This window comes from Gorilla gorilla, chromosome 22, assembly GCF_029281585.2.
Source record: "Gorilla gorilla gorilla isolate KB3781 chromosome 22, NHGRI_mGorGor1-v2.1_pri, whole genome shotgun sequence".
Lineage (NCBI taxonomy): Eukaryota > Metazoa > Chordata > Mammalia > Primates > Hominidae > Gorilla > Gorilla gorilla.
Window position 1 is genome coordinate 41716546 of NC_073246.2, and position 121896 is coordinate 41838441.

The window sequence follows — 121896 nt, forward strand, 5'->3', positions numbered from 1 at the left end:
GCACACCTCTCATTGAAGCATTTAAGGTAAGGGGTGCACAGGGCACAGTAATCCTTGCAAGACTTCTCCTTCCCCAGCCTCTCTACCTGTCTGAGGATATCATTAGGGCTACTTATCCACTTTCTCCTAAAAGACCATGAGAAATAATCTCATCACTCTGTACTTCTCAGCGTCTACCAGAATGTCAAGCCTTTGAGAAGACACTTTCCCCATACCCTGACTTGTGCCCTCAGGAGGTTCTTCACATTCCTTAAGAGGACTCAATCTTCCAGCCCTTCCTTACCAAGCAGATACTTCCACTGTGTCCTCTGGAATCAGCACTATCATCAGCAAAACCCCGTGTACGTCCAGTCTTTTCTCAGAAAGTTCTCTTCTTTGAGATCTGCTCTCCCCTGAGGACCCTGCTTTCTCCTGTAGTCCTCTTGAATGGTGGCTATTTCCTCTCCCATTCTGCATGGAGTATAGAGTTGGGAAGTATGGCAGTTATCCTTTCTGATTTGCATGATCTCTTCTTGATCATTTTCTTCCCCCTTTCCTAAAAAATTCTGGTCCTTTGAGGTAACTGCCATTACTATATGAGTTAGTCTGGGTTCTCCAGAGAAACAGAACCAATAGGCTATCCATCTATCTATCTGTCTGTCTATCTATCTATCTATCTATCTATCTATCTATCTATCTATCTATTATCTATCTATTATCTATCTATCTATCTATCTATCATCTATATCTTCTACCAAGTGATTTACTGTAATAAATTAGCTCATGCTATTATGGAGGATGAGTTCAAGATTTGTGGTCAGCAAGTTCCAGACTCAGGAGAGTAAATGGTATAGTTCCTGCCCATCTTGGAAGGCCTGGGAACCAGGAGAGCCAATAGTGTAAGTTCCAGGCGAAGTCCAAGGGCATGACAACCAGAATAACTGATGATATAATTTTTAGTCTGAGTTCAAGTTCAAGGGAAGGAGATGATCAATGTCCCAGCTCAAAGACAGTCAGACAGAGAAAGAATTCCTTCTTACTCAGCCTTTGATTCTATTCATACCTTCAATGGATTGGATGAGGCCTACTCACATTAGGGAGGGTTATCTACTTGACTCAGTCTACTAATTCAGATGTTAATCTCATCCAGAAACACCCTCACACCGACACCTAAAATATCATGCTTTATTGTTTGGATAAGTGGAGTATTGGAACAATGGCTAAAATGAGAATAGAGAAGAAAAATTTAATCAAATATCTGGTCAACACGTGGCCCAGTCAAAATGACACATTAAAATTAACCATCACTCTGCACTTGTCACAGGCCTCAGCTCATCTTCTGGTTACTTCTCCTTGCTCGCTAAAGGTTATAACATTCATGTCATTCTTACTAGCTAGGGAACTATAGAGAAAATATTTTTGTGTTTCTGGAGTTAGAATTTTCTGGGCAAATTTTATTAAAATTTCATTAAAAGAATATGACTTGAAAGCTAAAGAATGATTAGATACTGACAGACTTTCCAGAGAGATTTATCCTCCTGAAGGCATGTGTTTACATTTCAAGGGGGATGAGACCTGGGACCATGGGCATATTCCTGGGATCCAAATCTGGAGACACTAGTCTTCTCTTCCTTTTAGAAACATTTATTTATATTCTGAAGTGTAAACTCCCTGGGTATTTTCTAAAGAAAATTTATTTACCTAGGGAGATTATTTCTCTGTCTCAGAACGGAGGAGGGCTACTGTCTAAGTCAGCCTCTGTAACTACCCAGGTTTATGATGTCATTGCAGAGCATGGTATATGGAGGGTGATGTCTGATCTGGCTTTCATTGCACCACCTTACGGGTAAGAATAAAGCATGGAGGGAAGAGTATGGTTACTGTAAGTAAGAATTATTTTATTTTTTTTTTTTTTTGAGACAGGGTCTCGCTCTGTTGCCCCCAGGCTGGAGTGCAGTGGCCTGATCTCGGCTCACTGCAAGTTCCGCCTCCTGGGTTCACGCCTTTCTCCTGCCTCAGCCTCCTGAGTAGCTGGTACTGCAGGTGCCCGCCACCACGCCCAGCTAATTTTTTTGTATTTTTACTAGAGATGGGGTTTCACTGTGTTAGCCAGGATGGTCTCGATCTCCTGACCTTGTGATCCGCCCGACTCGGCCTCCCAAAGTGCTGGGACTAAAGGTGTGAGCCACTGCGCCTGGCGTAAGTAAGAATTATTAATCAGTTCTTGCTTCAGAACATCTGTCTTTTCAACTTAATACGAACAAATATAAATATTAAACACTTCACTTTGTCTTCAAAACTGCTCCCAGAATTTTCCTAGCATTTTTGGTGATTCAACATTCATGTCAAACCACCACACTTGGGCTCCCCAGTTTCTTCATTTCCTCATTGTTGCAGGCACAAATTTTTCTCTGCTCTATCTCAGCCACATCCTACTCCTTTGGTTCTTCCTTAGACCTCCAAAATTTTAATTATAAGCATTTTTCTCCAAGATATCCCTCATTTCTTTACTTATCTTAATCATTCTCTTCCAACAGCACTTCGTCTGCTTTGGGAATGCCAATGAATCCGATTTCTTCTTCAGTCGTCATTACCGCTATGTCTGCTCTTTCTTTTCTTGTTTTTTATTGACCCAGTTTAGAGTTTACAGAGTCCTTAAATATAATCACTACTTTGAAAACATCCCCAGCTGTTTTGCTCCTCTTGACTTTGCTTGGCAAGACTCAGCCTTGGCTAAAACTTCTGGCCATTTCACACCTGCATCCAAGCAACTGAAGTTGGCTAGAAACAACTGCTACCAGCATGGACTGGTTCCACTTTGAATTCATAACACAACCTCATGTAGGTCCTCAGCACTGCCTGACTAACCTATTACTTTCTCTTGTCAATTTTTTTCCACAACCAGAAACAACTATTTCATACTTTCTTATCTACCCTCAAAATGCCAATATCCTTCTGTATCAGTGAGTTTTTGCTGTGTAACGGGCAAGGACACAATCCCAGTGGCATACAGTGGTAAGAATTTGTAATCATGCTCACAGGTTTATGCATCAGCTGGAGCTCCTTGTTTCATGTGTCTCTCATTATTCTGGTACCACCTGGTTGCCAAGGGCATATTCTTCTCTTGACAGTGGCAAAAGCACTCTGTTCACTTCATATTTACTCAAATATCATTGGCCAAACTAAGTCACAAGGCCAAGTCCCACATCAATGAGGTGGGAAAGTATATTCTTCAGATGGAGATGGCAGGGAAAGGGAGCGAATATTTGCTGATTAATAATCACTCCCAATTGATGACCTTGCTTTATTTCATTGAACAATCAACAGAGAACTACCTTATATGTTTTCCCCACCAAATCTGCTAACCCAACAGCATTTGTCCATCTCATGCACTCTGCCTTTGCTCCTGTGATATAGGGCCTGCTGTGTCTAAGCCCAACGCCTCCAACTATGCCTTGGATATCATTGCTTCTGTCTATACAGGTGGCTTCCTTGGATCATCCCTTTTCTCTTCTCTCATGGATCACTCTCATCAGCAAACATGCTGTGTGATCTCCCATACCAAAATATTGTTCTTTGAATTCTCATCTGCTTCTAGTCACGAACTTAATTTGCTGATCTTTACAGCAAAACCTTCAAAAGAGTTACTTCCCCAAATCAGTTTCCACTCTCTCATCTGTCAGGCTCCCTTCTTTCCATTCCTATGAAGGATTAATTCTCCACATTGCAATCACTTTTGTCAAAGTCATCAACCACCTCCATCTTGTCAAATCCAAGGCACAATCTGCAGTCCTCATCTTGTGTAATGCACCAGCAACATTTGATACACTTGATCACTTCCTTCTTGAAATCTCATTTGGTGTCTATGAACCTCGATTCTCCCCATCCCATGTCACTAGCTTTTCTTTCTATACTTTTTATTTTTAGGATTGTCCTCTTCTTGTGACCTCTAAATATTGGTTGAGACTGGACTAAGAGTCATTCTGGACTCAGTTTTTTGTTCCCTTCTCTTCTTTATCTACAACTCCTCCCTAGGTAGTTTCACTGTCTCATGGCATTAAAAACCATAAATATGATGATAGCTTCATGTTTTTTCTTTATCTTTGACCTCCTCACTAAACTCAATATTTGTTATCCAATTTGCTATTTGGCATCTCATGTGGATATTGAATGGACACCTTGGTATACATAGGAATATCAGATTTCTTCCCAAACTCACTGCCCCTCAAATCAGTAAATGGTGCTGCTAGTAGTCAGGCTACCTGGCTTTGGTTCTCTTCTTTACATATTTCATTCATTGTCTTGTTGGTAATATCCTTAAAATACATCTGGAATTCATCTATTTGTCATCCCTTCTGTGGTAGGCAGAATTGTGGCCCCTCAAAGATGTTCATGCTGTAATCCTTAGAACCTGTAACTATTACTTTACATGACAAAAGAGACTGTGCAGATGTAATTAAGGTAATAGACCTTGAGACAGGAGATTATCCTAGATTATCTGAGTAAGTCCAGCCTAATTCACATGAGCCTCTAAAAGTAGAAGAGAAAGGCTGAAATGTGGGTCAGAGAGATATGACATTAGAAGGACTGAACTGCTGCTGCTGGCTTTGAAGTTGAAGAAAAAGGGTCCCAACCAAGGAATGTGGCAGCCTCTAAAAGCTGAAAACAGCTGTCATTTTACAGCTTGGAAGAAAACAGAGACCTTGGTCCTTTGGCCAAAAACAAACTGAATTCTCACAACTCAAACAGGAAATAAGTCATTCCCTAGAGCCTCCCAAAAGGAATGCAACCTTGCCCACACCTTGATTTTAGTCTCATGAGACCATATCAGCCTCTGATCTACAGAACTGTAGGATAATAAATTAGTGCTATTTTAAGGCATTAAGTGTGTGACAACTTGTCACAACTGCAATAGACAACTAATATAACCTCCATTACTATCATCCCATCAAAGCCAGCATCATCTCTCCCCTGCAATAGTCAACTGATTGCTTCTACTCCATAAAATAATCAGAGTGATATTTATTTATTTATTTATTTATTTATTTATTTATTGAGATGGAGTCTCACTCTGGCGCCCAGGCTGGAATGCAGTGATGCGATCTTGGCTCACTGCAACCTCCACCATATGGGTTCAAGTGATTCTCTTTTCTCAGCCTCCTGAGTAGCTGGGATTACAGGTGCCCGCCACCACACCTAGCTAATTTTTGTATTTTTATTAGAGATGGGGTTTCACTATGTTGGGCAGGCTGGTCTTGAACTCCTGACCTCAAAAAATCCACCCGCCTCAGTCTCCCAAAGTGATAGGATTACAGGCGTGAGCCACCATGCGCAGCCCAGAGTGACATTTTAAAACGTAAATCAGATCATGCCATTCTCCTGCTCAGAAGCCTCTAAAAGTTTACCAATACATTAAATAAAACCCAAATTTTTGGCCATGACCCATAAATCTCTGCATGTCTGATGCTTGCATGTCTGCGTAAATTAACATGATCTTGCATTCTTCCATTCTTTTCTCTTGTTTTACTCCAGCCAAACTGGTCTTCTTGCAAAATTCTCAAACACACCAAGCTCATCCCTGTCTCAGGGCTTTTATCCTTTTAGCACCCTTGCCCTTGAATCTTCACTTCTTCCCCAGATACTCACCAGGTTTGTTTCCTCATTTTATTCAGGTCTGTGTTTCCATGGTTCCTCCACCAGCAGAACTCTGACAACCGTATATAAAATCACTCCATGTCGCACTCCTGTCACCTCTATTTCTTCACCTGCTGCATTGTTCTTGGTAGCATTTATTTGTGTTTGAAATGAGTATCATGGATTCATTTCTTTACTAGTTTATTGTATGTCTCTGTTCCCAAAAGCTAGCTTCATGAGGGTCCCTGAAAAGTCTGTCTCGCATGTTGCTGTATTATGTGTTTCTGGCTAGACAGCTCCTGGCATATAAGAAGGGTTCAATATATTTTTGTCGAATGCATAGGCAAAGGGCAGAGTGTGGCTAGGGTGTCTGAGCCTTTGATTCAATGAATCCATCTCTTCCATGCCTCACATGTTTGGCAGAGGGAGTGAAGAGAGACACTCTGAATTTTCTAAATGATTAATTCTTTATCAGACTGATCACCACATCTGTGAGTTCACTGGGTGCAGGGTCTCTGTAGAGCTACAGAAGGCAGTACTGCTGAATGGTCTGCTGGCACATTGTGTATTTCCCAACACAGCAGAATCAGGGTCCCTGAGACAAGTCAAACGAGGAGCATTTGAAGGCCTGGTCAGCTGCTGCCTCAGGACTTTGGGGCTCAGGCGTTTAAGAGTTCATGGCATTTTTCTTGCTCCTTTGGTTTTCTGCTGAACCTACATGCTTCTCAAATATAATGATTACTGGAAGAAGATTCTCCCCTCTTTCCACTCACAATGTGAGCTGGTCCCATGCTGTCACCACCTGGGGGGAGAGGTCACCAAGCATGATCTTCTGATTAAGTCAGGCATCCAGCATCTCTCATTTCTGATGACATCACTAAGATGTTGACAAGGGCATATGATGCTAAAAAATACTTATTTATAGAACAAACCCCTTTGTTTAGGGAGGTGAGTCTGGCAGGTGTGTCCTTGGGCCTGCGTGACCAGGAGGACTTTTCCATTTTGCCACTTACTTCTTCCCACCTGTGCTTCAGGACCCAATTTGCACAGTAGAACTCCACCTTCTTTGTTCACGTCATGAGTTTGTAAGTTTGACCAAATAGTGCTTTGTTCTGGTCAAGTGCCTCTGTTGGTATCCTTTTCCAGGATCAAGCAGCATTTTCTAGTGCACGTTGACTTTAGGATTTCATATGTCGTGATCTACAACTCAGGAGCCATGCTGAGCTGCATTCAAAAAGTGCCTTATGATGGGTAACAATAACCCTTGACATTTATTGGAGACAACTATGTGCCAGACTCTGTGTGAGAACAGCACTATATAGGCACAGTCCCTTCTCTTCCATTCTCTTTCCACCAGCTTCATTCTGGCTTCTGTTCCCATCACAGCACTGAATCAGCTCAGGTCAAGGTTACCCATGACCACCATCTTGTCAAGATCCAAGAGAATCACATGGGTCCTCTCCCTCGCCTCAGCATTTGATTCATTTGACCACTTGCTTCTTTTTTTCCCGCCATTTTTTCTATTTCAATAGGTTTTGGGGGAACAGGCAGTGTTTGCTTACATGAATAAGTTCTTTCATAGTGAGTTCTGAGATTTTGATGCACACATCACCCAAGCAGTGTACACTGTAGGCAATGCGTAGTCTTTTATCCCTTGTCATCCCCCATTGTTTCCCCCAAGTCCCCCAAGTCCAATGTATCATTCCTATGCACTTGCATCCTCATAGGTTAGCTCCCACATGAGTCAGAACATATGATGTTTGGTTTTCCATTCCTGAGTGACATCACTTAGAATAATAGTCTCAAATTCCATCCAGGTTGCTGCAAATGCCATTATTTTGTTCACTTTTGCAGTTGAGTATTATTCCATAGTATGTGTGTATATATATATATATTTACCATATATGTATGACATACATATATAACATTTTCTTTATCCTTTATATATATAACATTTTCTTTATCCACTTGTTGATTGGTGGGCATTTGGGCTTGTTTCATATTTTTGCAATTGCAAATTGTGATGCTATAAACGTGTGTGCAAGTATCTTTTTTGTATAATGACTTCTTTTCCTCTGGGTAGACACCTAGTAGTGGTACTGCTGAATCAAATGGTAGATCTACTTTTAGTTCTTTAAGGAATCTTCACACTGTTTTCCACAGTGGTTGTACTAGTTTACATTCCCACCAACAGTGTGAAAGTGTTCCCTTTTCACGGCATCCATGCCAACATCTATTTTTTTAAATTTTTTTGATTATGGCCATTCTTGCAGGAGTAAGGTGGTATTGCATTGTGGTTTTGATTTGCATTTCCCTGATTATTAGTGATGTTCAGCATTTTTTCATATGTTTGTTGACTGTTTGTATATCATCTTTTGAGAATTGTCTATTCATGTTCTTAGCCCACTTTTTGATGGGATCATTTGTTTTTTTTCTTGCTGATTTGTTTGAGTTCTTTGTAGATTCTAGATATTAGTTATTGTTGGAGGTATAGATCGTGAAGATTTTCTCCCACTCTGTGGGTTGTCTATTAACTCTGCTGATTATTTATTTTGCTGTGCAGAAGCTTTTTAGTTTAACTAAGTCCCATCTATTTGTCTTTGTTGCATTTGCTTTTGGGTTCCTGGTCATGGGGTCTTTGCTTAAGCCTATGTCTAAAAGAATTTTTCCAATGTTATCTTCTAGAATCTTTAGGGTTTTAGGTCTTAGATTTAAGTCTTTGGTCCATCTTGAGTTGATTTTTGTATAATGTGAGAGATGAAGATCCAGTCTCATGTCTCTACATGTGGCTTGCCAATTATCCCAGCACCGTTTATTGAATAGGGTGTCCTTTCCCCACTTTATGTTTTTGTTTGCTTTGTGGAAGATCAAAGTATCTGGATTTATTTCTGGGTTATCTATTCTGTTCCATTGGTCCATATGCCTATTTTTATACCAGTACCATGCTGTTTTGGTGACAAGTATTTGGCTTTATTTCTTGGTTCTCTATTATGTTTCATTGGTCTATGTGCCTATTTTTATACCAGTACCATGCTGTTTTGGTGTCTATGGCTTTATAGTTTGAAGTCAGGTAATGTGATACCTCCGGATTTGTTCTTTTTGCTTAGTCTTGCTTTGGCTATGTGGGCTCTTTTTTGGTTCCATATGAATGTTAGGATTCTTTTTTCTAGTTCTGTGAAGAATGATGGTGGTAGTTGATGGGAATTGCATTGAAATTTTAGATTGCTTTTGGCAGTATGGTCATTTTCACTATATTGATTCTAACTATTTATGAGCTTGGGATATGTTTCCATTTGTTTGTGTCATCTATGATTTATTGCAGCAGTGTTTTGTAGTTTTCCTTGTAGAGGTCTTTCATGTCCTTAGATATATTCCTAAGTATTTTTTTTTTTTTTGCAGCTATTGTGAAATGGGTTGAGTTCTTAATTTGATTCTTAGCTTGGTCACTGTTGGTATATAGCAGAGCTACTGATTTGGGTACATCGATTTTGTATCCTGAAACTTTGCTGAATTTGTTTACCAGTTCTAGGAGTTTCTTTGATGTGTCTTTAGGGTTTTCTAGGTATATGATCATATCATCAGCAAATAGCGACAGTTTGACTTCCTGCTTACAAATTTGGATGCCCTTTATTTCTTTCTCTTGTCTGATTGCTCTGGCTAGGACTGCCAGTACTATGTTGAATAGAAGCAGTGAACGTGGGCATCGTTGTCTTGTTCCAGTTCTCAGGGGGAAAGCTTTCAACTTTTGCCCATTCAGTATTATGTTGGCTGTGGGTTTGTCATAGATGGCTTTTATTACATTGAGGTATGTCCTGTGTATGCTGATTTTGCTGAGGGTTTCAATCATAAAGAGATGCTGGATTTTGTCAAGTGCTTTTTCTGCATCTATTGAGATGATCATGTGATTTTTTGTTTTTAATTCTGTTTATGTGGTGTATCACATTTATTGACTTGTGTATGTTAAACCATCCCTGCATCCCTGGTATGAAACCCACTTAGTCGTGGTGGATTGTCTTTTTGATATGCTGTTGGATTCTGTTCACTAGTATTTTGTTGAGGATTTTTGCATCTATGTTCATCGGGGACATTGGTCTGTAGTTTTTTTTGTTATGTCCTTCCCTGGTTTTGGTATTAGGGTGGTACTGGCTTCATAGAATAATTAGGAAAGATTCCCTCTTTCTCTCTCTTTTGGAATTCTGTCAGTAGGATTGGTACCAATTCTTCTTTGAACATCTGTTAGAGTTCAGCTGTGCATTTGTCTGTCCCTGGACTTTTTAGTAGGCAGTTTAAAAATTACCATTTCGATCTCACTGCTTGTTATTGGTCAGTGCTTGTTATTGATCTCTGTTAAGAGATTCCATATCTTCCTGGTTTAATCTAGGAGGGTTGTGTATTTCCAGGAATTTATCCATCTCCTCTAGGTTTTCCAGTTTATGTGCATAAAGGTGCTCATAGTAGCCTTGAATAATCTTTTCTATTTCTATAATCCTTTCTATTTTTATTTCTTTCCTATATCAGTTGTAATATCTCCCATTTCATTTCTAATTGAGCTTATTTGGATCTTGTCTTTTCTTTTCTTGGTTAATCTCACTAATGGTCCATCAATTTTATTTATGTTTTCAAGGAACCAGCTTTTTGTTTCATTTATCTTTCTTGTTTTTTTTTTGTTTCTGCAAATTTGGTTCTAATCTGATCTTCATTATTTCTTTTCTGCTGTGGGGTTTGGGTTTGGATTGTTCTTGTTTCTACAGTTCCATGAGGTGTGACTTCGAATTGTCTATTTGTGCTTTTTCAGACTTTTTAATGTAGGCATTTAATGCTATAAACTTTCCTCTTAGCACTGCTTTTGCTGTATCCCAGAAGTTTTGATAGTTTATGTCACTGTTATTGTTCAGTTCAAAGAAATTTTAAATTTCCATCGTTTTTTCATTGTTAACCCAATGATCATTCAGGAGCAGGTTATTTAATTTCCTTGTATTTGCATGATTTTGCAGGTTGCTTTTGGAGTTAATTTCAAGTTTTATTCCACTGTGGTCTGAGAGAGTACTTGATATAATTTCAATTTTCTTGAATTTATTATGACTTGTTTTGTGGCCTATCATATGATCTAGCTTGGAGAATGCTCCATGTGCTGATAGGTAGAATGTTTATTTTGCAGTTGTTGGGTAGAATGTTCTTTAAATATCTGTGAAGTCCATTTGTTGTAGGGTATAGTTTAAGTCCATTGTTTCTTTGTTGACTTTCTGTCTTGATGACCTGTCTAGTGCTATCAGTGGGGTATTGAAGTCTCCCACTGTTATTATGTTGCTGTCTATCTCATTTCTTAGGTTTAGTAGTAATTGTTTTATAAATTTGGAGGTTCCAGTGTTAGGTGCATATAAATTTAGAATTGTGATATTTTTCTGTTAGACTAGTCCTTTTATCATTATATAATATCCCTGTTTATCTTTTTTAACGGCTGTTGCTTTAAAGTTTGTTTTGTCGGATACAAGAATAGCTATTCCTGCTTGCTTTTGGTGTCCATTTTCATGGAATATCTTTTTCCACTTCTTTATCTTAAGTTTATATGAATCCTTATGTTTTAGATGAATCTCCTGAAGACAGCAGAAACTTGGTTAGTGAATTCTTAACCATTCTGCCTTTCTATATCTTTTAAGTGGAGCATTTAGGCCATTTACATTCAATGTTAGTATTGCAATGTGAGGTACTGTTCTATTCATCATGCTTCATCATGCTATTTGTTGCCTGAACACCTTGTTTTTTTTTTTCTCATTGTGTTATGTTATAAAGGGAGTAGCAAATTCTCTCAGCATTTGTCTGGAGAAGACTTCTTGCAAGCTCTGTTTATTTTTTAAAAATTCCTTTTTCTTTGTCTCTGACGGATTGGATTAATTCAAAACCTTGTGTTTGAGCTCTGAAGTTCTTTCTTTTTCTTTGATTCTATTGCTGAGACATTCCAGTGCATTTTGCATTTCTCTAAGTGTGCCCTTGATTTCCAGAAGTTGTAATTGTTTTTTTATTTATGCTATCTATTTCACCAAAGACTTTTCCTTTCACATTCTGTATCATGTTTTTGATTTCTTTAAGTTTGACCACTTGCTTCTTCTGAGCCACCTTCTTTGTTGGCTCTTATGTTGCCTCATTTTCTTGATTTTCCTGCTACTTCAAATTGCTTTCTTTAGTGCTTGTTTTTATAAGATTGCATGTTGGAGGACCATTTCCCTTGTCCTTGTTTTCCTGTTTGTTTACACTCTCTCTGTAGGTAATATTTTATGGTCCAATGATTTTACATACCACCTATATGCTAACAGCTTCCCAGTTTATCTTAGCCTTGTGTATAAAATGCCCCCTTGACATCTCTATTTTGATGTCTACTAGGCTGCTCAAAGCAAAATGTCCAAAACAGAACTTTTGATCCTGTATAAAATATGGAGAAAAATCTGGAAGTAGATCTTAATTCTTTTCTTTCCTTCATTGTGACATACAAATCCACAGCAAGTCCTGCCAACTCTACCTTGATACTACATTTCCTCAGCTCATCCACTAGGCTCATCCCCATGGCTCCCATGCAGGTCCAAGCCACCATCACCTCTTGTCTAGAAAACTACCCTAGACTCTTTATGGTCTCGTTGCTTTCACTCTACTTCCAGTACATGTCATTCTCTTAGCAGCAAGAAGAGTCTTTAAAATTGTAAATCAGATAATATTATTTCCTTATTAAAACTATCCAGTGGCTTCCCATTATACATAAAGAAAAAAATCCTCCAAGATTTCTTAACCTGGGTGTGCCTAATTATTCTGACTTCAGTTATCCCCCCAACCCTTGCCCACCCCATCAGCACACATATGCACTAGATGACCATGTTACAGTTTCTCTGGTCTACCTGCCTTCCCCACATTGGTTGACCTTCTTTCTGTCTCATGACCTTTGCATTTGCTGATCCTCTGCCTTCAGCACTGTTTCCACACATCTTCACACCATTCAGGTCTCAGATGTATGTCACCTCCTTAGAGAGAGCCTCTCTTCCTTGCCTGATAAGTAAACTGAGGCTCAGAGAGGTCCAGTAACTTGCATGAGGCTACCATGCTAGTAAGTAACATATGTGTAATCTGAGCCTTGAGGGTCTGATGCTACATCCTGTGTCTTGACCACTATTTTATCTGTCTTTACTCACCCATAATAGTGGCAAGAGAACACAGCACAGTGCAGGGCTTGCTGGGGGCCACACCTGCAGAAGATACAAAGAATGGAGGGAAGAAAAGGAGCAGAAGAAGGAGGAAGTGAGCCCATAGCCCATGAGCATTTTTTGGCAGCAGTAGCAGAGCCCAGTAACAGAACAATTGGATGTTGAATAAAATGAAGAGTGAGCCATTAACTCCTCAGTACAGCCAAGGTTAAGATATCAGATCATGATCCAGAGATGAGAAGATCAGGCCTGCAAAACCAACCTGCTGTCCCAGCTAGAAAAGTATTATTTATTTCCTAGGGAACTAAAATAAGAATAAAAACCCAACTTGTACTTGTGTCCATGATTAGTATCTTATTCCTGATTTAACAACTCACTTGATATTCTCAGTAATTTATTGCAGCATGAGTGTTATTCTCAAGTAAGTCCTTTAGTTCACTATTACTATTAAAATAACCGCAATGGATATTGGTTGAAATAGAAATATCTGAAAATGGTGGATTGGGATTGAGCAGGAGAGAACGATGGAAATAATAATAAGAAGAGTGGACATCAACTGTCCTGTTAGGTCATTTAGGTGTTCCTTTTGGGTACATCTCTACAGCAGTCTTCTGGGGAGAAAGAAAGACAGGAGGCCCCTATGATGGGGCCGGGGAAGAGGATAGTAATTACATAAGCACATTGAGACACCGGTATAATCTTTAGTGCATATACTGACTTTAATACTGTCTTCCCAAATTCATGTCCATTCAGAATCTGTGAATGTGACTTTATTTGGAAATAGGGTCTTTGCAGATGCAATCAAGTTAAGATGAAGTCATTAGGGGGAACCCTAGATCCAACATGAATGGTGTCCTTAAAGAAGGAGAAATTGGAAATAGAGAGACACATACACAGGGAGAATGCTGGGTGAAGACAGACAGAGGTGAAGATTGGAGTAATGCGTATACAAGCCAAGGAGCACCATAGATTGCAGCCACCGCCAGAAGCTGGAAGAGACAAGGAAGGATCCTGCCCTGGAGGCTTCAGAGAGAACGTGTTCCTGCTGACACTCATTTCAGACTTCTGGCCTCCAGAACAGCGAGAGCATAAATGCTTGTTTTTATAAAGCAGGCAGTTTGTGGTCATTTGTTAAGGCAGCCCTATGATTTAATACAGCAAATCTAAATAATTGGCTATCACAGATGATTACTATAAGTAAAATTTCCACAGAATTGCTTTTTCTTCTGTTGACATAGCTTATTTTTATTTTAAAAACTAGTTTTTAGGAATCTATATGAACAGACAGTACATTCACAAGGTTCCGAAATTAAAAACAAAGCAGGGAATGACATGAAAAGCCCTGCTCCTTCCCCGGCTCCTGTTTCCCCTCTTCACAGACATTTTAAAAATTCATTTCTTGTGTATTCTTCCAGGAGAATCATGTGCATCTACAAACAATTCAAGGACATATTCTTCCCCTGTTTTTAAAACACAAATTATAGCATATCATACTCTGCTTTGCACCTTGCTTTTTTTCCACTCAAGTATATATCCTGGTAAACTTTCCACATAAGTCTATGCAGAGCATCTTGATACATTTTTACAGCTGTAAAACTTTCCATTGTATGATTAGAATGATAATATATCCAGTTGGTCCTCTCATGAAGGCAATTTAGATGGCTTCCAATATTTTTCTATTATATACAAAGCTGCACGACTTCACTTTATATATATAAATGCTTCTTGATTCATGATGGGGCTATGTCCCGGTAAACCATCATAAGTCAAAAAATCCTAAGTCAGACCATGGCAAGTCAGGGATGGTCTGTGTGTCATTTTATGTATTTGTGATTATATATGTAGGAAAGAATTCCACAAAAGTGAAATAGAATCCTAAGGGCATATGCATTTGTTGTTTTTAAAAATATATTTTATTGTGGTAAAATATACATAACAAAATTTGCCATTTTAATGATTTTTAAATGTACAGTTCAGTGGTATTAAGTACATTGATATTGTTGTGCAACCATCACCAACCTCCATCTCCAGAATATTTTCATCTTCCCTAATTGAAATTCTGTACCCACTAAACACTAATTTCCCATTCCCCAGCAATTATCAGCCATAATGCGACTATCCATTTCTATGAATTTGACCACTCTAGGTATCTTACGCAAGTGGAATCATACAATATATTCCTTTTGTGTCTGGCTTATTTCAGTATGTAAATGTCTTCAAGCTTCATTCATGTAACATGTTTCAGAATTTCCTTCTTTTTAAAGGCTGAACTATAGTCAATTGTTTGTATACACACATTTTGTTTAACCATTCATCCATCGATAGACATTTGAATCATTTCCACCTTTCGATTATTGTGAATAATGCTGCTGTGAACATTAGTGTACAAACATTTGTTCTAGTCCATGCTTTCACTTCTTTTGGATATATTCCCAGAAGTGGACTTGCTGGATCGTATAGTAATTCTATGCTTAATTTTTAGAAGAATCACCATATGGTTTCCACAGTGGCTACACCATTTTACATTCTCACAAGCAATGGTGGGAACTCTGATTTCTCTACATCCTACATCCTCACCAATACTTGTTAATTTCTGGGTTTTCTTTTTGGATAATAGCTATCTTAATGGGTGTGAAGTGGTATATTATCTTAGTCATCTTGAGCTGTTATAACAAATATATTATAGAAAGAGTGACTTAAACAACAAACATTTATTGCTTTGGTTCTGGAGGCTGGGAAGTCCAAGATCAAGGTGCTAGCATGTTTGGTGTCTGGTAAAGACACTCTTCTTGGTTTACAGATGGCTCACTTCTCTGTGTATTCTCACAAAGCAAAGAGGAGAGAAAGAGAGAGAGAGAGAGAGAGAGAGAGAGAGAGAGCTCATGAGTCTATCCTCATCAGGACACTAGTCCTATTCATGAGGGCTCCACCCTCATGACCTAATCACCTTCCAAAGTTACCATCTCTTATTATACACTGAAGTTAGTATTTCAACATATGCATTTTCTGGGGACACACATTCAGTCCAGAACAAATCTTGTGATTTTGATTTTGCATTTCCCTAATGATTAGTGATTTTGGGCATCTTTTTATTTGCTTATCAGCTATTTGTATATCTTATTTGGAGTAATGGCTAAATTAAAGTCTTTTGCCCATTTTTTGATGGAGTTGTTTTTTTGTTGCTGAGTTCCCCGTGATTATTTTCTATATATTTAATATTACAGTATTTTTGTGCTATTTTTGATTTAAAAATTTATGACAGATACTATTTTTCTGCCTTACTTTAAATATAATTTATCCTTTTCTTTCCAACTCAGAGACACCTCAGTTATTCTACTACTCTGTAATATGGGGAAAACTAAGATGTCACCCAATATCCATCTGTTCTATTAAGAGATGTCCTATCTGTTAAACCAAAAGTTCCATCTTCTTGGTATAAAATTTTCAGCTCATTTACTTAATTAATGGTTAATTTGATGCACTGAGCACTACTCTTGGGGTTGACAAAACAAAAATGAATTAGTAGTTGTTACTGTCTCTGCAGAACTTGCAGATGAATAAATGAATGATCATAACAGAGTGCAGTAATGGTTGTCCTGGGCAAACACAGATAATCTCTGGCATAATTTAAATCAAGAATGTTTTGAACTCTATTGCATGAATCAGAAGACTTAGAAAAGTGTTACCCTATTGGATAATCATTGATGAAAATCAGAACAAAGGCCATGTGCAATCTGTTCATCCCAAAATCATAGCCTTCCTATAGACTTCAGCTGCAAAGTGGTACAGAAAGTGTGGCATGAATCTCACAAAGAGAACATTGATAGAACAGAGACTATTATCGATCTACTTAAATTTTTCTTTAGCATCTAGTGTATGCCCTATATTGTGCTAAGGCAATGGTAGAAATTGCTTCTGTGATCTCCTCCCTGTCAGCCCCATAGTAATGTCTACATCTGAGGGAAAGACTAACAAAAATATGGCATGTAGCACCAATGGAAGACATCACTAACTGATGGTGGCCTTTCTCACTTAGTCTAGTAGTAGTTTCTGAACCCACGGCTGGAGGAGAACAATACCAATCAATAGAGTTGGCCTTGGAATTTAAATTTGCTTGCAATTTTGGCTGTCAAGGGTCTCTATGTATAAGAAATTCAGCAGTCTCTCTTAATGTCTGCTGCTTTGAGAAGAAGAAGAAAGTTTGGGGCTCCAGGGAGTGAAATCAGAGAACATGCTCCTCTTTGGGCCTGGATACTGGTGAGTCAAGGTCACCATCTCTTTTGTTTATCTTCTTAAATTTATAATTCTCTCTTTTTTCATATTGCATGTTAAGTAAAAGATTCAATGTGCTTGGTTGACCCTGAAAAGAAAGAGTTGTTGGGAGCAGGCTTTGATTTGACTGATGTGTTAACTCATGTGTACATGTCCTATTCATCTTCACATCCTCAGTTCCTGTAATAGTCTTTAGGACATAGTAAGGGCTCAGAGAACATGAGCTGGATGAATGATTGAAGCTATAGGACAGTCTTGGATCTACTCACTTGGTTAAATAAAAATCCAGGTAGACTGCAGCTCCAACTATCAAGTGACCAATGCCTAGGCAAGGGAGAAAACTCTCAGATATGATTCCTACTTGGGAGCCATTCATTCATTCATTAACAAATGCTGAACTTGCATGTACTCTAAGGTAGGCTGTAGGTGCTAGGTCCCTAGGGGCAGACAAGAGCATGAGCCCCTCCTGCAAGGAACTTTGGTGAAGTGGAGAAGACTTATCTTGGACACATAAATAGAAAATTATAAACTGTGATAGATATTATAGTTGGATAAAAAGAGTGCAGGAAGGACATAGTATAGATTGGGTTTAAGGATCCATAAGTGAAGAGATGGAGTGGAGCTTTGAACTTGTTCATTGCCCCGCAGTCTGTCAGGGTGCTTCTCCCTGACCCATGTCCCTCAGGGGAAGGACCCTGCACCTGGTCATCAGCTGCTTGAGTGGCATCAGAGGCTCTGAGTTCATGCAATGCAGTGCTCCTCTCTGTGAGCATGTGGTCTGTTACCCAACACACTCCACTGGGCAGAGTCATAGAGAGTCATTTCTAACATTGTTAAAGTCTTAGCTACTGAGACTTCGGTTCAAAAGAGGCAGTGAACTAAATATTTAGGAGACCTCAGAATTGAAATTGATGGTCAGAGCCTAAGAAACCTCCTGCTTCATAGTTATAAAATTGAGTATAGTTTCCAATTCATAAAAATATACACTCAAAAAGCCTTAATAATTTTCATTTGCTTCTTGCAAGGTTTACAAATGGTTTAACTCAATTTCAGCCCTCAGAGCTTGGATTTCCAGCAATTCCATAAAGATAGGGACCTCATTCTATTCATTTTAAAGCTTTAATGTCTTTTTTTTTTTCATTTTATAAAATAATAGGCTGTATTCCAAATCTTGATAAAGCCCTGGAATTCTTATTCTATTCCAATGGATTTCCTTCGTTGAGTGTTTTCTCTTTATTAATCTCTCTCTCTCTCTCTGTCTCTGCAGAATACAGAATTTACACCCTAAGGAAAGTTAGAACCTTTCTTCTGTTTACTAACACACCGCATGAAGTATCCAGTTACCTCTAGGATAAGACAAAGAAGACTTATCATTGATGAGAATCAGAACAAAGGCCAATTTAGAATGGTTTAGAATCCTTGTTACAAATGATGACATTATTAGAAATGAAGTGTTAACATATGTGTTAGTAATACCCCTTTGCATGAGTATACTATGGATCCCACAGCAGTCAACATTTGCACCATTGAATCTGCTTGTTACCTACTTTTGCTCCCTGATATCTGGTGTTTGTGGCTCATTCATTGCTTAATTGACTTTGAGCATGTTTCCCAAATGTTCTTCTCAATCTTGTCTTTGCAGCAGAAGGGAGAAGCTGTGTGTCCCTGGGATTCTGGGGGCTCACCAAAGTCCACAATGGCTTACCGAAAGCACAACATTTTTGTGAAATCTCATGCTTTAGCTGAATATTTTTCCTGCAATTTGTGTTTTAATCATATTCCTACATGTTTTAATACAAAATTTCTCTTTTCCCCTAAACCTTTAAGTAGCATCAGTGCCTTGGGATGCTGTGTCAAGTGCATGGACTCTGCAGTTGTGTGTCTGAGATTCCTCAGTATTTGGTGAATCATTAGCCCAGCAGAGCAGCACGGTATCAAAGGAAGGGGTTTAGCACAGGATTTATTGAGTGTTCCATGCATGAAGACGAGGACCACAGCCTAATCCTCTCTTCTTGCTCAGGAGCCTAGCAACCTGTTGCCCCGATTGTGGACACAATTCTAGTCCCACCTCCCCCCATGTGGTTCTTCACTTGTGTCCTCACAAACTAGTGGATGGGAGTAAATCCATGAGAAAAGGAGGCCACCTAAGCCTAGCTCAGCCAGGATGCTCTGTTTGGTTTTTTAGTGTTTATTAGGAAACATCTGTTTCCTAATATAAGGCAGCAAATGCAGCTTTTTAGGTCTCCTTCCACATCTCCAAACGCCCTCTCTCTCCTGAGGTTTCCTTCATCACCCCAGCAAGTGATGGTCTCTTCCCTTCTTCACTTCCAAGTAGCAAAAGCAAAACAACAAAGCAAACAAAAACAAAAACAAAAACAAAAACAAAAAACAAAGAGAAAGAATTAGATGGAAAATGATGGAATGAGAAAATCATTATTTTGCAACTGCTGCTGTAACTGAGTCAGGTGAAGACCCTGGGAGGAGCAGTTGTTGGGAACGGGATGGTTACATGGTCTCAGAGCGTCACTCCCTCCCTATTTGTTAATTACGAGGGAAAACATTTCCTCTCAGTGGAGAGGTCCAACACTTAGCCCAACCATCTATCGACATCATCATCGTGGGAGAAGCTGACATCACGGGCTGCCCACTGTGATGCGAGGAGGAGGGCACACCGTCAAATATTTAGCATTCTGGCCCAAAGCCCTTAACTGGAATCTAACGTTAGCGAGGACACAGTCAGACAAATACAGACTTAGCACATTCTACAAAATGACTGGCCTGGACTCTTAAAAAATATGTTTCAATAAATAAACCAACAAAACAAAAACATAGGCAAAGGATCTGTTCTAGGTAAAAAAGACTAAAGAACGATGAAGATTGAATACATTGCATGATCCTTGAGAAGGTCTTGGAAAACTGGGACATTGGAATATAGACTGTGCATTTGGTAATATTATTGATCAGTGTTAAATTTCCTGGGTGGGATAATGATATTCAAGTTATATAGGAAAAATATCCTTTTTCCTGGAAGAAACATTTGTGTAAAATGAAACATAAAAGTATCACAATGACTGCAACTTACTTTTGAATGATTTGGAGACTGAGAGAGGAAGAAAGGGAGAGAGAGCAAGAGAGAAGAAAGGGAAGGAAGGGGGAAAGCAAATGTGGAAATGTGGAAAAATGTTAACAACTGGTGAATTGAGGTCAAGGGTGCATAGGTGTTGATTGTAATCATTGACTTCTTTCAGAAGTTTGAAGTTTTTCAAATTTTTGCAGAAAAAAATTAGCATAGCAATATACCTATCTACGACTCTTGCTGGGCAATTTCAGTCTTGTGCTGCAGTTACTTATGGGTTCTACTGTCCCTAATTTGTGGGTTGTTTGCCTAATTAGGATAGGATCCTAGCTCCCTACATTATAAAGCACCTGCAGAGGTTAATGCATGGCTCTTCAAATAATAAATAAATGCCACTCACATGAATGCTGAGAACTAATATCGCATATCCGTACACTGGATGGGGAGGTGGAATTCCAGCCTTGCTGGGGCAATGAAGTGGGTCACTTCCTGCTGAAAAGGGGAAGGAATTTTAACCCTCATGGGTCACGAAGACCTTGTGAGTCCTCCAAGTTTGCAAGCCCCACATTTAGGAGGCTGCACTTGGCTTTGAAGGCCTGACCTTCATCTACACAAGATGGTGGGGTGTTATCTTTTTTGTGTCTTGTGTGAGGGAACTGCACAAGTCAATTGGAAATAATGCAATGATAAGGCTTCTATAATAGAGAAGGAATAATGCACAAAGCTTCAGGTGATACGGTGTTTACCAAGTTATGTTTTAAAAATACAGGGCATGAGTGATAGGAATGAAATGCACGTTTAATTTAGAGCAATCAGAATTTTCAAAATCATATTTATTTAAGGTTCAGGAGCATTGCCTGGTTTTGTTATTTTCATTTGATTTGGGAAGCATGGATTTATCTTATAAAGGGGCTTGGTGCTGTGGTGGAGGGGCCCTAAACCTTCCTATCAGGACAATACAGTTTTGGGGTTTTTACTATCTTCTCCATGGTATACTGTTTTTCTGAACCCATCCTCGATGGTGAAGGAGGGATACAGAGTTTTTTCACTGAAGGGTCAGGTTGATCAGGGAAGAGGAGTGCAGAGCTGAAAGAAGTGAGGCTGGGACTTTGTGCAGCTCGGGGTTCCTTTTACCCTCCATGGGAGACGTGTGAGGATGCAGGTCTTGGGAGGAGGCTGTCACACGTGGAGTTTCCTCACGATGACCTGTGCTCCTTTCCCACCCTCCCCGCTTACAGCACAGCCTCTTTCAAGGTCCTGAATTCACTGACCCCACGCTCCCTCGGAGGCCCCTGAGCTCCCCTACAAGGACTGAGTTAGTCCCTTCGTGGGTTCCCTTCATGAATTTTGATTTCTGAGTGCCTCCAGGCTGGGCTGGGGGCGGATAGAGACTGTCACTGCCACTGAGGCCCCAGGGGGAAGGGTCCAGGTGGTTCCACAGTGAGTGTGAAGGAGATGCCTCACCTCCAGTTCCATCTCGCAAACAGCCTGATGGGCAGCTGCCTGCTTCCTGTCACCTGCAAAGCAGGTACACCTTGCCAGGGTGAGCACTGTTTCTTCTTGGAGGCAACACAGTCAGCCTCACACAACGAAGTGAAAAGATTCTCACTCCTGCTGCACGGCCTTGGCATCAACCCTTGCAAACCACAAGCCCTGCATCGTTCCCTGGAGCTTTTGGCATCTTCCCAGGACGGGCTTCCCTTACAAATGCCTCCTCACTGGCTGCAGATGAGCCTGTCTTTGCCACACAGGGAGGAGGATGCTGCTCTAAGATGATTTTACCTCCAAACCTTCCCCAGCAATTAGAGCAGTGGCGGTGATTTCCAGTTCAGACACTTCAATATATTAGAAGTTATCATAGAGTAAGACCCTTGCCCCACACTCAATCCTGTGCACGACTCTTTGTCTTTGTTTTTCTGTTTTGGTTCCATGTTGATGTTTTGACTCTACTCTGGGCATGGAGAGATTCTCCTCTCCTCCCCGTTTGCATGGGCCAGTGGGGGAGGGGCAGTGGGCACGCTGTTTTCTCTGTCATTCTGGGTCCCAGTGATTGAGTTATTTGAATATTTTGGCATTATATTATTATTTTTTGAACAGGGAACACATTTGCATGATTCAAAATTGAAACAATATAAAAGGTGCACAACCTCAATGTCCAATCTCCGCCCTCATGCCCTGCTCAGCCCAGGAAGCTGCCCCCATACAGTGCACCGGCCCCGCTTCTTGGGCTTTGTTTAGCCAGTGGGAGATGCGGACAGGGCATGGGGCTGAGCCAGAGGAGGGAACTCAGCGGGTTCCATAACCTCCCCCTCCTGTTCCCTCTCTGCCTCACCATGGTTGGTGTCAGCTACATTCTCACATGGCAGCAGGTTCTCTGGGGTGGCCTCCTGGGTGAATCCCCTTCTCATGGGACTCCGGTAGCTGTTTCTGTCCCTCAGGCAAGGGGGCGATGGGAGGAGGAAGGGGTGATGGAAACGGCTTTCTGAAGCTGTTAGTCCCTGGCTGTTTAACTTCCTCTATGGTTCTCTTACTCCTGCCTGCAGACGTGGTGTGTCATCTCTACACTGACTGGTATTGATTGGGTATATCATCTCTACATTCAACTCTCCAGCTAAACCATCTGAGTGGCCTAACAGTTTGTAGTCAGGCCCTGAATGACACACTTACCACTCCTTATACTTTATAGGTAACTGCTGTTACTAGTTTTTCCTTATGTAAACATGAAACTTTTGCATATATATATTCTTTTTCTTTTTGGTGACAGGGCCTCACTCTGCTGCCAAGGCTGAGTGCAGTGGCACACTCATGGCTCACTGCAGCCTTGACCTCTTGGGCTCAAGCGATCCTTCTACCTCAGCCTCCTGAGTAGCCAGGACTAAAAGGGCACAACACCATGCTCAGTTAATTTTTGTATTTTTTGTAGAGACAGGGTTTTGCCGTGTTGCCTGGGCTTGCATAAGTATTCTTATTTCCCCCTTTCTTACATGAAAGATAGCATGCTTTTCACTGAACAATATATCCTGAAGGTATATTCCTAATACTGCATAAAGTGCCTCACCTTTCTTTCCTCTCTCCCTCCTTCCTTCTCTCCCTTCTTTTTGATGTTTGCATAGTGTTCCATTTTGCAGGTTTTCTAGAGTTTGCTCAATAAGTCCTCTGTTGATGGACACTTTCTCCCTTTTTATTAACCAACATAGACAATGGCACAATGAACAGATGTGTTTCACTTCTGTGCAGGCACACGTATAATGTCAATTCCTAGAAGTGGGGAAATGCATTTAAAATTTTTGTCAATATTGCCAAGGGCTCATCATTTGCTGCTGACATCTCTCCTGCCCCTCTAAGCTCATCTTCTGAACTGCCAAGAGAGGTCCTTCTTAGAACACTTCAAAGCAATCCGTGGCTTCCTGTTACCCAAGCCGCCTTCCTAGAGAGGGATAGGTGGTGTTTTTCACTCTCTCATTCCAAATTCTCTTCGGCCTCAGCGGCTCCTGCCTCATCTATGTACCATGCCCTCTCTCCACAGCTGCTGGCAGATAACAGAACACTGGGATTGTCAGTTCTTCTGTATCTTAGCTCGCTGCGGTCACCGAGTCTGCGGTACTCCCTTCCCCATCGCTCATCCTCATCCTTCACCCCATTCCTCCTATAGCTCTAGATGATGAAACACAGTGTAATGTTATGTATTACACATATTAAACTATCGTGTAACTCTGGATGACGCTAAGCCCCAGCTCACATGGGTTTCCCTGACCCTCGCAGGCCATCTGGCTGCTCCTTAGCTGCCTGTGTTACTAAGCCACAGCAGATCGCACTCACCCATCCACACATAAACTGTCCTAAAAAGTCATGAGTCTTTAAGGAAAACAATTGAGGCTTATTTTCATTTTCTAGCAAGGAGCCTGGTACAGAGTGGACGTTCTAGAAATTCTTGTTGTCATTGCTTATTTGCTTGTTTTTAAAATAGTGCATTTTCCATTTCTTGCCTAACAGTTGTCTAACCTCTTTATTTCCAGAAGACTAGAGACCAAAGATATAAACAAATGATCTAATCACGTTGAGAAAAATCACAAATTGGAGTGAAAGGCTGAGAAGAAAACCGGACTCTTGTGTCCTCCATCTGTGTGGAGGGCACTGTGATGCCCTGGGAGGCTTGCGGGTCTGGGTCTCAGTCTGGCTCCAGACTTTGCTGAATTAAGGAAGTTTTCTGTTCTCATCAGCTCTCTGTGTACGTGGTCGTGTGTGTGTTTTGTCACCTGGAGCTGTAGGTGGCTTGTCCCCTGCTCAGCTAATGTGATCCCACTGAGTGGGAGAGGGAGTCTGTGATGGGGCTGTGGCATCCCCAAATCTACCTTCTTGGGGGATTCAGTAGCAGGTGATTTGGGATTTAGAGAGGAAAATAGGTTTGGAGAGTGGTAAGGAAGGAGGGAGTGCAAGAGACGATAACAGTGTAGGGGAAGGAAGAGGAAGGGAGGAGGAGAAGGAGAGGGGCCTGTGGCTGATGCGGCCGCCACTCATCTGGGGTGTCATCCACACTTTTTGCGTTTAGCAACTCAATTTGAGTGATGCCTCAACACAGGAATATCTAGAATATGAGGTTTCCTATTAAGGGCCAGGGTAAGGTCCAAGAACGTATTTCATTAATTTACCCGAGAGAGCATTCCTTTTCACTGGCTAAGAGACTTGTGCTCTATTCCGGAAGGGAAGTAAAGATGAAAATCAGATATGTGCTTGGGGCTGGGCACCATGGCTCACATCTGTAATCCCAGCCCTTTGGAAGGCCGAGGCAGGTGGATTGCTTGAGGCTAGGCGTTTGAGACCAGCTCGGGCAACACAGTGAAACACTGTTTCATCAGTAGTCTCAGCTACTTGGGAGGCTGAGGTGGGAGGATCACGTGATCCTAGGAGGTTGAGGCTTCAGTGAGCCATGATCATGCCACTGCACTCCAGCCTGGGCAACAGAGTGAGACCCTGTCTCAAAAATAAGTAAATAAATAAAAATAAAAACATGTGCTTGGTGAGCCCAGAATCAAGCAAAGCGAATTTCATCATTTCATCCAATATTCTACCTGGGATTGTCTTTGTTATCTTGAGACTTTGGTGTCTGAGGTAAAAAAGACTTTGGTGTCTGTGGGTTTGGGCAGGTCCATTGACTGTCTCTTTACTGAATATCTACCATGGATCTGGTCAGTGCTTGGTGCTGGGGACACAGAGGTGGAGCGAGCACAGTCTCAGGGCTGGGGTGTGGTATGGAAGGGGAACTGGGATGTGTTGACTCCACTCTGTGGAGGCTTCCTTAGTTCTCCCATGAAGTTGATGTTTCCAGTTCTGGTTGATTGCAGGGAAGGAGAATGGGGATCAGGCTGGATGTGGTGGCTCATGCCTGTAATCCCAGCACTTTGGGAGGCTGAGGTGGGTGGATCACTTGAGGTCAGGAGTTCGAGACCAGCCTGACTAACATGGTGAAACTCCATCTCTACTAAAAATACAAAAACTAGCCGGGCATGGTGGTGGCACACACCTGTAATCCCAGCCACTTGGGAGACTGAGGCAGGAGAATCGCTTGAGCCTGGGAGGTGGAGGTTGCAGTGAACCAAGATCCTGCCACTGCATTCCCACCTGGGCAAAAAGAGTGAGACTCCATCTAAAAAAAAAAAAAAAAAAAAAAGAGAGAAAAGGAAAAGAAAAAACAAAAAAGAGAGTAGGGATGAGAGAGGTCACACAGCTTTCTCAAAGTCACACAGTCCCCAAAGCCCGGGAAGACCTGTGAGTCTGACTGACTCCGCCCTCTCCCTCTTCATGAGGATGCCTTTGGGACCAACAGTTGTGTGGGATAAGGCCTGGGATGGTCTCTAACCCAGGAGACACCCTTAGTCTGGTGCTGGGTCTGTGGAGTTATGAGCGCTTGGGAAAAGGCTGTAGCCCTTGCTTCTCTGAGGATGTAGTGGTGGCGATGGAGGAGGAGGAGGAGGAGAGGACATTTGAGGACAGGAGGACCAGGCCTGGGATGATCTCTAACCCAGGAGACACCCTTAGTCTGGTGCTGGGTCTGTGGAGTTATGAGCGCTTGGGAAAAGGCTGTAGCCCTTGCTTCTCTGAGGATGTAGTGGTGGCGATGGAGGAGGAGGAGGAGGAGAGGACATTTGAGGACAGGAGGACCAGGCCAGGGATGGGATCCACACTGAGGGCACCACTCACGTACACAGAGGCCCTGGTCTGTTTAGAACTCTTGTCCCCTCCTTCTGAGGAATGAGCATCTTTGACTATAGTGCATTGGTGCTGTCTTTTGCTTCAACATTTGCAAAACTTGCTCCTCAACCCCTTGGCCTGCAAGGTTGGAGTCCTGGGGAGTTTTTGGTTCTGTTACTATGAACTGTGTCTGTGGGCCCGTGGAGGAGCTGAAAGCTCAACCTACACTGGGGTCTTTCAAATGAATTTTCTTTTCCTTTCTGTATTTGACCCAGGTTTTAATTTATTCATGGCAGATGACCTCACAGCATGTTGCCCATCTGGCAGAGCTACCTTGGAGCAATTTTAATCCGAGGAGCTTAAAGCCGTTTGATCTCCCTCGTACTTTCCATTCTCAGAGGCTGAGTAATTCAAGTAAGACGTACCAGTTCAATTTTCCTCCCAGGGAAAGAAAGGAAATGACCTTTCTGGAAAAAAGTAGGAGAATATCTCAGAGGGAGGTTTTGGGGAGAAAAAAATCACAAGGTTACAAATAACTCAACAAGGGCAGTAGAAAATCATTGTCCTCCACCACAAAGCTCTGCCAACATGATGAGTATAAAGTCACGATGGCAAGAGAACCCTTTCTTTCCCCTTCCTGGGAACAATTTTATTTGACCTCTGGAAACTTTTTGCGAGTGGCAAAAATCCATCTGGACTTAGAGGTGAGCAGCAGAAGCTATTTCCACCTGCATTCAGAAAGCCAAGCTCTATGGGGACAGGGCAGGAGCAAGCCGAGAAAGACATTCCTGTGTAGAATTCCAAAGTCTTCCAAAAAAGACCAAGACCAACCAAAAGCCTGTGGACACCTTCCCCTTCTGCGGGGGTCTGCCGCCCTTCCTTTCAAAGATGTTAATAATTCAGTCCACAGATGGGCCACTGTCTTATGCCAAATAACTTGCACTCCTTAAATCCAGAGCAGCGGCAGGCAGGTGTTGGGTGTGGCTGCCCTTGCACCCAAGCTTTCTAAAATGAGAAGAGAAGAGTGTGGGCAAAGGTATATTTTTATCTTCACCCCTTTTCTCAACTTCAAGAAATAATTATTGAGGCCTTTTAAAAACACATTAATTCCCTTGTCTGAATAGAGATTGAAATTTGTTAACTGATAATTAATGTCTCTTTACCTTTTAATTAAAAGTTAACTGCTAGTGGAAAGTGCCAAGGATACTCCTTGGGCTGTGCCCAGGCCGTTTGTGTACTCTGTGTTTTACTGGCCTGCTGGGGCTCAGAACTGGAGGCAGTGGAGGGTCTCAGGGTGGTGTATGTATGCACGGGACAGGTTAGGGACTGGTGGAGCTTGAAATAAAAGCCGTTTCTTTTATGTAAAATTCACAGTAAGGCTGAAACAGTTAAATATGAATACCACCCCAAAGTCAACCACCCTGCCAATTACCAATCCCTGTCCCCCGCCTCCTGCTTGCTGGAGACCAAGGCTTTGTGTTGTCTTTGGGGGACGATGGCTGAGAATCGCTTTCTCCAGTGTCTTCTGTAAGCAGAACACTGCTTGGCCACCAGCTCTACCGCTCCATTGGGATGATGCCTCCTTTTGTCCTTCCTATTGTTACTTAACCACCTTTCTTTGAACTGTCACAGATGGTGCTTAATTAAAATTTCCCCCAAGGATACTTTCTTAGCACTATCGTTTCTACCTTAGTTAATGCCATGTGCTATATTCTGTCCAAAGTTGAGGTGGGGTGGGGATACAGTGCTCTTAGGTAGAAGTTATTTTTTCATTGTATTTTGCATAGTCTGGGTTTAATTCGCATCCCTGTAGGATTCATATTTATTGAGCACTTACTATGTGCTAGAGCCCTTGAGTGTTACGTAAGCCATATGAAATAAGATATTCAACTGTTTGTCCTACAGATCCAGACATTTCATATGGCTCAATCTAACATCTGATTTCACTTACTCCTTACAATAAGTCTATGGGAGAGGTGCTATTGAATTCATTTTTTGGATGGTGAGGAGCCGTGGTCCATGGATATGAAGGTATTTCTAAGGCTGCATAGTTAGGAGGCCGGCAGAGGCCGCTGTCTGATGCTAAATCGCTTGCACTCTTTTGTATCTTGCTCTGGGTCTCAGGACCCTCACTGAATTTCAAAAGGCTTGGACTAAAACCCAGTGCTTTTCGATAAGATGCAGTGTTGTGCTCTGAGGAGGCACGTGACATGAAGGTGGGTGGTTTAGTGTCATGAAGACTGGGGAGGGGACCCTTTGGCTTATAGTAGGTGGGGTAGAGGTATGAAGCCCCCTGCAGTGTGGGTCAGGCTGACTGATGACCAAGCATTTTGCTCCAAATGCCTTTTGCTTCCTGTTTAGAAACATGGGCCCACATGAACCCCACGTTTCTTCAGACAGTGGAATCCAATCACTCAGCCTTCAGTAAGTCCCAACAGACGAGGGCGGTACTTTGCTTCGATGGCTGCCTGGTGGGATGACCTGCCCCTTTTGGGAACATGCTGGCCCCGCCCGGCTTAGGACTGGCTCCTGGGCCATGATTCTGTTGTGTGCTCACATCCGCCAGGTGGGGATGATCCAGCCGTGGGTGGGCACCTGGCCTAGCTGGGCTGTGGGAAATCTGACCACGTGCACACATGGGCCCTGCCACATGTGAACTCTGGGGCTGTGGATGGTCATCGTCTACCTACCTTGTGGCCTTGAGGGACTGAGAAGGCCAGTTTGCAAAGAGAGAGGGTGGAAGCTCACCATTGATTCCTCCTGCTTTCCCAGGGGCCTTCCTCGTGGGTCACCTGACTTCCTGTCCTTGGCTTCCATGAACCAGCCCTGTCTCCTTGCAACCCCTCCTCCTCTTTGGCTTAAGCCTGCTGGGAATGTTTGCTGTTTTTTGAAACTAGAATAAGCCTAAGCAAGATAACTCTATCGGGTCTACCCTTGCACGAGTATAAGAGAAATGTGGAAAATGAACCACACTTCAGAGCCCCTTTAGAAGATAAAAAGTGAAACTTAATGCAAATGTGAAGATGCTCATCTTAGACTCCACAGGAGATTAATATTTTTAGAGTAGAAAACTTTAGCTGTCATTGTTCAAGATGAATTTTCCATAATTATGAAGGCAAATTATCTGTGAATCTGAAAGCTATCATCATTTAAAACAAGTTCAATCAGACAATTTCCTGGTTTCCCAAATTTTACGATTTTTTTCTTGCAACCCTTTTTTGAAATTGGTCTTGTCATTTGTCTTGAAATGCAAACAATATTTACCTGTTGTGCAGCTAGTTTTAATAAAATGGAAATGCATCATCAGAACTGAACTTCATTTTGAAGTAAGAACCTGGGTGCTTTCTTACTTAATAGTTATGTATTAGATAACTATTACCTATGAATGCTTGTCAATTTTGTGTATTTTTCTTGGGCAAGAAGAGCAGCTATTTTCCTTGTATGCAGATTATCATAGCTTAAATGTTCCAGCTTAATTATCTCCAAGGCTTTATCTTTGGAAAAGTCACTGAACTACTTGGAAATAATGGTTTCAGCATCGACTAATAAAATTATACATGAAAAAATTTATCTTCTGATGCTGAAAGGAATCATGACAGCATCAGACATTTACTCTACTCTTCTTTTATTTTTATAATTGTAAGTATTAGATCCCATCATCTTGAAAAAGTAATACACTTAATTTATGAGGAAACAAATGGACTGAGTCTGTTGCACAATGAGAACCAGATGCTCAACTCCTCAAACAAGTAGGAAAATTCTTTGAGATTTGATAATTTCCTGAAATATTTTTGCCAGAGTTGACTTTCAAGGTGAATCATCCATAGTCAGATAACTCAGAGCACTTGGCAACCATAGCCCGGCCCCTGCAGAGCCCTGCTGTACCTCGGGTCTCGGTCTCAGCTCTTCATATCTCAATCCACTTCATTCATTCAGTCATTTGCTCACACCTCTGGGGGCCGAGGGAAGGGCTTGTTCAGTAGAGTCAGATTTCTTGTGGTCCAAAGCCTCATGTTGGCAGTGTATGTGTGTGTGTCTGTATGTGTGTGCCTGTGTGTGTGTGTATGTGTGTGGGGCGTGTGTGTGTGTGTGGGGGGGCATGTGTGTGTGTGTGTGTGTGTGTGAGAGAGAGAGAGTTGGAAGGCAGGGGAATGGATTGGTTGGGAAGTAGTCTGTGCTGGCGGCTCTGTGTGCCCAGACACCCCGATACATCCATGTCTATGCAAAGACCATCTCTCAAGCACCAGGCCTTTTAGCGGCTGCTATGGTAGCCTCACTCTTTCATTTCTGAGTTGTGGGGCTTGGGCACTGTGCTCCCCACACGTGTCCATGTGCTGATCACTGGAACCTGAGGATGTGGGGCCTTACATGGTGAAAAGGGACTCTGGAGGCATGATTAAGTTAGGGATTTTGTGATGAGAAGATTTTCTGAATTATCTCGGTGGGCCCACTGTAGTTACAAGGGTCCTTAAGATAGAAGAGGGGACAGGAGGGTGAGAGAAGGGGATGAGATAGCCGAGGCAGATGTGGGAGTGACACCGGGCACAAACCCGGGAAAGACCAGGGACATAGATTCTCTCCTGCAGCCTCCACAAGGAATGCAGTCCCCCTGACACATTTTAGGCTGCTGACATCTGGAACTAAGAGATACGGGATTTGTGTTGTTTTAAGGCACGAAGTTTGCAGTGAATTGTTACAGCAGCAATGAGAAATCAATACAGACAGTCCACTAAACCTCAGCTCATTTTGTATTTAAAAATGGGGCTAATTATGCCCAAATCATGATGGGATGAGGTGTTGTAAGGCTTGCGAACATGCTTTAGAAACTGAAACAACATACTTGGCAGTGGAAACTTTTATCGTGTGATCTTTCTTTGATGCCAAGGGGCCATCAGGTATAGCCCTGGAGCCAAATCACGGGGCATTGATCGCTTGATTTGTGTTTTTTGTGCCAATGCCATCCCATTGTTCAGTGGGGCTTACTGTATGTTCAAACAGCCAGCAGCCAAGGACAAGGGCAAACACACACACACAAAGATGACAGAGGCTGAGACAGGCTGGCCAGGCAGAATCGCACTGTGGGGAGCTGAGGCTTTGGAGCAGACTGCCTGGACCTGCAGCTCAGCCTCTGGCTGCCAGCCCTGGCTGTGGGCAGTGCTTTCCAGTTGCCAGCCTTGGTTTCCTGAATAAGAAGTGCTGAATACAGTGGCTGCTCCGTAGGAATTGACAATTGTTATTACCCACCCTGCATACATCCCCTGCTCCAGGGCACGACCTGTCATTCCCACCCTGGTCCAAGGTTTTCAGCATCTGCCTTCTCCCAGTTCTGCTGAGCTTGAGGCTGTGGAGGTGGCTGGCTGGTGGGGGACGGAACAGGGCCACCAGCTTCTCCAGGGAAAAGGTTATCCTCTTAGTGCACATTGCAGATGTGAAAAAGAAATGCCATCTTCCCAAATAAAATTAAATACAACCCAGAGGCCCCAGGACTGACCCTGGAAGGAGAATTAAGCTTTGTTTCCTTTTCCAGAGGACTCCGTCTTCCCTTGAGGTCTCTGTCTGGAACCCAGCTGCCCATGTGGGCCTTTGGGCACACAGTTCCCCCTCTGCCATCTGTAGAAAAAAATCATCCTTTCCTGCAATCTCTGCTGCTTTGGCAGGAAATTCATGTGCAAAAGACATCTAAAATGGCTGGATGGCATCACAAGGGGAATCAACCCACAAGGAACAGGATCCTAAACATTTGCATCTCAAGAGAGGGCTGGCAGCGGAGGCTCGCAGGGCCTGTCCTGTTTCCCATGGAGTTTGACCTCAATCTATTCTGGCTGTTAGACTGTGATGAAGACGCAGACACTCCAGGATTCAGCAGCCTGGGGCTTAAAAAATAATGTCAAGCTCCCTTGCAATGATCGGTTTTGGTCACTTCATCCCTCTTGGCCTCAGGGCTGGAAATGAACAGCTGTCCAAGAGACCTCCAGGAATCCCTGGGAGTCTCAGAAGGGTGGCTCCTGGGCTCATGCATGAGTGAGTTCGTGTGTCTGTTCTCTCTTTCCTCTCTGGCTCTGGCTCATTCTTATCCACAGCTGCTGCCTGCCAGTCATGTGCCACAGGTTCACCATGGCCAACTGCCACCACGAAAAGCAGCATCCAAGCTGAGGAGCTCTCTCTTGGGATGTGCTCAGGGAATCAGACCCTCCAGGTGCTGCCTCCTTCCCTTGGCAGGAACAGACCCTGCCCTGGTTCTGAGCTACTCTCTGCCAGCCAGCTCCCAAAGCAGCACAGCTCTGCATTCAGCCTTGCTACGTCTCCTTCAGATGGGTGCACTAGATACTGAGTGACGATCATGCCTTGTCTAGGATCTCACCAAGACAGTTCATGAAAGAGACAGTGCAGCTCATGGAGGAGATGGTGCAGCTCACAGAGAGGATGGTGCCATCATGGAAAGCATGGGGCAGTCATGGAGATGACGGGGTAGCTCATGGAGAAGATAATGCCATCACAGAAGACATGGTGCAGTCATGGAGATGACGGTGCAGCTCATGGAGAAGATGGTGCCATCATGGAAGGCATGGTGCAATCATGGAGTAGACAGTGCAGCTGGGCCAAGATTCTCCTTGACTAAGCTCTTCTCAGGCACCTCTGAGCCATCGTCTTAACTAGGCCTCCAGCTTGGCTTGTGAAAACTGCAGACTTTCAGCACAAATGATTTTATTTGCCTCCTACATTAAGAGACTTAAATAAACACTTGCATGGTTTTTAACAGCTCAAGGCTGTGTCCCTGGGATGACAATGACTCCAGCCCCTAAAATTCCTGCTTGTGAAAGCTCATTGCTGACAGAAGGATCTACCATTTGTTCCAGCCAACACCTGGTGGCAGGCAGATAGGCCCTGAGCCCCATTTAAGAGCAGTTCCTTTAGAAAGCTTGCAATTGTAAATCTTTTCTCTGCCCATTTGAGATGTAAATCTTCTACCACCTAGAACTGTCTTCTCAAGGACCTGTGAGCTGACTCACTGAAATGCAAACATTCAGGGAGATAACTCCACTCCTGTCCCCATGCGAGGGCGAGGCCCTGACTTTGGTGGGCACCTTGCTCTTATTTGCACCACCACCTCCTGTCCTAAAGACATGAGACGTTTGTCTCTCCTCTGGATAAGTGCCTATTAACCAACCCAGGTGTCCTGGTCACATGAGCCAGTCCAGCCTAGCACCTGGCACTGCCTTTCCCTCAGCACACTCCAGTCTGTAAAAGTCTCCTTATGGTTGTTTTGGCAAAGTTGAGCTTAGTTAATGCTAGACCCCTTCTCTACTGCAATAGTTACTGCTGAATAAAGTCTATCCTTACCACTTTAACTAGTGTTGGGCTTTGTTTCTCTTTCATAAGCTCACGGAGAAGACAATGCAGTTCCATCAAGTTTCTGGCTCTTACATTGCTAACAATCAGCTCTGGGGTCCCTGAGAGGGACAGACTCACACCACTCGCTTCATCCAGGTGCCGTCATCGTTCCTGGTTCCTCTTTGGTTCCTCCTCACTGCAAGAAGTCTCACTACACCTGAAGCCTCAAATCAGAGCCCCTTCACATGTGGATACGGTGAACAGATCTTAGCCATGGTGGGATCAGGAGCTCAGGAGTTTGAGATCAGACTCGACAACATAGTGAGACCTTATCTCACTATGTTCCTGAAGTCAGGGACTAGGGAGCCAGTCTTTTGTTATCTCCTTGTTTCCCATGCTTCTGGGTCCGGAGAGAGAGAGATTCCCTTTTGTCTGTTTTGGGAATATACAGTCTGGGTTTCCTGACTTCCTGGGCGAGTGACCCCAGAGCTATCCTGGCACAATACGATAACCATCCCCCAGAGAGACAGGATGGCTCCAGCCACAGATGGGTGACTCATCCCTGGCAGGTGTCCCTGGGCCAGGGCTTGGGCAGCCAGTACCAGTGCCCGTGGATCCCCTCCCCACCGCCATTAACTTATTAGTTCAGCCCAGCTTTCTCCTGTAAGAATTCTCCATGCCTAGTAGGACGATCCAGGGCATCATAAGATGCAGCTCTTCTTCTTCAGACTGAGGCCCCTGATTACCTTACTTCTCTCCCTCGCTGTGCAACCTGGTCTCCTGCCTCGCAGGTGCTGACCTAGCTGTCTCTTCCTAACTCTTCTAATCTGATGCGTGATTTGCTTACTCACAATCTAAGATCTTTTCTGTAACTTGTCTCTGGGCCTCTTTCTCTCTAATGCACTCAGTGATTCTTGGGGAGACCTTTTGGGTAATCTCCCTTGACTCTTCTCCTGTATGTCTTTTTTTCTTTTCTTTTCTTTTCTTTTCTTTTTTTCTTCTTCTTTTTTTTTTTTTGTTGAGACAGGGTCTTTCTGCATAGCCCAGGCTGGAGTGCAGTGGCATGATCATGGCTCACTGCAGCCTTGACCTCCTGGGCTCAAGAGCTGCTCCTGCCTCAGCCTCCTGAGTAGCTGAGACTGCAGGTGTGCACCACCACACCCTGCTAATTTTTTTAAATTTTTAGTAGAGATAAGGTCTCACTATGTTGCCCAGGCTGGTCTCAAACTCCTGAGCTCAAAGGATCCTCCTGCCTTGGCCTCCCAAAGCGCTGGATTTACAGGCATGCGCCACCACACCCAGCCTTGTTTCTATGTCTTGACCCCACTCTCCCATCAGTCTCTTCTTGTCCCTGGTTCTCTCAATGCAAATTTTCCACACAAAGAGTGCACTCACCTTCCACAGCCTCTCCTCCCTCTCCACTACAGAACCCTTCCCTTCTCCCAAAGTGAAAGTCCCTTCCTGCAGCTATTTATCCATCCCTGGTCCTCTGGACTGGTATTCTTGAATGTTTCTGCCCCACTCCTATGGTAGTTCTAGTTTTTTATGAAGTTTCAGGTATTTTTTCTGTGACCCTGGAGATCAGGGATGCCAGGACTTCAAAGAATGATATGTCCCTATGGATCACATGAAAGGCATTACTGTTACTGTTAAAGGATATGTGTTTAATGCAGAGTGGACAGTAAGCTTGTCCACACCTGAATGTCTTGGGTAGGGATGATGCTATAGATGACATTATGGCTTTTGGAATATTCAGGCCAAAGTAGGGTCATTGAATTAAATGTTGTAACCCCGAATATCTTTGGATGAAATTCACAGGAACGTGGTTGCAAAAGCTATTTTTTAGAAGAGAAATAAAGGTGTTTTTTTTTTTTGGCCAATTTCTCTTTACGATGAAAATGCTTTTGCCTTTTGGGATCCAAATATATGCTGGCATTTATGCATTTTTCAGCTTCGTTCTCCATAGCTGTGCCTTGATTGAAACAGCTCATGCATGTGGCTGGTAACCCTGGCGCCGCCCTGGTGGAAACCTTGCCACACAGTAGGACTTGTAGGTCCCCACCTCGCTGCAGCTTAATTAGGGAATTACATTTTTCTGAAGACTTTTGGTTGACTGAATTTAATAGACTGAGGAGTTTTTTAATGTTATTATATTGGTAATAAGTTCTTCAGTATGATTTAATATTTGAAATTATTTAAAGCAAGGATTCATATTAACAGGAATGAACTTATCACCTTTTATGCTAATGTTTTACAGTCTTGGAATAACTGAAATGATATGAATCTTTTGCAGGACATCAATTCTGAATATCGTTTTTGCTTTCATTTGGAAAGATGTTGGCATAGTTTCACAGTATTTTATTGACGAAAGCATTAAGCCTACATAGGAGTAACTATTAATAGTTCTTCTTTTGTGACCCATTTAAATGCTGTACAATTTCACCCAGTAGCCACTGGGAGTGTACTGTGGTGGGTTTACTTTACATCTACCCCTTTCTCCAGCTTCCACCCATAACACATAAACATAGGCACACATGTACACACTTTTGTCTTGTTTGACTGTCTGACATAATCCTTAATACAGGAAAATGACCATTTTTGAGTATGAAAGACAAATGGTTTCTACCATATTGATATATCCAAGGTCGGGGGGGGGAAACCATGATGAAACTTTTTTTTTTTTTTCCCAGAGACAGGGTCTCATTCTGTCACCCAGGCTGGAGTGCATCTGCTCTATGTCCAGGATCACAGAGCAGAGGCATGGGAGGGAGGGTCTAGTAATTACATCTTCTTTGCCTTTAGTTTCTATGAAATAAATGGATTGTGGTTTTTACCTTTTTTTTTTTGCATGCCTAGTAATTTTGGATGCCAGCTGTGAATTTCATATTTTGGGATACTAAATTTTATCATATTCCCTTAAAGAGTGTTGGATTACTTACTTTTCTTGCATGCAATTAAGTAACCTTTGGACAAGTCTGATTCTGCTGAGGTTTGATCTGAGGCTTTGTCATGGTGAGTCAAAGACTACGTTAATTCTAATAAGAAGGCGGGTGGAGCCTCTACCCCATGCCTGAGTGTTTTGAGGTTGCTTCTTTTTGGCTGGTGGGAAGATGAGTGATTCCAATTCCATGGGAGCTCTGGGAATTATTCATGGAGCTTTTTCTTGAGCTTGGATGGTTTCCTTCTTTTTGGCTTCAGGGAATTTTCTCGCACAGATCGGTATTCAAAGACTCAAGGAAATGCTCTGAAGACCTCTGCAGCTCTCTTCTTTTTGCTATTGAGTCTTGCAAAATTAGTCTCCCTGGTGTCCCCTGGTGGAGGTGATGACCTCATTGCCTTTTCCAGATTTACATGGTATACCCACTCTAGTATGCCTCTGTCATACCTCTGTTGACATAGAGTGGGCCCGTGTTCCAGGTGATGCTATGCAGTGTCCTGTATCAGTGGGTCACACACGGAGCCTCAGGTGGTGCTGCTGCATTTGGATCGATAGAGGCTTGTGAACTGGAAAGGAAACGCACACTAGAATATGTGTCAATTCCAGTCAAGGTGGATTATTGCCTCTTCTGGGGTAGAAGGACTTTAATGACCTCAATTTGAAACCAAAAGCTGGTCTCCTTGAAAGCTGGTGCCATGTCAGGGGCTCAGACCTTCTGATCATCCTTCCTGGCTGTGAAAGGAAGGGAGGTATTTTCCAGGTCGCTGACCACATACCATGTACCTGGAGCCATGTTGCTCTCCTCTAGCAAAGATGCAGCAGATGCAGTTGGGGCTGCCACTTGACTGAGTTTGAAGCACTCCACTGACATCCTTCAGGCTCTGTCTGGTTTCTATAGAGCCCACACTGGTGAATTAAATGAAGATGGGGTTCATCACCACCCCAGCTTCTTGTGGGTATGTAAGAGTGACCTTAATCTCTGCCATTTCATTGGGATGTGATATTACTTTTTATTTATTATTTTGGCTGAAGCAAGGACAGTTCAGAGCTTCTACTTAGCCTTCCCAACTAAGAACACTCTTATGCCACAAGCCATGAGTCTAATATGGATGTTCTGTCAACTGTCCAATACATCTATTTCCAGTCCATCCACTTTGTACCTGTGCCAGGATCCCATCTATACTCGACCCCTGGATGCCCCTTCTCTAACAGGAAGGCCAACGCTTTGGATCCCCCTTTCCACTTGGATTCTACAGTTAAAAATCTTCAAGATGTTTGAGTGTTCTCCTTCCCTGGTGCACTGTTACTCAAGGAAATGTCTATGGGTCCTTTTGAGGAAGAACTAGGAAAATTACTACTGCATACAGTAGCCTTGATGTTGGTAGATCCTTTCTCCTGGGGACTTGGCTTTCTGTCAATTGCTTCTGGATCTGAAAACTGGTTCAGATCTAAAAATAGAGCAGGGAATCTTGACTTCTTATTGAGATGCTGGCTCTCAGCCCCTTGATTGTCCATCTTTGGTTTCTTGTATAGATTTATAGATCTTTGTATAGGTGTGTTTGTATAGCTCAGGTTTTCTCAATCTTGGCACCATTAACATTTTGAGCCAGATCATTCTTTGCTGTCAGGGGCAGTCCCGAATACTGTAGGTGTATTAGTCCATTCTCATGCTGCTATAAAGAAATACTCGAGACTGAGTATTTTATAAAGAAAAGAGGCTTAATTGACTCACAGTTCTGGATGAGTTGGGAGGCCTCAGGAAACTTACAATCATGGCAGAAGGCACCTCTTCACAGGGTGGCAGGAGAGAGAATGAGTGCCAAGCAAAGAGGGAAAAGCCCTTTATAAAACCATCAGATCTCATGAGCACTCACTCACTATCACAAGAACAGCATGGGGGTAACTGCCCCCAAGATTCAACTACCTCCCACCAGGTCCTTCCCATGACATGTGGGAATTAGGGGAACTACAATTCAAAATAAGATTTGGGTGGGGAAACAGCCAAACTATACCATGCCACCCCTGGTCCCTCCCAAGTCTTATGTCCTTACATTTCAAAACACAATGATGCCTTTCCAACAGTTCCCCAGAGTCTTAACTCATTCCAGCATTAACCCAAAAGACCAAGTCCAAAGTCTCATCTGAGACAAGGCAAGTACCTTCTGCTTATGAGCCTGTAAAATCAAAAGCAAGTTAGTTACTTCCTAGATACAACGGGGGCACAGGCACTGGGTAAATATACCTGTTCCAAATTGTAGAAATTGGCTAAAACAAAGGGGCTACAGGTCCCATGCAAGTCTGAAATCCAATAGAGCAGTCATTAAAGTTTAAAGTTCCAAAATAATCTCCTTTGACTCCATGTGTCACATCCAGGTCACATCGATGCAGGAGGTGGACTCCCACAGCCTTGGGCAGCTCCACTCCTGTGGCTTTGTGGGGTACAGAACTTCCTCCCAGCTGCTTTCACAGACTGGGGTTGAGTGTCTGCAGCTTTTCCAAGTGCACAGTGCAAGCTGCTGGTGGATCTACTATTCTGGGGTCTGGAGGACAGTGGCTCTCTTCTCACAGCTCCACCAGGCAGTGCCCCGTGAGGACTCTGTGTGTGGGCTCTGGCCCCACATTTCCTTTCCACACTGCCATAGCAGAGATTCTCCATGAGGACTCTGCCCCTGCAGCAAATTTCTGTCTGGACATCCAGGTGTTTCCATACATCCTCTGAAATCTAGGTGGAGGTTCCCAAACCTCAAGTCTTGTCTTCTGTGTACCTGCATGACAAACACCAAGTGGAAGCTGCCAAGGCTGGGGGCTTGTGCCTCTGAAGCAATGACTCGAGCTCTACCTTGGCCCCTTTTAGACATGGCTGTAGCAACTGGTATACAAGACACCAAGTCTCGAGGCTGCACACAGCAGGGGGCGGCCCTGGACCCAGCTCAAGAAACCATTTTTCCCTCCTAGGCCTCTGGGCCTGTGATGGGAGGGGCTGCTGTGAGGGTCTCTGATATGCCCTGGAGACATTTTCCCCATTGTCTTGGCAATTAACATTTGGCTTCTAATTATTTATGCAAATTTCTGTAGCCAGCTTGAATTTCTCTCCAGAAACTGGGTTTTTCTTTTCTATTACATCACCAGTCTGCAAATTTTCCAAACTTTTATGCTTGGTTTCTTCTTGAATGCTTTGCCACTTAGAATTTTTTTCTGCCAAATACCCTAAATCATCTCTCAAGTTCAAAGTTCCACAGATCTCTAGGGTAGGGGTAAAATGCTGCCAGTCTCTTTGCTAAAGCATGACAAGAGTTACCTTAACTCCAGTTCCCAACAAGTTCCTCATCTCCATCTCAGACCCTCAGCCTGGACTTCATTGTCCATATCACTATCAGCATTTTGGTCAAAGCCATTCAACAAGTCTCTAGGAAGTTCCAAATGTTCCCACATTTTCCTATCTTCTTCTGAGCCCTTCAAACTCTTTCAACCTCTGCCTGTTACCCAGTTCCAAAGTTGCTTCCACGTTTTCAGGTATCCTTATAGCAGCACTCCACTCCTGGTACCAATTTACTGTATTAGTCCATTTTCACACTGCTATGAAGAAATATATCCAAGACTGGGTATTTTAAAAGAAAAGAGGTTTAATTGATTCATAGTTCTGCATGGCTGGGGAGTCCTCAGGAAACTTACAATCATGGTGAAGGCACCTCTTCACAGGGCAGCAGGAGAGAGAATGAGTGCCAAGCAAAGGGGGAAAAGCCCCTTATAAAACCATCAGATCTCATGAGAACTCACTCACTATCCTGAGAACAGCATAGGGGTAACTGCCCCCAAGATTCAACTACCTCCCACTGGGTCCCTCCCATGACATGTGGGAATTATGAGAACTACAATTCAAGATAAGATTTGGGTGAGGGCACAGCCAAACCATATCAGTAGGATATTTAGCAGCATCCCTGGTCTCTACACACTAGATATCATTTACATCCTCTTAGTTCAGATTGTAATAACTGAAAATATTTTCCCTCAGCTGTGACAACAAAAATTTCTCCAGACATTGCTAGTGCCTCCCCAGGGAGAGAAGAGGAAATGCCCCGCTCCTCCTTTGGGAACCACAAGGGTAGACTGAGGGGTTTACTTGCTGGCTGCCCTCTGTCTTGTTGGTATGGGTGCTGTGTTCTATTAACATCTATTACCATAGCTTGGTGTAAGGCCAGCCTGCTGCCTGCCCTTTTATGATTATTGCACCCACCTTGCTTTTGATGGGTGATTGTTGCCACCCAGCCTCTATTATTTCTAGATCCTGCCATGCCTGTTGCTATCAGGGATCCTGGTTCTGTAGTGGCTTCCCTTATGCCCAGTCCTGTCCTGCAGATGATGGACACCACCGTGTTACTCAGTACTTTTGAGGTCCCTCTATTAGCACGTTCCTTGTTGCTTTGGTAAAGGCAATGCCCTCATTGCACTTTTCCAGACTTTCATGGTGTATCCACTGTGGCATGCCCTCAACTCTAGGCCCTTGGTTCCCACATCCACTTGTTGCCATGGCGGGTCTGGCATTTTGGCCTCAGTCAATATGGGCACCATCTTCTTCAATGTTCCAAAAGCCACCCTAGCAGCTTTTAGGTATCATCTCCTGAGGTCTTTCCTAAAGTGTTAAGTCCTGTATCATCAGATAGTTTTCCTGTATCAATGAACTTTCTCTTGCCCAACTTCATTTTCTGCTCCTGCTCCTGCTCCTGCTAGTGCCTTCCTGCCTTGATCTGATGCTCAAATCCAGTCTCCTACACATTCTTTGTACATGTTGCCCAAGTCCTGCAGGTCCTTTGGGGAGAGCCCTTTCCTCTACTATCAGGCTTAGCACTCTTCCCCACAAGCTTATGGGTGATTCTAGCTTAGTCATGAGTTTGTTGGGCATGAGGGAAGGTGGAAATTCTCTTGGGATAGGTGTGTATTATCCTACCAGACAGAGACTGTGCATCATCTTCAAGCTCCAGGGGCACTAGCCTTCGACAGGGAGAAGGCCAATCTTGCAAGCCCAGAGTCATCAGAGGGATCTGGGAATTTGAGATCTTCAAGCACATCCACCCGTGACTCAGCATCCATTTCTGTTTCAATCAGGCCCTGACCTTGGCCCAGCACACCTGCTGACACTGAGGATTTAGATTTGTGTGGGGTTCTGCTAGGCTCATGATAAGGCTTGGGCCTTTCTTCAGCTTCCTCTGCCTGCAGCCCACAGGAAATAAGAGTCTTCTTTCCTTTTATAAAATAAGCCAGAGCTTCCAAAATGGGCCTGGGTTTCATACTTAGCCTTGAGTTCCTAATGAATCACCCCCAGCCTTGCTTTATTTCTGTCTATAGCCTTGATTTCCGCAGCAGCAGCTAAATGATTTCATTGTCTTTATAACTACCCTTTCCCCCATATTTCTTGGCTATTTGACCCAGCCACGTCATCGTTCCCACATCGTGCATGCTTTCCACAGGTATAGCATCCCACTTCCCCAGGGTGAGCGCCCTAACACCTGCACACTGCTGCACTTCAGTGGGGCTCCATGCTGCACCTGCACACTGCACTGAGGGTCCACACTTTCAGCTGGCTGGCAGGTGATCCAGATCCAAACCCTGTGCCAAGGTCTGCTTTCCTCCCACTGCTCCTGGTGTGACTGTCAGGTCAGTTTCCCGGAAGCTGCCTCTAAGGTGGAGATGAGAATGCAGGGTGATACTGAGCCATGCCTTGTAATGATACTGTGTGGCAGTGAATGGGGCAGGATGGGGCAGAGACAGAACTCAGGCCATGATTGAGGCAGAGCAATGCCTCCGTGGATCCTACAACAAGCTTTGGAGATGGAATGGAAGATTCTGCAGAGTTGTTCCAAATTGGGACCAGGGGGCCGGGCCTTTTTTGGATATGTTCTGCCCCCTGCATAGCTCCCTTTGGCTGACAGCAATCTCTTTAGGGACTCAGAATTGAGAGTTGGGTCCATCACCAACACTCTCAGCAGGTGGGACAATGAGTACTTCAGTCCCCAGAGGGTGGGGGATTGGGGTGGTCCACTATGGAGTCCAGCACAGAAACCAACTTTAGCTCTCGGTCAGAGGTCTTAGTCACCTCAGGATACCTTAAAAGAATACCACAGTCGGGAGGGTCAGCAACAGAAAATGACATTCTAACAGTTCTGGAGGCTGGAAATCCAAGGTCAAGGTGCCAGGGCTGGCTCCTTCTGAGATCTCTCCCCTTGGCTTTTTCTCCCTGTGTCTCCACAGGGCCGTCCCCCTGTGCATGTCTGTGTCTCAATCTCTTCTTCTTATAAGGACACCAGTCATAATAGATTAGGGTCCAACACTTATATACCTCATTGAACCTTAAACCTCATTAGAGGCCCTATCTCCACATGCAGCTGTGTTGGGGGGCAGGCCTTCAGCATATGAATTTTGCAGGGACACGATCTGGTCCGTAGCTCTAGACGAGCAGGCTGGTTCTGCAGAAAGAATCATGGATCTGAAATTTTGGGAACAATTACTGAAAAGTGAATTGGAGGAGTTCACCTGTGTGGAGAGTGGAGACAGGGAAAATAATTAAGGACTCAACCAAGCCCAATTCTGAAAGCTGTCAGGCTGCTGAGAATCGAGAGGCCCCTTCAGCCAGCCCACAGTGCGGCCTTCACAGCTGCAGTGGCGCTTCGAAGACAAACACCCACTGACCTTTTCATCAAAGAGAGGGGCTGCAGAGGTGACATGCAGGCTCTGCAGGCCAGCCAGCCAGTCCTCATCGGCAGGACAGGCTTGGGCATTTAATTGGGCTGAAAGGAACTATGAGTTATAAAATGACCTTTTCATCCATACATAGGGAATAATTTAAGCCTTAAGAATAGGAGCGGCTTCAGTTATGTTCGTAACACTTGGAATTAGAAGATGTGACAAGACAGAGATCCATAGGAGCATCACGAATGGATTTTACCTGTCCCTGTATGTCTCCCATATTCTTCCTTTCTCTCCTGTTGGCTGGTGCCTTTTGGAAGAGTCACCTCACCTAGGTGTGAAGATGGGATGGAAGGTTGCATGCATAAAACCCAAATTATTTCAGATTAGAGGGAGACATAGAGGGTAAAGGAAAGAGAGAGAGAGAGAGAAAGAAAATACAAGTCATGCATACCAAGTTTTCAATAACTTCAAGAAATAAAAAAATACACACCTACTATATAGAGTGGCTAATTAAGAGGGACCAGTAGTGTGGAGAAGATATGGGGTATGACGTAGAGGCATAATGATGTTTGTGCAATATTAGTTGCTAAAATCCTGGAAGACCATAGCCAAATATTTCTGTTAATTATTATTTTTTCTTCAAAAAGGCAGTAAAACCCAATTATCTAGGTTTAAAACAGGTATGTTTTGTGGGAAGATTTTTTAACATTTTAGAAAACTGGACTAAAATTTGACAGAAGATTTTAAAAATACCCTTTTTTCTCATTTTCAAAAGAGAAAATTCTTACCTGTTGGCATGGGAAAGAGAATTTAATTTCACAGAACAAAAGAGCTTTCTTTCCTACAGCAACATTCACACTTAGTGACCACTGGATATTTATTTATTCAGAAGTGGTTTCAGGTGCCGACTCAGTGCTGGGCATCATGCCAGGCATGGCAATGAAAAAATAAGCGGGGTGATGTGGCCTGGCCTCTCCCTCTCTGAAGAGGCTTAAAGTCCAGAAGGTGGGAGACAAGGCTTGAGTAAACAAGCACACATATTCATGCATCCTTACAACAAGTACATCCTTCCAGGAGGGGTTTAAAGAATTAGGCTGCACGTCCATATCTGTGGATAGAACCTGCATAGCCTCCTGGCTCGGGGCCACATCACATCCAGTGGTTGGCAGCAGGCTAGAGTCTGCAGGAAGATTCAAGCTCAGGGCAGCAGGGAAGGAGGTGAGGAGTCAAAGACAGGAGCCCCTGGGTTCACCCATCAGGCCAGGGATGCTGAGGCTCCCCCCATGTAGACACCCAGAGTGTATAGTTGGCATTGGGCTGGGAAGCAGTGAAGGTAGAAGAAGGGAGCCTCACCATCAAGGCCAGGCTGTGCAGTCTCCGTTCCAAGGAGGACGACCACCTTCTTCGTCTGTGCTGGATTAAAACAGCGCTATGTCTGCAAAGGTGAGGAAATGAAGCAGAAGGTAGGTTCTTTTTCAAAGTCCCCCACACCCCCAGAAACTATACACAAATGATGCAGTTGGTATGCAAGTCTGATGAAAAGCCCTAGGTCATTAATATATAGTGTCCCTATAAATAATCTCAAAGACAGCTTGGGCCAACTCTGCCCCTTCAGGCAGGATCATGCTTCTAAGAAGATGAAAATAATCTGTCCTTATTATATATATACATTTCCATAAATTATAGAACCACGTGTCTGTATTTTAATTCAGCCAGGCTGAAGTTTTCCCCAAGATCTAATATACGAAGCTGTAGATCTAATTCTTCTGAAGTTCCTTCAAAATTTATTTCCCAGCTCAATATATTTCATGTAGATATTTTTGCTTAGGTTGGCAGATGCAAGGCTTGAATACTTCTATATTACCAGTGGAGAAAATCAGACACTGAGCAATGGAACAACTTCACCGAGGTCACACAGAAAATGATTTCTCACATCTAGGATCCAAGTTCTAAGCTTCTGGTTCAGAACCCCATTGGTCACGTAACAGTGTTTGGCTAACCTGAGAAACGTCGAATGATGGGGCACGTTGAAGCTATTGACATACATGTGTAAAAGTAAACCACAGCCAAGCGGGCCTGAAAAGGAGGTAGAAAGGGAGAGAGTATCACCGTGTCAAGCAGCACTTCTCAAACCTGACTGCTCGTCGGAACCACAGGAAAAGGTTGAAAGATTGCTCATTGACTGTCCTTGTCCCTGGATATGCTATGAAGAGGTCCAGGTAGTCTTTGGCGTTCTTGATCTGGTAACTGGTCTTGTTGGGGTAGTACTGTCCCACGAGGATCAATGGGAGGAGATGTCGTCCCAGGGCCCATCTGTGGGAGAGGATGCCATGTGTGTTTAGGCTGGGGTGCCGCTTGACAGCTAGCATGCTTGCATTTGAGACCTGGTGGGTTGCACACTCAGACCTGTCTTGTGTCACTGGCGAGCACCGGTTTCCCAGGGCAGCTTGACCCTCCCTTTGTAGCAATACTGAACATTCATTTTGTGTTCTCTATAACAGGACAACTCCACGACTCATTAACAGGAGATAGTTATTTTGCTAAAATATCCTGGGGAAATAAATAGGATGAAATTTCATACCACAAGGCCTTGAGAAAAATCCCCCTTAACGTACTTCTATCCTTTCCCTGAAATTTCTCCATGTGCTTGTGATGGCATCTGTGTTCGTTTCCTGTGGCTACCAGAATCAAGTACCAAGACTGCGTGGCTTAAGCAACCAAAATGTATCCCCTGGCAGTTCTGGAGGCTGAAAGTGTGAGGTCAAGGGGCAGCACTGTTGGTTCCTCTGAGACCTCTCTCCTTTGCTTGTAGATGCCATCTTCTCCCTGTATCCTCACAGCGTGGTCTCTCTGCGAGTGCCTGTGCCCTAATCTATTCTTCTTATCAGGACACCAGTCCTATTGGATTAGGGCCCACCCTAGTGACCTTGTTTTAACTTAATCACCTCTTTAAAGACCTTATCTCCAAATTAGGTCACATTTTGAGATATTGAGGGTTAGGACTTGAATGTGTGAATTCTGGAGGAAGGCAATCAGCTCAGACCATAACCCATCCTCTCCCCAATAGTCTTCATAGTCCCTTGGTTGGTGCCAAAGAATTGCTGAGTCTACCCAGCAAAGCCTCAGCCCAGCCCTGCACCTCCAGTCCTGCCCCTCTACTTGGAGCCTCGGCACTAACTGCTGTGCTGCCAAGCTCAGGCTGCTGCAGCCCTTGATGTGTCTTTGTGTTGTTAGAAAATGCAGGTCTGCTCCAGAGCCAGCCAGCAGAGCACAGGCTGATTCTCCACGTGCCCTCTGCACAGCCTGGAGGACCACAGCAGGGACCCCATGGAGGCTGCCACTGGGAGACCCCTTCTACACCTCCAGGCTGTGGGGGTCCAGCCCCCAACAGGGCAGGAGTCCCCTGGGGAGGGTGTGGTTTTTGCCCCTGAGAAATCACAGGTGTCTCCTAGTATAGATAAGCAAGCACCCTTCTTCCAATCTGTCAATCTGTCATACATCGCAGATGACACTATGGCTCCGGTTCCTCACCCTGCCCTCCTTCTCCTTCTCTCCCACTACTAACCACCTGGGCAACCCTAAAGGCATCCCACATGGGCCTTCCCAAGTGTGGCATTGGGGGCAAGGAGGAGAAGGGGAGTGAGAGAAGGAGGATGCTGTCTTCATTAGTTTGCAAATGATTTGTGTGGTCAGGATACGTAAATAAATAATTTATATACATATAAAAGTAAACGAATATAACACACTTACATATTTTATATAATATATATAATGTTCATTTCTGTCGCTCTGTGAAATATAGGTTATTTTATAATAACTCATGTATGAGACTCTGTCTTGCTGTCTGGTGTTCCCACGGTGTGGGCGAGGGTGCTGACCAGCTGGTGCTCCTGGCCAAGGCCTCTGAGGGCAGCCTGTGCTCGCCGGTGCCCATTTGGGGGCGCATGGCCTTCTGCTTGCTGTCCAAGGTGGACCTGAGGATGTGGTCGCATCGGTGACCTGGGCATGTAAGGAGGGCAGTCCAGGTCAGAGGGCGTGGGGCTGCTGAGCTGAGGAGAGAGGATTGATGGGCTGGAGTCTGGTGGCCTGCTCTGCACAGGGAGACGAGGGGCGCTGGGGACGGGTGGCAAGACGCTTCAATCTTCTCGCCAGACTCGCTCAGTCCTGTATCAGGACTGGCAGAGTAACAGATGTGAATGTGCCTTCAGTCTGCACAACGCTTTTTTGGGACAGTTGAGGGCCCACTCTGATGCCTTGAAGACTCTTCAGAGCCTCACGATGTTGGGACTGAACAAAGGATGGAACCTCTTCCCGGAAAAGCTGAACAGGACTAAGGCAAGGAGACCTTCAACCAGGCCAGGGCCAATGCCCAGGCTCCTTCCTGGCCCCACTGTGGTTGTGAGGAGGGCACATCAGCAAGGCTGCTGGAGCCGCTCGCCTCCTTTGTTGGTCGTGGGGACCCATTCCCATGTCCCAGTCCATCTACTCTTATCCTTCCAGCTCAGGGTACAAGCAGGGCGACAGATATGGGATAGGGGAGAGACAGCAGAGATATTAAAGTCCTTGGGCTGAGTTTTGTGTTATAAAGGGCAAGGGAAACACAGCTCCTGGGAAAACCTGAAAGTGCGTGAGCAGGCACGCAGGTATTTTCAGAGCTCCTCTTCCCTTAGAAAAACAATCCTTCCCACTGATATTTGAAAGGCATTTTACATGCATGTAAATCTTGCACTCATTGAAAAACGCACAATGGCATCCCTGTGATGATCTTTGAAACTTTAGCTTTTACTTTTTTCTTTTCTTTTCTTTTTTTTTTTTTTAAAGAGACAGGGTCTCGTTCTGCTGCCCAGGCTGGAGTGTATTACTTTTTAAAGAATCGAGCATTTCCTTCCATCCTGGCGGAATTTGGAGCAGCGACCTAACGTGCCTTTCTCTTTTGCACCACTAGGTGGCCCCTGGTGCTCTCAGATGTCGGCCAGGCTTGCAGACAGGTGAATGCATCTCATTGGCTCCAGGGAGGCATGATGCCACCCGGCAGCTCTTTTTAAGAGAAAAGCCAGAACCGGTGGAGCAGCGACCCCTGAGCAGTGTTCTCTGTGCTGAGCGGCGGGACTGAGCTGTTGAGTTAGAGCCAACATGAGTGAGGTGAGTGATGCTTCGACCTGGAGAGGGAAACTTAGGAGTGAGAAGGGACCTTGGCTGAAGGACTAATCTCAGGAAATGTGAGGGACTTAGCAGTGTTGAGGAACAAATTAATCCTGTAATTATTTGCTTGGAGAACTGACAGGATTAATCTCTTGGTTTGAATGGTAAGTGCAGAAATTGGTTAAGTTTGCAACTTCTACAATTAGCCTGAGGAAGAGAAAGGTTTGCTTTCTGATTGAATTGTGACTTTGAAAAGTGCTTTGGGTTTTAGAGCTCAGAAGAGAAAGCCAAATGTTTTATTCTCTTACGAAGATGCGTGTCTTTGAATGATTCCCACGGTGATACCTTTCAGAATGTGAGTGGGCAGGTGGTCATCTGGTGAATGCAAGCCATGGAAGGGAAGGGGACAAGGTGGGGAAAGGGCTGGCCGTTGGGTGGCATTTCATGGCTCAGTTGTACAAACTACCTCTGCAGTTAATCAGAGCACCAGGGAAAGAAATGCAAACAGTAGTAGGAACTGGGAAACATCCGTGTGTATAGATCTGTGGCTCTAAGACCGGAGGCGGCCCCGGCAGAAGACGAGCTACAATTTTGCAAATCCAAAGTCACTTCTCTAAACTTGTTTGTACAAAATGTGTTTTATTGGGGCCAACTGACAGCACGTTTGTTTTTCTAAAATCATCTTCTCCTTTTTTCTCATCTATGAAGCAGATTAGCGGTGGTACAACACCATTCTCTAATTCAACTCAATAACCGAGCCAAATGCATTTTCATTTCCTCTTGGTTGGCACTTAAATAATTACTTTTAAAGATCTTTTATCTTCTCTGTCTCTTTTTGACAGATGGATGATTCTTTTCTTGGAAGTCTAGGGTAAAATTAACAACTTCAGAAATAAAATGCCTCCTCCCTGCTTTTATCTCTCTGATGGGTGATTTTTGATGTAAACATGACAAGAAGAAGAGCAAAGCACTATAAAACTTAGAAACGGGGTTTAGGACAAAGCCAAGGGTTTGAGGCAGGGAGAGACCAACTGTGGGGTGGAAGATGGGAATTCTCCCACCACCACAATCAATGGTACCTGTAACAGCAGCTAACACTTGCCTAATGGTCTGTGTGCTGACAGTGTCAGGCTGTCTCTGCACCTGTCACCTTCTTTGAACCTCTCAACAACTCTGTGCAGTGGGCACCATTATTATTCCCAATTGACAGATAAGGACACTGAGGCACAGAGATGGGAACTAAGTGGTTTGAGGTCACCAGCTAAAGAACAGTAGAGCCAAGACTTGGGCTGCAATGCTGGGTGGTTGACTGCCGGGTGAATCTTGATGTCTAAATGTGTATGGAATTTGCTGAACAGAGGGGATGGCAGAGGTTGGAGGAGGAGAGGGGAGGTGAGGAGAAAGAAAGAAAGAAGCTGGGGCTCTGAAATAGAGATGGAATGATGAGGATGAGACCTCCATTTCCCACATGCTAGGAGGAGGTGCTTTCTGCTGGACTCTACAGATATTTCAGAAGCTTCTGTGTCCACATCAGCTCACCTTGCTTGCAACAAGAAGGGATGGCTGCGTGGAGTGGTTTTTCTTTATATACAACTTATCCAATAAGAGTTTCCTATAGAAGAAGGACTTAGAAAGCAGCACAGCACTGAGGGGTGGCCTCTCGGGTCAAGTCAGCTACCCTGGGATTCTGGCTCAGTCATGCCCTCACTTGCTGAGGCTCCTGGCCAGCAAGGTGCTCATGAGCTCTCCAGGATGCTCAGCTCTGCTGGGCTCACTCAACTGTGCGGGTCTCCAGGGAGAAAGCATGTGTTCCAGAGCTCACCTGTGATTAGGGTCACAGCCTGGTTCTTGCTGAACGGGTAATCAGGGCAGCTCTGTAGTCACCGCCCCACCATGGCGCTTATCAGACACATTTGCAGGTTCTTGCAGGAGCTCTTGCCTTAGTTCCTTTAATGTGGATAAAAGCACACAAGAGGCGCATCCCACTTTTCTGCCTCCCCTTGCTGCTCACAAAACCCCTCCCAGCTCCCTGCTCCTCATCCTCCCTCCTGCCCTTTTCTCCCCGTCACATCACATGAGGCCTCCTCCCTCTGACCACCAGCATGGCCACCGCTCCTGGCTGATCTCCAAGTTCCTGGGCATGTGCTCCTTGGAGAGCAGGAATTTGTCCTTTGACTAAACCTCAGATCTGCTTAAAATCTTTAGTAAAGTGGAACAGAAGCTCCTTTCTGGGTAGAGAACTGGATTCCCCCTTCATGGCACCCCTCAAGGGGTTTCTTTGGTTGGCTGAATTAAATGTGGCTCCTAGTTTTAATAACTCTCAGGCAGAAATGGCTTTCAGATCATCATTTACTTGCATGTGTGACTAATTACCAAAGAAAGCCAGAGCAATGGATTTTGCCAGACTTTCCTTGACCTTAGGATTGATTGGGGTCTGGTGGGCCAATAGTGCCTGCTGCAGTGCCAGGGATGAGTGCCTGCTGTAGAGGCTCTGGAGCTCATTAGCTGCTTACCCAGGCCAGTGGGCAAGCCTGCTGGCTGGAGAGGACCCCAAAGTGTCATATACTCCCCAGGGCCTGCTCTGCACTTCCAGGCCTCCCCGCCTTTAAGGGAAAGGTAGAGTGGCAAAGGGAGCCTCGAACTGGCTTTAAACTGGGCAGCTTTACAACAAGACGTCTTCTTTATTTCCTGTAACAACACTTTTTAGGGGAAATGACATGTGATAGAAAAGAACAGCTCAGGAAAGTAAAGTACAGCGAGGAAACTAAAGTCCAAATTTAGGGTAATGTGAGAGAGAGGAGGTGGTTTGTGGGGGTGTCTGATTTACATTTTGGTATTAAAATATGTCAGATGTGCCTGGAGCAATCTATGAGATGAATTGGAAGAGAATGCAGCAGGGATCAGAATGCAGGCTTAAGTCTATCAGCTGGATCAGAAATCTTAACCATCACAGCCTCAGTTTACAAGGTGCATTCTTTCTCCCTCATCGTACTCACCCAGGCACAAGAAAAATGACTACCTTTGTTTAGCCACTTCATAGAGCTTTTGAAAAAAGAGTTCCTGGAATAATGACAGTCATTCCCACGTTCTCCTTTAGGTGTCTATTTTTAAGTTGCTTTTCAAAAGAACTCATTTAGGAGAGCTAGGGGCAAGGTTGGAAGGCATAAGGACAAACATCTGAGCGTGAATTTAAAAACGTGACACCCTTGCCCTGTTTAGGGTGAGGGTTGGAGACGTTCCAGGTCACATAATCAAATGACAGCTATTAATTGGACTTGAGACCCCTTTGGGAAAAGCCTCTTTGTAACCCTGAGTTTCACGGTCATGGGCTGGGCTTTTTTCTTGCTTTGGCGTGGATGGGAAAGTGCAACTCAGTACAAGGGCTGTGGCTCTTTCTTTCATCTAGACATTGGCCGCGGCGAAAGGCGATGCCCATCAAAGGCATGGTTTGAAAAACATCAAGGACATTTAAGGGTAAATCTTTAGATACACATGTCTGTTCTTAGCACCCAAACAGAATCCATGTCGAACTTAACGTATACGTTAAAATGTACAATAATCTCTAAAGGAAGAAGAAAGCTGTAAATGGCATTTTTCTTGACAGAGATTGCAAACGGGAGGCTACACGCAGTTAACTCGTGAGGTGAGGACACAGAAAAAACATGAATTAAAAAAATGTTTTGCCACTGATTTTAAAATATCATACATACAACAGTGGTTTGGGGCTTACATAGTTGACTCTCATGATTGCCCAGTGGAGGGACTAATGTTAAAACGAAACAGATCCTAAGAAGAGAAAGATTATGGCTTTGAGCTTCTTACAAAGTAAGGGTAAACTCAAACAGATGCTAATGGGTGGGTGATTAGATTTGTAAGGAGCTGTATATTTTAGACCAGTTTTTAAGCACAGATTCTGAGGGTGACTGCGTAAAATGTGGGTTTTGCAAATGGTCTGCAAAACCCAGCAACAGAAGGTCAAATGACAATTCAACTTCTTATGTAATTATAACCCCATTTGAGGGTGTACCTGCAGCAAGGACTCTGACAGATCAAGCAAGATCAGTTTTAGTTTCGCTGGACAACACCATGAAAGATACTCTTTCCTCTAATTGGGGATATTAAGTCCACATAGTCACCAGTTACAATCTGGGTTTGAAGTTCAACTTTTCCTAATAGAGAAGAGGTCAAAATTAAGCAGGAATATGTGTTTCCCAGGGCCGATGATTGTTAAGAGTTGCCATAAAACTTGTTTCCCCAGTCATGCATTTTGTGAAGAAATGCGGTGGGGTTAAAAAGTCTCAGGTTTTCTCTTTCGAATTTTAAGAATGACACAATGCAAGATGTATATTTTTTTTTCAAAAAGAAAATAAATGACTCATTATTGATTTTATTAAAGGTTTAGTGAAGTAGTACGATCAAGATGAAAAGAAAACGTGTTTTTGTAATGGAAAGTTTCTTAAACTTACGATGAGCACATTCTTTGTGTTATTTATGTACTTATTTATTTGAGACGGAGTCTCTCTCTCTTGCCCAGGCTGGAGTGCAGTAGCGCGATCTTGGCTCACTGCAACCTCCGCCTCCCAGGTTCAAGCAATTCTCCTGTCTCAGCCTCCTGAGTAGCTGGGACTATAGGCTCCTACCACCACGCCCAGCTAATTTTTGTAGTTTTAGTAGAGATGGGGCTTCACCATATTGGTCTGACTGGTCTCGAACTCCTGACCTCAGGTGATCCGCCCGCCTTGGCCTCCCAAAGTGCTGGGATTACAGGTGTGAGCCACCGCACCCAACCTGCGTTATTTTTTAAAATTCTAATTTCTACTCTCAGTGCTTCGTTAGAGATGTGATTGGGGGAAGGCATTCACAATTTGTCTATGGTCCTTCTGTCCTTAGACCACTGGACACATTGAACTATTTGGACGCACAAATAATATCAGGACCTAAGCCTGGGGCTTTTCATTAATTTAAAATGACTTTCTAGAAAGGTCTTCATACTGGGAGAAAAGAAGAATTTTAGGGGATGCGTGCATACAGGTTTATGTTATATTGAATGATATTTTTATGAAACACAACATTAAATATCCTGCTGTTAAAGTATTATAGGCTGCATAGTATTGATTAGAAGCATCCCAGACTGCGAACTTCCCAAAAGGGACAATTTTATGTCATTCACAAGTCTGACTGCTGGTTGGGCACTTGGTAAATGTCCAGTTACTGAACGAATAAATAAGTTTTGGGATGTGGATTTATCAGTTGCTGTAATCAATAGGCCAGGCACCCTCTTTTCTAAATGTTGAAGCTTGTGGTTGGGATACATTTGGAAAAGATGTATTCCATCTTTTGTTCTTTACTCCTCGTTTGAAACCTGTGTTTGCCATGTAAATCCTTTTATGTGGGAAATGGGTGCATTGTTATATACGCAACATAAGTGCTCTCATGACAGTAAAAGAAAATGAGAAAAAATAAGAAGGATCTCAACAGAAAGAACTCTTGACATTTGGGAAAATGTCAGGGAAAATATGGGAACTGAGCAAGGGACGTAGAATTCTAATATCCTATGTTTCCATGTTGTCTCCATTGAGACTAGCTCACTTCAGATAAGCTCAATGAAATTCAAGCAAAAGAGACTGTAGCCAGAGAGGCAGAGCCTGTGAATACCTTGGAAAGTGGTTTGCTGTATTGAAACAGAAAACCAATTTGACTGTGATTAGAAGAGAATAAGAGAGAGTCTAAGTAGATCTGTAGTAATATAGCCCCAGTGCCCAATCTCCATCATCCCAGTTGTAAACTCCGGCATATTGTTGAGGGTAAACATCTAGCACGCGGAAAGCAAGTTGCATATTATTGCAAGGAAATAATTTAATTATCATCTAAAATTAATTCTTAATAGCATACTCATAATATTAATTAAAATAAATAACTGATATTTGAATATTTAAATATTTTAGTAAATTTATATTTGAAATAGGAATATATGAAAATTTATATGCAAAAAGGGATGGATTCAAATTTCTTTTCTTGGGGAGTTCGAAACTGAATTGCACGTCCATATCCCCATGTGATTAATCTGATAGGAGCTCTGCTTTCCTATCATCCCCAGGGATGAACTATTTACCATTCTTCTTCCCATTTTTTAAATGAGGTGCAACGTGAACAATGAATACAGAAACGTTTTCCAGTCACCTGGCACAGGTGCCTTTGGGGTATAGATATGGGAATGTTCGATAATGGATTGTTTTGTGCCACAAACAAAGCAAGCTTGCCACAGTCATCAATGGCTCAAACCTATAAATGCCACATTCATGTTGGGGCCATTCTACATGAACAATTTAGCATAAGCCACACATTCCAGGCATGGGTCTGCTTGTATATTGTTTATGCCTCACAAAGAGCTCTGAATTTATGTTTCAGAATCTCACTGAATTTACTGCTCATTCCATTTCTGGAAGGGAAACACTTGGCCCATATTTATGACATTGCCAGCAGAAAAATCAATCACCCACTAAATGCCATTATTTTATATTTTACTCTTAACCCGCCATTTCATAAATGAAAGGAAGACAAATTAGACTCATAAAGCGGGAAGGTAATCATCCACAAATTGAACATTTAAGGGCAAGGAAGCAAAAGCTGTGAACTGTTCCAACCATTCAAATAAGGCAATTTTCCTCACAAAGGAGCTAGAATAGAGAGCAGGGGAGTCCCTCTCTTCAAGGTTTCTGCCCTCCATTTTAGGACAGTCTTCGACTTGGATGAGACTAAAACGTCTCCAGCCACACACGCGTCAGACCTCTGCCTCGTAGTTCAAAAGACGACTTTTGAATGTTAAATATTATTTACGACGGTTGGATAGCAAAGTGGGATCCAGATTGGCTTGAGATCACGCTATTCCTGGTATAGCAATCCAAGTCTGTGGCATAGTGGCATGACAAAAGACACAGTCATCTGTTCCCGTAGCACCACATCTGTGCTTTGGTCAATAATCGAATGAAGTAACGGTTATTTTAATTTTATATGACCTCTGAGAAAAGGACTCCAGAAGTTGACAAGACCCGTTAACATGTGTCTTAATCAAATAAGAGTAAAAATATAACAAGGAAACTCAAAAACACAAGAGGGAGAAATAATATAATTTCTTCCTTTTTTTTCAAGATTTTTTTTTTTTTAAAAAAAAACAATACAAGCATCTGTTCATCAGGTGGTTAAGTTCTAGTATTTTTAAAAAAAGCTAGTTAAAAGGTTACACCTGCTTTAAAATTTATGATTCTTATGTACAGTAGCTCCCCCTTATCTTCAGATGCCCGGTGGATGGCTGAAAGTGTGGGTGGTACCGAATCCTATGCATGCTATGCTTTTTCCATCCGATAATACCTGGAAGTGCTGCTAAGTGGCTATGGGCAGGTAGTGTAGACAGTGTGGATGCGCTGGGCAGATGAATGATTCATGTTCTTAGACAGCAAGCGGTTTCATAACGCTACTCAGTAGAGTGTGCAATTTGCAACTTATGAATTGTTTATTTCTGGGATTTTCCATTGAATATTTTTGGACCGTGGTTAGCAGCAGGTAACTAAAACCTCAGAAAGTGAAACCAAGGAAGGTTAAGGGGGAACTACTGTGTGCAATTTCTTTATTAAATAATAGCCACTGTTTCATTAGGAGTTGTTAGAGAAATATCACTTTTTTTTTCTTGCACCCAGCAAAATGACTAATTGTATTTAGGGTTTTCTTTTTCAAATTGTAAATTTTCTCACAGTTTTTTTCTTGTTATGCAGAGAAATCTCTGATGCAATGAATGGGTCAAATTTTGAGCTGAGTGTGGCTGTGTGACAGCATCTTGGGTGCTGGTCTCCTCATCTCTGAGGGGTGACAGCATACACACAGACACTGGCGCTGCCACAAGCCTGCCCATGTCCAAGACGGGCGATGGTGTGGAGCCTTCCTTTACAGATCATATCTCTGCATCTTCCAGAGAGTTTTAGGTGGAAATAGCAACAAGCGAAACTTCAAACCATTATGCCATAGTGAGATCTTCTCCTTACAACAATAAGGGTGACTTGACGTGATTTTATCCTCTTGCCTTCTATGACTTTCCACAATTGTCGTTGCTCTAACAACAACTGTCTGTTTTAGCATATCAATGTTTTGGGAACTATCTTCTCAATCTTCCTGCAGATCCATAATAGAACAATGGAATAGTGTCCACAATGACTAAGGATAGCAATACTCCGAAGTTTTTGATAGTGTACCTTAATAGGGAAAAAATTTGACCATGTATATACAACAAATTTTTATTGATTTTACAATTATGTGTACATGCGAATATGCCAATATAGTAAGAGTTAATCATTAAAGGAAGGGTAAGGAAATCTGTAATTCCAATAGACTTTTTGCTAACTGTACTTCTTTTTGAGTCTAATTTGATGGCTGAGGTTTTTAAGCTTGTGTTGGTGCCCATGAAGACATCCTAAGAAAAGAAGGTTTAGTTAGTGCTTCTGTCATTTCCTTGGTGTTTGTGCTGATGGTGTTAGTATTATTTTCAGTCTATGATTTAATGCAGAATTTTTCAATTAAATCTGAATATATATTTAATTGAAATATATATTAAATATATAGTAAATAATATATATATGATTTACTATTTTAACCACTTTTAAGTGTACAGTTCAGCAGTATTAATTACATTTACACTGTCGTGAAACGGGTCCACAGAATTTGTTCATCTTTCAAAGCCAAGAATCTGCACCCATTCAACAACCACTCTCCATTACCCTGCCCCTATCCTCTGGCAAACCCATTCTATTTCTTACCTCTATCAATTTGACTACTTTTGGTACCTCCTGTGCGTGGAATCATACACTATTTGTCTTTTTGTGACTGGCTTATTTTACTTAGCATAATGTCTTCAAGGTTCATCTATGTTGTGGCCGGTGACTATATAGGACATTTTAAAAGCCACTTACCTACTGTGGGAAGATTAGTTTAGTTAAAGGTAGATTGTATAATCTGTAAATCCTCTTAATGGAACATAAGGAACTGCAAGGTATCACGTGATGATATTCTGAGAGCAAGTCAACAGGCAGTGTGTCTGGGACAATCTCCCATTGTGGGACTCCTACTCTTTCCTACCCACCAAGTGATGATGTCAGTATCAATCCAGATATTAGCTATGAATGAAACCTAATTTTTAAATTGATCTTAGATCCTACACAAATATAAATAGAAATTCTAAAGTCTTCTTTACCATGAGTGTTTGTGGCAGTGAAGCACCTTACAACCCCAGAGGTGCTGTTGACACTGTGTTCTGTGCCAACAGCACCACCTGGAGTTGTGCTGTGAACAACCTAGGCCACTGAACATGGTGGCTCTGCCCTTCCTTGAGTTGATGTCAGCCTGCTTAAGGACGGTTGACCTTGAGAAAGGCTGTCGTTTTTATAGTTCCACTTAGAATTCAGGGAATCAGAAAAGGGCATCGTTGTCATTTCATTCAAAGCGGTCATTTTAAAATAGGGGACTGAGTGTCCAACGATGAATCTTGTGCAAAATCACAGAGCTTCTTGAGAGAAAGCCTAAGTTTCCCTTCCACATTTTCCATCTTATTACATTTCTCATTTTCTGGATACAACCCAATTTCTTTTAAACCTGTCCAAATTCCACTTAGGGTTTGCACAAGTAATTTATTAAATTAAAATTGTCCTGAATATTTTTATTAGCCTTGAGTAAAAAAAGAACAGCCACAGAAATCTTGACAAAGCCATTTTTTTGTTCATCAGGTCTTCCACTCTATTTCTAGGGATTCCAGCTTCCACCCTGACACCCCCAGCCTCCCATCCCATCACACACAGAGAAGCTGAGAAATGTTAATAATGCTACCCTGTGGAATGTTTCATTAAGACCCTTGTTGGGCACAGTGGCTCACTCCTATAATCCCAGCACTTTGGGAGACCAAGGTGGGAGGATTGGTTAAGCCCAGGAGTTAGAGACAGCCTGGGCAACATGGCGAAACCCCGTCTCTACCAAAAATTAAAAAAAAAAAATTAGCTGGGTGTGGTGGTGCATTCCTGTAGTCCCAGCTACTCAGGAGGCTGAGATGGGTGGATGGTTTGAGCCTGGGAGGTGGAGGTTGCAGTGAGCTATGATCATGCCACTGCACTCCAGCCTGGACAACAGAGCCAGATCCTGCCTCAAAACAAAAACAAATACAAAAACAAAACAAAACGATCAAAGAAACAAGACCCTTGTTGGCAAAGTTTTCTTTTGTGTTGCCTGTTAGTGTTCTTGACTTTGAGGTTATACCAATCACCTTTATGCCTTGCTTACTCCCTAGTGCTCTGTTTGAATGAGGAAGAGCATTCTGAACCCTAACATACTCAATTTTTAGAAAACATTTGTCCAGAAAAAGGTGGCCCTTTTTATGGCCAAAACCATTGCATATATAATCAATCATCACAAATTTTGTAGTCACATTTCTTTTTTCTTCTGGACTGTGACGAGAGAGAGAGAGAGAGAGAGATTATGTCTTCTTCTATACCATTTCATCTTCCCAGCACTATATCATTGAACTCCCATTGATGGAGAATCAATAAGACGTGGTCCTTACCCCTTAAAGAACTTGTAGGGGGAGACAGAATCACATAAAATTAACTCTACTCTGGTGTCCACGCAGAGCTACAGGCCTATTCTCTGTATAAAGCAAGTGCCAGGATGCATGGGTTAATTTGCCATTGCTCAGAGCTGGGAAGGAGAGGAAAGAAGATGCCAATGGATAACCTTCCCAAAGCAGCCGGGGCTTACAGAAGTAGGGGCTCAACACACATTGATTGAAGAATAGCACTACGATAGCACTCTGCGAATCTTAAAAGTCATACAATTTAGAGCCATGTGAGAATTTAGCAATCTTCAAGCTCATTGTATAGATACATGTCCATTATGATACTGTAGTTAATTCTGAACTCCTGCCTGGTGATAAAAATTGCTTTAAACACGTTGGACATTTTCTCATCCACATCAATGAATATTTGGGCTCTATGGACTTGTTGCATCTTTCTTTAAAAGTGAAAAGTCTTCTGTATATTGGAAAGAGATTACATGAGGACAGTCAATTACATTTTTGAAAGTGCACACATTGGTTGGTTGTAAAATTTACATGATCCAATTGTGAGAACTGTGTACATGGATTTAGGTATGTCTGTTATTTCCCTCTGTGAGAGTATCTATCCGTGCTTGCTCATGGTAGAGTATCATTGCACTCTGTATTTCAGAGCTTCTAGTGGCTTCTTAACCATTATATTATTGTCTTCTCTTTGAAGTTTGCTCAGGGGATGGGCTCAACTCTGTATTTATAACTCTGCTCTCACATATGCTTAAGTCTTGTCAAAATATCTAGATAATACAGTGCCACACCTCAAATATTATTTCTGGAAATGTTCTATACCTCAGAAATGTGGGATATTTTACCTCTTCTTGAAGAAAATTTTCTTTTCTTTCCTTTTTCTTTTTTTTTTTTTGAGACTGAATTTTACTCTTTTTGCCCAGGGTGGAGTGCAATGGCGCTATCTCAGCTCACTGCAAACTCCACCTCCTGGGTTCAAGTGATTCTCCTGCCTCAGCCTCCTGAGTAGCTGGGATTACAGGTGCACGCCACCACGTCCAGCTAATTTTGTAATTTTAGTAGAGATGGGGTTTCACCATGTTGGCCGGGCTGGTCTCAAACGCCTGACCTCAAGTGATCTGCTTGCTTCAGCCTCCCAAAGAGCTGGGATTATAGGCATTAAGCCACCAATCCCGGCCAAGAAAGTTTCTTAAAATAGATGTAGCAATTTGTCAAGCACCTCCACCAAATACCTCCTTCAAGTTCATAGTTATTTTTCATCCAGATTCCTTCTTTGCCATCTTTAAAAATGATTCATTTGGTTTTTCAGGCACTATTCTATGAATTTCCATGTCATCACTTTTTTGCTGAGTTCTTGCTGGGAGCCAGAATTGGCTGAAATTCCTATGAGAGTTCCCCCACAGTTGCATTTTGGATGAGGATTTCAAATTTCACATGACAAAATATAAATGCCGCTAAATGTAACTCCAGAGGTACAAGCAGTGGCGTCGGAGGCCCCTTCTCTGGCTCCTTAATGTCCGCATTAGTATTACAACAAGGAAAAGAGACACGGGCTGAAGAGTCAGGCAGATACTGGCAGAAGTGAGTCCAGTTAAAAACACATCATGGCTCTGTAACCTGCCCTCCTGGCCCCCTCTGCCTTCAACCTCTTTTGAGGTAACGTAGCTCAGAGTTCGGACATCCATAAGAGCCTGTGACAGGGAGTAGGGCAGGACCAGTGACATAATTTGTGGCCCCAATGAAAAATCAATACGATGCCCCTTGTTAAACATTGATTAGAATTTGAAGATGGGGACAGCAACATATCAGACCAAGCCAGGGCCCTTCTGAGAGTGGTCTCCCTTGGACCACTTGGGTCACTCTCTCATGAGGCCAGTCCTGGGTCAAAATGAGAAGCATCCCAATTGTTTTTTAATGAACAAATTAAAAACAAAAGAGGCAGAGCTGAAGAAACATAATTCCATTATCTTTGCAATGTCTGGAGATATATATATATATATTCCCTGTCCAAGTGGAAGCTCTCAAAATGGCCCAAGCCTGACCATGGAGGTCAGTGGGTGGAGGGTCTTTCCCCCACATCCAAGGGAGCTTTCAAGTTGGTTTGGAGGAAGCCTCCCTAGCAGCATGCTTGAATAAGAAACTACTGTGTTCAAGCATCAGCTTGGCTGGTGCTGAGGACTCTTTTGATGATGAAGTAATAAAATGGATTCAAAATCACTTGGAATATGCATGTGCATCTGTGTGTGCGTGTGTGTGACTGTGTGTGTATACGTATGTATGTTTAAAGGCCATATAAATGCCAAACTCTGTGTGCAAATGTCCTCGAATTCTGATTCCAACTGTCTTTATGGAGTGCTGGTTGTTTATCCAGGTGAAAGCATCCGCTGGCCAGTTTTGTTCCACGTGTTTTTCTATCAAGTCTTTGGTCCTCACTTCTTCTTCTTGAGTATGTCCAGAGGGAACAGAATGCAGATGTACTAGGCTTTTCAATTAAAGAAACATTTTTGTATGCTGGGCTTTGGAAATAAAGAGGTCTACCTTAGTAATTCCGGGATCAATATGTGCAGATGGGAAGTAATTTGGTGGTGTGAGCTTTGGCCATTTAAGTGCCTTGTCCCTGGAAAACAATGTTTAAATTGGAATTGGGTTTATTTTCCAGCCAATTAAATCCTTCTGGATTTCAGAGGAATTTGAAACAAAATATGGAACAAATATCTATTATGAAGGAGGCACAGCTGTTAGATGAGTTGGTTGTTGGTAGTGGTGATCGTGTGTGCATTTTATTTTTTTTTGTGGGAGAGTAGAATTTTCACTTCTGCGGGGAGCATCTGATCAAATGGCCCATATAACTTTTACCTGTCTTCTAATCTGAGTCTCAATCCACTTCTTGGGCTGTGACAGCTGATTTAGGACAAAACATTCCGTTTCTTCCAAAAGTATACAATCTTGGGCTTCTACTGTTTTCTGAAGCTATTTTTGTTCTAGTTGAATGTTGGGGGGAGAAACCTGGCTATTTGTTTACTATTATACCAAAAAAGAAAGTCTCCAGCTTCTGAAGCTTGGGACACTCACTATTAGAGAAACATGTTTGGCAGCACACAGGGCCAAATAAACTACACACCTGCATTTCATCGCAACAGGTCATTGCGGGAACAGTGGCATTAGCCTCCATAGGAAAAGGGTTTGCGTGAGGGTCTAGGAAGCCAGTTAAACACATGAAAAACACATTGAGACACCTGGACAGAGTGATTTGTGAAGCAAGAACTGTTTTCATGGTGCCGCGGTCCTGTCCTCACAGATGCATGAAACGTACATCTGCAGTTCTGACATCACAGCGGACACGGGACTCTGAGTGATGCATTACGGAGTTCGCTGACAATGTGAAATGCATTTGTCCCGTTTTTTCCTAAAATGGCCCACCTATTTTCAAATGCAGAGTCCTGTGCGATGTCATACATTTCCACAACGTTGCTTTAAAATAAGAAAGGGCAGGAAACGTGATTCCAACTCTGCAACCAGATGGACTGAGGCATAATATGTCTGCATTGTTGATGGCAGAAAGGGGGCGTCCAAGTCAGGTTTTCCGTCTTCCAAGCCAATCTTTCCCCTTCTAGACCGGAAAGATTAAATGGCAAGTAGATCACCAAGTCAATCTGCCCAGACTCAAATTCCATTCCCTGACCCCCTCACATAGCTGTAACATGCTTGGGCATAATCCTAAGCCTCTCTGTGTCTCAAGTTTTCTCTCCATCCAGTCGGGATAAAGGTAGTAGCCACCTCGTAGTAGGCTTGTTTCCATGAGTGTTTAGCTGTCATTACTATGACTGAAAAAGCATAGCTGCTTGCATTTGCAGACAGAGCCTTGTGCCTTGGTGCAAAGAAAGGAAAACATCTTTGCCAAACTTGGAGGTCTCATCTATTCACTCAGCTCTAAATATGGGCTTCTCTTGAATAGCAGTAGGTTTGGCCTGTGTCCTTTCTTTCTCACACCTTTTTGTTCACTTGATGGGGATGCCGAGTGCAGCGGTACATTATGCTTGGCTCAACCGTGGCAGAGCCAGTGTGGCCATGGTGAGAGATCATTCAGGATGGATGACTGCTTAGGGACTGGCAGGGCAAGAGTCTCCCAGCTGTTGTGGCATTTCATCCTGTGGTCTTTGGTCATTCTTTGGCTTTTATCTGAGTACACCCGGCATGGCATTTTACCAGCTGTACTGGGGAGGACTGGGGGAATGGAAAGCTGGCATTACTGCTGAAAGCAAAGAAAAGATGTGTCTTTCTCTGTGGCCGGTTTCTGTAATCCGGGAAGACCCTATGTGGGTTTTCTGATCTCATGCCAGCTTCCCTAGCCTTTGAAGTATAAAATTGCTAGAAGAACCACATCATCCTCAGAGGGACAGGCAGGCATCCTTAGTGTTCTTGAAATGATTACATCGTCAGTTTCATTTAGTTCTAGAAGACTGGCCCTGCCTGTTGGTTTTTCCCCTAATCGTCTGTGTAAGAAAGACTTACCCTTAAATGGGTGAGTTACAGGCAGGGCTCAGTTTCTGTCATTACACTGATCTTTCACTGACAGTTTTCCACCCTCTGTTACTCTTGGCATCGGGCTGGTCAGCCATAACTTCTAGGGATGGGGAGAGAAATCGAATCTCTTCTATTCTTCTCTGTACTGGTTCAATCTGGCAACTTCTACATAGACTGTGAGAATATAACCTTGTAATAAACGTTTGGGTCTCTTTGCCTTTGTCCGAGAGCCCACTGTTATTTTTTTTCTAATCACAGCAGCTGCTCTAGCTAGCATCTGGCTCATATACCAGCAGCCTTTATTCTGAGACTAATCTAAGGATTCAACACAAATTCAGGAAGGCAATCAAAGAAGTGGGTTGGATGGACAAGTATTTCTTTGGGTACAGTTCAGATGCAGAAGGTGGTAGACACCTACAATGATGCATTGTCCTAGCATCCTACAGATCCATGGGGTTGCCAAGGGTGGCTTGGTGGGGTTGGGGGGGGTGCAGGTGAATTTGGCTGTAGCTGGGATAAATGGAGGTGCTTGTATGTTGATTCCTGGGCCCTTTGATCCAACCTCTGGTTTGGGGAGAGGCTGCTGATTGGAGCACATGCACACACCTTGTAACAGGGCTACTGAATTCTCCCAGTCTTCCATCCACATTTCTTCTTTGTCATCAGCGTACCCTCCTCCTGTATTTTCCCTTTCTAGAAAAAAATATGAGCTGTGATTTGTACAAAACACACAAAATGCATCGGTTGAAATCAGAGATCCAGGAAACTTCAGCTGAAATTAACAACTTCATAACACAGGTAGAGCCTGCGTCCTTCATGAGAAAAATGACACAAATCTCAGTATTCTTTGTTTGGAGTCTCTTAACATCCATGTGAGGTACATATTTTCTGTATGCTATTTTATTTTAATTCACCATGGAAAAGAAACTGGTCAGATAAAGAAGCCGAGGCTTTGAGGAGCGGAATCATTTATTTGTGGTGATTCCGCCGTATTTACTCCCAGTGTTTCAACTGTGAGCTCAATGCACTGTTTTCATTACCTTTACTATATTGCAAGTTGAATACAATGAAAAAAAAGGAGAAACATCTCTTCTTAAGCCTGTTTTACCATTATTTTGCTGTCTGATTTTTCTTAGAGACCAAATCCATGCAATGTGAGCGTTTTTATCTCATTTAGTTCTCACACATTAATGAGGTGGGTATATTGTTATTCTCATTTAATAAAAACAGACACTGAGGCTCAGAGAAGTTAAGTGACCTGAACTGGGCCACACAGCTGCTGGGGGCCAGGGCTGGGATTACCTGGGTAGTTGGATTCCAGCACACTTATTTTTGAGGTTAAGTTTATTAAGGTGTAATTTACATGTGGTAAAATCTACCCCTTTTAGTTGTATGTTCGATGAGTTTTGACACATATGCAGTCTTTTTTTTTTTTTTTGAGAGATGGAATTTCTCTTTTGTTGCCCAGGCTGGAGTGCAATGGTGTGATCTTGGCTCACTGCAACCTCCGCCTCCCAGGTTCAAGCAATTCTCGTGCCTCAACCTCCCAAGTAGCTGGGATTACAGGCATGCACCACCACGCCCAGCTAATTTTGTATTTTTAGTAGAGATGGGGTTTCACCATGTTGGTCAGGCTGTTCTCAAACTCCCGACCTCAGGTGATCGGCCTGTCTCAGACTCCCAATGTGCTGGGATTACAGGAGTGAGCCACCGCACCCAGTTGACATATGCAGTCTTATAATTGAGATATAGACTATTCTGGCCAGGCATGGTGGCTCATACCTGTAATCCCAGCACTTTGGGAGGCTGAGGCAGGCAGGTCACCTGAGGTCAGGAGTTCGAGACCAGCCTGGCCAACATGGCAAAACCTTGTCTCTACTAAAAATACAAAAGTTAGCCAGGCGTGGTGGCATGTGCCTGTAATTCCAGCTACTCAGGAGGCTGAGACAGGACAATTGCTTGAACCCAAGGAGGCAGAGGTTGCAGTGAGTGGAGATCATGCCACTGCACTCCAGGCTGGGTGACAGAGGAGACTCCGTCTTAAAAAGAGAGAGAGAGAGAGACAGAGATTATTCTATCACCTGAAAAGTTTCTTTGTGTGCTTATGGTCAGTCCTTTCCTTCTACCCTTGGCCCTAGAGCCCACATTCTTTACCAGCACACCTTAAATAAAAATAAGCCCAATTACGATGCAAGGTATTTACACCGTTTTGAGAATAGCATGATCATATCGGCTTTTAAGTCAATTAAATCTCATTGTGCAACAGTTTATAAATGTGACTTTATAATGAATAGCTGAAGTATAGAAAAGTAACAAAATGACACCAGAGTGACCTATGTTCCTGGTCCTTGTAAATTATGCCAGGGTCTCTGACTGCAGGGAGGGCATTCGATGAATGGGAGCGCTTTTGATTCTGAACAGCAGCCCAGCCAGAGCCTTTAAATGGGTTTCTGTCCTGCTCCTTCTCAAACTGACACTGAGCAAGCGCCACCTGCTCCTGCTCCAGGGGGCTATTCAACCATGTAGTCCCGGGGGAGCCAGGGCTGTGGGAGGTGTTGGTTGCTAAGAAGCAACGAGCCTGAGGCCCAGCCGCGAGCCTGAGGCCCAGCGGAGCTCCCAGTTGCCCTCCCTCTGCTCTGACCACAGCTTGTCCCTCTGCCAGGCGCTGCCCTCACAAGGCGGCCGAGAAGGACATCAGGCTGGCAGCTGGGGAAACCTCTGGCTCGGGGCTGGAGAAACAGTTCTAGGCATGTGGTTGAGGGAGGACACATCTCTTCTTTCTAGCCCAGGGAGTGTCCTACCTCCATGTGGTTTGGGGTTCAGGAGAGAATTCAGCCCATGCCCGTGGAGTCACACCCCCATGCAGAGGGCACACACCCAAGCTGCGCTGAAGGAGATGCCCTCCCCTGTGCCCTGGGCATCCCCCAAAGCCAGGCACCCTCTCCCTCCCCTGGGACAGGATGCCAGGACAGGTCCCAGAGCCTGGGAGCCAGGCCTTTGCCCGGCTTTCTTTCCTGAGCGTGCTTCTATCAGCTCCTGTGGATGAGTCTGTTCTTTCCTATGTTGCTGTCTGAATGTATTAATTAGTCTGTGGGCAGCTTAAACAACAGAAATGTATTCTCTTATAGTTCTGGAGACCAGAAGTTTACGATCATGGTGTCTGCCGGGTTGGTTCCTTCTGAGCACCGTGAGGGAGAATCTGCTCCAGGCCCCTCTTCCGGGCTTGTAGATGCTGTCTTCTCCCTGTGTGTCCACGCTGTCTTCCCTCTGCATGTCTGTATTCAAATTGTCCGTTTTAATAAGGACACAGTCCTATTTGATTAGAGCCCATTCTAATGAGCTCTCTTTACTCGATTGCAAAGATGTTATCTTCCAATAGGATGACACTGTGGGGTACTTGGGGTTAGGGCTTCCTCATGTGAATTGTGGGTGGAAGTCCCAATTCAGCCCACCACACTGCAAAAGTGGTAGTAGCTCTGCCCAATGTCAAGGACCATTCAGAACCTTCTATGATATTAATTTTCAGGAAACTGACAGCAACACAAAAGTCATCACCATGAGTCTTTGTTGAGCCAAGCTGAATAAACAAGTGGCTTTATTTTACTAAAATACAAATCTACTAAATACACTAATACTAGTAAAATACTAGTAAAAATACTAAATCTACTAAAATACAAGTCTACTGAAAATACACAATTAGCTGGGCGTGGTGGTAGATGCCTGTAATCCCAGCTACTTGGGAGGCTGAGGCAGGAGAATTGCTTGAACCTGGGAGGTGGAGGTTGCAGTGAGCCAAGATCACACCATTGCACTCCAGCCTGGGCAACAAAAGAGAAATTCCATCTCAAAAATAAACAAGTGACAGGTATGAAATATGTAAGATTTGAAAAGTCAGGGGGAGTTCCAAATGAACTCAACAGCGTGGGCTGGACATTTCACTGTGAAATCTGTGAAATTGAAAGAGTCCACACAGAAGTCATTAAATAGCAACTGTTCCTTAAGTTGTAATGTATACCTTTATGAAATTATATATATGGCATGTGGTTCGTTTTATAAAAGAGAGACTATATATATGTCCACCTATAAGAAGATGGAAAGAAAATATTCTGAAGGATTAACATGGATTAACTCTGATTAGTTGAATTGTAGGTGGCTTTTTGCATTTTTCCTTGCGCATTTATGTTCCAAAAATTTCACAACGGCCATATCCTACTTTTGCAAATAGAAAACAGTGTTCTTCAACATGAAAATTGGCACAAAGAAGAATTTTTTTAAAGTAGAAAATGCGAATTTTAAAAATATAGCTGTGAAAAAAAGTATAAAATTAATTCCAATAAAATAAATCGTGGATACCTGAAAATGATGGTACATTTATAAATGGTTTGCCTAAACTGCAGTGATGCTTATTAATTCTCTTACCATAAAGGTCAGGATAAAAAATGACAGGATTAGAACATAGTATTTGAGGCAGAATTTCAGCCTTTGGGTCTTCCAGAGGTGAGAATGAAAGAAGAGAGGAGGAATTAGAAAGTTTAATGCCTTTGTCATTGAAAATCCCATCACTTTTTTTTAACCAACTTTTTTTTTTTTTTTTTAAACCTTCTTGCTGAAGTTTTCTTTTGACATGAATTTCTACACCTTTAGGGATTAAATTAATGCTCAATTTTTGGAATGTTATTAGGAGAATTATAGATGACTTAAAAATATCACTGGCGAGAAATTAAATCTTTTCTGTCTCTGTCACAGAATGTAGGCATAAACGTCTTTTCTGCTCTTCAGACAAATTCAGCAACTTTGATTTCGAAGTTGCCTTTAATGATACGTCTTCGATGTTCCTGAGAATCCATTTGCTTAATGATCGAGGTGGCCTCAAGCAGTCGTCAGCTATCTGCTTACCTGCCCGGCTGTTGATGCCATTTCACTGTGCAATCCCTGTGGCTTTGCTTCTCTGTTCATTCAAAGATGGATCATCTAAAAGCCTGATTAGCCTTTGTCAAAATAACATTACATATAATACCATAGTAACAGGACTTTTTGTTTCTTTATAAACATGGTGATTCAGAGAAAGCAGACAAGAAACCCTTAGAAGGGCTTACTGGGGTGACTGGAGACAGTCCTGAATCTTGTGTCTGCTGTGTGGGGTATTAATTGTGCGAGGAATATGCAATATCTGAAACTTCATGGTCCCCATGTGCAATATATACCAAAGATATGCGGATTCGTGTTTTTCCCCTTTTTTATGATCCATCTAGGGAACTGCTTGTCGAGATGCTGCCATTCCAGGGGAGCTAAAAACCCTGAAACCATTAGAAGTGTTGATATCAGGATGCTACAGCACAAAAAGAAGACAGCACTGTGGAGAAAAATAACTTACGAGAAGACACATCACCGGGGGATAGACACTGTTAAGTAGCACTTGCTAACAAGAGCTTTCAAGCCACCATGAGAACGAGATGGATTTATTTTCCTTCCTTTGCAGAATCTCAGCAACTCCGTGGTAGACGGGGGCCAACAGAAGTCAGACGTTGGGAACGGGGGGCAAAATTTTAAAGAGGACTTAGGAACAAATACTTCCTTTCTTTTCATAGAGGTAAACCATCCATTTAACATCACTCAACAATGGCTGTTGTGGTAAATGCTGTCACTGATGGATAGGTGGGGAGAGCGTGGCTGCTGGGTCCAGGCCCCTTAGATGTGGCCAGTAGGAGGCATGGATTATCATTTTTCTTTGGCAGGGAGGGGACTGAGACTTCAATGAGGAATTTCTCCAGTGATACGCAGCTGGTGGGGACAGTCAGTGGTTGGCACACCTCCCTCAAGAGCTGACAGCAGTGTGAGTTAGGGGACTCCCCCACTGCCCCTGATGTCAATCATTCTTGGGTCTCAGCTCCTCCCCTCCACACTGAGATGGTTGCTTTATTCTCTGCCTGGCCCTCCAGGCTGTGAGCCACCAAAGTGGGAGCAGTGGGTCCCTTCTGCTTGGGACCCTCGGGCCCAGCCCAGGACCTGGCTCAGCAAAGGCAAAAATGAACAGTCCGGGAGTTGGTCCCCTGACCTGGCTGAGTCTGGGTACCTGTCTGACCCTGTACCCGTGACTTTTTCCCCTGACAGCTTTGCACATTGGTAAAGGTACCTAATTTCCACGTTTCACTTTAAAAAGTAGTCTTTACTTCTTAGCCTGGGAGACACCACAGTCCTTTAACTAGAGAAGTTTTCCTGTGCAGTAGCCATGAGAGGCTGACAGCAAGACTGGGAGGAGCCCATTTCACTTCCATCCCTGCGTGGCTTGATCACAGGGCCGAGAGGGAACGCCTCTGTGAGCCAGGGGCCTCTGTGGGTCCAGTTGTCCCTTGTCCCCTGTGGATCTGGCAGCATGAGGATGCTCTCTTTCTTTCTAGTGTTGCCAAAGCCAGATTCATGAATAAAGCTCTTACGAATATTTGGTGGCCACATAGGCAAGTCTACTGGGGAGATGGGAAAGAAAGGGAAGGGTGTATGGCACCCTAAGAAATTTGGAGATGACCTGGGCCCTGACGGCTTCAGAAGCCTCCTTATTCCCTAACCCTTAGGGGTCTTCAAAAGCGGTGACCCCCCGCCCAGTCCAACCATATCTCACCAAATTAAATATCAAACTAAGTTCTTTTTTTTTTTTTTTTTTGAGATGGAGTCTTGCTCTGTCACCCAGGCTGGAGTACCGTGGCACGATCTCGGCTCACTGCAAGCTCCGCCTCCCAGGTTCACACCATTCTCCTGCCTCAGCCTCCTGAGTAGCTGGGACTACAGGCACCCGCCACCACGCCCGGCTAATTTTTTGTATTTTTAGTAGAGACGGGGTTTCACCGTGTTAGCCAGGATGGTCTCTATCTCCTGACCTCGTGATCTGCCTGCCTCGGCCTCCCAAAGTGCTGGGATTACAGGCGTGAGCCACCGCACCAGGCCTCCAACCAAGTTCTTAGTTGGAGTGAATACAGATTTACCCACTTAAATGCTAGAGGCATACATTCAGAAAAAAATATTAGTAGACTGCCATTTGGACCCCAAATTTAACCAGCTGGAATTCATTTCACATTTCATACTCTTCAATCTCTGGAATGAAAAATACGTGTCTTTTAATGGGAACTTGTATTTTATCCTAAAGATGGAACAAAGTGTACTGGGCTGAATTATTTCCCAAATAGGCATGATCTGTCTCGTGTTCTGGGTTATGATAAATGATAAAACAGGTTTGGGTGAGTTGGCTTCTAACTGATGTATGAATAGCACACTGATTTTATGGGTATGGACAACAAAGGGTGGAAGCGAGGCCTTCCACTGCAGCATTCTAGAAGTCGTGTAGTAAACACTCTCAAAACAACCACAGAAGTCCTTCAGGCCCAGGCATGGCCCATGATACAATGAAAAGGTTTCAATGACTGTATTAGAATAATTTTCTGAAAGCTTGGAATTACTGGGTTTCTCCAATCTTTTCCTTACTTCAGGGAGACATGGTGACTAGAGTTGGGTTGAGCCACACTGAAGCCCAAGGCAGAAGGAAATATCAGTCATTCCAATCCTGTCTATTTCAAATTTTAATATTGCGTTATCTATTTATTTATTTATTTTGAGACAGCCTCACTCTTGTTGCCCAGGCTGGAGTGCAATGGCATAACCTCGGTTCAGTGCAACCTCTGCCTCCCAGGTTCAAGCGATTCTCCTGCCCCAGCCTCCAGAGTGGCTGGGATTACAGGCATTTGCCACCCCACCAAGCTCATTTTTTTTTTTTAATTTTCATTTTTAGTAGAGACGGGTTTTCACCATGTTGGCCAGGCTGGTCTCAAACTCCTGACCTCAGGTGATCCACCCACCTCGGCCTCCCAAAGTGCTGGGATTACAGGCATGAGCCACCGTGCCTGGACAAAATTTTAATATTTTGTTCATCATGACTTTTTGCAGTACTTTTTATTTGAAAAATATTGCATTAACATACGATTTATTTTGATTACTGAGTTTCTTGGAGCCCTCTTAAATTTTGTGCCCAGGGAAAATGCCTTGCTTGCCTTACCCAGTGGTGGCTATTTCAAGAACACTGTGATTTTGTAATGGATTTCACAAGGAAGAATAGTAGACTGAGAAGTAATCGAGTTTTTTGTTTTCAAAGGAATTTGTTTGTGGGACTGTTAGTGATGTTTGGGATGCCAGCACATTTTCTGTTCAAGCCCTGAACTGAAGACCTAGGTATTGATGATGTTGCGCAGCTCCTAAATGTAGCATACTTATGTTCAGACATATCTTTATGTCCATTCTAAGCTCAAAGTACAGACAGAAATGGATCCAAGGCCAACTGTTCACGTGGAACTTGGTGTGGTCCGTTCAACTAGCAGGGTATTGAATATGAAGGGATTGTTTGTGATTTTGCAACTTAGTGAAAAAAAAAATAGTCACCCAGCCTTGTCTATGTGCTGAGTCAGACACCTCTCCTGTGTCACTAGGCCCTCTCTGAGGACCCCCGTGGGTGGCTGGCTCAGTGTGGGCTCTGCAGACTTCAGGCAGGTACACAGTAACAGCATGTCATCTCCTGCCCACATCAATCACCTCCACCTCCACCCTTTGCGTCGGGGCTTCCTCATCAACCCAGGCAGATGCCAGGTGCAAGACTTTGCATGGTCCAGATGCATGGGGAATTGGTGCTCTGTGGAGCACCTTGGATCAACGAGAGATGGCAGCTGGTGGTGTAGGGTCCAGCCCTACGGGGCTTAGCGGGTATTCTCCCCGTGTGCGGAGACGAGAGATTGTAATAAATAAAGGCATAAGACGAAGAGATAAAGAGAAAACAGCTGGGCCTGGGGGACCACTACCATCAAGGCGCGTAGACCGGTAGTGGCCCCGAACGGCTGGGCTGGCCGTTATTTATTGCATACAAGACAAGGGGGCAGGGTAAGGAGGGTGAATCTTCTAAGTGATTGACAAGGTGAAGCAAGTCACGTGATTACAGGATAGGGGGCCCTTCCCTTTTAGGTAGCTGAAGCAGAGAGAGAAGGCAGCATAGGTCAGCGTTTTCTTCTCTGCACTTATAAGAAAGATCAAAGACTTTAAGACTTTCACTATTTCTTCTACTGCTATCTACTACGAACTTCAAAGAGGAACCAGGAGTACGGGAGGAGCATGAAAGTGGACAAGGAGTGTGAGCATTGAAGCACAGCACCACAGGGAGGGGGTTAGGCCTCCGGATGACTGCAGGCAGGCCTGGATAATATCCAGCCTCCCACAAGAAGCTGCTGGAGCAGAGCGTTCCCTGACCCCTCCAAGGAAAGGAGACTCCCTTTTGCGGTCTGCTAAGTAACCGGTGCCTTCCCAGACACTGGCATTACCGCTTGATCAAGGAGTCCTCAAGTGGCCCTTATGCGGGCGTGACAGAGGGCTCACCTCTTGCCTTCTAGGTCACTTCTCACAATGTCCCTTCAGCACCTCACCCTATGTCCGCCGGTTATTCCTAGGTTATATTAGTAATGCAACAAAGAGTAATAATATTAAAAGCTAATGATTAATAATGTTTATAATAATGATTGACAATTGTTCATGATCATCTCTACATCTAATGTATCTTATGACTATTCTTATTCTAACTATTTTCTTTATTATACTGAAACAGTTTGTGCCTTCAGTCTCTTGCCTCGGCACCTAGGTAATCCTCCACCCCACGGTGGATAACTTTTTAGTCTTCTCCCTAGAGCCTCTGCCCTCAGACACAGTTCACACAGCTCTCGGGGGCCACACTGCAAGATCAGCATTTAGAATTTTGTGTTTTAAAACTTTTTTTAAGTTTTCATTTTTGTGGGTACATAGTAGGTGTATATATTTATAGGGGACATGAGACATTTTGATATAGGCATGCAATGTGAAATAAATACATCATGGAGAATGGGGTATGCATTCCCTTAAGCATGTATCCTTTGAGTTACAAACAATTCAATTACACTCTTTAAATTGTTTTAAAGTGTGTAGTTATTATTGACTATCGTCACCCTGTTGTGCTATCAAATAGCAGGTCTTATTTATTCTATTTTTTGTACCTATTAACCATCCCCACCTCCCCTATTCAGCCATAAAAAAGAATGAGATCTAGTCATTTGCAACAACGTGGATGGAACTGGAGATTATTATGTTAAGGGAAATAAGCCAGTTACAGAAAGACAAACATTGCATATTCTTACGTACTTGTCAGGTCTAAAAATCAAAACAATTGAACTCGTAGACACAGAGGGTAGAAGGATGGTTACCCTCCGGGGCTGGGAGGATCAGCATTTGGTTATACCTCTCAATGGCCAGTCTGATGAAGAATCCTCATAGCAGCTGCCTCTCCACTCCCCACCTTCCCATCCTCTCTCTTTCACTTCTGGCACTGCCTTCTCTAATAAAACCATAGTGCAACTGCCATCTGCCTCATGCTCTGTTTTCTGGGAAACCCAGACTAATATATATTCTTCACTACTTTCCTGCAGATCTTGGTGCAACAGAACTGTCAGGAAAATTTACTTCAAAAAATTGTACCTTTAAACACCTCTCCTGCCTTTTTATGGATACCGGGCATGCATGAGATTATCAGAGGAAACATTTAGATGTGCAAGGATCTTCATATACCCATTTGTTATTTAGATTCCCTTTAATTGGGGTTTTATTAAATTCTGAAGCACTCTACTTTTATTCATGAACACTGCCAAGAATGGAAACCTCGCTTTCTGAAGCTGTGTGAGTTGCTTGGCACGTGTTTAAGAACCCAGAGCATCTCATCTGCCTCCTGGATCCTCCTGTGGCCCCTCCGCAGAGTCCCAGCACACGCACCACCTGCCTGGCACAGGGCCAAGGATGCAGGCTGTGATTTTGAATTCTGGTGTTGAACCTTAGATGGGTATGTAGCATGTTCTAATGGTGAAATAAGGACAATATTGAAGGAAGTCATTGTGAGGGAAATATGTCTTTTGTTTGAAAGAGCCCAGTGGTGTTACTATTTGTGATTGTGAAGGTCAATCCAAGTGGAATACACTGTCTCACAGAGGGCCACCTGTCTTTTGTGGAGGTCTCTGGAGATAAAAATAGGGACATTGCTCTAACATGTTTAAAGAGGGAGGGCCAGTGTCTCTGATGATGTAGATAGACACAGAGCTGGCTTGAGCACCAGGGACGCTGATTTCAGGCGGTTGAAGGAGGAAGGGGATGTCCTTCTTCTAGACTCTTTGGTGAGCATCCAGGAAGATGCCATGTCTACATGGGGACAAGGTGTTGTGGAGGATCCCAAACAGGAGCATTTTATGGAAGAGAAGTCATTAGGGTGGGTGTCGGGCTGGAGATGATCAGGAGAAGAATGAGAACATCTGAGCTGAGTATTGTGATATAGACTGCAAGACTCATGGTGGCATTCTCCTGGGAGTGGAATTATTAGACAATCTAATGGATCTGGTTTTGCTGTGGTTGAAGTTGATGCTGACTTTTTCCTCTACTACCCCTCTACTACCTGCTTCCCCAGAAGAAAAGATAGCAAAATCCCACATGTATCAACCCATGCTCTTCTTAGCAGTCATAACTGATTCACTCTCTAGATCCCTTGGAAAACATCAAAGAAGATATCTGCTGACAAATTCGCGGATATCTGAATGCATATTCATGAAGCTCTCAAATACTCTAGTCCTTAGTTCTCTAGATAATTCTAATAGCATATTTTCTACACCTGCATTAAGTTGGTCATTGTGGCTATGCATATTTGTTTAGGGAGAACTTGTACTGCCTTCTGCATAACCTAACACATTAAGCTATATTGATATCTAAACAGAATGACACATTGGTGGTATTCATGATACCATTGAATCATTTCTGAAATTCCTAAGAAAGAGCTCAGGATTCCAGAATCTCATATCAGGGTTTGCTCTGAAGCCAATTTATTGTGCCCTGTTTCTTGAATACTTGATTTCATTTATTAGTTCAATTATAATAAATAATACTTTTGAACTATGACTACTTCTGTTCAGTCGGCAACATATGTTCTTAGGATGATGAACTTGTAGTTGGAGCTCATTCAGAACAGAGATAAGAGATCACATCTTCTCCTATTTGGGGATGAGAGTGGGGTGGAGAGAAAAGGCAGCCTCTTCCCGAAGATGCTACCTTCTGTCACGTCATGAAAAAGAATCTTTTCCTTGGTTGCTTAGAGAATGACCTACCTCCATCTGTCTGTTCATTTGACCATCAACCCATCTACCCATCCGTCCACCCATTTATCTACTCATCTGTTCATCTATCCATCCATCCATCCATCCATCCATTCATCCACCCACCCATTCATCCATCCACCCACCCATCCATCCATCCACCCACTCATCCATCCTTAGGCCCACCCATCCATTCTTCCATCCATCCATCCATCCATCCATCCATCCATCCATCCACCCATTCATCCACCTATCCATTCATCTACCCATCCATTCATCCATTCAACTACTCATCCATTCATCTATCCATCTACACATCCATCTGCTATTTATTTTAGTAGAGCCTAGCTCTGGGTGCTTATGTTATTTAAACATTAACAAAGATCTGATAGCATTTCTGGAATTGAGCCCTTGGCTGTTGTTTGCCTCTGCTTATTCCTAAAAGCCAAGTGTTCTCAAAACTCCAGCCTGTGGTGTTAATGAAGTCACATTTACCTTCAAACTCAAATCTTACTGCCTCCTAACTCCCCGCCCGCTAATAGAGGCCCTCAGGAGGTATGCTGCACACAGTACTGAGAGATGCTTAAGTACAGTGGCTAAAAGGAAGGGCTCCAGAGCCAGCTTCTTGGGGTCTGAATTCTGCCTCTGCCTCTTCCCCACTTCGTGGGCTTGAGCAAATTCCTCTCTGTGCCTCAGGATATAATTGGTAAAGTGAGGCTGATGAGGACACTAAGGGCATCTACCCCATCAGGGATGCTGTCAGAACTCAATGAGTTGATGGTGCTTGAGCGCCCTTGAAGCCTGGTCCCAGCAGCATGAACCATGATTACCCGACACCCAGCCTGGTGTAGACTCTCTCCAGTATAAATTCAGTGAAACTGCAACTGCCTGGCATTGTAAAGACCAGACCCTGGGAATGGGGTAGCTCTTGGAGAATTCCCCCTCTGCCCTCAGACCTCCATTGAAAATGTCAAAAGGTCTCAAAGAATTCTGAAATGAGATACTTTCAATACTTTCAATAACGAGTTCTTTTTTTGTCAGGATCATTTTTTGATGCGAGACACCTTCTCCTACGACATAAATCACCTTCATTGTGTCTCCATTAAATAGAACCTGACATAAAAACCCCATCTTAGAAATCCCGAAAAAATGACTCCTTTTCTCCCCTGTGCATATTTCATTTTGGTTTTCATCTGGTTTCTAAAAAGTGATCTTTTATGGAAAAGTTATTCATGACATTTGAAAGGCATCCATATTTAAGGCATTTAAAGACAGTGGGGTTGAGCATGCACCTATTTTGCACTTGCCTTCCATTTAATTTGATTTTATTCTACTCTAAAACACTGTTCTTTTATTCTGTGAAATTTTCTTTTATTTGAGCCATCTATGAATTATGCAGGGAAAGATACTGGATTTGAATGCCAGAGTTTAATCACCTGAGGTGGCTGTTCCATCTCGGATTTGGTCCAACTCAGTAGTAGTCAGATTTCCACCCAGTGCAGCAAACGTACGAGCCTTGTGTTTAAAAAGAGGAGGCATCAACATAAGGACAGACAAAAAGAAGCAGGCATTTTTACTTGCAAATCTGCTATATTTAAGAAATGGTTTACCTGATTTAAATCATTTCACGTTGACTCAGATGGAAGGTGAGTGGTATTGGTAATAAGTGGGAAGCTTTACTTTGCTTCTTTATTGGGTTATTGTCTGCATAATGCAATAAGCATACACGAGGATGGTTCACTTTGTTAATATAAATCTGGATCATTTACTCTATTTATTTATACTTCTCAGATTCTGAGAGCAAGGTTTTCCGAGATGATACATTTACCATTAATTAAGGGTTGACAGATGACCTGAGAATTTCTTATGGCAATGTTGAATGTCAAAGGGAACTGATTGTTATTTTTCTGATATTGTTTTTAGGCTAAAGACCTGGACCCAAATATGAATTTTGAGGGTACCTTATCCCTTAGTCACCTATCATGGTTTTCTCCTTGTTCGGTGCTCTGCTGTTTTTTTCTAGGATCCCATTCAGATAGTGGCATCACAGTAGCAATTCCTGAGGTCAAGGAAGTCCAGGCTCCAGTCTTGACTCTGCCACTCATTAGCTGCATGATCTGGGGCAAGTCATGCTCCCTACCTCCCTCATTTTCTTCATCTGAAAGTTAGAGACTTGGCCGGGCGTGGTGGCTCATGCCTGTAATCCTAGCACTTTGGGAGGCCGAGGCGGGTGGATCACGGGGTCATGAGTTCGAGACCAGCCTGGCCAACATGGTGAAACCCCATCTCTACTAAAAATACAAAAATTAGCCGGGGGTGGTGGCATGTGCCTGTAATCCCAGCTACTCTGTAGGCTGAGGTAGGAGAATAGCTTGAACCTGGGAGGCGGAGGTTGCAGTGAGCCAAGATCCTGCCACTGCACTCCAGCCCGGGACAGAGTGAGACTCTGTCTCAAAAAAAAAAAAAAAAAAAAAAAATTTAGAGACTTTATAAGCTTTTCAATCCTTTTCAACTCAAAGCATACTTTTTGATAACAACCAAAAACTGGGATTGACAAAATGCTTCTCTCTCCATAACTAGAACCACGTTAAGCTTTGAGGAAACACCCTTTCTGTTTACATGTGTGGTGCATTTCACGCGGCTCCCCAGACTTCACACCCAGAGAATCTCGCCCAAAGAGTTAAGTCTAACCTTAGAAGACTTCATACTTCTAGTTAACCTGGTAAAATGAAAATGCAAAGGACAAGTATAAACAATGGCAGAAAAAATAGTTTATAAGTAGGAGGAAACATAAGAGTTTCTTAGCTGATTAAAATTTATTTAAAAAGAAGACATTGGGCCGGGCGCGGTGGCTCACGCCTGTAATCCCAGCACTTTGGGAGGCTGAGGCGGATGGATTACGAGGTCAGGAGATCGAGACCATCCTGGCTAACACGGCGAAACTCTGTCTCTACTAAAAATACAAAAAATTAGCCATACGTGGTCGTGGGCGCCTGTAGTCCCAGCCACCTGGGAGGCTGAAGCAGGAGAATGGTGTGAACCTGGGAGGCGGAGGTTGCAGTGAGCCAAGATTGCGCCGCTGCACTCCAGCCTGGACGACAGAGCCAGACTCCGTCTCAAAAAAAAAAAAAAAAGAAGACATTGGACATGGTGACTGGAACGAAAATACAGCAGCCTAATAACTGTCATTAACAAAATGACGCATTAACAATGCTGATCTTGTAGCTGATACAGAACCTTGGCTGTTGCCTTCATATTTTCATTGAAGTTGTGCTTGATCTCCCTCCTGGTTTCTCTTGTTACTGGTGACCTGCATTCCTAGAGCAGTGGATGTGGATGAGGGGGCCGGTCTGTGCAACTTCAGTACATCTTTTCTTGGTGGATCCATTCCTACTCTCACTAGCACAGTGCTTTAGCCATCTGAGCTAAAGTAACATAGAACTTGATATAATGCAAGAGATGTTTGCAACAATAAAAGAGACAAAAGTAATCCCGAGTATATCTGATAACAATTGCTTTTTTCTTTTATTTTTTGCCTTTAGCGACAAGGTGCTGGGGCAACCAATGGAAAAGACAAGACATCTGGTGAAAATGGTAAGAGGACATGAATAGTCCAAGTTCTTTCTCTTTTGCCATCTGCAGCCCTGGGTACGCAGCAGGTGCGGATCATACATCCCATCCCAAACAGCTTACTATATGTGTCTGCGCTTCAGCTTACAGAGGATTTTAGCAATTCACAGTGAGCACTGAGGTCTGGTTTTATGAAGAAAACTGAGCTAGCTAAATGCCGTGATAAGAAGTTTCCCTTCCATAGGAGGACTCCCATTTTGGGCAACATGGTAATTACAATGCAAATCTAGTTCTCTGCTTTCTTCATTAGGGTGGGCGAGAATCATCCAAGTTGTTGTGAGGATAAAATGAGATCAAATGAGATAAGTGATTTGAAAACTGTGAAGTACACAACTTCTGAAATGATGTTTTAAAACTTGCTTCAGCCCTCCGGAGCACACAGAATGCGGTGCTGGTCCACTGGAAGGTGCTGAGTCAGTGAATGTCACTGCAGCGATTCACCAGCAAATAAAAATGATAGCAGTGACAGGAACATTGCATCCTGCCTCTTCATGGGCCCATCTCAACCATGACCCTAAATTGTAGGAATGATCATCATATTTTTATGGATCAGGAAATGGAGGCTTGGCATTGGGGTGAGATTTAGCTAGAAATGGGAAGTGCATGGATCCTGAAGGAAATAGAGCCAGTTGGAACCCCAGGTCTCTAACTTTAGCAATTGACGTAAGAACAAGCATAATAATAAAAAATACCCAGTGGTATGCACCAAGGGCCACAGCATAGTTCCGGTGAGGTGAGACTCTGGGTGTTCTTCCTTTCTGTTAACTCAAGATGAACTCTCCTTTTATGGAAAATGACTCTTGCTTCCAACTAGATGAAATTGATGCTAGTGTCCACCAATCAGATTGTGGATAATGCCAATCTCAAATACCATCGGTTAAAATTCCCTGGGGCCTCACAACCCCTTTGGAGCCTCTGTGGTGGGTCTGAGCTGAGCAAGACTCAAGTATGAGAATGTTGCTCTGCGTCTGCAGCCTGCCAATGTGCCCACCCATTTAGGGCAGTCCTATTGGGCAGGGTGAGTGCAGTGTTCCCTGGGTAAAGGGGTCATCATATCAATAAGTAGAGAGATGGGGGCTCCACAATGTCCTAATTGGAGCTAGGGGGCTGGGAGAAGAAGGAAACAAGGTTTTCCATGAGGCCAATGGCTCTTCCTTTGCTGCCCAGGGCTTTTCCTGTCTCCTGTGTGTGAGTTGGGGTGGGTGTGTGGGGTACTGGCAAGGAAGGCAGGAAGCAGAGGAAGGAGCAAAGGATGGGGCTTAAGAGGGAGGAGCAATATTGTAGTTGCCTATATGAGGAAGGACCCACTGCCTGCCATAGGGGAGCATAGGGCGCTGTGAGCCTCCACTGATTTTCCCAGTTCATGCATTCATAGCCATCTGTTCATGCAAGTTCCTTTCCACTGAACCTCACAACCTTAGAATTACAGAGTTTTACAGTCAGAAGACTTCTCAGAGATCTTCTATTGTAGTGATTCTCAACTTTTTTTTGAGACAGAGTTTCGCTCTTGTCGCCTAGGCTGGAGTGCAATGGGACAATCTCGGCTCACTGCAACCTCTGCCTCCAGGGTTCAAGTGATTCTCCTGCCTCAGCCTCCTGAGTAGCTGGGATTACAGGCACCCACCACCACGCCTGGCTAATTTTTGTATTTTTAGTAGAGACAGGATTTCACCATGTTGGCCAGGCTGGTCTCGAACTCCTGAACTCAGCTGATCCACCCGCCTCGGCCCCCCAAAGTGGTGGGATTACAGGTGTGAGCCACTGCACCCAGCCAATATTTTTGTTCTCACCACTCCTTTCCATTTTAAAGAATTCTTGAGGACCCCAAAGAACTTTTGTTTATGTTGGTGATATCTATTATGTTTGTCATGCTGGAACCCTACTGACTCTAATAGAGATGGTACTGAAGAAAAGACCTGGAGCCAGTGAACAAGACATAGGATTTATTGAGGGGAGTTACCTATAGGGCAGTCCAGTGGCGGTGGGCTGGATAAAAGAACCACAGCTGCCTGTAACAAGCATGCAGTTTACACAGCGTTTTCACTTAGCACCCTCCTTCTAGCAACTTCTACTTGGCAATCTACATTCATTCCAAAACAAATGTCCCCAATCCCCTGTATGGCCTGCATCCCATGGGATGGGCTGGGAATTCAGATGTTCCTCATAGAGAAGAATGAATCTCTATACTGGCCACTCCCAGATTCCTTAGCTCGGAACTCGACTCTAAGCACACATTCTTCTTAGACCATAGGGTCATTCTCAGGGTATGCTTAAGTTAGGCTATTGATATCAGGTGAATCTGCCATACACTGTCTCCTATATTAGAAATTAAAATGGAGAAAGTTTTAAATGGTTTTCTTATTAATTTATTAAACATAAAATAATAAACCTACTACATGTTAATGTAAGTAACATTTTAAAAAATGAAAAGTCATTATATTTTCCAAAATGGAAAAGGATATTTAGTAAAAAGTGGCAATTTTACATTTCTGCAACTCTCTTTAAAGTCTGGTTTGACAGAGGACAGCTGGATTTTCATATTGGCTTCTGCGTTCAATCTGTTATATCATGTGATGTGTAGCCTATGGAAAATTCCACTGCTCACTTGTGAGAGTATGAGATTTAAAAAAGCAAATAATATCCTTTAAGATCAAACTCTTACCTTTTATAATAATAATATCTTTTATAAGACCAAAAATGTTTTTGATCTTTTGGGCTCCCTTAAAGGATGTAGGCACCCCCCAGGGTACCTGGTTCACACTTTGGGAACTACTGCTCAGTGTGTCTCATGTCATGCCTTGAGGAGCCTGAAGACCAGGCACATGGTGACGAAGCCAGGACTAGGTCCTATGTGTTCGATGTCTCTGCCCCTTGGCTTTATCTTGGCATCCTATTGGCCTTTCAAACCGTGCTGACATGCTCAATGCTTTGCACCAAAGGGAATTACCGGCTACTATAAGTGATGCCATTTTCTGCCATTCAAAGACATGGAATTTCTTTTAGCTGAAAACTGGCCCACACCAGTGGAAACTGAGTGAGGTTTTTTATGGAGGTATAAAAATTAATTAAATGGAAATATTCCTGATGCTATGAATAAGGCTTTTCATTAGATAATTCTAGATATTAAATGATAGTCACTTTTGGGTAGAAAAGGGAATTTGAGATTATTTTACAGTTACTGGATAATGGCGATGTATAAATGTAAATTATTATTAACATGCTATACTTTAATTTCAGCTAAAACTGCCTATATATGATATTTGTACATGATACTTTATTATAATTTAAAGTCTGTGCTTTTGCCTTTAAAAAGGAGCAAAGACAAAAACTGGAACAGCCCAAGAAAGATGAGGGTGAAAACTTCTAGAAGTAATCTAAAAAGCATTTTCCTAAAGAATTGAAGTTACTTAATTTTTTATTCTTAAATTCCTGATATGAGACGATCATCTTGGAATTTCCATTTTAACCTAGTATTACGTTCCATTGAAATTCAAATGATTTTATTCTGTCATTATAGGTATCTAGGGAGATCTATTATGTTAATGTATATTTCCTATTAATATCAAATGAAGCTGTCTACATGTCTTGAAGGAGCAAGGACCCTTGAGTATTGAAATATGAAGTATTAAAAAAACCATCAAAATGTTATGAAATTTGGATAGTAACACTTAATAATAAAAGGAACATTCTCAATTGTATTAATTGTCTGTACAAGTTAGGGTGTTTGTAATCCAAATATTGTAAATTTAGTTGAGGTCTCCATTTAACGTATAAAGCAATAAAGACTGTGGGAGTGAACTACAGGTGCCTTGAAATTATTTGGATCACAAAAGACCCAAGCCAGGTACATTAAAACTTCAGAAGGTATTTAGATTCCTAGGCTTTCCTGCCATTTCATTACATTGAATATTATCTTGAGAGCACCATTTTCTGGGAATCAAATTTCTCATAAATTCAATATTTATTTTTGTTATTGTTGTCAACATGGTATTTATTGATGTGAAATATGACCTACTGCATACTCTCCAGAATGTTTCAAAATCCTTCTCATTTTCCCAGGATGTTAACCTCAGTACACACACTCAAACCCGATGTTTCTACTAGAACTAGATTTTGTGGTATCATCTGCAGTAGGAAGACAGGTTTTTCAGAAATATTAGGGTTATAATTTTTTTAATGTAGAAAATAAATGTTTCAGGGCTTGGAGGTTCAGAGATTTTTCATTCCTCTGTGAGCAAAGCGCCTTCATCATTTGATTAGTTAAGCCACAGATTTCATTTGTTTCTGGAAATAACTTTCTACTTGAAAGAAACAATAGCTCATAGCTTCCATTATAAATCTTTCTGTCTCATTTAAATGGCTAAATTAAATTCAAACATGTTTACAAATATAGACACAACCATCTGAATCTAGATTATTCACCACAAATTAGTAATTTGAACACAACCAAAAGATTTTTGGGGGAAACTACAACATTGCTGGATTTCTTGATCCATACCTTGATACTGGTTGTCCGGAGAGACTCCAAGAGTTAAATTTTTTTATTGACACACAAAAGCAGAAAAATACTGGAAGCAGAGTGGCTGCTGGGAGCCTTCCAACCTGAAAAAGAGATTTATGAATAATAAACCTCGTGATGGGGCTTACTTTCAGAGCTTGGAGGCTTACCCAAGCTAAATTGAATTTCTAAAACTGGAATGGATTTCTCTTGACTTAGCGAGCTGTGATGCATTTGTTTCTAAAAGGCTCTGTTTCTGCGGGTGGAAGGTGTGTGAACCCACCTGATTTTAAGAAAAGAATCCCCTCACATCCAGGCTGTAGGTAAATGCTACAGAGGAAAGTATTATTTTGAACTACCTGTGGGACTCACTGTCATTGTGTTTCTTTGAGTGTGAGTAGCCTTGCACAAGCTCGGGCTCCATGCTTGAATACCTGTGCCCCTTCTTTGGGAGAGAGACTATGGCCTGAGAAGTTTCAGTAGGTGTGGGGATATTCTAGGAGTACTTAAGACTTAGTTTGATTTGATATGATTATATGATTGCCAAGAATAAATAAGATGAAATGTTAATGTACTGGGTACTTTCCTCTCCCTGTTTTAAATCAATCCCAAACCATAAAAGTTTAAGTTTATCTCACCTTTGGATTTTGAGGAAACACACACACATGTACACACACAGAGTCACTTTCTTATTTTTCTGCTCTTAAGTAGGTAGAGAGAGAGGTCCCAAGAAGGACTTGCATTTATAGGCAGACAGATGTACATGCTACCATTAAATGGACTGTGATTTTTCAAATAAAAAAATATAATTCAAAAATTTATTTCCAAAGAAATTTCACTACCCCCTACCCCTGGCCCTTTGGTGGCTCCATATCTCCCAGTAGACATTCATCCCCCTCCCACTTGTGTCTGTGTTCTTGGTGCAAGATTATCTTTCAAGACCTACGTGCTGACTTAGGCAGATTTTGCTTAGGATATATTTTATCTGTCAACTCTCCTTGGTATGTGGAATTGTGTGGAGTAAGCCTTCGTGTGCAAGGCTGGGCATCAGCTTGGAGTAAGAAGAAACTGATGTTGAGTCCAGGAACCAAAGATGATTGAGTGATCACTATCATGCCCTAGAGAGGAGGTCAGTTTTGGCAGAGGATGCTGCCTGGCTGATCTTGCTCCTGGGCACAGGGTGGCTGGATGGAAGGCAAGAGGAAGAAATGCATTCTAGAAAGGCTACAGAGGGAATACACCCTGCCCCTGCCTGCAGCAGTGACTCAGCTCTGCTCTGCTTCAGATGTGGATTGTGGTCAGATCAGAGTTTGAGGATGATCAGGGTACACGGAAGACAGAGCAGCCTGCGATTCAGAGTTTTGCTGTTCCTGTAGGCTAGAGGGTGCAGGTGTCTGGAATCCAGGGGGAGGTGAAGTTTGAGTCCACGCTGAGGGTCTAATATGCCAATTCTGCACAAATCTCAATAGTCCACATGGAAACTTACCAAGCCAAGATGAGCCTCTTTGAAAAGGAACAGAGACAACTTTGAGTATCCAGCTGCAACGTGTGTCAGAAATGTCAGAAAGGTTATAACTTTCACAGACAGCACTGGCTGTGAAAAAAGCACCTCCCTAAAGTCATTAATGTCTAAGGTGTGCAACATATCCCAGGCTAGAAAGCTCTCAATCTGTTTCCCGGTAGGGCAATGAAACCCTGAGCTGCCTGAAGGTCAGAATCCACCATAGTGAGAGATAGCGAGTGCTGCTGTGAATACCAGAGGCACATGGGTCATGGCGCCTTCAAGGTAAAAACTCAAACAGCCCCGGTCTCCATCTGGAGGTTCTTGGCCCTTTATCTCCTTCCTTTTCCATATTTGAAGAAATCAGAAAAAAAAAATATCAAAACAAAAGTGACTGATGCTCAAGAGATGGGGTCCTTTGTGCTTTTGGCTCCAAACCCTCTAAAGAGTTTCTATTCTGGAAGGAAGAGATGGACACACAAAGCTGCTTCTGATATTGATCCAGGTGGGGAAAAAATGACATTGGAATTGCTTATTAAGCCGGGCATTTAAAGCCATTGCAGTCTCCAGACAAACCCAGTCAATGGGTGATATTGCTCAACAAGTGAGCTGATTCTGCCTGAAGGTTACTTTAGGGATTAGTGCTGCGGGAATTTATTAACATTCATCTCAGTTAGAAGAGTGACTTTTTGTTTGTTTTGCCCTTCAGAGTGAGCATTATAATAACTTCATTGAGCAAGGAACACCTTGGATAAGTATGGTGCTTCTGATCAGTCTTGGGTGTGAAAGTGCTTGAAGCCTTGTGGACAGAAGCGGAGATTCCTACCCATCTCTAGCTGCAATTCTTTACATCTCTATAGGCTTGCATAGTTTAAAAAAATGTGGCCGGGCGCAGTGGCTCATGCCTGTAATCCCAGCACTTTGGGAGGCTGAGGCGGGTGGATCACGAGGTCAGGAGATCGAGACCATCCTGGCTAACACGGTGAAACCCTGTCTCTACTAAAAATACAAAAAATTAGCCAGGGGGTGTAGTGGTGGGTGCCTGTAGTCCCAGATACTCAGGAGGCTGAGGCAGGAGAATGGCGTGAACCCAGGAGGCAGAGCTTGCAGTGAGCCGAGACCATGCCACTGCACTCCAGCCTGGGTGACAGAGCGAGACTCCGTCTCAAAAAAAAAAAAAAAAAAAGCTCCCCCATGCTGTCTTCTCTTTGATTTCACCACGGCCTTGCAGGTGGGTTGGGAGAGGATCTCAGGCAAAGTTGCTGGTGAACTCGGGATTGTCCTAAGGTCACATAAATAAGAGGAGGAAAGTTTTGGTCATCTGACCCACAGTCCAAACACACCAGGTTGTCTCTATTTACACTTTCTCCTGACTTCCCTCTTGACCAGGGTCTTGTTTGTAAATGGGCAACTTGGATGGGCTGTGGTCTAAGCCCCTGGAACAGAATAAGGTTAACGGGCTACATCTTAGCCAAACCAGAAACTGTTGTATCCATAGTACCATTATCTCATCAGTTTAGTTAACTAGCCTCTGGCAAATAGGGGTGATCTCAGACTAATAATAGGGACAGCGATGATAGTTTTCAAAATTAAAACATCAAAGCAACGTGTTCATTTATAGCCTCTTCATATTTCACCTGCCCTCTTCCTCACCCTTTCTCTTTCTCCCTCCTTCCTTCCTTCCACTCCTCCTCCTTCCCCTTCCTTCCCCCTTTCCTTCCCTTCCTTCCCTCCCTCCATCTTTTCTTCCTACCTTTCATCCTTTTCTTCCTTCTTTCTTTTTGAGATTGAGCAGTGGACAGCTTTAGATCAGCTGAAATAGAATTTCATTCCACATCATACAGAGAAATCTTATACACCTTGGTGAAAAAGTAAAGTTATCCATTATTCTCAATGAATTGCTCTTAAAGATCTTCTTCAAGATCTTGGCCATGAAGCAGCTTGAACCAGGAAAATGTGCATCCCTCTAGCCTTTGGAAACCTGCCCCAAGCAGGAGATATTCCAGGTTTCAAATGTTTCAGGTTCTGCTTGTCAATTACTTTTATGGAAATAGTATTTCTCACGTGCTTGAAAACACTTTTGCTCTTTTAAGTAGGTGAAACACTCATAATCTTATTTATAGAATTAATGTGCACAGCAGGCAGTTTTTCAGAAGCAAAACCCAACCTAGATCTCAGGCTGGGCCAAATGATAAGATGGTTTAAATTTGTAGGTTTCATATTAGGTACATCTGGGATTACAAAAGCACGGAAAAATGCTAATATTTCTCCTTGGAAAATAATGCTGTCAGTGGGCAGAGTGGGCTGAATTGTCCTCAGAGAGTAGATCTCCCTCTCCAGCTAGATGTGTTCTCCCCTCCACATGAGGCAGGGAAGAGTCAGCCTTGCAGCCCTGGGCGTGTCTCCAGGATACCCTTAGAGCAACCACAGAACATGCTTCGGACCCCGGGCAGAAGTCCCCAGGGTCGCCCAAGAAAGCTCTTTAGCAGCCAATCTAGAACATAGCTCGGGGGAGATGCATACCCAGAAAAGGAGAAACCAGAATCCCAGGGAGGCCTATCTGGAGGAGCGGACAGACAGGGGCTTCGGCCTGTTGAAAGGTACAGCTAAGCTGTGGCAACTTTGCAGAGACTAGTAGGTTGCTAGAATTAAGAAATAAAGTCCCTGCGTGGTGGCTCCCAGCACTTTGGGAGGCCGAGGTGGGTGGATCACCTGAAGTCAGGAGTTTGAGGCCAGCCTGGCCAACATGGTGAAACTCCATCTCTACCAAAAAATACAAAAATTATCTGGGCGTGGTGGCGGGCACCTGTAATCCCAGCTACTTGGGAGGCTGAGGCATGACAATCATTTGAACCCAGGAGGCGGAGATTGAGGTGAGCAGACATCGTGCCACTGCACTCCAGCCTGGGCAACAGAGTGAGACTCTGTCTCAAAAAAAAAAAAAAGTGCCTTCTAATCACTTCTACCCGTTGGACTTTCCCAGCCAAAACTACAGAGCAATGATTAGGTAGAGCAGGAGAAGAGAGGAGAGTGAATCTGAGAAGCAAGAAATGCAAGGTTCCATTGTATCAAGTGCCTTTTTCCAGTTGTTGCCAATGTACTTCCCTCCCTGGCCTTTGGGCCAGGTCACCCTGTTCCCCTGTTTGTCCCCACTAATTAAAAAATGTAGCTTATTATACGATAAGTGATTGCCGCTTCCCAAAGACAAAGTGGGAATGATTTTTGTATACAAATTCTGGATTGGCTTCAGAAAAAAAAAGCAAGAAAAGTGGTTTATTGAAACCATGCTTTCATGTTAACTGTGTAGTGTAATTGGCTGGCTTAGTATTTCTAAAGGAAAGAAAACTGTCTGATCTCTTTTTTAAGGATGACATATTTGACATTCCTGGAGCGATGAGGCTGTCCCTGTGAAGGTTAATGTGTGTTCCCCACAGTCGGTGTAAGCCCCTCATCCCTCCTCAGGTGTCATTAAGGGGACAAGGAGGTGGCCAAAGAGGAGACGCAAGAGGAAGCTGGCTGGAAGGTGGGTGAGGGTGGATACAGAGCTGTTCACGCCTCCACCCAGTCTGAACGGAAGGCCCCGCTAGATGGCAGGCCAACTGGGAAATGGGGAAGGGACTGGGCAGGCACGGTTCTCCCCTGTAAGCTGGGGTTTGTCAGACCAGGAGGGAGGAGGAGAGTAGCTTCCAGCCACACACCCACAGACTGTGGGCTTCCAGAAAGCTGCTTTCTCAAGGGCTCAGTGGTGCCCCAGGCTCTGCTCCCACTGAGCGGAGTCTCTGGATGACTCCCCAGCTGCCTCGGCCCAAAGGAAAGGTGGGGAGGAGGGTGGGAGTGCCCGCGGCTCCAGGTGCTCTCTGGGAGGCTGGAGTAGCTGCTACTGTGCCTGGGGCTGTAGGTGTTGGTCTGGGTTGGAAGGCAGTACTGAGGTCTCAGAGGAGAGGCTAAGCTTTGCCTCCACCCCTGTGGAGAGGCGCCAAGTAGCCAATCTGCTTTCATTCAGGTCCCTCTTGGATTTCTTGGCTTCATAACCTTGAATTAAACTTCAAATTTGTGACTGCAGGATCAGCTGCTTAAAAATATGAGGAATGACCATCTCCTTATTTAAATTGCACGTATTTCCTTTTAAGTTCTTCTCTCTCCTCCCCCGACACAACCAGGGGAATTGCTCTTTTCTGCGCCACGGTGAAGAAATGAGATCAGGGCCCCTTTAATGTCAAGTACATTCTGAACGTTCAAGAAGGAAGAAGAATAACAAGTACTGTGAGATCATTGAATTTAAAATGCAGCCATTTATAGACTTCACTATTTCCAGCATTAATTCAAAGGAGTAGATATTACAGTTATTATAATGACAATTTCTTATGGCTATTATGGCATATTGATCTGTTCTCTTACTATCGCTTTTTCCTCGGGCAGATCCTGTATCTGCTCAGGCTGAGCACACCCTTTTCTTACAGACTGTTGTTCCGTGTTGCTGCTCTGTTTTTCTGACATGTTATTTCCCTCAGTCTCATCATGAGCAAGAAGCCAAATTATTTGCATATCACTAGGTTTAATTTTAAAATTGTATTTCCTTTGAAAGTTACCCCCTTCTCCTATTCACTAAGGAGCAGATGCTTCTTATTCACCTGCTGGGATCTCCTTGCATTCTGGTCATGGTTTTTCTGTTCCAGTTGCCATTTCCTTTTTTCCTCTTGGGATGTGGAATGGTATAGAACTGTGATCAGTGGAAATACGTATTGATTGGATAGACCAAGATATGGCTGGGTGTGCCGGGAGGAGGAACTGGGAAGTCAGCGACGTGGCCTCCATCACAACGTTTATGAAAACTCTCCCTTCAGGAACTTATGATTATGTGAAGGGATGCTTGCTGCTGTTTTTGTGCTTGGCAAGCAGCTTCTTCAAAATTTCTTCCTTCCTTTCTTTTTTTTTTTTTTGACATGGAGTTTCGCTTTTGTTGCCCAGGCTGGAGTGCAAGGGCGTGACCTTGGCTCACCGCAACCTCTGTCTCCCGGGTTCAAGCGATTCTCCTGCCTCAGCCTCCCGAGTAGCTGGGATTACAGGCGCCCACCACCACATCTGGCTAATTTTTGTATTTTTAGTAGAGATGGGGTTTCTCCATGTTGTTCAGGCTGGTCTCAAACTCCTGATCTCAGGCGATCTGCCCGCCTTGGCCTCCCAAGCCTTCTTCAATATTTCTAAGGTGTGTTCTTCTCTCTCTACTATTCTACCATCCCAGACCCTGAAAACAATTGGAAATCGAATCATGCTCTGGCGTTCATTTAGAAAGCAAAGTCTCCTCGGATGTCAGAGAGACGCTTTAGTGGCCGGGCACTGATGTGAGTGAAGCAATTCTCACTTCAGACTCCAGTTGCTACCAGTTCACCAAATCCAAGTGCAACAGACCTGGCCTGTGTAGGAGGGCAGACCTCGCTTCCCACAGCAGTCATCGCAAACGGGGCTAATCATCGTGGGACCATGATCCTCCTCTCCCCCAACCTTTCTTACACTTCAAGTTTCGCTGTTTCCACACAAACATAAAGCTTTTGGCAGTTTGGATGGATGTGCACTCACCAAAATCCGATTTCCCACCAGTCCATTTAAAAAAAAGTGTTTTTTATAGTGAGCTTTGAAAATGGGCCAGGCAATGAGAAATGGTCCATGCAGATGCTTGGTTGTAGATTATAATGCATTTGCTGGTTGGGGAAAGTGCTTTGAAGGTTCCTCCCAGGTAGCTCTGAGCTCAATAATTGTTTCATAGAACTTTCAGAATAAGATAGAGCAATGTTTAGCATCCGATTTTGGCTGGGGTTTTCCATGGATTAGCTGATGCCAGGCTGCCTCCATGCCAGCAGGAGCTGGGAATTTTTGCTGACTGTTTTTAGGGTCTTCCTCGCCCTTTAGCCATTTCCCCGGTTGCAGTGCCCCTGAGCTGCTTGGCCTGAAGGCCTGCCAATAAACCTCATCTGACTCTTGGTTTGCTCATGAAGGGTGGGGCTTGGGTGAATTCCCATTTGTTCTGTCCCTGCCATTCTATGCTTTACTCATTTGTTCCTGGTTCACCTGCAGTGAATCATTTTATCTCTTTGGGTTGCAGCATTGTACGATGACATTGTCTTTGGGCACTTGTCGAATTCTGACTCTTTATGATTCTATGGCTGTCTCTTTTCTGGGACAGTGTAGGACATTTGACTCCTTTTGATTTTATTTTCTGTAAGCATCAAGGGGATATCGCATATGAGTCCACAGGAGAAATACGATGTATTTTCTTGGTGGAGGCAGTGGAGGGGAAAGTAAGGGCAATGGATGGGATCTGAATGGGATTGTCACCGGCTGTGAACACAGGATAACAAGTAGTTATTTTTGTTGAAATAACAACTATTTCCACAAAATGGGTGAAAATGGGAAAATTTAACATTTCCTCTAGAAAAACTGCATTTCCAACTATCTGACAGTAAAACAGGGAAACAGGGTTTATTTTCCTGGATCTTTCTGTAGCGTATGTCCAGTTTAGAAAGGAGGCTGGCACCCCAATGACTGGCCTCGAGGTGAGCACAGGTGTAGACAACAGTGGTCCACTCGACAGAAACACAAAAGAAGTGGGTGCCTCCCTCTGGTGGCAATTGGCATACATGAAATTAAAGTGTGACTGTGATCTTTCAGGCAGAAGGTAGCCAACATTCTTTTGAAACTTTATAACCTTTTCACCTGTGGGCCTCGTCAACGTGACCTGGTACCAACCAAGCACTAGGGGAAACCTCAGCCAGAGGTTGCCAGGATAGGTGCTCCCCAGCCCCATGGCAATGGAATACTGAGTTATAGCTGTTTCTTGAAAAAGCCTCACTTGTCTTTTCTATAAACCAGCCTATTGTCACCTTAAATGATGGCTGTGTGTCGAAGAGTTGAACCGTAATTTTGAAATTATAATCCAGACTTGTTTGTGGAAGAAGGAGATAGGGTTTTAGAAGACAAGATGAGCTACCTGCAGATAAGATATTCATTCTTATTCTATTCACACATCTCACAGTTGAACAAAACTATAAAACGTTGCCAATTACCTATCTGGGCTAGAAACGGCCTATTAGGTCACCCCGGCCATTCACAGCTGGTGAAATATGACTCCCTGTTGTGTATTTCCTCAGTTCAGCTTAAAATGACTTTAGCAAAAGGTCAGATGCTACTGCTCCTGGGAGATGTTTGCAATCTCTAATAGACTGATGTTAGACATTTTTTTTTCTAACATTCTATCTAAATTTGTTTCTTGACATCAGTTTCTTGACATCAGCCTCTGTTAATGCTCCCTTGAGCCATGGCAGCCCCAAATGGGTATTTTATCCCTGCTTAAATTTTTGGTTTAGACAGAAATGCTTCTACTACCTCTGCTGATAATTAGAATGTGTCAAGGGATGATATTTCATTGTTGGTCTTTTGAAAGGATTTTTTTTTAAAAGTATTTCCAAACTGATTAATTTTTGATCCTGTTGCCCTGATCCCAGAAAATTTCTTTCTGTCTTTGAAATTTCTTGAAAAGAATAAAAGTAATCCACTTTATTTTTGGTTTGTAAAAGCTTTTTGGATGGGGATGCTCCGATGGCACCCACAAAGGGCAGGAGCCTTGCTTTCTTGCCAAGGTGCCACATAAAACAGGCCCTGGTTAAATGGTCACATTTAACCAGGCCCCATCTGAATTCTGCCTAGGTGTTCATCTACCTGAACCAATATAAAAAAAGTCTGGAGCTTCAGAACTTTTCACAACCCTGGGAAGAACTTCCCAATGCCATTTTTCGGGGTGATTCGGTGTCAGAACGTTATTATTTTAATTTAATCTATTTTTATTTTTATTTTTTAGAGACAAGGTCTTGCTCTGTCTCCCAGGCTGGAGTGCAGTAGTGAGATCTTAGCTCACTGTAACCTTGAACTCCCAGCTCAAGCAATCCTCCTGTTTCAGCCTCCAGAGTAGTTGGGACTACAGGTGTGGGCCACTATAACCAGATAACTTATTTTTTGAAGAGATGAGGTCTCACTATGTTGCACAGGCTGGTCTCAAACTCCTGGCCTCAAGGGATCCTCTCACCTAGGCCTCCCAAAGTGACGACATTATTACTTGTTGCTTAAAACTGGCACCAAAACTCTACTCTTACTTAATCTTTTTGAGTCCAGGTTACTATATGTAGTTCAGCTACTTAGTCTAGAATGCTACATAACTTTACTTCTGGGGTATTTAATTTTATTATCTTTTTATAAATATAAGAACTCATCTTCCTGATGAGTAGAAAAAGGTACAAAGCTTAAAATGACCCATCTTTAAAAAGGTATTTCCAAGAAATCAGCAAGTGCCTGGCCATGAGCTCTTAAGATAGTGTCATTTTAAAAAAAGCAAATAGAAGTGCTATGTCTTTGCTCCAAACCTACCAAGAGAAGGGACGTGAGGGGCTGTGGCTGTGGATTAGGAAAGCAGAGATTGTGAAGTTTAACTGTCACAGGGCTGGCCGTCCCTAGAAATCAGCACCCATCTTTGTTTAGACATAAAATACTCACTTACAAATCCAGTCACACACCTCTGGGCAACAGCCCTCTCTGTCCTTATGACAACATTCTGACGTGGGATGCCCAGTCATGTTCAGCATGTTTGAAGGGTATTTGAAAACATGGGACTTCAGAGTCGTATACGGTAGCGTCTATTTCTGCTCTGCCATTTTCTTGCCATGCGTGAAAAGTGTAGAGCATGAAACGAAACACAGGACCCACGACTGAATGGAGATTCCAGGTTGGTGGTAGCCTCAGGCTTGAGATTTTGAGCAGTGATGGGCGTCTATCAGCTCAGCTGCGTGGTTGGACCTGGGAGGGACTTGGCCCTGGCTTTGCTTCACAGACCCCCTTTGGAGTTGCCAGAGAGTTGTACCTCACGTGAAATTCCATACACAACAGACCCGTCTACCGAATAGTCTTGTGCATTTAAGAAGGCTTGTAATCCCTGGAAATACGCAAAGAGAAACACCTGTCTGCAGGGATTAGAAGCTCAGGGTGAAGAGCCGGGGCGGGAAGTGCCCCATGAGATAGCATGGCCCAGCAGCTGAGTTGACAGCCAGGGCCAAGAAGGACGCAGAAACGTGTGTCATGAAGGATGCCAGATGCACACACACACTGTGGGAGAAAGGCATTTAAATCAGACAGCAACAAAGAGAATAAAGAGTATTCTTATTCTTTATTTAAATCAGACAGCCCCAAAGAGAATAAAGAGTATTTGTAAGGAGAAAAGGCCCAGAGTACCCACTTTTGAAAGCAGCTTTAGTCTCTTTCTGATGTACATGTGATGATTTTTCAACCCAAGCTGCTCTTTGCTTTCCCCATTGTTCATGAAGCTCTTGGGGGCTCTTACCAGCCTTTCTCTTCCTTCTTCACCAAACCCTGGAACACACTCCATTTGCCTTGGCTTCTACCTTTCCTTCTTAAAGTCAAAATCTTTGGCCAGGCGTGGTGGCTCATGTCTGTAATCCCAGCACTTTGGGAGCAAGTGGATCACCTGAGGTCAGGAGTTCGAGATCAGCCTGGCCAACATGGTGAAACACCATCTCTACTAAAAACATACACACACAAAATTAGCTGGGTGTGGTGGCGTGTGCCTATAATCTCAGCTACTCAGGAGGCTGAGGCAGGAGAATCTCTTGAACCTAGGAGGCAGAGGTTGCAGTGAGCCGAGATCATGCCACTGCACTCCAGCCTGGGTGACAGAGCTGTCTCAAAAAAAAAAAAAAAAAAAAAAAGAAAAAAAGAAGAAAGTGAAATTCTTTGTAGAATTATGGGGCAAGGAGAATTAGAAGAAACTCAGTGGGTTCAAGTGAGGTTCTTATATTAATTAGGCTAATTGATGTTCCTTTGAGACTACTTAAAAATGTCCTGTAATTATGATTGCATTTGACTTTTTTTCTATTTAAAAACTGGGGAACTGTATGAAATTCTCTATGGTGGTGAAATCTTTAGAGTTTAATGCTTTAAATCTGGTATTTGAAATTTTAGAAGCTGGGGCACATGTGAGTCCTAGAAGGTGGTGAGCACCCTCAGGAGAGTCAGTTGATACCTGGTAAAACCAGGGAATATCAGAGAAAAAGGAAAACTCCAATTATTCCAAAGCTGTGAAAGGAAGAAACAAATAGACCTAGTGCAGAATGAAGGGAGTGGCCTGAAATCTGACTAGGGAGGTCACCTTCCCTGGAGCAGGACCTGCTCACATCAATTTCCTGTGTTTTCAGGCACTTGAAAAACTACACAGTTTCCACAACTGCAAAGGGAAGGGTATGGAAGGAGAAGCAAATGTCCCACAAGGAGAAAAAAATAACATGAAGCAGGGAAGCCTCAGAGGGAATGTTGCCAAAGGTTACTGAATATAAAGGAAGTATTTCTGCAAAAAAAAAAAATCTCTGGGATTTTTAAAGCATTAAATACTATGAAGAAATGACCACCCATTTCAGAAACTGAATGGATGCATGTAAGCAAAAGATAAAATGTGTAGTTCAGGGAAGGAAATGAACCCAACCAATACACAGTAAAATACATGTGAATTTCCATTATCAACTTGAAATAAAATGTTTCCTGATGAATTATACACTGATTATCACACACGTGTAGAAGATGAGGTTCATTTAAAAGAAGCTGAAACCCCAAGATAACAACTGCTTAAACAATAGAGAAGGTTATTTCTCTGTCATATAGAAGGATTCTGGAGGTAGATGGTCAAGGGGAGTCTGTGTAGTTTCAAGGAGCATCAAGCATCTGTCACTGTTTGGCAATATTTGGCATAAGACTTCCAACTTATGGTTGAATATGGCTGCATGAGCACCAGCCATTGCACCTACCTTTCAGCCAACAGAAAACAGATATGAACAGAGGGAAAAAATGGGCAAGGGGTGTCTGTTAATTTTATCGTAAGATTTCTTTTTTCCACTTACATCATATTGACCAAATCCTAGTTGCAGGGACACATCCAACAGTAAGGAGGCTGGAAACTGTTTTCTGGATAACCATGTGCTCAGCCCCAGATCAGGGGTTTCGGAACTAAGAAAAAGGGGATAAACAAAGGCAATGAACAGACTCAGCCACAACACCTTTCTGCTTCTGGAGTTTATTGGGTGCTTACAAGCTGGTTAGCTTTAACAGAGGGGTTATCTGAATTGTCGGATGACTAATTTATCCTCTATCCCTCCAATCAGCCTGAAGAGATTTTTTTTTCTATGTTTCCTAGTCAGAGTGTGAAGAAGGGCAAACTGTGGCTTTATTGTGGTTTGCTGTTAGGGCAGCTAGCTGCTGATTCCTGGGAAGGAATTTCAATTCTTTCCATGTGCTCAGAGAGAAGAAGGCATTTGGTATGTTATTCTCACTCCCAAAAGCATTTTCATTTACCCACTTTCCTTCAAGTTATTCTCGAGTAAATATTAACGTATTTTCTATGTAAATAAACTAAAATCTTGCAATCTGATCTCTAAAAGCACAAGATTACCCCTTTTCTTTATATAATATTTCTCTCCTCCCCTGGCCCCAGTGTAACTGGTTATGGCTATAGGAGGTGGTGGTGCAGACAGCAGAATCTACTCTTGTTGGATTTGGAAGAAAGGGCTTTTATTATAAGATCTTTAATAATTTCTGGCTTGGTAAATTTTCCTCCATCCCTTTGTTTTGAACCTATGTATGTCTTAGCTCAACCATTGTTCAACCATTGTGGAAGACAGTGTGGCAATTCCTCAAAGATCTAGAAGCAGAAATACCATTTGACCCAGCAATCCCATTATTGGGTATATACCCAAAGGGATATAAATCATTCTATTACAAAGACACAAGCGTGTGTATGTTCATTGCAGCACTATTCACAATAGCAGAGACATGAAGTCAACCTAAATGCCCATCAATAATAGACTGGATAAAGACCATGGAATACTATGCAGCTCTAAAAAAGGAATGAGATCATGTCCTTTGCAGGGACATGGATGGAGTTGGAAGCTGTGATCCTCAGCAAACTAACACAGGAACAGAAAATGAAACACCACATGTTCTCACTTATAAGTGGGAGCTGAATGATGAGAACACATGAATGCATGGGGGAGAACAATACACACTGGGGCTTATTGGGAGGGAGAACATCAGGAAGAATAGCTAATGGATGCTGGGCTTAATACCTAGGCGATGGGTTGATCTGTGAAGCAGATCACCATGGCACACATGTACCTATGTAACAAACCTGCACATCCTACACATGTACCCTGGAACTTAAAATAAAAATTAAAGAAAAAAAATTTCTGGGAGGCAGAGAGCTCAGCCTAGATGGTGTCCAGCCAGAAACAATTCATATGGAAGATATTTAGCGACACGATAGATCTTTCTAGCAGATGCTTGACTGCTCCTAATGTTGCCTGGCATGTGCCACCAGGCAAAGGACACTGGGATGTCCCGACAGCTGCCCCAGAGAAACCCAGTACCTCTGCCTCAGGGCTTACCAGAAGGTGGGATCTTCCTGTGGTTGGCTGGCCCCTGGTGTGCACTTCTGCCTCTCCTATCCTTCTAGTGCACCTGCCTAGCCAGCCCTCACCTGTGCAGCAGACTTCCATCCCTGAGACACCGGGGAATGATGTCCTCCAGCTTCTCAGCCTGGTGGTAGAGGGAGAAGCTGGAAGGAGGGTGCTTTGGGCAAGCCAGGCTGCCGGCTGCCGTCTTGGGCAATGCACCTCTGCATTGGGATGGCCCTCTCCTCCTTACAAACTGTGTCCTTGCACATGCTCTCCAGAGAAAAACAAGTCTGGGCAAGGATTTGAACCTCAGGAGGGCAAATCTGACCACAGTCAAGAGTCATGACTTGAATTCAAGCTGTCCTTAGTCAAGCTGTTTCTCATCATACCTCTCTGATTGTCTTCATTTTTTTCTTGAAAATGTAGGCATTTGGCTAGTGGTTCTGGGTTGAATTGTGTACTCCCTCCCTATCAAATTCATGTGTTGAAGCCCTAATCTCCATAACCTCAGAATGTGATCTTATTTGGAGATAGGGTCTTTATAGAGGTAATTCAATTGAAATGAGATCCTCAGGCTGGGCCCTCATCCAGACTGGCTGCTGTCCTTATAAGAAGAAGAGATGGGCCGGGCGCGGTGGCTCACGCCTGTAATCCCAGCACTTTGGGAGGCCGAGGCGGGCGGATCACGAGGTCAGGAGATCGAGACCATCCTGGCTAACACAGTGAAACCCCGTCTGTACTAAAAAATACAAAAAATTAGCCGGGCGTGGTGGCGGGCGCCTGTAGTCCCAGCTACGCGGGAGGCTGAGGCAGGAGAATGGCGTGAACCTGGGAGGCGGAGCTTGCAGTGAGCCGAGATCGCGCCACTGCACTCCAGCCTGGGCGACAGAGCGAGACTCCGTCTCAAAAAAAAAAAAAAAAAAAAAAAGAAGAAGAAGAGATGAGGACACAGACATTCACAAAGGGATCCTCATGTGAGGACACAGAGGGAAGCCATCTGCAAGCCAGGAGAGACGTCTTAGGAGGAACCTGCTCTGCCAACACGTTAATCTTGGACTCCAGCCTCCTGGATGTGAGAACATAAATTTCTGTTGCTTAAGTGACCCCGTGTGTGATACTTTGTCATGATAGCCTAAGCAATTCATACAAATAGGAATGAATTTTGCCTTTTCAACAGAAAAATTAGTATTTCTTCAATGATGATTATACCTTGTTTTTTTGTGCTCTTCCTTGCTTAATACATTTGGAGGAGGATCTAATCTCATTAGTTCTCATTCTTTGTAATCGATAAGCATGGATTTGTGCTAATTTGATTATCTAGTGCCACAGTGGGCATTTTATATAAACCAGGGTGCCTCTGGATGGAAGCCCGAGAAACAGAATAATGGGAAATAGATGACCGAGAGGAGCTCAGAGTAAACTCTTACTTTTGGCTACCAAATTAGGTTTTGTATTAATGAGAACTTGATTTGAACAATCGAAGACTGTGGGTTTCAGAATACTTCTATTTTAGGACAAAAGAGAATTGTTCGCTCTTGGAAAAAGCTTTAAGTACCAAAGAAGGCACTAACTTGGTAAATGGAAAGCTAGAAGAAATGCGAATTGTGTTTTTGATTTGGGGAATACAATAGATGCAGAAAGTCCCCTTGCCTGGGACTGCTAATGCCTGAACTTGCTCATTAATCTCTGCCTCTTAGCACAGACCTGGAAAATTGCAATTCTCCGCACCAGCAGCCCCCATTCGATAAATATGGAGCCAGCGGGCAGGAACGAGAAGTGGCTCTGGGCTGTGGGGCTGGCTTGTTGGAATCCCACGCTCCCCAAGCTGCAGAGGGACTGCAACTCAGGAAGTCAGGCAGAAGGACACAGTGGCTCTCTGCATGCTTTGTTCCCAGCTTTTTAAAGAGCTTATTGTCTTTTTTTAAATTGGCATTTCATAAAGTGTGATGCTGTATGCCAGCATTATTAGATACTATGGGTATAAATTTATTGTTATAATTTTTTTCCTCTGGAGGAATTGACCTTTTCTCCAACACTAGACGCCTTATTCTCTGAGTATATCTTGATCCAATGTGAGGTGTAAAGGATAAAATTGCAATCCTTGCTTGCTTTGTTACCTGTCTCTTTGGCTTTCTCTGCCTCAAGGGCAAGGGTTTGGGTCCTTAGGAGGGAACCCCACTCCCTCTCCTTGGCTGAGTGGCCTCGGTGTGGGCGAGGGGATCCCAGCTAAGAGGGCCCCAGCAGCACAGAACTCCGCATCAATTAGCTTAATTATATCAAGGGCAACACAGCTGACAGATGTTAATTCTTCCAAAGTTAATATCGTACTTTGAAAGAAGGTAGAACATTCTAAGAACCTTGGCATTAAAATACCCCAATTGCAAGGCATACTTAAGTTAAATGACTGTTATTTCTTTATAGCTTGCTAAAATTTAGGTCCTTTTATAGTACGCTATGTGCTGTGACTCCTAATGAAGGCAGACTCCTACTCGGGACTATTATATCCCAATTTACTTCTTGGGCACAAATTTCTGATCTACAGGATTAGGCGTTAGGAGGTCATTCATTTCTATCAAATCAATCTTAAAATATGAAGAGTGATAAATATGTAAATTAAAGCATTTACCTGTTTGTGTGGTGTGTATGAGTATGTGGTGTGATGTGTGTGGTCTAATGTGTGTATGTGTATGGTGTGTGTGGTTTGTGTGTGTGTGGTGTGTATGTGTGTGTAGTGTGTGGTGTGTAATGTGTATTTGTGTATGTGTGGTATGCATTTGTGTGTGTAATGTGGTGTATTTGTGAGTGTGTGGTATGTTTGTGTGTTTTGTGTGTGTAGTGTGGTGTGTTTGTGTGTGGTGTGTATGAGTGCGTGTGGTGAGGGTTGTGTTTGTGTAGGAGTGTGTCTGGTGAGGTGTGTTTGTGTATGAGTGCATGTGTGTGGAGTGAGAGGTGTGTGTTGTGTGTGTGGTGTGTGTTTGTGTGTGGGGTGTGTTTGATGTGTGATGTTTGTGGTGTGTGGTTGTAGGTATGTATGTGTGGTGTGTGTGTAGGGTGTGTTTGTGTGTGTGTGGTGTGTGTGATGTGTGTGTGTTTGGTCTGTGTGTGGGGTGTTTGTGTGGTGTGTGTGGTGTAGTGTGTTTGATGTGTGATGTGGTGTGATGTATGTGGTGTGTGTTTGTGTGTGATACGATATGTGTGTTTGATGTGGTGTGGGTGTGGTGTGTTTGTGTGTGGTGTGTGTGTTGTGTGTTTGTGTGATATATGTTTGGTGTGGTGTGAGTGTGTGTGGTGTGTTGTGTGTGGTGTGTGTGTGTGTGGTGTGTATTTGATGTGTGATGTGTGTGTGGTATGTGTGTGGTGTGTTTGCGTATGTGGTATGATATGTGTGTTTGGTGTGGTGTGTGCGTGGTGTGTTTGTGTGAGTGTGTGTGGTCTGTGACTGTGTGGTGGGTGTGGATGTGTCGGTCTGTTGTGTGTGTGTGGTGTGTTGTATGTGCGTGTGTCTGTGTGTTAAAAGTAAAAGCTGCTGTGGTGACTTATTGCTGGTTCCTCCAATGATCTAACCATGATGACGTGAGCAATGACCTTTCATCGCCATCAACTGGGAAACAAACAGATTTGAGAGTTTCCTAAGTTTAGGGGTTAATATATTTTTGAATTGTGCTGTGTTTCAAACTTTTTATCCTTTCTGGGACTGTTGCAGGATCCATGAATAGCTCTGTCATGCCCTAGGTGACTTTTCATGTCTGTTAATTTCCTAGGAATTTATGTTAATTATTTGAAGCCTGCCTCTTAGATTGTGAATGCACAGATGAAGTCCATTTTTCTGGAAGTGCCATTTCCCACCATCCATGAAGAGCCCTGGCTGCCGCCGCCATCCTGGTTGGCCTCACTGTGGGGCTGTGCCCCTCCCAGGATGGCTCCCTGGCAGAGGCCCCACCTGACAATCTTACCTCACACTCTCCAGTGGCCTGCTTTGCTCTTTGAATCTCTGAAATTCTATTACTTACTTGTGCATTTACCTTTCCATTTGTTTTCCTGGGGAGGGAGGGGACTAGGTTTGTTCTCTGCTCTCTCCCAGCCCCCAGGACAGGGATGGCTCTCTCGACCACTCGCCGAACTCATGAATTTGGTATAGTTCCCCCAGGCTGCCTGGTAAACCAGCAGATTTTGCAAGCTGGTTGACTGTATTATGTGTTTAGACTTGGACCATCCAAGAGATGCTTTTCCCCCAGAGCTATATTGACTGGTCCCTAAAGAAGTCTGTCAGCTTGGTCTACATCTAAGGAGATGAAGTAGCACAACCCACAGAATGAAAACAAGATTTGGAACAAGACCGAGATCCCAAGTCAGGCTTGGCCAGTCTTCACAAGGTGATCTTAAGCGAAGCCCTTCTAGAATGGGGATGATGAATGTTTCCTCAGCTCTCATAAATGACTACGTAAGTCCAAACTACAGATTACAGAAGCCGAAATTCTCTTTGTAAAATAGGGAATCTTAAATTCAGATTCTCTATGATGCAAAGCAACTTTAAAACCTATGAAGCCTCCGAATTAGGTCAGGTGCTGTTATAGGCTGAGCCGTGTCGTCTCCCCACCCAAATTAATATGTGGAAGCTCTAACCTCTGGTACCCCAGAGTGTAACTACATTTGGAGATGGTTAAAGAGATGGTTAATTGATTAATGTTAAATTAATGTCCTTATGTGGTGAGGACACAGCAAAAAGGTGGAGAGAGGCCTCATGAGAAACCACACCTGCCAACACCTTCATCTCCAACTTCTGGCCTCCACAACTGTGGGAAAATAAATTCCCATTGGTGAAGCCATCTAGTCTCTGGTATTCTGTTATGGCAGCCTGAGCAAACTCATACTCTTCTTGACAAGTATCTGCTGATGGACTATGGGACTGATGTGAGAACCTCTGCTCCAGCACCAAACTCTGTTTTATCAGAATAGATAAATGCAAGTGGAATTTTAATTTATCAAAGCATTTTTCTGTTCTTTGGATTTTCATGACAATACCAGAGACTTAAAAAAAATAGAGACAGGATCTCACTATGTTGCCCAGGCTGGTCTCAAACTCCTGGGCTCAAGTGACCCTCCTGCCTCAGCCTCCCAAAGTGCTAGTAAGATTACAGGTGTGAGTCACCATGCCTGGCCCTGAGACTCGTAATATTCATTTGGGACTGTCTTCAACTGGTAGTATAATAGTTCCTAACCTTTATATTTATGATTCTCTATTTTACATTTGCCCATCAAATGATCTGTAAAATAAAATCTACTTGAGTATATGAGAGAGGATCTATTTAATGCTCAATAAAGAGTGGTTTTTATTACCATTCCATCTTTAAGAAGGGCTGCTGAGCTTTCTCTTGTGACATAATAAAACATAGAATTGCAGAGGCCACCTTCTATTCAGTTTCTGTGGGGGAAAGGCAGTATTTCAGGAAAGTAGCATAAGAAATGTCTATACTAGTGCAAAGTTTAAACTTGAATAGGACTGTTTTGCTTCCTAGTGGAGGTCATGGCAGAACTGAATCAGGGGACGTTCCAAGCCTCAGGGAGCATCATTTCTTCATTATTTTTCCAAGCCTCAGGGAGCATCATTTCTTCGTTATTCAAGGGCCATTGGCAGAGCTCTGTGTCAGGTCCTGGTGGTTTAATGAGGTTTCTGCTCAGAGGGAAAAGCCTCATTGCTTGGAGCCATTTTGCAACTACACTGTTTGTTGAGAAAGGGCAATGTGACAGGTGGACAGGTAATGGACAGGTAGCTAGATAAGGTAGCAGTTCACGTAGCTGCCCAGCCTCATAGATTTTGATTGTCACTTCCTCTGAGGTGAGATGTTACAGGTGATGGACTTGGCTGAAGTCTGAAGGCCTTGTGAGGGATAATGGCCCCCCAGGCACACAGGACATTGAATCATGGGACTATTTTTTTGAGCTATAATGATCAATAAGTTGGGTTTCCCCTCGTCTTCTAGTGGAGTGGGAATTGCTGTTCTCTTACATCAAATCTGCTAATTGGCATGAATATCTCTTGACTGTTCTGTGGTCAGCTAGAAAATTTCAGAATGTCTATGCAGAGTGGGAAAAGGTAGAATTCCAGGACCTGAGGCAAATACAAGTAATGACAACTGTGAAGCCCTGGATGGCTTACAAGGTGTTTTGGTGAAATACTTCTTAAAAGGAAAAGCCGTAGACAAGTCAAATGTAGTGGAGTTGAACAAAGAATGATTCCAGAATTAGGCATCTCTCTGAACCAGAACAGGTTCTCAGAACTCCAGTGTGCCACGTGGTCAGGCAGCCTTGATGGGCAGAAAGCAGACGTGAGGCACCGAGGCAGCTTAACTGGTTACAGTGCAGCATTTTGCCCTGTTTGAGTAAGTTGCCCACCTGTGATTGACTGAAAATGGGCTGCTGTGATTGATGGAGAGCCCACTATTTGTTGACCAGAGCATGCCTGTACAGTACTCCCGAGTTAGGCTTCTAGTTAGTTTTTGTGCTAAGACTGTAGTTTTTATTTGAGGACTGGAGTATGGAGGCATCCTCAGGCCAAATGTAATTTAGTCTAACCTGCTGCTCCCTCAGACTGAAAAGCCGCCATGGAGAGTGGGTGTGGCCAAAGTGATTTTCCAATACAGGCAGCAGAATCCTATGTGCATATGTCAGGGAGAGGCCACCCAGTCCAGACCTAAGCCTTCAGCCATCTGTGTGAAGGAGCAAGTGGTAACATGATGGAAATGATTGTACTGCAATCTGGACATGACAATGGCATTCGTTTTGTCCATAACACTCGTTTAGACGCCCTGCTCCCTCCTGGACACAGAAGCTCTGCAAAGGCCTCTAGGCCACTAGGAGGGCGTGGTGTGTGCCCTCGTAGCTAAGGAGAATGTCCTTTTGCATCGTCTAAGCTTTACAATGACATGACTTGTGAGTTGTGGACTGTATCGGTCGGCAGTGGGAAGTCTCTCTTTTGAACAAATTTTAAGGATATACTTTCTGCCTTGTATTTCTGAGCTGGGGCCATCTTGCAACAAGCCCAGCAAACACAGCTGACCATGATGGCCATGCGGGCGGCCATGATGGAAAGTGCCCCCTTCCTCCCTGGATGAGGGCCCGAGTGATCCATGAATCTCACCACTGAGCGGACACAGACGCCCTGAGGCTGGAGAGCCACCTTACTGCCCACGTCCCCTTCACTGGCCTTTGCAGCTCTGGCCACGCCATGCCCAGTACAGTGTGGCCTGAGCTTTAAGGTACAACCGAGTGTTGATCTGAACATAAACCTAACACTGGGAGCCAGGTAGCACAGGCTTTTGTTTTCCAGATGAGAAAACTGAGCACCAGAGAAGCTAAGAACTTTTTTCAGAGTCACAGAGCAGTCAGAGGCAATCTCCAAATTCAGATTTTACCTGAACTCCATAGACCCACTTCTGCAGGGTGCCTCACTCAGTGCAGAGAGTATCTAGGTGTGAGGAGAGAGGCAGCCTCTCATCCCCAAGGAGACTGAGGGCTTTGGCTGCTGGGACACGAGGCCTGTGTTTTTTGTTTTTGTTTTTGTTTGAGACAGGTCTCACTCTGTTGCCCAGGCTGGAGTGCAGTGGTGCAATCATAGCTCACTGCAGCCTCCACCTCCCGGGCTCCAGTGATCCTCCCATCTCAGTCTCCTGAGTATCTGGGACTATGCTCAGCTCTGTGTAAAAATTAGCTGCCACCACTCCTGGCTAATTTTTAACTTTTTGTAGAAATGGAGTCTCCATATGCTGCTCAGGCTGGTCTCAAACTCTCACCTCAGTCTCCGAATGTGCTGAGATTACCGGCATGAGCCACCACACCTGGCCCCAGGTTTTGTTTATTCCCTGGCCAGCTATTGGTGGCAGGCTCTGTTCTAGGCAAGAAGAGGCTTAAAAACCCGCCTGGAGCTTCTCTGGTTCTGCCGGGTCCCCACAGGCTCCTCTGGGGCCACAGGCCCTGGCCCAGGGACATGAGGGTACACCTGTGCCTTCGTCTTTCCCTGTGTGCCTATTGAGGTCTGGACGTCTGCCCCTGGACACCTGTGCCCCTCTTCTCTCCATCCAGCCTTGAGCATTTCCTGAGGCTTTCCCCCGTGAAACAGCAGTGCTTCCTGATGTCATTCTCAGGTGCCAGGTTTTCCATGTTCCTTACAGTGCCACCTGTGGGCTGTGTCCCTCTGGCTGCCCAGGCGGTGGCTTTGTCAGGACAGCTCCCAGCTACATGCCTCCTTAGAGGCTCCTTGAGGCCCTCCTCCATGACAATGCTGCAGGGAGTGAGGACAAGGACTCGCCTCACAAACTGAAGTTAAATGGTTACCAAGGAGGGTACCATGCTTGTTTAGTCCTCCAGATAAAAGCATGCATTTGACAGCTGCCTAGCATATTAATTAATGGCTCACTTGCAATCGACAGTTTTTAACTGAACACCTACTGTGTGCTGGGTCCTATGTAAGCTGTTGGAACAAGGCAGACAAAGTCCCTGGCCTCACAGAGCTCTAGCGTAGAAGACCGAAGACAAACCAGAGAAGGAAAGAAAGAAGTAAAGTAATGGGTAGCAATTGCACCGTGAAGAACTGCAATGCAGGCTTAGGGGTGTGGCGTGCCCCTAGGGGACATATTCGGGGAATGTCTTCTCCTAGGGCTCTTCAGTCTCCCCAGCAGGCGTGGCCGAGGGCTTCCCTGTGGGTGTCAGCAGTAGAAAGGGCCCCCTGTACTGCCCGTGGATCCCTGCCTCTGCCCGGGAGTGATGGGGCTGGGGAAGCTCCTCACAGGGCCACCCTGCTCCTGTGGCCTTGTCACTGTCACTGGGGTCATCCTTGGGGAACCTTGGCAGGCTCCAAGGCCCTGAAGAGTGGTTGTGGGAGTGGGTGCCTGGCTGTGGTTCCTTCCCTTACTCTCCTCCCCTACCTTTGTGCCTGCTGAATCTGGGGTATTTAGAACTGTACTTTCCTGACTTCCAGGGCCACAGACCATTTGTATTGAACCCTGTGCCACCGAGTCTAATTGGTTGTCCCTTCTCCACTGCAGTCGGGTGCCCCATTCTCTTCCTTACACACTCCTGACTGGCTCAGTGGAAGGAGCTCCTGCCACTCCTGTAACAGCATCTGACCTTCCCCCTCCCCCCGGAACTGGACTCTCTGAAGTATACAGAAAGTAGCGATTCCTTGAATGTTAGTGGTTTCTTTTTTAAACAATGTAATATTTTTCAAATGAGGAATCAATCAGTCACTTTTGGCTGAGATATCAGTTTAAGATATAAGTGCAAAATTGATTTCTGTGACCTGTCCTCACTGTTTCATTATATATTTCCTTAATATACATAATTTTCTGCGTCTTCATTTGTCATTTGTCAAAAAATAATATTGCCGCTTTCTTCCACTATTATAAAAGGGAAAAGACAAATCAGGCCCTTTAAATACTTCAGATATTGCAGCAACATTTTGAATTTAAAAGGGAAACTTCCCCTCCTACTTGGAATCAGAGTGAATTTTTCCCCTTTGCACTCATTGTACAGTTGATGCAAGGATTCCTCTGGGAGTAGAAGGATTTGGGACTATAAACCATCTTATGAAAAGTGACAACTCCCAGTGCTGTAGATGCTACCTAACCAAGGATGTTATTGGTACTAAAGGGTTTATTGCCATGAGCACCAACACTGGAGCCATTTGCATTCTGGGTTTGCTAGACACTTGCCCTCCAGTCCCAGGCTCATGTGATAACATTAATTAACCACTTTTAAAGCATCTACTTGAGCCACAGGAAACTTTTACTTCTCCCAGTGATCCTACCCCTTATTGTTCTCCAAAGAAAGGGCCCTGGCAATGTAGAAGACAATGTGAATAGCTACCTGGAGTGTGAGAAACAGTTCCACTTGTCTATCATTTGGGCTGTCCTGGGTTAAAAAGGAAGCACCCCCCTCCCCTGCCTCTGAAATATTCCTGAACGTTGGTGCACTCAACATCTCTGCTTTTATGAGCATTGGCAGCAAGTTCGAAATAGAAGACAACAGTTCTCTGATTTGGGTCATGGCTCCATCAGTCCTACAAGGCTTCCAAAGCCAGAGCTGACATTCCCTCCTCCTAGGTGAGAGGATGATTGAAGGGTTCCAGGTGGAAGCTGCTTAGGATCTAGGAAAATTGAGAGGAGGCTGCTTATAGCTCTGCAGATGCATCTGAAATAAGTACTGATTCTCATCTATCTATTACCTGTCTATCTATATCTATCTATCATCTACTTATGTTTGTATGTCTGTCTGTCTGTCTCTGATCGATCGATCTATCTATCTATCTATCTATCTATCTATCTATCTATCTATCTATCTATCTATCTATCATCTATCTAGAGCAAGCAGGATAGAACAGGCAGGCCTTACCTCAATTCCTCAAGGAACCCCAGCTTCCTCCACCCTCTCTGATAGAGCTGGTGCCTGAGCATTATTATGCAAAGTCCCTAAACAAGGTAGTGGATGATGAACTCAGGCTGCCTGGTGACACTCAGGAATAGAGCCCACGCCCTGCTCACTGGCTGGGGCTTTTCCTCTGCCTCAGAATGCCTCCAGTTCTCCCATCTCCGAGCTGGCTGTGCTCCTCACAGGGCTGGCCTCCTCTGCTCTAGGTGCAAGCCCAGGGTGGCAGCAAGGCTCTTGGCCCAGGTCCCAGGAGAGGTCAGTTCTGTCCCCAGTTCTGGCTTGAGCTAACTCCAAGGCCTCCTTTGTCCTTGGATCTCAATTCCGGCCACATCTGAGAGTCTTTTAAAAAGAAGTGTAGATGTCTGGCCTCCCCGCAGGGACACGGATTTCTCAACATCCATCTTGCTCTTAGGAGCACCCTTCCCACTGCGGCTGTGCAAGGAGGAAGCCCTGAGTCTGGGGTGAGACCCTCATGCCTGTATTTAAAAAAAGAAAGAAAAAGAAAAAGGATGCCTTTGATGAATCTGATGTTTAGCCTTCATCAGACTAGAGGCATTTATTATTTTATTTTAGTTTTTTATTTCTGTAGGTTTTTGGGGAACAGGTGGTGTTTGATTACATGAGTAAGTTCTTCAGTGGTGATTTGTAAGATTTTGATACACGCATCACCCGAGCAGCATACACTATGCACTCTACGGCCATACCACCCTGAACGCGCCGGGTCTCATCAGACTAGAGGCTTTTGAAAGACATTTACGTTCCACGACTGAAGAATTTTATTGATTTGTTTTTCCGTCTTGGCTGCACTGGCCCCGTGCTGTGGTAAGGTATACAGCACAGAGGCCCAAGCCTTCGCTCCTCACCACCCCCCGCTTTGTATCCTGTCACCGTGTGAATTGGTGAAATCCCTCCACCTTAGCAAGCCATTTGCCAAGTCTACCTCATAGGAACAAGAATGTAAGCTTTGTGAAAGTTCAGTCGAACTGTGAAGGTCAAATGGTGTCATCCCATCTTGACGATGATAAAAATGGAAGCCCTGATTGCAATAAGCAAATCTTTCCTGAGAATGACACACAGAATTATACACGGAAACTCAGTATATGACTCTGCTGACTCAGTAATTGTGAATATCAGCTATCATTGGACCAATATCTTAGCAATATTAAATGGTACCTATGTGAGATAGCAGGAGAAAGTAACAGCACGGCCAATATTAAAACCATATATCAAGATGGTCATTGAGAACAGAAAATCATGTGCAGAAAATACATGAAGTGTTGAGACTGTGTCCTTGAGTTTCATTGTCCTGCTCAGGTGGTAGATTCTGAGCTCTGTCAAAACACTCCACTGGATTTTACTTTGCAAATGAGCTCTTGTCCTGGGGTGTAAGTTAAGCCCCTGTGTGTGCCCCAAGGTGGACTCCCTGGCTTCACTTATCTAGTGGGGCTGTCTGCTTTCCTATTTTCAGCTCAGTGATTGCCTTCTGTTTGTGTTTGTCTTGCTACAGATGGACAGAAGAAAGTTCAAGAAGAATTTGACATTGACATGGATGCACCAGAGACAGAACGTGCAGCGGTGGCCATTCAGTCTCAGTTCAGAAAATTCCAGAAGAAGAAGGCTGGGTCTCAGTCCTAGTGGGAGAGCCCCCTCCTAGTCCACCTGAAAACACCAAATTCAACCATCATCTGTCAAGAAATTAAAAGAACAACACCCTAGAGAGAAGTCATCCACACACAATCCACACACGCATAGCAAACCTCCAATGCATGTACAGAAACCTGTGATATTTATACCCTTGTAGGAAGGTATAGACAATGGAATTGTGAGTAGCTTAATCTCTATGTTTCTCTCCATTTTCATTCCTCCTGCAACTATTTTCCTTGATGTTGTAATAAAATGAAGTTACGATGAGTGAATTCAAGTGACTGCCTTTCTTTCCCTCTTTATTTTACCCGATGTTAGAGGTGACTGTGAGCCAGGTGTCTATTTCCTTCTCTTAGGAGTCAGAGATGTAACACATTGTCTTTTGTTAGGAGCTTTTTTGCTGAGAGTGAGAGATCCATTTTCAGCCATGCTTGCCTCATTTGGAGAGTCCTAAGTGCTGGCTGGCGATGGCAACATATTTTCTTCTTATCATGGGAATAGAGCCCTGTATCCTCGGGTGCCAAAGACAGAAGTTTCCCTGGGGAATTATGACTGATTCAGGAGAACAAAATGGGAGAAAGTGATGCATTTGTGTTTGGAGCATCCCCAGATTTACTCAGCCGACCCATTTCAGATCTCCAAAGGGGACACTCTAGCCTGTTATAGGCCATTCTGCAGCTTACCTGCAGTGCTCTGCACCTGTGTGGCTCCAGGGTACTGGCACCATCTCTAAACTCCCCAACTTCCTCTATGCTGTGATTTGCCATGTGGTAGGGTTCTTTATTGCAACCTGTAGCAATTTAGAGAAGCCATCAGGCTTCTCTTCCATTCCACCTTCTCCCATGCAAACCTTGCAGGTAAACTGTTCTGTAAATCCCAAAGTAGTTTTGTAGGCAGTGAGGAGAGGTCCATCACATAGAGAGGACCTCACCGCCACTGATTTGGGAGCCAGTTGGTTGGGTGGGTACCCGCCTTGGGAGACACTTGTGGCTTTTGTTTGAACTTTTCCACATGATAACGTGATGTGTAAGTCACATCTCATCTTCAACCTCCTGAGATGTTTGAGATGCTCCACGACTGCTGTCGTACACAGTGGGACATTGCATGTCTTTCCTTTGCCAGCTCCTTAACAAAGGGTCAAGGTGGAGCATGAAGAATAATGGGAAAAGGGGTGAGGGATGACATCGTGTGTGTGCACATGTGTGTGCATGGGTGTGTGGATGTAAGGGATGGTGGGAGTGAGGCATGGGCAAGGCAATGACTGCAGGTGGATGTGCTGCTGTTCCTGCGGCAGGGCCCCGTTTATTGTCAGGAGGGCACAGGTCAAGAAACACTGGCATGCTTGGGTGATTTACTGTCTCAAAAATCCCTCTGAAAATGTGCATAATTTCTTGTGTAAGGAAATCTCTCCTGCCAGACAATTCCCTGCAGTCATTAGAGACAGGGAAAACTCATAGACTCTGAGGAATTTCCAATCATCAGAGAGCTAATAGGATCACTTTGGCCCTGATAACCAGCGAGGACTCTGAGGGGCTCCTGATGCTGTGGTCCCTACTGAAAAGAGGACCACAGGCTGAGGGGACACTCCAGGAAAAGCTTCCTGAGACAGCAGTGGTACGAATGCCACAGAAATCAGATGGGTCTCCATGTAGTCTTCTTTGGCGTTCCCTTAAGCTACCAATGTAAAGTAAGCCAGGAACAAAACAAACACTTACATATTTTGGATCAATTTCACCACACCTCATACTTCAAGCACCACTATCCTCTGAATAGTTCACCTAAAGGAAGTAGGGGCACTGTCTATACTGGCTGCACTCTGGCCGGTGCTGCCCCGACGCTGACCCCTCTGGAAGCTAATCTGGCTTATAATGAGGATGCTTTCTTTAGAGGGGACTCTCCATGCACAGCAGAAAATCCCAATGGAGTGGTTCTTCTGTATGTCCCCAAGGGACTGGGAATATTCTTTCAGTAACAATGGCCCACTGGGGGAAGAAGGATGAGAGTGGGGTGAGAGACATGAAATTTGGAGAGGTCCCTCAAAGATTGTGATGTGCCTCTCTTGTTTCAATCACAGGACAGGGGTATAACGGCTTTCCTTTGAAACACGGGGATGAATTTAACTATTCACTTCCCCGGTAGATTCATCAGGGTCTAGAGCTTCAGCTAACAGCATGAGGAAGATTCCAAATGTGTCCCCATCAGCATAGGAACTGGGTATGTTGAGTCTATGGTCTCATAAAACCAGAAGAAGGACAAGGGATTGTGGCTCCAGGCTTGGGAGCACCTTTTCCTTACCATGGGCTACAGTGTTTATTTAGGGTAAAGGAAGGAAACTCCTGAGGTGCTACGGGGTGCCAGCAATTTGGAGCATCACTAATTCCATGTCCCTTCAGCCATGTGTATTCAACTCCTGCTGTGGGTGTGGACTTGGTGCAGTGGCTGCAAAGCAGGACAGTCCTTGTCAAGGTGCTGTCAGTCTGGTGGGGAAGGGACGAGGATAAGCAGATGCTGGAATGGAAGGAGGGGCACAGCATGGCAGATCATGGAGAATCAATCACTCAAGTCTTCTCCAGGTGCAGCCATGCCCGGCAGTGCACTGAAGGCTGACAGGAGTTCCTAGGTAAATAAGGGCGGTGGTTGGTGAAGAAGTGTCTGGGCAAAGTCCTTGAGAAGGAGGTTCACAACTTTGCCATCCCAGAGGCTGAATTTATCATTGCACTTCAGCCTGGGGGATGTGACTCTGCTCTCTGAACTTGGGGAGGCCAGGAGGCAAGAACCCAAGTATTTGAGACTTGAAACTGGATCCATCTTTGACTTAAAGTCAGTCAAGTGACTACAGAGAAGTTACCTACCTCAAGTAGCCAGTTTCTTTAACAGCAAAGTGATGATAAAATCTTTGTGGTAAGGTAGTTGGCAAAGTGTTAGGAATTTAGAATGAGGCAAAACACATGAGTGTCTGGCTCAGTGTAGGTGTCTAATAAATGTAAGCTGTCATTATTGATAAACCAGTGTGGTAAAGAGTCCACCATGGCTTCCCTTATCAACATGCAACACACAACACCTCACTCAACTGAAGCCATGGGACTCAGTTTCCCTTGGCTACAGCCAGTTGGACCAGTGGTAGGCACTTGACTCAAGGGGTGGGTTCAGCCTGTCTGAATATTTCTCTAGTGATTCTGAATTAACCATCATGGGAGCTGAGCCAGTTAAGGTGAGGGAGATGTTGAGCTGGGACAAGGCTGGTGTGGTGACAGGTAAAAGTTGCAAAAAATGTTTTAAAAAACTTTTTTTTTTTTTTCAAGGAGCTGCAAAAGCCCATGTGGAGACAGGTGCAGGAAGAAGGAGAGGACTTGAGACTCAAGGTACATGAGCCCATGAGAGATGAAGAGGTAGCCTAGGTTGAGTTAGTCATTTGGTAGCAATGAATAGAAACCCACTCATACTAGCTAAAAAAAGAGAGAATTATTCAGGTCTCACAGACATCCAAGAATAGAACATCCAAGACACCCAAGAAAAGAACAGAACACCATGGGCAGGCAGAATTATATTAGATTTATAAATAAACTAGGGCACAGTGGGGAAGAATTGACGTCTTTATATTATTGTTTTTATAGCATTTTATGACGTTTGGTGGTTTTATAGTTTTCTTCATATAGGTCTTGCACATTTCTTTTTGTTCTATTTCTAAGTGTTTCATAGTTTTTGTTGTCCTTGTAAGCACGATATTTTTCCAAAGCATTCTCTAGTAGGTGTTGCTGTTATCTCAAAGAACTACTGATTTCTGTAGATTTAGCTCTGTAACTATTCATCTTACTGAACTACATTCCTGATCATTTTCCAGTGAATATTTTTGGATTTCCAGGTCCTATCACTTGCAAATAACAATAATTTTGTCTCTTCTTTCCAACTACTTTCAATTCCTTTCCTTTGTTCTGTCTCATCTTCCTGTGTGTTGAGGGAGGCTTGGGCATGATTTCAGTCTCAACAGTTATAGTGACAGACCATCTCATGGGGTTGTCATTTGCATGGGTCAGCTATTTTGGGTTGATTGATTTTAACTTCATAAGATCATCTTTTCTCAAGTTTTATGAGTCTCTTATTGTACCTTTGAATGCACACATTTTATAGACTGTGGAGATTAACCTAAATAAATTAGTATAATTGTAAGGGGAGATTGAACAGGAAGAGTTTAGGGTTAGGGCTTATTTAGGATTTGCATTTAAGATGAGGATTCACACAAATGTCATGTTTAGGAGATTTCACTTGATTACAGCTCAAATCGTGGACAATCAAGGTAGAGTCCGTTGGTCACTCTTTTAGCTAGAGATGCTAAAACAAAATACCATACAAGCGTGGCTTAAACAACAGACACATATTTTTCACAGTTCTGGAGGTTAGGAAGTCCAAGATGAAGGTGCTGCAGGACTTGGTTCCTGGTGAGGTCTCTCTTCCTGGCTTTTAGACAGCCACCTTCTTGCTGTGTCCTCACATGGTAACATGGTAGACAGTGAACTTGCTCTTCTTTTTTTTTTTTTTTTTTTGAGATGGAGGTCTCGCTATGTTACCCAGGCTGGAGTGGAGTGGTGCAATCTCAGCTCACTGCAACCTCTGCCTCCTGGGTTCAAGCGATTATCCTGCCTCAGCCTCCCGAGTAGCTGGGATTAGAGTTGTGCACCACCACACCCCGCTAATTTTTGTATTTTTAGTAGAGATGTGGTTTCACCATTTTGGCCATGCTAGTCTCAAACTTCTGACCTTAGGTGATCCACCCACCTCAGCCTCCCAAAGTGCTGGGATTACATCCATGAGCCACTGTGCCCAGCTCTTTCTCTTCTTGCAAGGGTACTAATCCTATCATGGGGCCCAACCTTCTTGATATCATCTAAGCCTAATTACCTTCCAAAGGTCCCACTTCAATATCATCATCTTGGGGGTTAGGGATTCACCATGTGAATTTAAAGGGACATAAACATTCAGTCCATAACATTCAGCTCACCCTTGGGCTTCATTTTCTGTAATTTGATCAGACTGAACAGTAGATTGGACTTTATTTACTGCCCATCGATTTACTGCACAACGTGGATTTATGCTCATCGCCTCTGGTTGCTGCTTCAAGACTGGCTCCATTTTCCCTACAGCTGTGACAATGCACTCTGTTCAGTGCCACATTGCCCTTTAGGAAGTCTTTTGCTCTTTTGTTAACAGTTGCTTAATTCAATAAGAATTAAGGGTAAGCAGAATGCTGCTATGCTTTATGTGCCCTCCATGGGAGTTAGGAGTCTGCAGAGAGGGGATGATGATGGGTTTGGGCTGAGGCATGTGTTGGAGGGCACCTGCTGGAGGGCAAGGCTTGATCAGGCTTTATGAATAAAACTGCCAGAGGATTGTTAAAGTAGAGCCACTGTTTTTGCTCTCTGCCCTGTAAAGCCGATTTGAATATGAAATTTTTGCCCCCCCCCAAAAAAAAGCTAACCACTCATTATTTCTATAAGCCTGTGCTTCAGGCTTTCTCTGGCATCTGAGGGTTTAAAGAGCTACTACCATCACACGGACCATGACAGCTCACAAAGGAGAGAGATGTACTTCACTGTTAGTGCTTCTGGGGCTTCTACTGGGGGTCTTTCTTGTAGCCCCCAAGCTAAGGAAGAATTTTCTAGGCTACCTACAGCATGAACTATGTTGTTAGATGGTTGTCTTGTTCAAAGCCAGGCTGAGTCTTTGATTTAATGAGATGGATTCCTGCACAGAAATGCCTAGACTCAGGTGAAATCACATGGTATTCGATGTAACTAAGAGGAGTCCATGCCTTCCTGCTGTATTCTTATGTGAACCTTACTGATGCCAAAAATATTAGGCTGGCTGCTTTCCTCCCTTTGCTGCAGCCAGGCCACCTGTACCCAGGCCTTCTAACCAAGCACTGTGGTTTGGGAACCACACATGTGGCATGTCTGGCTCTAGACAAAATCACTTGTGGCTGACTCTGTAACTCTTGACAGGTGCAGAGGCTTAGACAGTACTAATCCTGAGAGCTAACACTGTTCTATACCTGGATACTTTCAGTGACCATCCCTCCAATATCACCACATCATTTCCTCTTTCTAGTATATTCTGTAGCAACCAGAGTAATTTTTAAAAACTGCAAACCTGGTCCTATCATCTTTTCCATGCTTCCCTCCCCTCAAACTTCAACATTCTTTGATGTCTTAACTGTGCTCATAGGATAAAGCCAATTTCCTCTGTGGGGCACCCACACTGCCACCTCTCCTCTTGTTCTGGAGGCTTCTGATGTTCCTGGGATGTGCTCTCTTGCCCGCCCCAACATCAAGATGCTTGAGTCTGCCTCTCAATCTCACCCTGCCCCTCTTTCTCTGCATCTGGTACGTCCTATCGTCTTAGTTCTGAGCTGACCTGTTACTTTCTGGAGTAGTTGAGGGAGAACGAACTGATGGAAAGATAAACCCCCAAATCCCGGTGCCTGAACCCAGTAGAACTTTATTTCTTGCTTACAGCAGAATCCAAGACTGGTGCTCCAGAGTCATCTGCATTTTCCATGCGGGAGGCTGTGTCAAAAGTTTCTGATGGGTTAAACCCAGAAGTGACTGACTGACATTGATTCCACTGGCTGGGAGAAAACACCTGGTCTCGCCTATGTGCAGGTGAGCGGGGAAATGCAGTCCACCTGTGTGCTCAGGAAGTGGAGGAAGCAGATTTGGGACATCACTGCAGTTTCTGCCACAGCCCCCTCCCCTCACACCCCAACCCTTCCCACATACCTAGTCACCCAACTCACCTAAGGTCCTGTTCCTGATGGCACTTATTACAACTGTAATTCACAGGCATCACTGTGATTGTCCAATCAATACTCGTCTCCTCCATGCTGCTCCATGAGGTCAGGGACACCCGTTTTACTAGCCGTTCAGGTGCTCTGTAAGAACTTGCAGCAAGAATGAATAAATACATCCATGCCCACATTTGTGGCATGCACTCTACAGAAATCATCTTTCCCAGTGTATTTGAGGGCAGAGGTACATAAAGGAACCCTAATGTTTTCATTCAGTAAACAGTCAAGGAAGACCTTGATCTGGTCAGAGTCCAAAGTCAGCCGGTATGCTTCAGCTTTTCATTTTCCTCTCTAAGGAGGGTGTTAGAAAGCCACTGCACTGTAGATTTTCTTGTCATCCTAGTTTACAACGGCTAGACATAGAGTGGAATTCAGGACAGATAGGCACCAAGACACAGGTACATTTCTAGGCCTCTGTTTATTCCCCCAAAAAGCTGAACAAATCCCCAAGCCTATGGTGGTCTTGAGGTCAACAGGCACCTGAAAACTGCAAACCCAGGATCCTACTTTATTCCATGCTATTATTTCTTTTACAGGCTCTTTGCAACCTGCAACTTCCATCTCCTGGGTTCAAGTGATTCTCCTGTCTCACTCTCCCGAGTAGCTAGGATTACAGGTGCTCACCACCATGCCTGGCTAATTTTTGTATTTTTAATAGAGATGGGGTTTCACCATATTGGCCAGGCTGGTCTCAAACTCCTAACGTCGGGTGATCCATCCACCTCAGCCTCCCAGAGTGCTGGGATTACAGGCGTGAGCCAACATGCCTGGCCATGTCATTCTTTCTGTATAGAACAAATGCCTGCTGTTAGCCTACCCTCACTGTAGGCAGTGGACTGCCCTGGGCTTGTGGTCAGCCAGCCTAGTACTGGAGTTGTCCTGGGAAAGAAGCACAACTTCCTCTGGCCGCAACCTTCCCCTCTATAAAATGGACATAACTCCCAGGATGGTAGGGAGGGATTAAAAGCAACCTGTGTGGAGCTCTTCCTGTGTATCAGGTTGTGGCAAGCTATTAAGAGCTTCACACATATCATTTCATTGAGTCTTAATAGTCTTAAAGAGGATGTACTTTATCCGCATTTTACAGATGAGAAACCTAAGGCTCAGAGAGGATGAGGGTCATGCAGCTATTGAGAGATGAGGTTGAATTCTGCATCTGGGTTTGACTTGAGAGCCTGAAGTCTTTGACACCCACTTCATCTAGTAGGAGGCATTGAACACCAACGTATTTTGTAACTTACAGTGCTTCCTATCCATGTGGGGCACCATTTGGGTTCTGTAATCTCCAGTGCCCCCATGATGCCTCTCATGATTCAAGTCCTTTGGGGATCCTCTGCCTCTGCATTCCAATAGTGATGACTGTAGACAGAATAAGACCCCTAAAGATGTCCATGTCCAAAACCCCAGAACACATGAATATGCCCAAAAGGACTTCATGGATGTCATTAAGTTAAAGATTTTGAGATGGAAAGATTGTACTGGATTGCCTGAGTGGGTTCAATGTAATCACAAGCATATTTCTAAGAAGGAGGCAAGAGAGGATCAGCGTTGGAAAAAAGGGTGGGAGGAATGTGCTTTGAGGATGGAGGAAGGGGCCAAGAGCCAAGGAATGCAGGTGGCCTCTAGAAAAGGAAGGAACAGATTCTCCCTAGGAGTCTCCAGAAGGAACACAGCCCTGCCAAAACTTTAATTTTTACCTTATTATAATAGACACATTCTGGACTTCTGAGCCCCAGAACTATAGCATAGTAAATTGTGTTGTTTGAAGCTACTAGGTTCGTGGTAGCTTGGAAATTATAATGCAGTGGTGATTTCTGTGCCATGTCTCTAGTACCTTAATGCTTGGTGTGGTCTTGCAGCTCACCTGTTGTGCATGCACTGATTACTATCACCCCAGCTCACACAGCATCCCTCGAGACAGTCATCCAGTACATCCCTCTCTATGAGGACACTGCAGATACAGAAGAGCTGATGAAATGTTTTCTGGTCTTTAAAACTGTGGTATGCTGGTGAGGCTACTGAGGTGGCTGGCAGATCACACTGTCCTCAGCCCTGGTCTCTGGGAATGGGTGGGATCTGCAGCAACATGATTATACTACAGTCTCTGTAGGACCCCCTTGGACAGGGAGGTGCCAAGGGCTGAGGCAAGCCAGCAGCATCGTGGTTCGTCAGCTGCTGTGGCCTGACAACCGTGGGTGAGCTTTGGAGGCTGGCCTGTGGCCAGCACTGGCCACAGATTTTCTCCTTGTTCAGGTGTTGCTCAGGCTGTTTCGTGTGATTTGTTTGCAACCAAGCCAGCAGCCTCTGCAACCCCAGGCAGGGAGCCAAGCCAATAAATCTGGCTGCCATGCAAATGGCTGTGCCACTGCAGAGCTGCAGGCCGAGAGGGAGCTGTGAAGACTCTGCACCATTTGTATTCCTGCCTGAAATACCATGCCATTCCCTGCATTCCCTGGCCCCACTTCTGTCAAGCTCCCAGGGGAGGAGCTGCCCATCCACCCAGTGTAAAGGACCGGTGGGGTGGTAAAGCAGAAAGTGGGTGTTCTATGACTTTGATAACCTCCTTGTGGGTGTGTGAAGGTGAGGGAACTCCGCGGGACAGTGATTGGAGTTATTGGGTCCCCCTTTTTGATTGTCTTGGTCTCAATGAACAAAGGCATTCTTTAGCTCCTTTTTGAATGCCTGGCTCCCAATCCAGGTCTCATTTACTCAGTGCCTCTCACCCACATCTACTGGCTCCCTGATGTGTTTTCATGTTTATAAATCAAAGAGCGTGAGTGTTGCTAGCTACCTTAGGGACCTCATCCAGCCCTGCATTTTATAAACAAGTGAAGCAAAGCTCTGAGAAATGGAGCGCTTGCCTGCAACCACAGGCCAGGCCCAGGCATAGCATCCTTCAGGGCCAGTGCATACCCTGATGCAGCTGAACCCTCAGCAAGGCTGCCGCCACCCATCTGCAACTCTCCACCAGAGATCGGAGGCTGTGTTTTGTCCATCTAGGCCCCGAGACGTCCCTTGCTGGCTAGGTTGCTCAATCACTTGCTTGAATTCCCTGGGAATAGACATGGAAGAAAGAGCAAAAGCAAACAAACAGTGGCCCACTCCATTGCTTTTTCAGTGTGAATTTCAGAAGAGTGGAGGGGAGGGATGTGGCCATTAGGATGGAATCTCAGCGCTTTATCTGACACCCCCAGTAACGGTGGCTTCAACGACAGGGCTCATGTGTCTCATCTGTAAGAGTCTGGATTAGCAGCAGCTTCCTGGTATTAGGACCAGAACTTCTACCTTGTCTGGCCATCTTTAATGTCCTGCCCTTTCTCTCATAGTCTGAGATGGATCACCACTGCATTCATGTCCAGCCACAGGAAGGGGACAAGGCGGTGGACAACTGGGAGTATGGACGGAGAAGAGCACAGTCTCTGCCTCATGGGCCATCTTTTGTGGCCTAAACTAGGTAGATAGGCACACATGTGGCCTGAGTTCCCCAGACGGTTGACACCTGTCCAATTCTCCTGGTGCTGTGTGGCCTGGAGACATGTGATTGGAATGGCAGAAGATGGTTTCCATCCATGCACGCATCTTCCCAGCACTCATCCTTCCAGCTAATGCTGATGCATCTCCTAGCCAGCACACAGGGCAGCTGGAAGTGATTGGCATTCCTGCCGCTCAGCACCGTTCCTGGCCAATGCCTGGTGGGACTTGGACGATAAATATCCCAGCTAACTTGCTCTCTATGTGAAATCACTCTGAGGCTGTACTGTTCTGCCTTCCAGAGTTCTGTTGTAGGGGTGAGCCCCAGGTCACACGCAGTAAACTGCTGGAGGGTGCACTTTGCATGGGCTTTGCTCTGTGTCTCACATGCTCACTTCTTTCCTGATACTCCCCAGATAACCCACCAAACAAACCACTTGTATTTAAATGCTTGTCTCAAGGTTTGCATCTAGGAGAACTCATCCCAAGACATATGGCAAAGGAGACACGTGGGCATTTTTAGCTAAAACTCCAGGTTCCAAGAATTCTGGACCATATGCACCATATGTTTTGTTTACATCTTATGTTTCACAACCTCTTTTTTTTAATTAAGAAATCAGCCTCTTAAGATATAAGTGGGCAGAAATTAACTTAGTTTTTGTCCACCAAGAGTTGTTTCCTTTCCTTGAAGGAAAAGCTTCCCTACAAGGGAAGGAAGGTGGAGTAGGAGGACCCATCTGCTCTGTGTTGGAATTCATCTAAGTCCTGGAAGTACGAAGACGAGAGAGACGTGGTCTCTACTTTCTCTGGAAGCTTCATTCAAATGGGAGACTTAAGAGACATATATATGAGAGGTCAGCTAAGAGCATGAGAGAGAAATGCAAGATGTGTCGCAGTGAAGCTCACATTTATGAAAAAGCAAATGTGTCCTTGAGAAAGGCACAGGACTCCATGGATAGCTGGGAAGGCAGAAGCTTCTAGAAGAGGACCAGAGAGGTGGGAGGAGGAGAAAGGACCCTCAGCCCAAGAGTGAGGGTCTCAGTGTCCATCACAAGATCATGTGCTGCTGCGTCAGCCTCACCTATTTGATCACAGGCATTTCAGCCATGAACCCCTCCCTCTGCCTCCTTGGGAATTGTGTACAAACTCTCCCTCTGCTTTTCTAGGCTGGTGGAACATGCATTTCGGTGGCTTCAGGGACGCTGCTTTCTTTACTGATTTGCATGTGTGACTTGGTGCTCCACTCTCTGGGATACGCTGACATCTTGAATCTGCTTCTGCATCTCAGGTTAAAACAGGGATGTGCTCTGTGCACATGTTCACCCCTCCCTTCCCTGTGCCACGTTACCCATGGCCTGGCCCCTCTCTGTCTCCCTGATGCTTGCCTATTTGTTCTCTGTTGAAGAACTTCAGGTTCCAAGCATTCTGGACCATACGTACCATGGTTTGTTTATGTCTTATTTTTCACAACCTCTTTTTTTTAATTAAGAAATCATTGCCTTAAGATAAAAATGGGTAGACATTAACTTAGTTTATGTCTATCAAGAGTTATTTCCTTTCCTTGAAGGGAAGGAAGGTAGAGTAGGAGGGTGTGACCCAAATGCTTTGTGTTGGGATCCATCTAAGTCCTGAGGGTATGATGATGAGAGA

General features: G+C 43.9%; 1 protein-coding gene across 1 annotated transcript; it reads left to right on the plus strand.

Moving 5' to 3' along the window:
* The first annotated feature begins 48236 nt into the window (after nt 1-48236).
* On the plus strand, nt 48237-110211 carry PCP4 (Purkinje cell protein 4). The gene is made up of 3 exons (XM_004062827.4): nt 48237-48433; nt 79285-79336; nt 109798-110211. Exons 1-3 carry the CDS (start codon nt 48425-48427, stop codon nt 109923-109925), a joined length of 189 nt encoding a protein of 62 aa, XP_004062875.1. The 5' UTR covers nt 48237-48424; the 3' UTR covers nt 109926-110211.
* The last annotated feature ends 11685 nt before the right edge of the window (nt 110212-121896 follow it).

Bases quoted from the DNA above. Each gene is read 5' to 3' on its own strand.
- PCP4 (XM_004062827.4), top strand. The intron at 79,337-109,797 runs GTAAGAGGACAT...GTCTTGCTACAG, and splicing joins CAAGACATCTGGTGAAAATG to ATGGACAGAAGAAAGTTCAA.